The 144179-nt window shown below is 40.4% G+C and overlaps 3 protein-coding genes and 1 pseudogene across 4 annotated transcripts; 2 read left to right on the top strand and 2 right to left on the bottom strand.

The window, feature by feature from the left end:
* Positions 1-49281: 49281 nt before the first annotated feature.
* On the bottom strand, positions 49282-52293 carry SPMIP10 (sperm microtubule inner protein 10). Its single transcript, XM_004448153.2, has 3 exons — positions 51294-52293; positions 50750-50858; positions 49282-49524 (listed from the first exon to the last, which is right to left on the bottom strand). Exons 1-3 carry the CDS (start codon positions 51374-51376, stop codon positions 49315-49317), a joined length of 402 nt encoding a protein of 133 aa, XP_004448210.1. The 5' UTR covers positions 51377-52293; the 3' UTR covers positions 49282-49314.
* A 124-nt stretch (positions 52294-52417) lies between these two features.
* PHAX (phosphorylated adaptor for RNA export) lies at positions 52418-70412 on the bottom strand. The gene is made up of 5 exons (XM_058277963.1): positions 69856-70412; positions 66562-67178; positions 63953-64073; positions 60568-60651; positions 52418-53665 (listed from the first exon to the last, which is right to left on the bottom strand). The coding sequence occupies exons 1-5, from the start codon at positions 69949-69951 to the stop codon at positions 53396-53398; spliced, it is 1188 nt and encodes a 395-aa protein (XP_058133946.1). The 5' UTR covers positions 69952-70412; the 3' UTR covers positions 52418-53395.
* Positions 70413-74540: 4128 nt separating this feature from the next.
* ALDH7A1 (aldehyde dehydrogenase 7 family member A1) lies at positions 74541-123613 on the top strand. 2 transcript variants are annotated; one of them, XM_004448152.5, is made up of 18 exons: positions 74541-74879; positions 77312-77365; positions 78002-78067; positions 83633-83713; positions 84043-84166; positions 93682-93814; positions 94815-94859; positions 98538-98615; positions 100413-100510; positions 105515-105556; positions 106316-106410; positions 108584-108668; positions 110127-110233; positions 111973-112089; positions 114661-114758; positions 114945-115018; positions 121782-121857; positions 123172-123613. In XM_004448152.5, the coding sequence occupies exons 1-18, from the start codon at positions 74688-74690 to the stop codon at positions 123224-123226; spliced, it is 1620 nt and encodes a 539-aa protein (XP_004448209.3). In that variant the 5' UTR covers positions 74541-74687; the 3' UTR covers positions 123227-123613. The 2 variants fall into 2 exon arrangements, with proteins under 2 accessions (XP_004448209.3, XP_071065821.1); XM_071209720.1 differs by lacking the exon at positions 111973-112089 and having other exon boundaries at positions 74636-74879.
* LOC105746807 (actin-related protein 3 pseudogene) lies at positions 84340-85795 on the top strand (annotated as a pseudogene).
* Positions 123614-144179: the final 20566 nt, after the last annotated feature.

The following is a 144179-nucleotide window of genomic DNA, read 5'->3' as shown; positions in this document are numbered from 1 at the left end:
GCCAATGTGAGTGGACCATGGTGGGATGGGATGGAGAAAGACTGTGCTTGTGAATCTGATAGAGCGGCATGAGGTTTATGCATCAGCTGGTCTTTACTCTGACTACTGCTTCCATGCGGCACTTTATGTCTTCAAATCATGTTAGCAAAGTTAGTTGTTTTCTTATACACTTTATCATGAGGATAGAAAGTACTTCTTTTTAATTTTTTAATAATTGGATAAATTAGAGCCCTAGTGTAAATCTGGTTTGTACCAAGACATAGGAGAAATTTTAATTAGTGACATGATTAGAAATATCAATTCTGCTTTCATTAAAAACACATACCTACACATCAGTTCATAGCTCATTCCAAATGTATGAGATCTTAGATATTATCCCTTTCATTAATTTTTATAAGGTAATGAAGTAAGACCAGTCTTGACCTTGGGTGCCTTATCTATTCTCCTAATTGGGTTGCACTTAAATGAACCACTTCTGAAAGGGAAAACAGATTAGTCACACTAAATGGCTTTCTTAAAATATCTCACCATAAAAGAAACCACTGTACTTTTTGCTATTTCCTGCACCACACATTGATTTTTCCCTCCTCTGTATCATCATCTGTCTTTCTAGTAGAAAGTGTTTTTTTTAACTTTTCTTGGAGGTTAAAATGGATCTCTTTAATAATGCCTTACTGACATCATTTATAAAGGAAACCATCAAGTATAATTAGACACTTTTTCCACCATCCATCAGTCCTGTCTCCATGTGCTCAAGTCTCAATTGTCCACCTCATTCACACCACTGAAAAATATTGTGAGGGAACCCCTTATTTTCCATTCACACAGCTTTGATCCTAATATGGGACTTCTTACATGGATTTGTCTTCAAACAAGTGTCCCTGACTAATCTCCAATGCATCCTTTGAACTGTTGTCAGATTAATTTATCTTAAGCCATGTTCTGACCACCAACCTAATTCCACAGTAATCTCTTTCAATCACTCATTTTGGGATTTAAACTTCTCTAAAGTTGGATCCCTGTTCTTATATTCACAACAGAAATCTTCTACTCTGCGCAGGATGTTCTTCTCTACATATCATAAACAAAATGGATTTGTTCTTTCTATGCCTCCATTTATGCTCTTCCAACATGGAAAATCCTCTCTAGTTCCCATCAACTAAAAATTATCCATTTTTCAAACCCCACATCCCTCTGGAATTTTGATTCCTTTAGTTCACTACGGCTTATCTCTCCTCTGAAGGATAACACCAGTTAAGTACTGGTTACCTACTAATCACTTAGGGAATTAAGCATATGTGCTTGGCCAGAGAAAACTATGAAGCAACTAGTCACTGTATTCCAATACTAGAGAGATGATGTACCTTCCTGTACTTTCTTTTTTTTTCCTTTATCTTCTTTTAAATGTTACATTCAAAAAATATGAGGTCCCCATATACCCTCCTCCCTCCTACCCCACTCCTCCCACATCAACAACCTCTTCCATCATTGTGGCACATTCACTGCACCTGGTGAATACATTTTGGAGAACTGCTGCACCACATGGACAGTGGTCTACATTGTAGTCTACACTCTCCCCCAATCCACCCAGTGGGCCATGGCAGGACAGACAATGTCCAGCATCTGTCCCTGCAGCACCACCCAGGACAACTTCAAATCCTGAAAATGTGCCTATATCATCTCTTCTTCCCTCTCCCTACCATCAGCAGCTACTGTGGCCCCTTTCTCCACATCAATATTAAAATTTCTTCCCTTACTATTCACAATAGTTCCCCAGCAGAACACCAGTAAGTCCACTCTAATCTTTTTTTTTTTAGATTTATTTTTTATTTATTTCTCTCCCCTTCCCCTCCCTCCCCCCCCCCCCCCAAGTTGTCTGCTCTCTGTGTCCATTCACTGTGTGTTCTTCTGTGACCGCTTCTATCCTTATCAGCAGCACCGGGAGTCTATGTTTCTTATTGTTGAGTCATCTTGTTGTGTCAGCTCTGTGTGTGTATGGTGCCATTCTTGGACAGGTTACACTTTCTTTCGCGCTGGGTGGCTCTCCTTATGGGGCACACTCCTTGTGTGTGGGGCTCCCCTACATGGGGGACACCCCTGCATGGTACGGCACTCCTTGTGCGCATCAGCACTGTGCATGGGCCAGCTCCACACCAGTAAGGGGACCCGGGGTTTGAACCGCAGACCTCCCATGTGGTAGGCAGACTCCCTATCCATTGGGCCAAGTCTGCTTCCCAGTCCATTCTAATCTATACTCTATTCCTCCATCCTGTGAACCCTGGGATGGTTAAGTCAAGAGGGGACTTAGATTCCACATGGATGATGGATGCAATTCTCCTGCTTGCAGTTGTAGGCACTCTTGGCTCCCTGTGTGATGGCTGATCTTCTTCACCTCCCTGTTAGCTGGCCAGGATAAGTCCAATAAACCAAAGAGTAGGAGTTGCAAGTCTGCTGAGATTCAGGGCCTGACTGTCATATGGACAGTCCAGAGATTTAGGTCTCCCGAGTATACACCAACCCAAACACCAACCACAGGTCTGGTAAAAATAACAGAAGAGGCATGTGTAGAAAGGTCATATCTGAGTCCAACTCCATCACACTCAGGAACACAAACTCCAAAGTAGGGCTAACTGACATGGCCCTGAACTCCAGAGCCATCTGCTATGACCATAGAACCTGTGGGTCTCCATAGCCCTCAGGAGAACCAATACCTGGGTTTCTATCTACTTTGGCTGTCTCTGGTACCCTGCTGAGGCATGCATAAGCATTACCCCTCTGATGACCACCCAACTCTTTTTTGGAGACTCATAGCCATATAAATTCATTTGTCCTTTCTATTTCCCCCTTTTATTCAAGGTCAAAAAACAGTTTTAAACACCTGATATTACACGTAGGTTGAGATATTCTGCTGATCTGAGTTGACCCTTTCCTTCAAGGTCTTTTTCTAGTTACATCTTCACTGGTGCCTGGTAGTAATCCCTCGGCGCCAGGGAGGGTCATCCCTGGGAGTCATGTCCCATGCTGGGGGGAAGGTAATGCATTTACATGCTGAGTTTGACTTAGAGAATGGCCACATTTGAGCAACATGGAGGCTTTCAGGAGGTAACTCTTAGGCACCCTGCAGCTGTAGGTCTAGTTAATATTTCAGGTACACAGGCTCATAATCAGAGCCTTCAGTATCAAGGGCTCATTGTTGGACCATCCATCTTTATTGATCCTTGCCATTGCACTTGGGGGATTGTTGCTGTTCCATTGGGGAGTGTGACAGAGCTCCCCTGGCTAGGAACTCAGCACTCTCTCAGTTGTTGTTTTTAACTGAAACCGCTATGAAAATATCCAAACATTTTTATGTACCCTGTATACATGCCCTGGAGAACTTCCTCCCAACCATGTGCCCCCTATCAATAACACCCCACACCAGTGATCCTCCCTGCCATAGTTGAACCTCTCTGTAGTCCAAAACTTCTTTAAAAAGGAAGCCTAATATATTGCCAGGTTCCATTAATAGTAAAATGGAATATAGTGATGGGTTTAAAGGTTAGATATAGACTACATAGTAATTTAGAAAAATTAAATAAAGGAAAAATAATTTGGAGTATCAAAAATGAAAAAATGAAAAAGCTTTGTTTTTGACATTTTGCCTTTCATCACTGCTACAGGTGTTGCCCTATATGTACAGTGGCAAGGCAATTTCTTCCATTTCTTCCTCAGTGTCTACATCCTTTCTTTCTTTTCTTTTTTTTTTCTAATTATTAAGTTTGTCTTCACATAAGTTTTAGATCACAATAATTCACATATACAATATATGAGACTCCCACATATCCAACATCAAATCCTTTGTCCCTTCCCCAGCAATGATCTTTTTACATGTTCATATTAAATTTGCTGCAGCTGATGTACAGATATTGAAACAATAGCTTTCAAACATGGTTCCATTTGATTTTACATTATGTTTTATATTTTTGACTATACAATTTTCTAAATTTTTAGTTATCTTATGTTTTACATTATGGTTTGCATTGTAGCCTATAGACTTTTATACATTTTTGGTGTAATTTAGGATGTCCTATATCCATCATTGCATGATCTTGTGGAACACTTCTATTGCCCCACAGTCACACTGGTTCCATCTATTCAACACCTTTTCCTTCTCTCCTCAAGACCCACTGTGACAATCAATCTTCATTACTTGAAGGACCATATCCAGAGATACTTGCAACGATGTTGAGGGCCTGACATACTTGACTGCCCTAACCCATTGGGAGCCACCAATTCTCTCAAGAAATACAATTCCCTCTGTTTGAGAACATCAGTCCTCCCCAGTATGTGGGTAAACCTTCACTCTCATTGTATGGGTCTCCACCCAATGACATAACCCACTATGACAAAATGAGCACTCACACACTCCCTAGAAGCTTGCCCTGTGTCAGATGCCGCCTTCCTGTACTTTCAAAGAATTCTTCCAACTTCCCCCAAAAGACCAAACTATGAATAAGTATATCATCCTGGCCACAGAAAGAACAAACTCATCCTTTAGAAGGTATGGGGCACCATCCTTCAGGAAAATGGTTCGTAAATGAACACAGAGTCTGTTTTCAATGAAGACAAAACTCACTGATGTTACAATCTTGTAAAGGGCTGGTCATAAGAAAGAGTACCTCTCTCATTGGGGTTGTTGTATCAAAGGAGATAATCATCAAAATGTATTTAACACAGCCTGACACATAGGCCTCAGAAAATATTACCGTCTTTAAGAAAAGGAGAAGAGTCTACTATTTGAAAGCATGGGCTCTGGAATCACACTGTAAGTTCAAATACTGAGTCAGCCTTTACTGAATTTGGGCACGTTAACCTCAACATGCCATTTGGCTCATTTGAAAGCTGGTATTATAATGGTGTTGTAAGAATTTAATGATATTTATAAGACACTTTGCATTTTGAAATATAGTTTTTAATAAATGTTAGCAGAATAATCTTTAGTATGATACCACTTGTGTCAAGAAGAAAATGTGCCGTACACAATATTCATAGGAGCTTTATTTGTAATTTCCAAAAACTGGAAACAAGCCAAATGTCCTTCAACGGATGAGTGGATAAACTGTGGTATATACATACAATGGAATACTACTCAACAATTAAAAGGAATCAATTATTGATACATGCAACAACTTGGATGGATTCCAAAGGCATTGTGCTGAGTGAAAAAAAGCCAATCTCAAAAGGTTACATACTATATTATTCTGTTTATATGACACTAATGAAGAGACAAAATTATTGTGATGGGAGAGCAGATCAGTAGTGGCCAGGGGAAAGGTGTGACTAGGAAGGGGTAACATTGGGAGTTCCTTTGTAGTGATAGAATAAGTTAGGTATTCTGATTGTGGTGATGGTTACTTAAACCTATGCACGAGATAAAATTTCATAGAACTATGGACACACAAAATAAGAGTATGTAAAAGCTAATAAATCCAAATAAAATTCTGTTCCTCTCTACCTGAATTAATAGCATTATACCAAAATCAATTTCCTGGTTTTGACCATTTACTATGGTTACGTAAGATATTATTGGGAGAAAGTTGGGTGAAGGGTACATGGTAATTTTCTGTACTATTTTTGCAACCTCTTGTGAATCTTGTATTATTTCAAAATACAAAGTTTGTTTGTTTGTTTTAAAAAGCTATAATGTGTGCATATGTGTATGAGAGAGACAGAGAGACAGAGAGTGAGAGAGAATTTTGAAAACCCTACTTACTGCTCATAGACCAGAGAACAATACATTTTTCCGCTGTTCCCCATTCTGGTGATCTTGTTTAAGGCAAAACAAAAACAACAACAAAAACCTGTCATTTCAAAGCCTTTGCTGATTCTTCATGCTGCTGATGCAAGAGAGTAGGTGTAAATGGCTTTTTTGTTTAGTTGTGTTTTTTGTTAAGAAAAGCCTCTCAAAGAATTTTCTTGGTGCTATAAAGGTCTAGAGAGCCTAAATTGTTTTCTTTATTATGGGCAAGAATCATCTTTGAAGATTATTTTGCTTTCAGGAAAACTTTTTTCTTCCTTAATTTGAATTTAAGTGGCATCATCTCTGAAAATTACTGCTTTCTGTCCTTGGTGTATGTGTGGACATGAATGATTTGTCCAAGTCCAGCCCACAAAAGACAAAAAGTCCATGGGGAAAAGAAAGAGGCATATCTTCTCCTCACACCACCAGAAAACTCAGAGGATTCTTAGAGGATGTGGAATGCTGGTCTGCTCAGAAGAAGCCCTTGGGGGGAAGCGGTTTCTGGGATGAATACTTTGGGAAATGCCTCACTATGAATTATGATTTCCCATGGATTGTTCTCTTGAGGGGAGATATGACAGAACAGCCTAGCCCTTGTGATTAAGAGTAGGGTTTCCCTAAAGGAAAGGGTACAGATACATACTACATTAAAGAACAAAACAAAACCTAAAGAAAAGACACCCTCTAATGAAGGGAGGGAGGACAGAACCCATGAGGAACGTGGACTGACACAAGAGTAGACATGAGAGCCCCCATCTCCCCTCAAAGATATCAGAGAGAGATAATCTTTAAAAGGGTGCATGCAGATACACATCTTTTTTTTTTAGCATTTTAATTTCTTTTCTTTTTTCTTTTTTCTCTTTATTATTATTTTTTAAATTTCTCTCCCCTCCCCCGCCCAGTTGTCTGCTCTCTCTGTCCATTCGCTGTTCATTTTTCTGTGACCACTTCTATCCTTATCAGCGGCACTGGGAATCTGTGTTTCTTTTTGTTGCGTCATCTTGCTGTGTCAGCTCTCCGTGTGTGTGGCACCATTCCTGGGCAGGCTGCACTTTCTTTTCACACTGGGTGGCTCTCCTTACGGGGTGCACTCCTTGCGCGTGGGGCTCCCCTACGCGGGGGACACCCCTGCGTGGCAGGGCACTCCTTGTGCACATCAGCACTGCGCATGGGTCAGCTCCACACGGGTCAAGGAGGCCTGGGGTTTGAACCATAGACCTCCCATGTGGTAGGCGGACGCCCTTTCCATTGGGCCAAGTCTGCTTCCCCAGATACACATCTTAACACACACACGTATAAACACAGGCATGATCATTTGGACCGTTAACAGTGTTATGACACGTGACTGTGATTGGTGGGAAGAATATGCAGGTAGATGAAATGTACTGTGTGTATTACAAAAAGTATATTTTTCATTTATTTCAGTTTTTGAATAGTAAGTACATGTTCAACAATCAAACAATATAAAAAGATATATAGTTTTTAAAAGTGTCATTCAAACTTCTCTTTCCCATTCAAACTTTTCCCCCTGCTCCCACACTTAAATGACCACTTTTAATTGTTTCTAAATTGTTCTTAAAGGCATTCTTCACGTAAACATAAGCATATATGAATATATCTATTATTCCCACCCCTGCCAAATTTCATCACAAAAGATATGTTCCTTTTTTTTTTTTTTTGCACACACATACTATTCTATTATATAGATGTAGGATTATCTTACCAGTTTTCTATTAATGGGTATTTGGGTTGTTCAAAACCTTTTGATATTCAAAACAATGCTACAAGAAATAACCTTCTATGTTTGTTATTTCAAAAGCAATATATATGTAGCATAAATGCCTAGAAGTAGAATTTTTAGGTTAGGAATATGCATTTGTGATTTTGATAGAGACTCCCAAACTACCTCCAAAGGGGTTGTACCAACTTGTGTTCCCACCGGCAATGCTGGAGGCTGCTATTTTCTTAGAGAATGGCCAACAGAATATATTGCCAAATTTTTGTGTTTTTCCCCAATCTGATGAGTAAAAAACGGTATCTCAGTGTACTTTTTTTTTAGGAGGTACTGGAGATTGAACTCAGGACCTCAAAAATGGGAAGCAGACACTCAACTACTTGAGCTATATCTGCTCCCCTAGGTGTACTTTTTTCCCAAATGTACTTTCAATTGTACTTTTACTACAATTAAGGTTGAGCACACTTTCATAGGCTTAAGTTACATTTTTATTTTGTTTTCTCAAATAGTCATGTTCCTTACTCTCTGTTTATATTCTTTATCTATTTGGATTCCCAATTCCCTTGCTTTATACACTGAGAAGCCCTGAAAACAGTATCATCCTAAAAGACATGCACCCATCTAACATCCAGATTTTCGTACTTATAAAGAACCAAGGGCTCCTTAGAAAAATGACTGATTCCAGGGCTGGGTAGAGAAATTATAAGATGAGCTTGGCACATGTTGTGCCAGTATGTAACGAAATGCTCAAAAAATGATGAGAATATGCCAAAGGACACAGAAGTCAGCTGAAGGGGCTCACCCTGGCCAAATCTGGGACAAGTTGAATATCAAAGTAAATAATGATAGTAATAGACTATAATTTCTTGAATAAAATAGAAAACCATAAGTACATATGTTATAAACAAATAAATGAATAAAAGTTTGAAGAGAACTGCAATATTTACAATTTGCCTTTGAAAATGTTCACTACAGGAAATTGGCTGATAGTTTAATAATCAGAAACCTGGCAAACACTACCTCAATCAAGTGATCAGTAATGAAAGAAATTGAAATTGTCTGCTACCTGATAGGATACAATGAGAACATAATATCACTTCTGGGTTATTTAAACACATAAACTGAATCTAATCATGAGGAAACATCAGACAGACCCAGATTGAGGGTTATTCTATTAACTAACTGGCCTGTAATCTTCAAAAGTAACAAAGTTACAAAAGTCAAGGAAATAGCAGCTATGTACAGCAGGGGAAACATAGAATGAGAGGTGAAGAATTTACTTGTTTGTCTGTTTTTTGTTTATTATTATTGAAATAATGAAAATGCTCTAATAATGATTGGAAGTGATGAATGCACAACTATGTGATTATACCAAATACTATTGATCGTACACTTTGGATGAATTGTCTGCTTTATTAATATGTATCGGGAAGCTGCCTTGGCTCAATGGATAGAGCATCTGCCTATCACATGGGAGGTCCAGGGTTCAAACCCAGGACCTTCTGACCCATGTGGTGAGTGGCCCATGCACAGCGTTATGATGTGCGCAAGGAGTGCAGTGCCGCATAGGGGAGTCCCATGTGCAAAGAGTGAACCCCATAAGAAGAGCTGCCCCATGCGACAAAAGTGCAGCCTGTCCTGGAGTGGCACCTCACACATGGAGAGCTGACGCAGCAAGATGATGCAACAAAGAGACGCAGATTCCCAGTGCCACTAACAAGAATACAAGCAGACACAGAGAGCAGACAACTGGCGTGGGGGGGGGGGGTAGAAGGAAGGGGAGAGAAATAAATAAAAAATAAATCTTTAAAAATATATATATCAATAAAAGTGGTTTGTTAAAAAAAAAGTCAACAAAAGACTAAGAAACTATTTTAGCCTAAAGAGACTTGAAGACTAAAAAGACATGGCATCTAAATGTAACATGTGATTCCCAAATGGATCCTTTATCACAAAGAATATCATTGAGATATGAGGATTAGATGGTGTTAATATATCAATGATAATTTAACAATTTTGATGGTTATATTGTGAGTATTTAGATGAATGCCCATTTGTTGGAAATGCACACAAAGTATTTGGGAATGATTAGTTACCATATAGGCAAATTGCTCTCATATTGTTCAGAAAAAAAGTTCTTCATACTACAGTTGTGATTTTTCTATAAGTTTGAAATTATTTCAAAGTAAAAAAAGCAGTAAGAAACTATTGGTATTTTTTATTGGCACAGCATTACATTTCTGAATTAATTTGGAGAATTGATTTCTTTGTGTTTATCACTAATGAAAGTTTTGCTTCATACAGGCCATGTACTTGCTGTGGTAAGTTTATCCTTAGGTATTTTATCTTTTTTTGTTACAATAATAAATGGGTTTTTTTCTTACCTTTTATTTTCAAATTGATTGTTGTTTGTAAGAGTGAAAGATACTGATTTCTGTTTTTGTACCCATGTTTGCAAGTTGTGTTCTGTGGACATGATGCTGAGATGGAGTATGGCAAACAGGATGTTTACTAGAGATCAGCATCTGTGGAAGGGAAGGAGAGGAAGCAGGATTGGGAAGAGAGAATTCAAACTGACCTGGCAAATCCTTGGCCAACTGCAAAGGAAGGTTCTGATACAATATAGCCTGTCAGGGTTTTTCTCATTGAGTCAAAGTGGCTGGGCCTTCCTGCCCTCACCTCAGTTCCTGGATGTGGTATACAGCTCTATACACCTGAGGCAAACTCAAAAGAAGCTGATGGCAAAAGGCAAAAAGTCCTTCCTTGAGGGGAAATCTATGTGGTCTCTATCTCTACCCTTACCTTGTTATTTCACTGAATTCTTTTATTGTTTAAAGTAGCTTTTGCAATCATGTCATTTGTAAATAATGATAATTTTACATCCTCCTTTCTAACTTTCATATATCTAATTTCTTTCTCTTGTCTAATCACAGTGACTAGTATCTCAAATACAATGTTAAATAATTATAAGTAATAGTGGATGTCCTTGTTTTTTCCTGACTTTAAGAGGACCCTTGTGTTTTCCTGAGAAATACAATGGCTCTGGGGCTGAAAAATATTTTTGAAATGATTCAGAAATGTCAGTCTTCATTTACTACATATCTTCTTCGAGACTGTCAAATCTTTTCAAATGGATTTTCAGCATCTTTGGGAAAAAATTATGTGATTTTTTTTCTTTGGATCTACTAGTATGATGATTTTCCTAATATTTAACCACCTTTTTTAGTCCAGACTAAAACATATTTCTTCATTCTTTAAATATGCTGCTGGAAGGCTTTTGCCAATATTTTGCTAAATATTTTTATCAGGGATTTTTGAGATTGGTCTGTATTTTTTATTAATTTTTTCTTTTTTGGTATGGTCTTTTTCAGGTTTTAGTTTCCTTGCTATACCTGTTTATTAAAAGAATTTGTAGGGAAACAGATGTGACTCAAGTAACTGGGCTCCTGCCTACCACATGGGAGGCTGCTGGTTTGGATCCTGGTGCCTCCTAAAGAAGACAGCAAGCTGGCATGACTGGCAGGCACAGCAAACTAACCAACAAGATGATGCACCAAGGGATATAAGAAGAAAATCATAATGGAAGACACAACAAAGCAGTGAGTGGAGGTGGCTCAAGTGATTAGGCACCTCCTTCCCCATATCAGAGGTCCTGGGTTTGGCTCCTGGTGCCTCCTAAAGAAACAAGGAAGATGAACAGACACAGCAAGTGCAAAACAACAAAAGAGTGGGGAGAAATAAATAAAATAAATCTTAAAAAAAAAAAGAATTGATAAACATAATGAAACCTCTTGTGAAATATGAACATGGGTAATATTGCATATATAATACCATTTTTACAAAATATAAACACTAATAAACTAGAGAGATAGAAAAAAATAGCAGCTATGTTCAGCAAGGGAAGCATAGAAAGACTGAGAGGTGATGAGGTTCTTTTTTTGTCTGTATTTTGTTTATTATTATTGTTGTTGGAATACTGAAAATGCTCTAATGATTGAAGTGATGGATACACTACTATGTGATTATACCAAATAGCATTGATTGTATACTTTGGATGGATTTATGCTTTATTAATATGTATCAATAAAATTGATTTGTTAAAAAGAAATCTTAGATGTTCTCCTCTTATGCTGGAATGTGAAAATTCTAATTTATAAATCAGAGTAATGATAAGTCATAATACAAAGAATTTCTTTTTGTCCTCTCTCAGGCAAAGTTAGTTTCTCTCTCCTCTTTGCTTCAGTTCACATATCTGTTATAGAAATATTGCCATTGCTTTGTAACTATGTTTTCACATTTATCTCCCCTGCTAGATTTTGAGCTTCTCAAGGCTTATATATGTCTGTCTGTCTGTCTGTCTGTCTGTCTATCTATCATCTATCATATATACTATACATATATAATTTTTGCCTAGCGATATTACCCATTCAGTAGATATTTATTGAATGAATGGATAATAGGACTGTACAACACAAAGAGTGAATCCTATTGTAAATGGTGGACAATTAATATACAGTTATAAATGATGGATAGTTAATATACAATTATAAAAATATCTTTCATGAATTGTAACAAATGTAATATACTAATGCAAAATGATAATTGTAGAGTAGTGTGTGGGAACTCTATTTTATGTATGATTGCTCTGTAAGCCTACAACTTCTTTAATAAAAAAATAAACTTTCAGAGAGTTTGGTCAGTGCAGACTGGTGAAAGGAATCTTTGATCCAGAAGCAGCAATAGTTGAAATAACAACTGATTTCTTTAAATTTATATTGCTATGCCTGCTGATGTAAAGTGTTCATCATCACATGTACATAACTATGTAGTTATAAAGTCTTTCACCTAATAAAAAAGCAAAAGCTGAAAAGAAAAAAAAAGAATTTATAAAATCTTTTCTCCTTTTGCCCTGGAACCGTTTAAATGGTATGGGAAGAGTTGCCTTCAAATATTTGGTAGAATATCCTTTGAAAATGTCTGGTGTTTGGGGGAAGGCGGAGGTAGTTCTGACACATTCTAAGGAAATCTATATTTTCTATTTACTATAAAGTGTGTTTATCTTTTCTATCTCTGTTTTGTTGTGTTTTTAATTCCAGGCAGAAAGTTTACTTTCTTTTGTGAATTTATTTTTCTTTTACAAATATTTTATTGAGGTATAACTAACCCACAGGAAATTGCACAAAACTTTAGGTGTACCATTTTTTTATATGTTCAATGCATGTAACATCCCCTTGGCTCAAGATACTGAAGATTTCCAATACCCTATGCTTATTCATGTCTCTTCCCAGTCAATAGTCTTTTTTCCCATGCTAATTATGTAGCCCCCCAAAAATAATAAGTATGTAGATACCATCTATATGAAGATTAGTTTTGCCTTTTCGTGAACTTTTAAAATTTATTTATTTATTTTTAAAGATTTATTTATTTATTTCTCTCCCCTTTCCCCCCATTGTCTGCTCTTGGTGTCCATTTGCTGTGTGTTCCTCTGCAACTGCTTGCATTCTCAGCAGCACCGGGAATCTGTGTCTCTTTTTATTGTGTCATCTTGCTGCATCATCTCTCTGTGTGTGCAGCGCCATGTGTGCAGCACCCCTCGTGGGTAGGCTGCATTTTTATCGCACAGGGCGGCTCTCCTTGCAGCGCATACTCCTTGCACATGGGGTTCCCCTATGCAGGGGACACTCCTGTGTGGCATGGCACTCCCTGCACTCCCTGCACATGGCAGCACTGCGTGTGGGCCAGCTCACCACATAAGCCAGGAGGCCCTGGGTTTGAACCCTAGACTTCCCATGTGGTAGGCGGATGCTCTATCAGTTGAGTCACATCTGCTTTCCTTCATGAACTGTTGCTGAGCGGGGAGGTCTCAGTCTCGCTCAGGCCCAAGAGTCGGGGAGGGGGTCAGCTCCTACCGAACCGCCGGCGGGGGGTGCTCCAGGGATAGAGCACCGGGGCTCTCCAGGCGTGGGGGACGCGTGGTTAGGAAAGAACCACGGAGACCGCCTGAGCGCAGGAACAGGTCTGCTTTATTACGGAAGTACACTTAGCTATATAGGGTTGGGTAGAGGGAGGGGCGTGATGAAGGGAGGGTTGGCTAAGGGGCGGCTGTGGACAGGCTGAAGCTGATGGATAGACCTGAGGTAAGCAGTTACTGGGGAAGAGGGCAGATTGTGGGTTGGCAATATGGGCGGGACTGGCGGGAAGGACGGCGGGGGCTGAAAGGGGAGGAGGGGTAGAGAAAGGCGGTAACAATGAACTTTATATGAACAGTAAAATAAAGGATATACTATTTTGTATTTCACTTTCTATGTTCATCATTATGTCTGTGAGATTTTCCCAAGTTTTTTATTTAACATTACTTTTCTTTTTTATTTTGATTGTTTGATCTATTTATCATTAACGCAAACATTTTTCCAGTTTTGTGTTATGAATAAAGCTGTTATAAATATTTCTGTACATGCCTTATGATGGCAATATGTACTCATTCTTAAATTTTTATACTTAAAAGTAGTCCTACCATATTACGCTCTTATCAGCAATATTTGAGTGATCCATTTACTTCATTTACTTGCCAAGCCTAGGTTTTGTTAATCATTTTAATTTTAGCCATTGTGGTGGATGTGTAATAATAGCATAGCATTGGGCTTACTTTGCATATCTCTAATGGGTTATAATGTTAATGTTAAATGCTTACTGGCCATCTGGATTTTGTCTTTTGTTAAATGCTGTTTGTCTTCTTTTTCAAAATTGGATTGTCTTTTTCTTACTGATTTGAAGGAATTCTTTGTATGTTCTAAATACAAGTCTTGGATTTATGTATTTCAAACATCTTCTACCAATCTGTGACCTGCATTTTCACTCTCTTAATGGAGTCTAATGAAGACGAAACATTTTTAATTTTAATGAAACCCAAAATTTCAATCTTTTCTTTATGGTTAATGCTTTTGTATCCAGTTTAAGCAATCTTTGCTAACCTCAAGGTCTTTATATAAAGATTTTCTCTATTTGCCATAGAATATACTCTACAAGACCAGTTTTTGGTTCAGCACTGAGAAGGGAGTACTCTGTACTCGGTGGTGGGGGATGGTTCTTCTCTCTACTTCCATTTCATTCTGTTATCAAAAGATAGGTCTGAGAGCTTTTAGGAAGGGGTGGTAATCAAACAAATTAACAAACTGTATAGAACTAGTACCCATCAATCAGAATTGACACTGATGGTAAGTAGCCTTTACTAGTGAAATATCAAGCTTATCCGCCCTGTTTATAGGGAATGAAAACCATTAACCTGTGAGCTAAACACTCTAAATTTGTATCTGCTATGTGGACTGTGGCTTTGAGTGCCTTTGGACAAACTGATATTTAAGGAAGTACTGTACATAGTAGGCTTCTTGCACAGCAGCACTTCCTACATTTTAGCACTGCTATTCAGAGTATGGCCCACAAATGAGCATCACCTCAGAGCTTGTTAAAAATGCAAATTCTTGGGCCCAATCCAAAACCTATTGTATAGAATCTCTGGAGATTAGACCTATAATTCTGTGAAGAATCATATGATTCTGATGCACAGTAAAGTTTAAGATTCACTGAAGAACAGAATTTCTAATCATAAATAAAGAGGAAATGTAAGATTATTTCCAAATTAAGCATCTGACACCTAATATATGCTCAATAAATGTTTGAGAAACAAGAATGAAGGCAGGGGAAGCGGATGTGGCTCAAGCATTTGGGTACCCACCTACTACATGGGAGGTCCCAGGTTCAGGTCCTGGTGCCTCCTAGAGAAGATGAGCAAGACAGTGAGCTGGCACCATGGGCTGGTATGGCGAGCTGATGCAACAAGATGACATAAGAAGATGATGCAAAGAGGAAATACAATGAGAGCCACAACAAAGCAGGGAGTGGAGGTGACTCAAGCAATTGGGAGACTACATGAGAGGTCCCAGGTTTGGTTCCTGGTACCTCCTAAAGAAAAGAGTAGACACAGAGAGCACACAATGAATGGACACAGAGAGTAGACAATGAGTGCGAACAGCAGGGAGAGCAGGGGATAAATAAATAAAATAAATCTTAAAAAAAAAAAAAGCCTCTCCTGTTACTTTTACCAAACCTGTGGTTGGCGCTGGGGTTTGGTGTATGCTCAGGGGACCTGAATCTCTGGACTGTCCGTGTGACAGCCATGCCCTGAGCCTCAGCAGACTTGCAACTCCTACCCTCTGTATTATTGGACTTATCCCAGCCAGCTAATAGGGAGGTGAAGAAGGTCAACCACCACACCAGGGAGCCAAGAGTGCCTACAACTGCAAGCAGGAGAATTGCATCCATCATCCATGTGGAATCTAAGCCCCCTCTCAATATAGAGGTAGAGTGGACATAACTATCCCAAGATCCACAGGATGGAGGAATAGAGTGGACTTACTGATATTCTATTCTGGAACTATTGTCATTAGTAATGGAAGAAAATGTAGCATTAATGTGGAGAAAGTGGCCATGGTGGCTGCTGAGGGTAAAGAGAGGGAAGAAGAGATACGATGTGGGGGCATTTTCAGGATTTGGAGTTGTCCTGGGTGTCCCAGGATCCATGTCTCTTCTTTAAGTTTCTCACTTCAGCCAGTCGATACACATTTATTGCTGTTCTACTTTGTACAAAACACTGTGAGCAAAGTAAGGGGAAATACCCACAAGATTAATGAATGGTCTCAGGCCTTAAGAAGATCTAGTGGCTAAGTCTGATTTGTACAGCCAGAAAAGTACCAAAAATGTGTCACTGAAGTCCAGAGAATAGGGAGATTATTTCCAACATGAGAGATATCAGAGGGAAGGCTTCATGGAGAAAATAATTTTAAGTGGATTTTGAATGGCTAGAAGGTTATATTAGGCAGATTGCCAGGGAAAAACACAAAAACATGGTCAGGAAATAAAGCATAGGCTATGTCTGGGGACTTTGGAGGCATGTGGTTACAGAGGAGTGTGAAGCAAGTGTTTGAGGTGGTGATATATGTGCGCCATGTGTAGTAAGACAGGTTCATTCATCCTTTCAGGGTTCAGTATGCCAGACTCTGTACTAATAAAACTAGTTGAGCCTGGATGATGACTGTCCTAAAATCTTTTGCTATGCGTCTTTGGATCACAGATGATTTTTGAGAGGAGGATGAAAACATCACAGGGACTTTAGCAAGATTATTCTAAGAGCAGCAATAAGCAAGATTGACTGAGCTGTCCCAACATATTCATGAGAATGGTGAGAGAGGAGGCAGAGGACAAACCAGATTGTAAGAAGTGGTGTAAGGAGAGTAGTTTCCTAGTTATCTCAATGGGGGTAGCTATTAAAGATACGGCCATCCATCTACAAGAACCATAAATGGCTGCATGGCTTTCAGAGTGCAGGTGGACAGGAGTCTAAAGTGATTTCTGAAATCCAGAGAACTGAGAAAATGAGACTGTCATTAGCTGATGGTATTTATTAATCTTGACAAACTTAAATTTTTAGGAATAGGTAAGTCAGGAGAAAAGAGTAAGTCTGAAGAGAATGAAAGATGAAAAGCTCATCTGATGAATTTGAGGCACTGGTGAGACAATCATGTGACACATGGAGCTTGTAGTTAGAAATTCTAGCCCAGCAATTTAAAAAGATTAGAGATGTGAATTTTGTGGTTTTTCTCCTAAGAGCGATATTTGAAGCTAAAAGAGTGGATGAAAAATGTTCCCCTTCCCATCTATTGGGACCTCCTATTTCCCATATAAATACATTTTTCCTCTTAGAAAAAGTTACTTTGCAACTAAGTTAACCATGGTTTGGCTGTAACTTAACTCAAAACAAAATCCACATTCCTATCCATAGGTCTAACAACAACAATAGGGACATTGTATTTAGTATTGCTGAGTATAATGTTTTTTGTTCGTTTTTTTTTTTAGATTCGACATATATTTTTTTCTTTATTTTTTATTTTTTTGTCTTTATTTATTTTTTTAATGTTACATACTTTATATCTGCTCTCCTAACAACCCTATGTGTTAGTTATCAGTGTCACCATTTTCCAGATTAGGAAACCCAGGGAAAGACAAACGGTGTTTGTCACTTATTCGAGGCTACACAGTAAATCGCAGAGCCAGAATTTTAATCCAGGACAGTCTAACTCCAAAGTCCATGCTCTCTGAAGTACTGCACTGATGATTTTAAATTTGTCCCTGGAAATTCATGCTTTCTTGTTTAAATGTATTCTCCCTTGTCTCTCTTTTTCTACTTTCACAATTTTTATATACTGATAAAATCCCTCTGTGAGTCAGGAAAGTGCTAGATACTAATGAGGGGGCACAAAATGATTTAAGTTCACCTTTGCTGATGAAAATTCTCTTTATTTGAAAGTTTCATAATTACAGAAGCACTGATGAATTTTTGCTTCTAACTTCTATAATGTCTTAGTCTCAAACAGGTAAAGAAAAAGTTTTCCAATGTTAAAAAACAGAAAACAACCAACCAAAGCAAAACATTTCATCAAGAAGCTTTGTTTTTGTTTTTTGGCAATGCAACAGAGACCTCTTCTGGCCAGGAGGAGGAAGTATTAGGCAGAGAAACAACTTGGAAAAAGTTGGGATGGAAAGAACTCGTGAAGAAAATAGAAAACAAAGTAGGTTTCACAGAAGAGTTGACACTGTCATTGGTTTAGTTACTTGGTCCAGCACAACAGAGGGAGGAGTGCATTCCAGTCATGGAAGCGGCATGTATAAGAGCAAAAATATTTCTTCCTTTCTGATAATTTATAAATGCATAAGAATGTAAATAAAAATCATTCAAAATTCCACCATCCAGGAAAAAAAAATTGTAACATTTGATGCAATGGCTTCCAATATGTTTTTCTGGTCATATGTATTATTTTCATAGGTAAAATTAGGTAAATGCTGACTTTGTCGTTCAGAGTTCTATCGTATATCTGATTTTTGCACATTCTTAAGACAAAGATGTTTTTTGAAAACCAGGCTTCTATTTGTAAATCATGTTAAAGCCCAAGTTTTGATGAATCCTTTTATATTGATCCCCATTTTGCCAGAGCCCTAGAAAATGCACTGAGAGCAAACAGCTTTGAGTGGAGTACCCTCTGGGTTCCAGCCCCTGCTCACCTCTCAGCCAGACACCCTTGTGTGGGACACACACATGCAACTGCTTTTGGTGGCCCATCAGCCTGCCATGTTAAAGAGGAAGCTGATTAGTAATTGTTAAACATGATTAGCAATGTTCTTAGGAGACAATCAAATATATCCTGTGGTATTTTGACTTTCAAAATTACTAGGCTGCTATCACTAGTGCTAACCCACCTAGGTTAAGATGCAGCATAATATTCCACTCTCCTGTGAGGAAATTTATAGTCTCAAATTAACCCATTGTAGGGTAGGAAGGACTCTGAAAGAAGTTAATCAAAGATACGGATCAATTAGAGCTTTAGCTAAGAGAATGAAATTAGATGAGGAAAATTCTCAGAGAGTCACACCTGGGAAGGAACTTGGGTTCACACAAAATTAGGGAAAATAAGGTTAACGATCAGAGTGGCTGACATTTCAGGATAAGGCTATCTCTGAGTCAGTCCCCACAGAAGGTCAAATGAGTTAGAACCATTGGTTATGAACAATATATTCAGATGAGATTTCATGAGGTAAGTACCAAGCACAGGACATTGTTCAGTTCAACTCTCCTGGTCAAGATTGTTTTCCATTCATTTCAAGAGATTAATCTGCTGAGCAAAAGCAGGTTCCTTTCTCCTCATGAGTCTTTAAAGCCAATTCCTGAGACACGGGGGCTTCAGAGAAAGAGTTGATTGGTTGCATAAGCAATGGAGCACAGCGGCCTCCTGGCCCAAAACTGCCTCCCTGATCTGCAGAAATCCTAGTATTTTATAACATCCAGGTGCTAACGAATAATTGGGGTGGAGCTGGACACAGGTTCCTTCATTAATAAACAATAAGGGGCTGCACCGGATGGGGGATCGTGGATAAGGTAGCAAACCAGGGTCAGTCACAAGGATTTGGGATAGGTGTATACATAACAAGGTCAGTTACACAGTTTAATATGAATATTAAACAGAGAAGGGGGAAACGGACTTTGGCCCAGTGGTTAGGGCGTCCGTCTACCACATGGGAGGCCCGCGGTTCAAGCCCCGGGCCTCCTTGACTCGTGTGGAGCTGGCCATGCGCAGTGCTGATGCGCGCAAGGAGTGCCGTGCCACGCAAGGGTGTCCCCCGCGTGGGGGAGCCCCACGCGCAAGGAGTGCGCCCCGTAAGGAGAGCTGCCCAGCGCGAAGGAGGGAGCAGCCTGCCCAGGAATGGCGCCACCCACACTTCCCGTGCTGCTGATGACAACAGAAGCGGACAAAGAAACAAGAAACAAGACGCAGCAAAAAGACACAGAAAACAGACAACCGGGGGAGGGGAGGGGAATTAAATAAATAAAAATAAATCTTTAAAAAAAAAAAAAAAAACAGAGAAGGGTGGAGTGGGTACCTGCCCATGGTAAACACACACAAGGGTGAGCCTAATCCATAGCCGGGGTAAGGTCAAACTAGAATTACCATCACAAAGGTAAGCATACAAAAGGGTGAGGTTAAGTCCAGAGCAACCATAAAGAGGGGTGAGACCACTTTGGCTAGCTAGCTTCAGTAATTTCAGATACTAACCTTTTGCTGTTTTATAAAATAATTATTTGTTAATTTTTAATGCTTGGTTACAAAATATACAAAAATCCCACTCAAATCAGCTCCCTTTGTGGAGAGGTTAGCGTCTTTAGTATGTTTTGCAGCATTCCCATTCCTCATTCCAGTGTAATTCATTGAGCCTCGGTTGTCACTTTGGCTTTTTAAGTCTAGTTGAGTGGTACAAACATAAGGAAGTACCTCAAATTTTAACCTGAAGACCTTCCTGAAAATTATTCCATTACCAGTCAAGCATGCTTTTCTTTTCAATAGAAGAGATAATAATAGATAAATACTGAACAGGAACAGAGTCCTTTACAGGGAAGGTCCCCTTAAGAGGGGAAAGGCCCACTCTTGAGGGGAAGGGTTAATGCACTCAGGCCTATTTTAGAGATAAGGCCGTATAAGGGGATTATAAGAAGTAAAAGCCTTTGTCTTATCCTAAATAGCTTTGAGAAATTCAGGACTACCGGCTTCTTATTTCTTAAAGTACATGTGTGAAAGAATTCCTCTACAGCTTCCTTCCAGTTATTTCTCACGTTGAGCTGAATGGGGAGGTGGAATGACATAATCATGTAAATTATGTAAAAATAAAAAGTGCTGTTTTATCTTTCCACATCCCTTTATTTAGGGCCTAGTAGTTGCTGGATGAAGGGGTGGGAACTTATCTTTCTGACAGGACTTTATGTTTTCTAGAGCACTCAAGTCTAAAGGACCTCAAGATTCTCTAGAAAGCGTAAGAATAGAATTCCACTTCTTGCACAATGGCGTAAGGACCTCTGCGGGCCTGCTCTCTAGCAAACCAGTGAAAATTATGAAAGTGGGACGGTTAGTATAGTGAAAGGAAGAAGGAAGAAGGCGGCTGAGGCCCGGCAGACCACATGGCCGTGAGAACCTGCCCAGAAACCTCCTGAGAGATTCCAGGAGACCCTGAACATGAGAATCCCACTTGGAACGAGATTGGAATGAGATCCCTGTTAGGTCAAGGGAAAGCCCTGGATACCCTCAAAAGTCCTCACCATTGGCCCCCTGAGAACTGACGGGTGGGGCAACCAATCAGAACGGCAAACAGCTGTCCCCCCCCCCCCCCACCCCCCAACATTTTGCAGTGGGAAGAATGGAAGTCTTAAAAACCCTGACCTGGGATCCCCACTTGCGGGGCTCTCTCTGCAGTAAGCCCGGTCCGTGTCTCAGACCGTGTATTTTTCTCATTTTCTTGTTTCTAAAACTCTTTCCTCCTTGACTACCTTATGGCGTGTCCTTAAATTCATTTATGTGACATAAGCTAGGAACCTAGAAGCCCAAAACCCAGAGCCCTGGGCCAACATATTTGGTGAGTAGAGCCAGGATTCAAAGAGGCAAGTAACACTGCCTAAACCTGGTGAGGACTGGTGAGTCTGAACTATGAATTATAGCCTGTTTGTGCCCCTTTTGGCTGTTTCCTAGATAGGCTTCCATGGGACATATTCAGGAGTCTGCTGGAAGCCTATCCCTGTCCACGGTCCACCCTCCACGTCTGTAGCGGTGGCAGCGGCAGTACAGAAAGCTGCGGGCTTGGGCGCCTCCCTGGGAGCTCAGCCTTGCACACCCCCCACTCCAGCGTCAGAGCTGTGGGGTGTCTTGCGCGCCTGTGCCCTGGCCCTCCTCCTCAAAGCCCCCACCAGGGAGCAGGTATGGGGGTGTGTGCACGACGGTTGGGAGGTGCCCGTCCCCCCCAGGACTTCTTCTATAAGCCAAGCGTGCGCCCCCCTGGTGTCCGCACCTCGCCAGCCTGCCTTCTCCCACACCTCACCAGAGCTGCCCCGGTCTGGGCCAGGGTGCGGGAGCGGTGGCAGGCAGGGCTGAGGTGTATGCTGTGGGGCAGTCCACACCCCCTTTTCCAGGGTCATGGGCCAAGGGGCACCTCCTTGCTTCAACTCCTGCCCACCTCTGATCTTCTGACAACTGGGCTCCTCATTTTGGTCTGTGAGATGCTTTGGAATGTCTTAGACTAATCTCTTAATGGACTTCTAATGTCTGGCTTAACTGAGAAATTGCCTGGGAGTAGCCATAAAATGAGACCACTTAATAGGCAAGCCAGCCCCTTTTCTAGGAAGAGTCATATGCTCAGCTTGGTGGCTTTGGATTGGAACCTAGGTCCAGGCGTTTCCCAAGACTAATCTTGCCATGGGGATGCCCGATGGCATGGCTTTGAGGCCTCAGAATGCCAAGACCAGAGCAGTAGCTCCAAACGTCTCCCAAAACCTATATGACTCCCAAGCGGTCAGTATCCCCTAACGTCTTAGAGGGACAAGTATTTTGGAGGCTTTGGTTTGGAGGGTAAAGTTTAGACAGGCATAGACTCTGGGGTGACAGATTGGTTAACAACCTCTTCTCCATTTTTCCTAGAATAATGGGCATGGTCTCTAGCATTCAAGCAGACTCCCATTGAGGTGTCTCAGGAACCAGGACAACTTGCCTACCAATGGTCTAAAAAGAGAGAGGCTAATCTTTTTCTGCCATAGCATGTGGCTGCAATGTGGCCGAAAGTGGCCTCTGCATGGGACCCTGAATTCCAATTAAACCTCTGTTAAGAGGGAAGGAGAGGACAGGCAGGTTTGAGGGCCAGAGACCACGTGGCCATGTCTCCTTAAAAGGATGAGGTAATGCACTACCAAGCCAGTCAATTATAAACTCAGGGAAATTACTCAGAGACAGAGCCTAAAAACCTAACCAGCCTGCCTTGGATATTCGTAGAAAGCTGCTGAAATTTTCCCTGGGCCCTCAAACTTCCATTAAGTCCCTTTTAGAAACAGCCTTTGCAGTTTTCAACCATTGAGACCAAGCTGCGGAGGAGAAGCAGGTGAGTAGGGATCAGGCATAGAGCCTACCTTTTAACTGAACATGGAAGCCAATTACTTGGTCCTAGTCTGCATGCTTGACCTCTTTAAACTCAGTTGTGCCTAATGAGGGGAGTGAATGGTCACTCAAGATCTAGGCCATTTGCTAAACCTCTTTCATGTAGAATAAGGAAGCTTCTCATATGACATCAATTAAAACCAAAAAGTTCTTGGAAAATGCCGTGTGTAAAATTCTCTCTTCTGTCCTAATCTGTGCTTAATTTTGTGTTTAAAATTTTAAATCTGCATTTAAATTTTTAGCTGCGTTTAACTTTGTCAGTCTGCTCATGCCTAGGACATCAGATTTGGGGTTAGCCTGTTACAAATTGGATAATGACAAAAGGTATCCTAAAAATGAGTCTTTAAATATTAATACTGTTTTGCAGTTGGATTTGATGTATAATTCACAAGTGGAATTAGTTCAACTGCTGGAAAAGCAGGAAAACTTAGCAACATTTGTCACTAACAAAACAGTTTCAGTTGCTTAATTAATAAATGAAAGGGCCCAAATTGTTTTTAAGTGGAAGCTTACTAGAAACTGTAACTAAGAGTTAAGATCAGGGCAGTGGACTTGGCCCAGTGGTTAAGGTGTCCATCTACCACATGGGACGTCTTCGGTTCAAACCCCGGACCTCCTTGACCTGTGTAGAGCTGGCCCATGCACAGTGCTGATGCGTGCAAGGAGTGCCCTGCCACGCAGGGGTGTCCCCTGAGTAGGGGAGCCCCACGCGCAAGGAGCGCGCCCCGTAAGGAGAGCCACCCAGCGTGAAAGAAAATGCAGCCTGCCCAGGAATGGTGCCGCACACACCAAGAGCTGACACAAGATGATGCAACAAAAAGAAACACAGATTCCCATGCTGCTGACAACAAAGAAAGTGCAGCCTGCCCAGGAATGATGCCGCACACACGGAGAGCTGACACAAGATGACACAACAAAAAGAAATACAGATTCCCGTGCCGCTGACAAACAGAAGCGTACACAGAAGACGCAAAAAATAGACACAGAGAACAGACAACCAGGGTGGGGGGGGAAGGGGAGAGAAATAAATAAGTAAATAAATCTTTAAAAAAAAGTTAAGATCATTATATAGATGACTTTATGGTAAAAAACAGAAGGATAATATCTGAAATTGCTGTAACTGAGTGGATTTAGCCTAGAACCTACTACTATAATGGTAATCTATGGCAGTTTGATATTGTTTATGAATTCTAAAAAAAATAGATATTGGATTATGTTTGTAAACTTGTCTGTCCCTCCAGGCATATTAGATTGCATTGGATTCAGAGGTTTCACTTTTACTTGATTAAATAATGGAAATGATTAAGGCTTTGATTGGGCCACATCAGTAGGATGTTGTATTCCCTCCCTCTTGGGGGGTGGGGACTCACAGAGAAAAGGACAAGGCACAGGAGATCGTTGGAGCTTTGATGCTGAAGCCCAGGAAATAAACACACAAAGGACAGGGAAGTCTCAATTAGACATAGCAGAGGCCCCTGGAAGAGAGATAAGCCATTTGCCTGATAGTCTACAGCTGATCTTGTGGAGATTGCAGAGCAGCTGAGCCCAGAGAAAGGCAAGCCCCAGAAAGAGAGGAACCCAGGAAGACTGAACCGTTGCAGACGTCAGTAGCCATCTTGCTCCAACATGTGGCAATAGACTTTGGAGAAGGAGGTAACTCGTGCTTTATGGCCTGGTAACTGTAAGCTTCTACCCCAAATAAATACCCTTTATAAAAACCAACCGACTTCTGCTATTTTGCATCAACACCCCTTTGGCGAATACATAATGTTAGACTAAATTTACCTTTGATTATGGTTATTTTGTGACTAGCTTACTAGCTTCACCTTGCCCTTAGACTTCAGCTATTGTGATGATAATTCCAACCTGAGTTTGCCTTTGCTTATGGTTATTTCAGGGCTGGCCTCACCTTTGTGATGGTAACTACTCTATTCTCCCATTTGCAGCCTGGCCACTTCTGCCCTCTTTGGCTCAGGGGAAGGCAAAATTTGAGACATCCCTTTCTCCCATTTTTCCACTGGTGTTAATAACCATGCTTTCTCTCATAGTTGTCCAGGTGTGGACTAGATTGCTACCTGAAGGAATTCTCAACCCTTGGGGTTGGATGTTCACTCTTCCCATCCAGCAGTGACTGGAGTCCTATTATTCAAGGACTGGGGAGAGGGGGCCTCCCACCTTGAATACTGATGTTCCTAAAAACAGCCAGCCATGAGAAAAACCAGGTTTCCCTGAGACTTCAATGACCTCAGTGAGTGTATCCTACAATTAGTGTTGCTCATCCCAGGTCTGTCGAAATCAAAATGGGATACAAGAAAAACTCTGAAGTAAAGGAAAATGTTGTAAATTGTATTTTAAAGCATTGGGAAATATTTGGTTATAAGCCAATGATTAAAGAACAAAATTCTTGCACAAAATTGCTGGTCACAGTGCAAATTAATTACAAATAGCCTTCAAAGAGATCTTTTGTATATTTTACAGTTAAACTTATTTTGTAAGAGAATGAGAATTAGTAGCATTAGTAAATTGTGTGCTTCTGTGTCTAATTCTCTGTTTCTATTTGTTCAGTGTATATTTTCATACCTTGGGATGAAATGTAAGCTTAGCACAAAACTTTTATCTACTAGGCTGGGGAATTAAGAATCAAAGTTTATCCTATAATTCCCCAATTTAATAACTTTAAAATAAGGTGTTAATAATCCTATTACCAAATTTCAATAACTAAAGTCCTTGAAAGCTATGGAAAGATCTTTTCTAAATTATGATTAAAACAAATTAATCAGTTGTAATATATTCCAGAACCTAGAAATCAGTATGTTTTTAATGTTATTCACAATATTAGAATTCTATTAAAGAAAAGAGATTTTAGCCTCCCGTGAAAGAAAAAAGAACATTCCTTATATAAACTATAATTGCTTCAATTTTATTTAGCTTGGATGTAATTTTCCTAGGTTTATAGGATACCAATTAAATAAACATTATATGTATTAAATCTTTTTTTTTTTTTTTTTTTTTTTTTTAGGTACCACCAGGAGCCGGGGATTGAACCTATGTAGGAAGCTAGTGCTCTACCATTGATCACATTGGCTTCCCTGAGTTGTTGTTTGTTTTGCTTGTTTGTTTTTGTTTTTTCAGGAGGCCTTGGGAACTGAACCTGGGACCTCCCGTTTGAGAGGTGGGCACTCAACTGCTTGAGCCACATCCACTCCCCTGTATTAAATCTTTAAAATGATGAAAATCATAAATTCATGTTTAATGAAATTGAGATAAAGTAAATTTCATGGGTTGTTAATTATAATTTAATAAGTTTATTTAAAGGTAAAGTAACCAGTCTATGTGGTTATGGTTAATTACAAGGAGTTTGTAAAAGCATCTTCTAAACTGAAGCATTTAAATGGCTGATTCCAAGAAGTCAGCATCATCTAAACCAAAGCATTTAAATGGCTAATTCCAGGAAGCATTATTAATTAGAAACCTAAATTGACATAACAAAAATTAACTTCGTAACAGGGAAACATGTTAGAGGCCACTAAATCTGCATATTAAAGTCATGGTCAGGGAATGATAGTCTTAATTCCATTGGGAATCTTAGATTTTCATAAAATAATTGAGAAGGTAGTTTTTCCTGTACTGCTGAACTAGAATACCTGTTAATTAACATAAACATGGTAAAGGTGTAAAAAGTAAAGTACTAAAATAATTAAGTTCCTTTGCTATGTTATATATCACATTGGAAGTATTTAGAAAGTACAAAAATTTAAAAAGATAGACTTCAGTATTGTCAAGCTCTATTGTACATTCAAACCAGACCTTCAGCACTTTGCGTTATTCCTCTCTATTTGTGTTTTTGGCTAGGTTGGTCACTGGTCCTTAGAAAATGAAGTTCTCTACCACATCTCTGGCCATGCTCCTGAATGGATGAAAAGTATGTTGCAGTGTTGGACTCCTGCAGCAGCCAGAAATGACTTGATATGACCAGATGTACAATGGACATTGCCTCCAAATGGGTTCTGCTTCATAGTGCTGATGGGCACTATGCACCAGGCAGGTGAAATACTAACAATTTATACCCAGACTCAGCAGGTCTACCACAACCTCTCCCTAGAGTTAACCAATAGCACAAAAGAATGCCATCAACTTTGGGAGGATGCAGTCTCTGAAGGCACCTGATCTTTCTCTCTCTCATGGTCCAGTGTGTCATGGCTGGCCCACTTTTTGGGCCTGTTTACCATTGTCTTCTGTATCCTTTTAAAAGGACCATGTATCTTACATTCTAATTAAGTTTACTTCTTACAGACTCAATGCCTTATTAGTCACGTGAAGATTTCCTCCGAGCCAACCACGGTGCCAGACCCATCTTCCTTCAATTGCAATAGAATAGCCAGAGGGTTTTATGCTTCATCAGGTAGGGCCTACACCCCCTAATCAGCAGGAAGTAGCTACAGAAGAATGATCATCCCTTTCAACACCCTGTTAAGAATAAGGATGTACTGCCTCCCTCTTGTTCCTGCTGCCATGTCAGAATTGCAGGTAAATGATGTCTGCCATCTCTCTGGGCTATAAGACTTTCCTCCCCCCATGCCCACTCCCAGAAGAGTGCAGAAGTCACACAGACTCAGATTCCAGTGCTGGCTTGATAAGCCTCTACTTCAGGTTCCCTACCTGTAAGATGGGATTGAGAATGATAACTACTTCAGATCCACCTAAATCCCACTTCTCTCTACCTCCACCCTACAGCCCTATTCAAACTTAATCCACTGCAAAACCCCACCTCATCTCCCATCTTCCTCTCTTGCCCCTCACAGCCATGTTGAACTATAGCAATTTGAATCCAGCCCTACTTTGGTTTCTGCAAACACCAGGGTCTTTTATTTTTTTTTAATTTTTAAAAAATTTCTCTCCCCCCACCCCATTGTCTGCTCTCTGTGTCCATTTGCTGTGTGTTCGTCTGTGCCTGCTTGGATTCTTGTCAGTGGCACCAGGAATCTGTGTCTCTTTTTGTTGCATCATCTTGCTGTGTCAGCTCTCCATGTATGTGGCGCCACACCCGGGCAGGCTGTACTTTCTTCGTGCAGAGCGGCTCTCGTTACGGGGTGCACTCCTTGCGCATGGGGCAGCACCCCTATGCAGGGGACACCCCTGCACGGCAGGGCACTCCTTGCACGCATCAGCACTGTGCGTGGGCCAGTTTACCACATGGGTCAGGAGGCCCTGGGTTTGAACCCTGGACCTCCCATGTGATAGGCAGATGCTCTATCCATTGAGCCAAATCCACTTCCCATAATACCAGGGTCTTCATTGAAGTAGTCCTGTCCTCCATAACCTAATATTAAAATAGTTTTAGTTGCTTAGTTGATAAGTAAAAGTGCATAATTTTGTTTTTGTATTTTTTTGTGGTTTTTTTTTTTTTGAAAATCAAAATTTTTATAGTCTTTTTTAAAAAAGATACATAGGTCACACAAAATGTTACATTAAAAAATACAAGGGAAACGGACTTTGGCCCAGTGGTTAGGGCGTCCGTCTACCATATGGGAGGTCCGCGGTTCAAACCCCGGGCCTCCTTGACCCGTGTTGAGCTGGCCATGCGCAGTGCTGATGCGCGCAAGGAGTGCCGTGCCACGCAAGGGTGTCCCCCGCGTGCGGGAGCCCCACGTGCAAGGAGTGCGCCCGTGAGGAAAGCCGCCCAGCGTGAAAAGAAAGAGCAGCCTGCCCAGGAATGGCGCCGCCCACACTTCCCGTGCCGCTGACGACAACAGAAGCGGACAAAGAAACAAGACGCAGCAAATAGATACCAAGAACAGACAACCAGGGGAGGGGGGGAAATTAAATAAATAAATAAATCTTAAAAAAAAAAAAAAAATACAAGAGATGGGAAGCAGACTTGGCCCAATGGATAGGGTGTCTGCCTACCACATGGGAGGTCCGCAGTTCAAACCCTGGGCCTCCTTGACCCCTGTGGAGCTGGCCCATGCGCAGTGCTGATGCGCGCAAGGAGTGCTCTGCCACGCAGGGGTGTCCCCCAGATAGGGGAGCCCCATGTGCAAGAAGTGTGCTCCGTAAGGAGAGCTGCCCAGCGCCAAAGGAAGTGCAGCCTGCCCAAGAATGGTGCCATACACACAGAGAGCTGACACAACAAGTTGACACAACAACAAGAAAAACAGATTCCCGATGCCGCTGATAAGGATAGAAGCAGTCACAGAAGAACACACAGCGAATGGACACAGAGAGCAGACAACTGGGGAGGAATAAAAAATAAAAATAAGCAGTCACCATATACCCCATTCCCCACCCCTCCCACTCCTCCCACATGAACAACCTCTTTCATCAGTCTGGCACATTCATTGCATTTGATGAATACATTTTGGAGCACTTCTACACTAAATGGATTATAGTTTACATTGTAGTTTACACTCTCATCCAGTCCATTCAGTGGATTATGGCAGGATATATGATGACCTGCATCTGTCCCTGAAATATCATTCAGGACAACTCCAAATCCTGAAAATGCCCCACTATCACACCTCTTCTTCACTCTCCCTGCCCTCAGCAACTCCTGTGGCCACTGTTTCCACATCAATGATACAATTTCTTCCATTGCTAGAGTTACAATAGTTCTATAGTAGAATACCATTAAGTCCACTCTAATCCATATTTTATTCCTCCATCCTGTGGACCCTGGATGGCAATGTCCATTCTACCTCTATATCAAGAGGGGACTTGGATCCCACATGACTGATGGATATGATTGTCCTGCTTGCAGTTGTAGACTCTCTTGGTTCCCTGGTGTGGTGGTGGACCATCCTCACCTCCCTGTTAGCTGACCTGAGTAAGTCCAATGAACTGGAGAGTAGTGTTACTCCATTGAGACACAGGGCCCAGCTGGCACATGGACAGTTCAGAGATTCAGGTCTTCTGAGCATATACCAACCCCAGTGCCAACCACAGGTTCAGTAAAAGTGGCAGAAGAGGTATGTGTAAAGAGGTCACATGTGAGTCCAACTCCATCACACTCAGGAGCACAAATTCCAAAGTAGAGCCCACTGGCAAGGCACTGAATTCCAGAGCCATCTGCCATGACCATAGGACCTGGGTGTCCTTGTAGCCCTCAGGAGCACCACTGCATGGGGTTATATCTAGTTTAGCGGTCTCTGAGATCCTGCTGAGATGTGTGTAAGTGCGACCCCTCTGATGACCTCCTGACTCATTTTGAAGTCTCTTAGACATATAAACTCATTTGTCTTGAACATTTCCCCCTTTTATTCAAGGTTTTTTTCTAGTTGCATCACCAGCTGGTGATTGGTAGTAATCCCTCTGTGCCAGGGAAGGTCAACCCCGGAGTTAACGTTCCTCGCTGGGGGGAAGGCAATGCATGTACATGCTAAGTTTGGCTTAGAGAGTAGCCACATTTGAGCAACATGGAGGCTCTCAGGAGGTAACTCTTAGGCACCCTGCAGCTCTAGGCCTAGTTGAAATTTCAAGCACACAGACTCATAAGCATAGTCATCAGTATCAAGGGCCCATTGTTGAACCATCCTTTTTCACTGGTCTTTGCCCTTGCACTTGGGGGATTGTTGCTGTTCCATTGGGGAATGTGACAGAGCTCCCCTAGATGGGAACTCCACACTCCCTCAGTTGTCATGTGTAACTCTACCTACGATGACAATACCCAATGAATATCCAAACATATTTATATATCCTATATGCAATCCCTGGAGAATTCCCTCCCACCCATGTGTCCCCCATCGATGACACCCCACACCAGTGCTCCTCCCCTGCCATAGTTGAAACCCTCTGTGATCCAAAACTTCCTCAAAAATGAAGTCTAGGGAAGCCGCTGTGGCTCAATCAGTTGCGGTGCCATCTACCATATGGGAGGCCGTGGGTTCGCATCCTGGGGCCTCCTTGTGAAGGTAGGCTCCCTGCATGCTACGGAATGCCACCCAGCCTGCAGACCATGCAGAGCACCACCCAGCCCGCAAGCGCCATGGAGAGCTGACTCAGCAAGGTGACACAACAATAACAAAAAAGGGAGATAAGCAAAAACAGAATACATGCAGCAAATGGATACAGAGAGCAAACAGCAAACAAACAGCAAAGGGGGAGGGGAAATAAAAATAAAAATAAATACAGACACAGAAGAACACACAGCACACAGACACAGAGAGCAGGCAGCACACCAAAAAAAGGCCATAAAAGGGGGGGGGTTAAAAAAAAAATGAAGCCTAATATATTGCCAAATTCATTTAGTAGGAAAATGAAATAGTAATGATAGGTTTAAAGATTAGAAATAGAATATGTAGTAATTTAGGAAAACTAAAATATAGTAAATAATAAATTGGGGTATTAAAAAATGAAAACTATCATAAAACTTTGTTTTGATGTTTTGCCTTTCATCACTGGGTGTTGTCCTGCATGTACTGTGGCAAGGCAATCTCTTCCATTCCTTTCTCAGTGTCTACATTCTTTTTTTAAAAAAAAAATTTTTTTATTATGTCTTCAAAAACGTTTTAGATCACAGTAAAGTCACATATACAAGATAGGGGACTCCCATATACCCAACATCAAACCCTTTTCCCACTTCCCCAGCAATGATCTTTTTACATGTGGATGTTACATTTGCTACAGCTGATGTACAGATATTGAAACATAGCTACTAACTGTGGTTCCATTATGGTTTACATTATGGTTTATATTTTAGACTATTTCTAAGTTTTTGCTTACATTATGGTTTACATTATGGTTTACATTTTAGACTATACTCTTTTAAAATTTTTGGTGAAATTTAACATGGCCTATATTCATCATTGCACTATCTTGTGGAACACTTCCATTACCCCCAAGTTACCCCCTCTTCCATCTATTGTATTCCTCCCTCCCCCTCCCCTCAGGGCCCTCAGTAACAACCAACCTTAATTGCTTAAAGGACAAGATCCACAAATACTTGCAACAATGCTGAGAGCTTGACACACTAGTCTATCCTTCCGCATTGGGAGCCACCCATGCTCTCGAGAGAAACCCTCCCCTCTGTTTGAGAATATCAGGCCTCCCCATGATGGGGGCACAATACCTCCCACTCATTGTATGGGCCTCCACCCACTGATATAACACACTATGACAAGATGAGCACTCACACACTGCCTAGAAGCCTGCCCCCAGTGCACCCTGGGCCAGATGCCCCCTGTCAAACACCTTAACCCAGTAACCCTTCCTTATTATATTTTCTAAAGAGTTTTCTCAACATTATAGTTTCAAGCATGTACCTGACAATCTCCCATGCTCACCTGCTCCCCCAACCCTCCCTCCAATTCCATGAACCATCTGACCCATCCTCCCAACCCTAGCCCCCCTCAAGCCTGCAAAGCCCCATCTAATAGTATCCCTATGCCCCCATCTTACCCTTTCACTGCACAACTTCTTACCTCTACTTTATTATCTAGCATCAGCTCACACAACCTTCTCCCCTCCCCCCTCCATTTCCTGTAAGCCTATCATCCAGTCTCTAGCTCTCTGAGACAGCTTGATTTGCTTAATTTATATCAGAGAGGTCATATAGTATTTGTCTTTCAATGCCTGGCTTGCTTCACTCAACATAAGGTCCTCAAGATTCATCCATTTTATCCCATGTGTTAGTACAGTATTCCTTCTTACAGCTGAATAGTATTCCATTGTATGTATATTCCACATTTTGTTTGTGCATTCATCTGTTGATAGGCATTTGAGTTGATTCCAACTTTTGGCAATAGTGAATAATGCTGCTATGAACATTCATGTGCATATATTGATTCATGTCCTTGTTTTCAGTTCTTCTGGGTATATACCAAGCAGTGGAGTTTCTGGGTGCAGTGGATGAGGGTTCCCTTAGCCTTCAGTCTAATGGGTATAAGATGTTATCTCATTGTAGTTTTGATTTGCATTTCCCTAATAGCTAGTGATGTTGAGCATCTTTTCATGTGCTTTTTTAGCCATTTCTTCTTTGGAGAAGTGTCTGTTCAAGTATCTTGCCCATTTTTGAATGGGTTGTCTTTTTATTTTTGAGATATAGGATTTCTTTATATATGTTGGATATTAGGTTCATATCAGATAGGAATTTTAGCTTTTCTTTTTTGATGCATGAATTATGGCTACGAATTTCCCTCTCAGTATAACTGTTGCTGCATCCCATAAGTTTTGATATGTTGTGTTGTCATTTTCATTAGTTTCAGGGTAGTTACTGATTTATTTTGAGATTTCCTTCTTTTTTTTTTTTTTTTTTTTTTTTTAGATTTCCTTCTTGACCCACTGTTTGTCTAAGAGTGTGTTGCTTAACTTCCATATCTTGGTTTCTAGTCTGGTTCTCTGGTCCTTGCAGATTTCCAGCTTCATTCCACTATAGTCAGAGAAATTATTTTATATGATTTCAATCTTTCTGAATTCATTGAGACTTTTTCTGTGGCCTAGCCTGTGGTCTAACTTGGAGAATGATCCATGTGTGCTTGAGAAGAAAGCATATCCTGCTGTATTTGGGTGTAATGTTCTGTATATGTCTATTAGGTCCAGATCCTCTAATACATTATTCAAAGTGTTTGTTTCTTTACTGATTCTCTGTTGAGATGTTCTGTCTAATGGTGATAATTGTGTATTAAAGTCCCCCGCTATAATTGTAGAAGCATCTATTCCTCCACTTAGTTTTTACAGTGTTTGCCTCATGTATTTGGAGGTGCCCTGATTAGGTGCATAAATACTTATGATTGTTCTTTCTTCTTGAAAGATTACTCCTTTTACTAATATGTAGGTCTATTTTTGTCTCTTACAATAGTTTTGCATTTAAAGTCTATTTTGTCCAATAATATTATAGCTACTCCTGCCCTTTTTTGCTTATTGTTTGCTTGTAAGATTGTTTTCTACCCTTTCACTTTCAACTTCCTTAAATCCCTGGATCTAAGGTGAGTTTCTTGTAGACAGCATATAGATGGGTCATATTTCCTTATCCATTCTGCCAATCTGTGTCTCTTGACTGGTGAGTTTAATCCATTAACATTCAGTGTTATTATGCCCAAGGAATTACTTCATTAGCCATATTTTCTTTGGATTTATGTATGTCATGTGTTTTTATTTCTCTTTTTGTCTTTTTCATTGTTCTTAACTCTCCTCTAACTCTGTCTCTCCTGGTTTTTTGTTTTGTTTTGTTTTGTTTTGTTTTTTTCTTTCCTCCTGCAGAACTCCCTTTAGTATTTCTTGAAGGGCAGTTTTCCTATTGGCACACTCTCTTTGTTTCTGTTTATCTGTGAATATTTTGAACTCTCTGTCATTTTTGAATGCCAGCTTTGCTGGATAGAGTATTCTTGGCTGGAAATTTTTTTTCTTGTAGTACCTTGATTATGTCATACCAATGCCTTCTTGCCTCTATGGTTTTAGATGAGAAATCAGCACCTAATCTTATTGAGCTTCTCTTGTATGTGATGGTTCTCTTTTCTCTTGCTGCCTTCAGTATTTTCTCTTTGTCTTGAGCATTGGATAATTTGACAAGTATATGTCTTGGGGTAGGCCTTTTGGGATTTATGCTATTTGGGGTGTATTGTGCTTCTTGGACATGTACATAGTGGTAATGAATCCTGAAACTGTAAATGATCATTCAGTATTAAATGATTATGATTACAAAATCATTATATAGGTGTCTTTATATTATAAAGTAGCAAAATGTTAGTAACTGAAATTGGTGAAACTGGCTGGAGTTAGCCCAGACCTGCTGTTATAATGGTCATTCTAAACAGGTCTCACCCCTGTTACAGTTACTCTAGAATTAGCCTCTCCCTTGTGCATACTTACTATTGTGATGGTTATTCTAAACTGAATTTACCTTTGTTTATGGTTAGTTCAGAACTAGTCTCACCTTTGTGTATACTTGCCATTGTGATGATAACCACTCTACTCTCCCCTGTTTGAATCCATAAAAATCTTGCTCTCCGTGGTTTGGGGAAGGCAGCTTTGAGACAACCCTCTTTTCTGCAGGCATTAATAAACCTACTTTCTCTCATGATTAAAAAAAAAAAAAGGAATAAGACTGTAAATATAATGAAAAGGGGAAGGCAGCTAAGGCCCAGCAGATAAAATGGCCAACAGACAACATGGCCATTAGACTCCACCCAGAAACCTCCTGAGGGATTCCAAGAGACTCTGGCCATGAAATTCCCATTTGGAATGAGAGCCCATTTGGGGTCAAGGGAATGACCCAGATACCCTCAAAAGTTCTCACCATTGGCCGCTTGAGAACTGACAGGTGGGGCAACCAGTCAGAACCGCAAACAGCTGCCACCCCCCAACATTATGCAGGTAGAGGAGTAAAAGTTTTAGAAACCCTAACCTTGGGCCCCCACACGCACATCTCCCTCTGCAGCATACCCACAGTCTATACCTTGGACCATGTACTTTTCTCATTTTCTTATTTCTTATAAACTCTTTACTCCCTTGCCTACCCTATGGCATGTCCTTAAATTCTTTTATGCAACATAAGCCCAGAACCCAGAGCCCTCCAGCAACAAAAGGACACTCATTTAAAATCTCTGGAATTGGTCCTGGGGCCAAATAGGAAATGGAGATACATTTATTCAAGAAAATCTACTAGAGTTCTGTAAGAAAGGTAAGAGTCTGTGGTGTTTGAATTAGGACCTGCTTCCTCCCCCAGTTCAGTGAAATTGAAACTCCAGTTGAGACTGGTACAGCCAAGAACATAGGGTTCCCTCTCTCTTCAGGACCAAAGTGTGATTTTCCCTGGACAGTCAAGACATCAGCATTTCTCATCCTGTCAGCTACCTGTTACTGAGGCTAATCTCCAAGTGAATGAAGCCAAGAGGTAGTGTCTCCCTTCTTTTGCCCAGTCTGCCCTGGTGGGGCAGAGGCTCTAACTGGGTGTGACACTGGGTCCCTGATTGCCTTGTCCTGGATCTTAAGGCACTGATTCTGTGCCAGGAGCGATAAGCCATAAAGACCTAAGGCTACTGCCCATCTCCTCCACCGAGTATTCAGCTCTAGAGTGGAGAGTCACTCTGAGAGAAGCTTGCTGTTGTGTGCCCCCAGCTCAAGTCATGACTCAGACATTTTGCCTGTGGTAGTGGGTGTTAGGATTTAGCTGAATACATTTGCAACAAAATGTAGAGAAGTTAAAACTCAAGGATTCTCTCAAAAACAGTGGAGATTGTGGTGAAAGGCAATTGGGAGGAGACTGGTATATTCAATAGAGATATAGGCTAAATTAGGCTGGCTAGTTTCCCAGAAAGAACTGGGGAAAGAGGCAGCTGGGAAGAGCTTTTCTAAAGGGTCAGAACAATTCTCAAACACTGACTTTAGGAATTATCTCTTCAAAGGAGTAAAAATTTAATTGGATTAGTTTGTTATGACTCAAGGCATTGTTGGAACGAGTAGAGCAATTGGCCAAAAATTAGTGGAGATTAATGGCTGGGAGTGGTCAAGAAAAAAGAATTCTGCCCAAACCACTGTCATCCCAGAGTAACTTTAGGCATTCCCAAGGCTGTGCCCCATGAGGAACAATGTTAGAACCTTTACACTATGGTTTGTAAAATATTCTAGCCAGTCACTCTACAAAATAAGGAAGTAAAAATAACAAGCACCAGATAGGGAGCTCAGTACCCAGAGCTACCAGAATGTATTATCTAAAATACAGTTTCCAATGAAAAAAAAATTGAGACATGCAAAGAGAAGGGAAAGTGGGATCCATATACTAAGAAAAAAGCAAGCAACAGAAAATGCCTGTGAGCAACCCAATGTTGGATTTAATAGACAAAGACTTCAAAGTAGCTATTATAAATATATCAAAAGAACTAAAGGAAGCCATGACTAAAAGAAGTAAAGGAATTTTGAAGACATCATGTGAGTGAAATAAGCCAGACACAAAAGGACAGATATTATATGATTTTTATGAAAGCCCTAGAAAATGCAAATTCATACATACAGACAGTAGATTAAAGTTTACTGGGAGCAAGGAAAAGAAAAGGTAATGGGGAGTTAATGCTTAGTGGATGCAAAGTTTCTGCTTGGAGTCATGGAAGGGTGCTGATAACGGATCATGGCAATAGTAGCACAACATTGTGACTGTAATAAGTACCACTGAATTGTTTACATAATGGGGTTAAAATGGGAAATTTTGTGTCATATGTGTGTGTATTCATCAGGGTTCTCTAGGGAAACAGAATCAGCAGAGATATCCGTCAATAATATGACATTTTATAAAACTCTCCAATATGAACATAGGGATGCAAAAGTCCAGATTCCGCAGGCAGGTTGCAAACCAGGGGCTCCGATGAAAGTCCAATGAAGATCCTTTATGAGTTCCTGAAAGAAGTTGGCTGTCCAAAGACAAGTGGGAAATTCTCTCTGAATGCTGAAATCACGCCCCCCTTTTAAGGCATTCAACCAATTAGGTAAAATGTCACTCACTGCTGACTGCAATTTCCTTGTAATCAACCATCTATGCAGTAAACTCACTGATGACTAAAGTTCATAAATGTCCTTGTATTACAATGAGCCCAGTTTGCTTGACCAAACAACTGGGCATAATTACCTAGCCAAGATGACACATTAGTCTAACCATTACAATCTGTTACCAAAATAAAAACAAAAATAAAAAGGAATAAAGGGAGGTAAGATGACAATGTCACATCAAATAGAGAACAAGAGTAAAGAGGTAGAAATTATAGAAATGAATAAAATGGAAATTCTGGAGTTAAAAATTATAATAAGTGAAATGAAAATTTCACTGGAGGGACTCAACAGTTCAACAGATTTAAACTGGCAGAAGAAAGAATTAGTGAACTTGAAGACAGAGTGATAGAAATTATGCAATCCTAAGAACAAAGAGAAAAAAGAATGAAGGAAAATGAATGGAGCCTTAGAAAAATATAGGAGACTGTTAAGCTCACCAACATACATACGATGGAAGTACCAGGAGAGGAGAGAAAAAAGGAACAGAAAAAAACAGTTGAAGAAATAAGGGTTCAAAACTTCCCCAATTTTTTGAAAAATATCAATCCATACACCAGGAAACTCAACAAACTTCAAGTAGAATAAATATAAATAGATTCACAAACAGAAACTTCATAGAAAAGAACTGACCACAGGATTTGCTGAAGGCAGGGAGAGAGAAAAAGAGGTGTGATATTGGGGCATTTTCAGGACTTGGAGTTGTCCTCAATGATATCACAGAGACAGATGCAGGACATTATATATCCTGCCATAACCCACCGAATGGACTGGGAAAGAATGTAAACTACAACATAAGCTAAAATCCATGCTGTGTAACAATGCTCCAAAATGAACTCATCAAATGCAATGAACATACCACACTAATGAAAGAAGTTGTCAATGTGGGAGGAGTGGAGGGTGTGGGGATTGGGGTATATGAGAATCTCTTATATTTTTTAATGTAACATTTTTTGTGATCTACGTATCTTTAAAAAGAAAAAGATAAAAAATGAGAAAAAAAAAAAAAAACCTGCTTAATAAATAAAAAAATAATTGTGCAAGAATAGCCAGAAATAGTAGCTATGTACAGCAGGGGAAGCATAGAGAGATCAAGGGGTAAGGAATTTTCTCATTAGTTTGGTTGTTTATTATTAATACTATATTAAAATAATGAAAATGCTCTTAAAAGAAATAAAGAACTGAAAGCCAAAGACAAGTAGAAAATCTTGAAAGCAGCAAGAGAAAAACTACTCATCTTTTTTAAGGGAATGCCAATAAAATTAACAGCTGACTCCTCATCAGAAAAAATGGGGTCCAGAAAGTAGTGGGACATGTTCAAAGTGCTCAGGAAAAACTTGCAACTGAGGATTCTATGTCCAGCAAAGCTATCTTTCAAAAATGAAAGCTGGAATGGCTATTTTAATATCATAAAATAGATTTTAAAACAAGAAATAATACTAGAGATGAAGAGGGACATTTATCATGATTAAAGGAAAATCCATAATGAAGATGTAATGATTATAAACACATATGCACTCAACAACAGAACAACAAACACATGAAGAAAAAACCAACAAAATCAAAATAGATTGAATGTAAAATTTTTTTTCAAAATAAAGAGAAAAAATTTAAAAAAGAAAAAAGGCAATTAAATTTTTAAAAAAAGAAAACAAAACAAAAATCAAAATAGACCAGTCAACAACAGTAGTGTGAGACTTAAATACCCTACTTTCAATAATGGATTTGAAAAATGAGGGAGAATATTGACAAGGAAATAGAAGACTTGAACAATAATCTAAGCCAACTAGACTTAACAGAACTTTATTGAACATTCCACCCAAAAGCAGCAGAATATACATTCCTTTCAAGTGCACTGGATTATCCCCCAGGATAGAATACATCATACTAGGCCATAAGACAAAACTCAATAACTTTAAAGGATAAAAATAATAAAATATGTTCTCTGACCACAATGGGATGATACTAAAAATCAATAACTGAAGGAAACTTGGGAAACTTATGAAAACTAAATAACACATTCCTAAGTAACTAACATTTCAAAGATTTCAAGAGAGAAATTAGAAAATATTTTGAGATGAATCAAAATGAAGCTGCAATATGACAAAACTTATGAGATTCAGCTGAAGCAGCATTGAAGGGGAAATTTATACATGTAAATGTTTACATTAAAAAACAAAAGATCTCAGATCAATAACTTAAACTTCCATCATAAGATATTGGAAAAAGAAGTGCAAACTAATCATAAAGCAATCAGACTGAAGGAAAAAGAGTAGAAATTAACAAAATAGAGTATACAAAAACAGAGAAAATTATGGAAACCAAAAGCTAGCTCTCTGAAAGGATCAATGAAACACAGACCATTACTTTGACCTAATAGTAATGAAAAGGTTTATAAAGGGATATTTGAAGATTTTGTGGTGATTTGGAACTGTATGTACCCCAGGAAATCATGTTCTTAAATGTAATCTTTTCCTGTGGGTATAAACCCATTGTAGTAACACCTTTTGATGAGGTTACTTTAGGATGGGTCTTAATCCTCTTACTGGAGTCCTTTATAAACAGATGAATATAGAGAAAAAGAGAAAGCCATGGAAGCAAGAAGATGAAATCAACAAAACCCAGAAGAGAAGGAAGGGACCAGCAGATGCCATCATGTGCCTTGTCATGTGGCAGAAGACCCAAGGATGTCTGGCAGTCAGTGTTCAGGAGGAAAGCACTGTCTTGAAGATGCCTTTTTTTTTTTTTTTTTTTTTTTTTTTGAGGTACAGGAGCTGGGGACTGAACCCGGGACCTTGTATGTGGGAAGTCAGCGCTCAACCACTGAGCCACATTGGCTCTCCTGAGCTGGTTTTTTCATTTGTTTGCTTGTTGTCTGCTTTTGTTTTTAGGAGGCACCAGTGACCAGACCTGGGACATCCCATGTGGATAGGTGCTCAACTGCTTGAGCCACATCTGCTCCCTTGATACTTTGATTTGGACATGCTCATGGACTCAAAACTGTAAGACTGAAAGCTCATAAATTCCCATTGTTAAATCCAACCCATTTTATGGTATCTGCTTTCAGTAGCCTAGCAACTAAAACACACTGTATGCCAATAAATTAAATAATTTAGATGAAATGGACAAATTCCTAGAAAGAGACAAATTACTGAAATTGACTCAAGAAAAAAATAGACAATTGGAATAGACCTATAACAAGTATATAGAGATTGTATTTGTAATATGAAAAACTTTCCACAAAGCAAAGCCTAGTCCCACATGGCTTTATGGTTGAATTCTACCAAACATTTAAAGAATTATACCAATTTTTCACAAATTCTTCCAAAAATATAAGAGGAGTGTGGTGGTTTGAAGCTGTGTGTATGCTAAGAAAACAAGTTCTTAAATCTAATCCATTCCTGTGGGTGTGACACTGTTTGATGAGGCTACTTCAGTTGAGGTGTGACCCACCTCATTCATGTTGGGTCTTAATCCTATTACTGTAGTCCTTAAATGGAATCAATACAGAGAGAAAGAGAGAAAGCCAGGGAAGCAAGAAGCTGAAATTAACAAAACCAGGAAGAGCAGGGACGACCAGCAGATGCTGCTATGTGCTCTACCATGTGACAGAGGAGCCAATGATTGCTAGCAGCCAATCTTCAGGAAGAAAGTATCACATTGATGATATCTTGATTTGGACATTTTTGCTGGAGCAGCCTGGGAAACCGGAACAAGAAGGGAACACCTCCCAACTAATTCTAAGAAACCACTATGAAACCTCATACCAAAGCTAGGCAAAGCATCACAAAAAAAGAAAACTACAAACCAATAGTACTCATGAATATGGATGCAAAAATCCTCAACAAAATACTAACAAACCAAATCTAGCAGCAAGAATTATACACCAGGGGGAAGTGGGTGTGGCTCAAGCAACTGAGCTCCCACCTACCATATAGGAGGTCCCTTGTCCATTCCTGGTGCCTCTTAAGGAAGACAAGCAAGACAGAGAACTGAAGCAATGAGAAGGCATGGTGAGCTTACTCAATAAGGTGATGCAACAAGAAACACAAGGAAGAAAAACATAATGAGAGAAAGATAACAAAAGCAGGAGGTGGAAGTGGCTCAAATGATTAGGTGCCTCCCTCTCACAGTGGAGGTCCCAGGTTTGGTTCCTCATGCCTCCTAAAAAGAAGACCAGCACACAACAAACAGACACAGCAAATGCAACAGTGAGGGGGTAGGAAAAAATAAATAAAATAAGTCTTAAAAAAAAAAAGAATTATACACCATGGCCAAGTGGGATTTATTCCAAGAATCCATGGTTGGTTTAACTTATGAAAATCAATTAATATAACATTATACCTTATCAACAGTATAAAAACCAAAACAACATCATCTCATAGACAGAAAAATCACTTAGCAAAATCCAATAACCTCCCATGATAAAAATACTCAGTAATCTACAAATAGAAGGGAACTTTCTCAACTTGATAACAGACATCTTTGAAAAACTCACAGCTAAATCATATTTAATGGTGAAAGATTGGATACAAGAATATCCTCTCTTACCATTTCTATTCAATATTATATGGGAGGGTCTAGTTAGAGCAATTTGGCAAAGAAAAGAAAGAAAAGACATCCATATTGGAAACGAAGAAGTAAAACTATTCAGAGATAAGAGAGAACATACTCTTCTATATAGAAAATCCTAAAGAATCCACTAAACAAATACTAGGAATAATAAACAAATTCAGCAAGGTTGCAGGATAGAAGATCAATATATAAATACCAACTGTAGTTATACACTAGCAATGAACAATCCAAAAAAATAAATTCAGAAAACACTTCCATTTACAATAGCATCTAAAAAAATAAAATGCATAAGGATAAATTTAACAAAAGAAGGGAAGATACCATAAAATGGGTTGGCTTTTAACAGTGGGAATTTATTAGCTTATGAATTTACAGTTTCAAGATTAAGAAAAATGTCCAAATCGAGGCATTATCAAGCAATGCTTTCTCCTAAAAAGTCAGTTGGCAGCAATCCTGGACTTCTCTGTTATATGGCAAGGCATCTTTTGGTCTCTCCCCTTTCTTCCAGGTTTCCTTGGATTTGGCCGTGGCTTTCTCTCCCTTTGACTGAATTTCATTCTCTTCTAAAGAACTCTAGTAGGATTAAGTGGGTCACATTTTAAGATCCTACTCACCAAAAGGTCCTGCTTACAATGGGTCCACACCCACAGGAATGGATTAACTTTAAGAATATACTTTTCTGAGGTAAATGCAGCTTCAAACCATCCCAGTCCACCAACTGGATCCCAAAAAGACATGTTCTTTCCATATGCAAAGTACACTCATTCCATCACAGTATCAGAAAAGCCTTAAATCATTTCAGTATAAATATTAAGTACAAAGTCTCATCAAAATTGGTTATAGGTGTGGTCTGTCCTGGGACACAATTCCCCTCAGCTGTGGACCTATGAAACTTCGAGAACAAGTGATCTGCTTCCAATATACAAAGGAGGAATGATCATAGACTAAGCATTTCCATTCCAATAGGGAGAAATTGGAAGGAAAACAGAGTTCAGGATCCCAAACAATCCTGAAACCCTGCAAGGGATACTTCAGTAGATTTCAAGATCTGAGAGTTATCTAAGGAACAATGTTTTTTTCCCCTGGACGTGATAAAGCCACAGCCCCACCCTTCGCAAATTCTGCACAGTGGAGGCGGGTCATGGGGGGGAGGCTGCAACATCTTCAAGCATTAGGGTGCCCGCAGGCTCTCGGACCCACCCTCATCAAGCATCAGGGTGGTGGCCAGACTCTAGGTTCCACCCTTACCAAACATTGGGGTAATGACCAAGCTCTCTGCAATCCCAGAGGCATCTGAGAAAACTGGGGCGGAAACCTCTCCCTGAACAATGGGGTGGAAGGCCCACCCTCTCCAAGCTCTGAGGCACGCGCACCCTTTTCACATACATAGGTGGGTCTGCTCTCTTGAAGTGGGAGGAGGGAAAATGGCTTTAATAAAGGCAACCCTAGACCCTCGGTGCATCTCTCTGCCTGGAGGATGCCCATAGCCACATCTTGGGTTTGTACTAATGCTTTCTTACTTCTCAATAAACTTTTTAGTGGCTTTATTAAACTAGTGCATCTCTGAATTCTTTCTTGCAATGTAGCCAAGAACCTAGAGAACCCAGTATGTTCTGATATCCGTGTTACCAGATTTCCTCTAGGTTCTTGGCTATGTTACACAAATGAATTTAAGAACATGCCAGTGTAGTTAGGCCAGTAGTTTATTAAGGAACTAAGAGAAGAGAAGAGAAATGGGAGAAAATCACAGATTATGGGTCCCAGGTATACTTGTGGGCTGGTCCAGGCAGAGGAGAAAAAAGGGGCTGATTTAGTTTCTGTGCTGGCTTTTTAAGCCACGAATTATTCTTCCCAACTGCTAATGTTTGGAGAGGGGTCAGGCCCCCTGATAATTTCTGGAGCTTTTCCTTGATCCCAGATGATCTCATTCCAAATGGGGAATTCTCACAAGGATCTTCCAGGGATTGGAAGGTGGGTTCCTTGGCCACATGTTTCATGGCTGTGGTTTTCTGCCAGGTCCCAGATTCATCTTTTCTTTTTTTTTTTTTTTAAATTAGCTCATTATTATTATTATTATTATTTTTTTAAGATTTATTTATTTATTTAATTCCCCCCCTCCCCTGGTTGTCTGTTCTTGGTGTCTATTTGCTGCGTCTTGTTTCTTTGTCTGCTTCTGTTGTTGTCAGCGGCACGGGAAGTGTGGGCGGCGCCATTCCTGGGCAGGCTGCTCTATTCCTGGGCAGGCTGCTCTTTCTTTTCACGCTGGGCGGCTTTCCTCACGGGCGCACTTCTTGTGCGTGGGGCTCCCCCACGCGGGGACACCCTTGCGTGGCGCGGTACTCCTTGTGCGCATCAGCACTGCGCATGGCCAGCTCCACACGGGTCAAGGAGGCCTGGGGTTTGAACCGCGGACCTCCCATGTGGTAGACGGACGCCCTAACCACTGGGCCAAAGTCCGTTTCCCGATTCATCTTTTCATTTTCTAAATTAGCCTGCCTCAACTTGCCCCTCAGAGGGTTTATACCCTTATTTTTAAGGGGGTGCTGAGGGACTGATGATCATTCTTCTATAGTTATTTCTTGCTGGTTAGGGGCAGTAGGCCCTACCTGATAAGATGTAAAAACCTCTTGCTACTTGAGTGTGGTTGGGGGGAAGATGAATCTGGTACTATGGGTGGAGCTGGATGAAATCCCAGTATGTCTAATAAGACATTGATTCTGGAAGAAACTATTCAAATTTTGAAGCTACTTGGTCTTACTAAAAGAATAAAGAGGATAGTGGTAAGCAGACTCAAAAAGGGGGCCACTATGACATACTGAACCACTCAAATGGAGAGGCAACATGTAGTATATTTGGGCCTGGTATGAACACACAAGGGAGTTTGAAAATACTGAAGTTTATTTCTTTTGATTCTTATATACTTTCTAAATACTTCCAATGCAATGTATAACATATCTAATGGACTTATTAGTACTTTGCTTTTTTACTTAGCCAGTATTGACATTTAAAGACTCATTTTTAGGTTCTCTTTCACCTCTATCCAATTTGTAACAGGTAAACCCCAAATCTGATTTCCTAGGCACAAGCAGACTAAGTTAAACACAGATTTAAAAGTTAAACACAAAATTAAGCATAGATTAAAACAGAAGAGAGAATTGTATCCTTAGCATTTTCTAGGAATTTTAAAATTTTAATTGATGGCATATGAGGTGGTCCCTTATTTTACAGGAGAGGTTTAGTAAATGACCTGGATCTTGATCCCTATTCACTCCCCTTTTTAGGCACAACCAAATTGAAAACTGAGAAGGCTGTTTCTAAAAGGGAGTTAATGGAAATTTGAGGTACATTTCTTCATCTCTTTAAGGAGACAGGACCATGTGGTTTCTGTCCCTCAGATCTATCTATTTTCTCCTCTCTTACACAGGTTCAATTAGAATTCAGGGTTCTATACAAAGGCTACTCTTGGCTATACTGTGACTATGTAGACCTGCAGTAGGCAAATTTTTCCAATTCCAAGAAGACACCCCTATGGGGAGTCTGCTGGTAGGCTAAAAACCATGTCCATTATTCTAGGAAGAATGAAGAAGTACTTTTACTAACCAAGCTACTAAAACAATTTTAACCAAGCAATTAAAACAATTTTAACCAAGCAATCAAAACAATTTTAAGCAATTAAAACAATTTTATTAGTCAGCTAACCTGGCATCCCAGAGTCCAAGTCTGACTAAAACTTTTACCTCCCAAACCAAAGCCCCCAAAATAGACACTGACCGCTTAAGGGTCGTGTAAGTTTTGGAATATGTTTGGATCCACTGCGCTGGTCTCAGTGGTCTGAGAATTCAGGGCCCTGTCAACGGGCACCCCTGGGATTGAACTAGGTCTTGGGAGACACCTGAACCTGGAATTCAGACCAAAGCCCCCAAGCCAAATTTGTGGGTGATGTTAGGAGCAGTTACCTCCTAATCAAAGCCCCCAGAACATGAGATTCTTAGGTCTTGGGAGATGCCCAAATCCAGAGGTCAGACCAAAGTCCCCAAGCCAGGTTTGTGGGAGATGCTGGGAGCAGCTACACCTCAACTGAAGCCCCCAGAGTATATGATTCTTCCTAGGAAAAGGGGCTTGAAACCTCTTTTTTCTACCTATTCTTAGAGGTCTTAAGCAGCATTCTCATTTTTATGGTTCTACCTGGAGTTTCAGTTAAACCAGACATGAAACACCCATTAAGAGACTGGAGCTGGGTGGGTAGGAAGGTGGGCCCAGGTGTGGAGGCACAGGGGGCATGTGCAAGCCGAAGAAGCTGCCATCACTGCCACTGTTGGGGTAGGGGTGGTGGGACGGGAGAAGGCAGTGGCAGCCCGCTCTGGGAGCTGGGCGGGGGCTGCTAAAAAAAGCTGGGGCTTTAGCATAGACGTGCCCTATCCAGGCCAGAAAAAGTAGCTACATTGCTCCCGGAGCTCGGCCCAGGCCTCCCTCCTCCCTGCCCTGCGCCCCCCGCCCTACTGGCCAGGGTCTGGTCTAACAAGCCTGGGTGCCCCTCACAGATGCCGAGAGTTCCCATGCCCAACTCTCACCCTTGACCTGGGATTATGTTCTGTGGAGGCCGGTAGGGTACTTTTAAAATGGATAAGCAAATGAGGGCATTAAACAGGCTGTAATTCATAGCCATACTCACGTCACCGGGATTGAGGCAGATTACGTGCTTCTGGCTGGCAGGCCAAATATATGTTGCTGAATTTTCTCTAGGTTCTTGGCTATGTTACATAAATGAATTTAAGAACATGCCAGTTTAGTTAGGTCAGTAGTTTATTAAGGAACTGAGAGAAGAGAATAGAAATGGGAGAAAATAACAGATTATTGGTTCCAGGTATACTTATGGGCTGGCCCAAGCAGAGGAGAAATAAGAGGCTGATTTAACTTCTGTGCTGGCTTTTTAAATCACTAATTATTCCTCCCACCTGCTAATGTATGGGGAGGGGTCTCAATTGTTTGCTGTTCTGACTGATTACCCCACCAGTCAATTCCTCCGCTGGGGATGGGTGGGCAATGACAAGGCCCCTTGATATTATCCAGGGCTTTTCCTTGATCCTGGATGATCTCATTGCAAGTAGGGAATTCTCACGAGGTTCTTCCAGGGAGAGTTCCAGGCACGTTCCATGGCCAGGAACCAGAATCATCTTTTCATTACATAAATTAGTCTGCCTCATCAGTTCTGCCTTTGAAGTAATTTTTCCTTCAATTTCTCCCTTTTCTGTCCTTTTCTGGGGCAGTTTAAAACCATCACAGGTCCACAGAATGGAGGAATAGAGTATGGATTAGAGTGGACTTACTGACAATCTATTCATGAACTATTGTGATCAGTAATCGAAGAAAATGTGGTGTTGGTATGGAGAAAGTGGCCATGGTGGCTGCTGGGGGTAGGGAGTGGGAGGAAGAGATGAGATGTGGAGGCGTTTTTGGGACTTGGAGTTGTCCTGGGTGATGCAGCAGGGACAGTTACCAGACATTGTATGTCCTCCCATGGCCCACTGGGTGGACTGTGGGAGAGTGTGGGCTATGATGTGGACCATTGACCATGAGGTGCAGCGGTGCTCAGAGATGTATTCACCAAATGCAATGAATGTCTCATGATAATGGAGGAGATTGTTGTTATGGGGGGAGGAGTGGGGTGAGGGGGGTGGGGGGTATATGGGGACCTCATATTTTTTTAATGTAATATTAAAATAAAGACAAAAATAAAATAAAACCATCACAGCTGTCATTTCAAATATCTCTGATGATAAAGGGTCTGGCATGAATTAGAAAACACATGAAGGGGCATACTGAGCATCTGTAATATTGAAGAAATAACTGCTAGTTCCTTTACCAATTTATTTTTACTTCATGTTCATATATAACCTTACTGAAAAAATGTTTTAAGGTGTTTTTTAGTTACTCTATATATGTATTTTAGTTTTCTTGATCCTTTAAATTGATGTTGAGGAACATCTGTAGTTTTTTTTTAATAGTTTCTTTGGTGCTGTTGTCAAATATGAACGAACACTTGGCTGGATGAAGTATGGCTTGGACCCACTATGGTGATTTTTATGTTTTAAAATTATGTAAATAAATTCTTTGTTGTGGAAATTGATACCTAAATACATTGAACCAATAGAAGAAGTACATCTATCTTAGCTAAAATTATATGATGTATAATGTTTGCCAAACATTTCTAATTACCATGTTGAAGTTAACAGTATCCAGAGCTTTAGGGGTATGTGTATGTTGATGGGGTAGGGCAGGAAAAAGGGGCTTGGGACTGTCATGAAAGTGACAAGAATAATTTCCCACCTTTTTTTTTTTAAAGATTTATTTATTTACTTATTTTCCCTCCTCCCATCTTGCTGTTTTTGCTGTTTGTGTTATTTTCTCTTCTTATTTTCTCTCTTCAAGGATTCACTGGGATTCAGTCCTGGGGACCTCTGATGGGGAGAGAGGTTCCCTGTCAATTGTGCCACCTCAGTTCCCGGTCTCATCTGCACTTCACCTTGACTTTCCCCTTGTCTCTCTTTTGATGCGTCATCAGCTTGCTGCATGACTCACTTGCACAGGGCACTGGCTCACCACTTGGGCACTCGTGCAGGCACTTGTGCAGGCACTTGCTTGCCACATGGGCACGCTTTCTCTTTTTTTGTCTTTATTCATTTTTTTAATATTACATTAAAAAAATATGAGGTCCCCATATACCCCTCACTTTCTCTTTTTCACCAGGAGGCTCCAGGGATCGAACCCAGGTACTCCCATATAGTAGGCGGAAGCTCTAACACTTGAGCCACATCTGCTTCCCAATTTCCCACTCTTTAACTCCAACATTTGAGTTTGCCTCATCTGACACTGAGTTTTGGAGGGGATGAGTAATAAAAATGGAATGAGGAGAAGAGAAAGGTAGCAGTGCAGTGAGGTTAGAGGGTAAGAAAATTGCTTCTTACATGGTATGAAATTAATGTCAGCATAAAATGAGGCTGTTTTCTTTGCTCCCCCACTTCATCTCAGATATTTCAGAGCTATTTTCTTTCTAAAGCATCTATAATCTAAAAATTATACAATTGGTATATTTTCTTATAAACAAATTCAACCTGTGGACTTAAAGAAAGTCAGACACACACACATACACACAGATTGAAACACTTTATCACTTTATTTTTCTTTCAGATCAGTCGCCTCCTGAAACCATGGGAAATCACAGTACTTTGGTATCTGGAGAGAGGTGAATGCAAAGGCATATCAGCAATTTTTATTTCTGGTGGACCTTTCTTTAAGACAATTTTACGATTTTCCCCATGGCAAAGTCTTTCACTGTGATTCAAAAACAGAGAATCTTCTAAAGGGCCAGCATGGATTCCACACACTTCTGCATGCTATAAGGAAAAAAAACCCGTTTTTTGCTATATATCACATCGAATATCACTTTCCTAAAATGGAAGATTCCCCATGGTTTTCCTCCCTGTCTCTGATCAGATGGGAGGCCTTAATCCATTCCTGGGCATGTGAGCCCATGGTAAGGACCTTTCCATGAGTTTACTTTGGTTAAGATGTGGCCCACCTCAATCAGGATGGGTCTTAATTCTGTTACTGAGTCCTTTATAAGCAGAATGAAATTCAGACACAGGGGAGAAAGCCACAGAGGGAGCAACCAGAAGCTGAACCTGGGAGAGAAGGGAGAGACCAGGAGATGTCACCATGTACCTTGCCATGTGACAAACTAAGGACCAAGGATGGCCAACAGCCAGTCCCAGAATGCCACAGTCTTCAGGGAGAAAGCACTGCCTTAATGATATACCTTGTTTTGGACTTTTTTTCCTAACCTCAAAACCATGGGCCATTAAATTCCTCTTATTTAAGCCATCCCCTGGTATGCTATTTGCTCAAGGAGCCAAGGAAACTAACTAAACAGGCACATTTTAATAATACATTTTATATATAATAATTGTATTTTGTAATATCATCCCCAACTTGCCAAAGTATATTCTTACTAAACATTATTACTTTATCGTTTGAAATTTGCATATCAGTTTATACAAACATTTCTTTCTAGGATCGTAACTTGAAATCTTCCTACTTGTAGTCTGATTATTTAAATATATTCTATTCTCTTTTAAAGAAACAACTTACCTTTTCATAAACAACTGGTAAATCCAAATTTGGAAAATATTTTGAAACTAGTGACTGAATAAAGCATTATCAATGAGATAGGCTCACTGAATGGACAATGAGTCTTATCTGTAAATCTAGCCAAACCATTCCACAGGTTCCATGGCTCTCTAGCCAAATGTGAAATACAACTTTAAAAATACATGCTCTGTACTGTAGCTTTAATATTAATGATGCCTGCCTCTGAGCCAGCTGCTTAACAATGTTCACTGCAAGTTGGCATAATGAGGAGGAAAAGGTGAACTTACAACACTGAAATCCTTTGGTAAATCTATTTTCCATTTGTGTCATTTGACTATGATACTGCTATTTAACTTTTGCTTCAAAGTTTATGTGAAAGTGCATCAAAAGTTTTTGTGTACTTAGGTATTTCTATTCATAGATATATCATATAGTATAGCTTTTTTATTATGAATATTTATGAGAAAATACCTTTAGATTCAAATTTCTGAATGTCATGTTTTCTTTCCAAGGCATAACATAACGTCTTGGGATCATACCTTGCTTTAATGAAAATCGTGGCAAGTGAATCTCATTACACCTGAAGATTAGGAAAGCAAGAAGAAATAGCTTGTGAGTTAAATAAAATCACCTTAGCATAATTTTAGGGTATGAAGGCAGTTCTGTTGTGTCCATGTCTGAGCCTTGCTGCAATACAAGGACAGAGAACTCTGCCATTGTTTAAGTCTCACCTAATAGACAGTCAGTATTCACTAATACTCAGTCCCTAAGTATCATCAGGATCAAGTTAGAGCTGGGTATCTGCTTCCAACTGCATGCTGTCCTTTACAATTTGCTCATGTTTCATTTTTACCTGATTTTTAAGAGTGGGGAGGTGGATAGGAGGCAGCCCACAATGATTTGCCTCAGGCCCATCCATTGCCTAAAGGAATCTGTCCAGAATGACCAAAAAATTTTTGTCCTCATCTGTATAGCTCCCAAATGGCAAAATAATCCAGAACTCTTAAATCCTCACTTATTAGCAGGCTTAAATGAGCTCTTCTCAGGGCAGTTGGCGAGTTTAGGTAAAATGGGACAAGCGTCTTTTCCTGAAGCCATCACTGCCAGCAGTTAACAGAATTCTCATTTCCTCTAGAACTTCACTCACTAGTCTAATCATAACATTGTGCCTTTGATGTCACAATGTTTTGCTGACTTCATAGCACCCCTTAGGAGTTAGATTAACTGAGTGCCAAACTCAGAGCTATTTTAATTGTTTTTCCCTCCTTGAGTAAAGCACCATTCTTATCATGACCATTTAGAAAATGGGGATGCTTGTGTACATATCAGAAACATACTAGAAAACATGTTGAGCTAAACAATTAACAATCATTTCACATTAACATTCCTATTTGCCCTTGACTTTCCTTTTTATATATTACACATCAGTGTCCCATTTGTTTCACCACCATTCTATCATAAATATGCACTTTAAGAGTGTAAATCAACCTTGCTTAAACTCAAACCAAATGAACACATTTTACCCCCTTACTAAGATGTTATACTGCAGAATAGTTTAATGTACAACTATTACTGAGATGGGAGGTTATCAGGGTAAATCCTGCCAGACAGCAAATAGACAAAATGTTAGGTTGAGCAGAAGAATTATTGCAAGATATGCTGCCTTGGTTTAAGTATTAACTGAATATTTGGGAACGCTTTCGATACTTCCCATATTTAGAAAGCCAGAAGGTTTAGAAAAAAGTAATTTAAATAAAGATGAATTTTAAAAAGAATCTTAAATATCCAAGTGTTGGTTTGTGTGTGCCATTAGCATGTAATAGAAGTCACGTATCTATGGAGTTTCCACATGCTAACTATTGATGAAAAAGAACCAGGAAGAGGGTGGTGATGGAAGAGCCATTTAATGCAGATAAAGTAACCTACAGCATTAATGTCTTTTAAAATCCTAACTTTCACTATAAAAATCAGCAACATTTTCATTTACATTTCTGAATATTGAGTATCTTTCCCAATGCACTATACTTTAAACAATCTCAGGTATGTGCAAAATCCAATTAACTATTTAAAATATTTTCCTCCCTTAGCCACAGAATTTTACAAAAGAATATTTAAGATAATAAAGTCACTTGACACTCATTAAGGACTGCCAAAAATCTAACTTTATTTTTGCATTCTTTATAAATAAAAAAACCAGTAACCATTTTCCTTTTCCAACTTAGATCCAACTTCAATAACCATATATTTCAGGAGAGACTTCAAGTACACTGTCTATAAAGAATAGCTCATAATTGTATCCTATACACTTTTGTAACTATAGTCAACTCTTGGAACTTTTTAAGTAAACTAACTTTATTTTCTTCATTAATAAAAATTAATAATTTGAAACTTCATGCAGTTGTGACATTTGCAATATTTAATTACTTAACATAAGATAAAGCAGTCTAAGGCCAGCTGCCACTGGGAAATTTTTAATGTCCAGAGTAACAAAGAAGTATGGATCACATTCAGTTTTTAGTATATGACCAAGTTAATAAAAATTCAAAAAGTTGGAGTTAAGAACCAATATTCTTTGAAAAGCTTCTAACATTTATTTACTCCTGGCAAAACAAGTGGGAAGAGCCATCAGTCTAAGCCTATTTTAATTTTAGTGTCCTATCCTTAAAATTGCCTGAGTACTTGTAACACAGAAAAACCAAATTTGAACACATTTTTAATAGATTAATAATTTACATGTTCCACTAGGATATTTTAATGGAATGTCTTGAAACCAAGGCATAACTTATTGCAAAGATAAGTCAGAAAAGATAATAAACCTTTGAATAGCATATTATAATGACTCAAACAAAATTGATTATCAACTAGTCATACACATACTAGCACATGCAACAGACTGAGAAATTAAATCCTATGCTATATACTTCTATCTTGTCTGACATGAGAAATTTTTAAATGTTTCTTAATCAGCCATCTCCCCACACATATTCATTTTTATTTAAAATACAAACACAGTTCTCTTTTCTTCAGATGTTTATCAGTGCAAAGTAAAACAAATCTCAGTAGAAATTATTACAATGTTATTTTAGAAAGCCTTCTTCCTCAAATTGTCCAAATGTACTAAAAAATGTCCAGATCGTGAGAATGATCAACCTCAATGGCTTCCTCCGCATCCAACTTTGTTTCTCCATGTCCTTCTTGTGATTCATCAAGAGAGGCCAGGGCCTCATTTGTGTCACTTGCAAAAGTTTCTCGTGATGTATCATCATCTTCTTGAAAATTTAAGCTTTTAATAGCTTGTTTCATCTTCTTCCCCAACACTTGAGTTCTCCTCTTCCTAGCAGCTTTTTTATTCTCATATTCCTTCTGATTTTCAATGTAGAAAATGTCCTATAATGAACAACTTCAGTAAGTTCTAAATATATTATATTTCCTAAATATATCAGAACTACCATTTAGTACGTGTATACAAGGCAGGCCTTTAGACTATCTCCATTTCTCACAACAAATTATTAGGCTCATTATATAAATGAAGACACAATGTCCAATAGATTAATAAGTGCCCAATGAAATAAAGGATGAAGCTATGACTGAAAACTAACCTTATCTAGAGCCTAGTTAGCTCTAGAGACCATTTTCATTCTACTGTTACACATCATCTCTATAGTTAAAGGTTTTCTAAATGGAGAGATACAACAAGAAAATCAAATGTTGCTTAGTTAATAAATGTAATATGATTTATCACATGACAAAACAGAAGTAATCAGAATAAAAATTTACTAACTTTGGAATTTCATCATTACCATTTATGACTGCCCATAAGACACTGAACCAGGTCTGAACTGTGTGAATAAAGATCATGTCACCTACGCATGATACAAGAAAAATCCCATCCCTTAAAAAATATTACTGCAATTCACATACTTGGCCCAATGGACAGGGCGTCCGCCTACCACATGGGAGGTCCGCAGTTCAAACCCCAGGCCTCCTTGACCTGTATGGAGCTGGCCCATGCACAACGCTGATGTACGCAAGGAGTGCCGTGCCATGCAGGGGTGTCCCCCACGCAGGGGAGCCCCATGTGCAAGGAATGTGCCCCATAAGGAGAGCTTCCCAGTGCAAAAGAAAGTGCAGCCTGCCCAAGAACGGCGCTGCACACACGGAGAGCTGACAGAACAAGATGACGCAACAAAAAAAAAACACAGATTCCCGGTGCGGCTAGAAGCAGTCACAGAAGAACACACAGTGAATAGACACAGAGAGCAGACAACTGGGGTGGGGAGGGGAGAGAAATTTTTTTTTAAAAGTCAGCACTATAATATTAGCACTAACCATGTTAGTTATAAGCAGCTATAGAATCAGTAGAAGAAGGGGAAAAGAAGTCTGAAATTAAGGCGATAAGGGAAAGCTTCAGAACACCAGCTTTTGATGGAAAAGAGGAATAAAAGTTTTGCTAAAGAAATGAGGAAGGACTGGTGATAAAAGATGAGGGCTATATATACATGTGAGAAAAAGTGTAGAAAGGGAGATAAAGGTGAATTCAGACTAAAATGAATTTAGCTACCATTTAATAGTAAGCATTTTTGGGAAACGGACTTTGGCCCAGTGGTTAGGGCGTCCGTCTACCACATGGGAGGCTACCACATGGGAGGTCCGCAGTTCAAGCCCCGGGCCTCCTTGACCCATGTGGAGCTGGCCCATGCGCAGTGCTGATGCGCGCAAGGAGTGCTGTGCTACACAGGGGTGTCCCCCGCGTAGGGGAGCCCCACGCGCAAGGAGTGCACCCATAAGGAGAGCCGCCCAGCGCAAAGGAGGGAGCAGCCTGCCGAGGAATGGCGCCGCCCACACTTCCCGTGCCGCTGACGAAGCAGACAGAAGCGGACAAAGAAACAAGACGCAGGAAACTAAGACACAGAAAACAGACAACTGGGGGAGGGGAGGGGAATTAAAAAAATAAAAATAAATCTTTGAAAAAAAAAATAGTAAGCATTTTTATATGCCAGGCATTATGCTAAGAAATTTACATGCACATTAACACATTTCATCCTCCCCCAAATGTTCTGGAGTAGGGAAATTATATTCTTGTTTTCAGGTGAGGAAGCTGAGGCACAAGATTAAAGAGATAACATGTGAAGCCTAAACTCTTAACTGATTTATTCAGATTTATATTCTTAAACCCTATTATACTGTTTCAAAAAAGTATGGTAATACACAATTGTGCTCAGAGTTCATTTGCTTTCAAGTAAAACCATTCTATTAAGTGGTACAGTGCTTGCGACACTGTGTTATGTTCCCGACATCCTGCCAGCCCCCCAAATATGACCAATCTTACTAAAAAGGAACTTCATTCCAGCAACTCCCTGCAGTTTGCCTGCAGTCTATGCCTCGGACTGTGTACTTTTCTCATTTTCTTATTTCTTAATAAACTCTTCACTCCCTTGACTACCCTAAAAAAAAAAAAAAAAGAACTTCTTTTCCATGGGTAAGTTTAATTACTAAGCAACTTTATAGAACAAAATGGGGAATGGTCCAAGGAAATGTTGCAAAATCTGTTGTTAATGTTGGTATAACAAATGTAGACAACAGATAACCTAAGAGCAATTTTTTTCTATCCATATCTACATATAAATAATTCTGCAAGTTAAGAACCTGACTGTAGGGAGCAGATGTGGCTCAACTGGTTGAGTGCCTGCTTCCCACATGAGAGGTACCAGGTTTGGTTCCCAGTGCCTCCTAGAAACAAAAACAAACAAAAACAAAGACTCAGGAGAGCTGATGTGGCTCAGAGGTTGAGCATACTGGCTTCCTGGATATGAGGTCCTCGGCTTAATTCAAAAAAAAAAAAGAATCAGACCAAGCTGTTTGCTAAAACTGTTTGCAGGGGGAAATTATTATAGCTGAGGTGTTTGGGTTTTTTTAGTTTGTGAATTAACTTTGAACTATTCTTTTTTTTTTTCTTCACAAACTTGATATTTTCTAAAACAAAATTGAAGTAATTAGAGGTCATATACCAAAATAAACCCATAAGAAAAAAAGGAAAACCCTGCATCAGTCCAGTTCTGGCTCATTTTTATAGACTGTTAGCTATACAGTGATCAGTAACATTTTGTTGTCTTAGTTTCCCATCTATTGTTCCATGCCTCTGTTACTTTAACTCATGATGTTGTATATTGCTTTATTTAAAAATTCAGAATTATTGCATTTTCTCTTTTCTTAAAATTGCCTCATGACGACAGACTCTTCAAGAATGTTCCCATAAATCAACATATCCCTATTATTAGATGTTCCACGTGTTCTAGTTCTTTCTTTAAAATAATGTAATACTCCTGGTAGTTTACCATAAAAACAGGACATGAAGTCCTGTGATGGCTTGAGTTACATACTCCAAATACAGACATGCTATTGGTCTTAATCTGTGTTCCCATGGGTGTGAACCCATTGCAAATAGGATCTCTCAAAGATATTATTATTTTTATCTAAGATGTAGCCCAAATAAATGAGGTTAGGTCTTAATCTAGATTAATGGAGTCCTTTATAAGCAGAAGAAATTGAGAAATAGCAAAAACCACAGGGATCAGCCAAAAGCAGGAAGTCACAAGTCAACAGAACCCAGAAACGAAAGGAGAGGGCATCATCGTGTGACAGGAAAGCCAGGAACCCAAGGATTGCCAGCTAGTCAGAATGCTACATAACACTACACATCCTGGAGGAAGCAAGGTTTCCATCTTTTACAACTGTGAGACAATAAATTCCCATTGTTTAAGCCAACCGACTGTGTGGTATTTGTCACACCAGCTGGGAAACTAAGACAAAACCTACCCCACAATGAGTTTTGCGAGTTGAATATCCAAGAAATGACATAGTAAAAAGAAAATGGGGCAGCGGACTTGGCCCAGTGGTCAGGGCATCCATCTATCACATGGGAGGTCTGCGGTTCAAATCCCAGGCCTCCTTGACCCGTGTGGAGCTGGCCCATGCGCAGTGCTGATGCGCGCAAGGAGTGCGATGCCATGCAGGGGTGTCCCCCGTGTAGGGAGCCCCACACACAAGGAGTGTGCCCTGTAAGGAGAGCCGCCCAGAGCAAAAGAAAGTGCAGCCTGCCCAAGAATGGCGCCGCACACATGAAGAGCTGACACAACAAGATAACACAACAAAAAGAAACACAGATTCCCGGTGCCGCTGATAAGGACAGAAGAACATACAGCGAATGGGCACAGAGAGCAGACAACTGGGGGGGGGGGAAGGGAAGGGAGCGGAGAGGGGAGAGAAATTAAAAAAAAAAAAAAAAAAAGAATACAGATACATTTTTTTAAATGACTAGAAGTGATTAGCCAGAAAACTTAATATGCAAAATATGCTCACATGGAATATTAGCTCAAGAGAAATGGCTTTTATCTGTCATTATTAACATTATAATTAGTAAGGCAAGAACTCCCATTTCCTGTTACCTTTATCATTCACTTATAGTAAAGAAAATAAAGAGGTACTCAAACTCAGCAGTTGTGTTGCATGTTTACCAATTCTTTATTTCAATCTTGGTCATATATGCTGAATATAAGAAATACTGGAGAGAGAGAATGAATGAAACAAACCCATGAGAAGATAATCAATGGATGTGGTACATTTTACAAGGTAACCATCTTGGATTCTTCAAAAAGTCCAAATCATAGGAGGGAAATGAGAGATTCAAAAGAAACTAGAGGGATTTACCCAAAAGAACTGAGAGCAGAGATGAGACATCTGCATACCGATGTTCACACTGATGTTATTCATGAGTGCCCAAAGTTGGAAACAATCTAGGTGTCCATTAACTGATGAGTGGATAAACAAATTGTGGTGTATACACATGATGCAGCAGTAAGAAGAAATAAAGTTGTGAAGCATATGACAATATGGATGAACCTGGAGTTCATTATGTTGAGTGAAGCAAGCCAGACACAAAAGGATAAATACTGTATGACTGCGCTATTATGAACTAAATGTACTGTGTAAACTCATAAAGTTAATAATTAGAGTATAGATCACCAGAAAATAGAATGAGGTTAGAGAATGGAAAGCTGAAAGTTAATCTGTGCCAAACTGGTAAAAAGAATGTTTGTAAATCTTTGGAGATGAACAGAAATGATGAAAGCATATCATGGTGTTTGTAACCAGCAGTGCTATTGTATGAATATGAGAGTGGCTGAAAGGGAAAGTCTTAAGTTCATGCATATTACTAGAAGGAAAGCTAAAAACTATAACATGGGACTATATTAGATAGTAAAACCTCATGCAAAGACAACATGAATATGGGTGATCTTGCATATATAAGATTGTTTTCAATAAAATATAAATACAAATATACTAGAGAGAAGGAAAAAGAATAGCAGCTATGTACAGTAGGGGAAAGACTGAGAGGTGGTGAGTTTTGTTTGTTTTTTATTATTATTGGAACAATGAAAGTGCTCTAAGAATGACTGGTGATGAATGCACTAATATATGGTTACACCAAATATTGTATACTTTGGGTTTATGCTTTATTGATATGTATTAATAAAATTATTTGTTAAAAGACCAAGAAAGACTTTGCCATAAAAATAAAAGACATCTAGATCTTGGCTCTGAAAGGGAAGGAAAAAAGGAGGCAGGGCTTTGAGAAGGGGCAACGAAACAAAAGCACAAGATTTACTTGAAATGAGACAATGACAAAACTGGGCCATTTATGGCAAAGTAGAATGATGGGAATTAAAGAGAAAATGAAGTTCAGAGCAGCTGAATGGAAAGTCAAATCACGATGGGTATCTTGTAACAGGGCAGTTTCTCTATTAATAGTTGGCTATCTCATTATGAATTGTTATTCTTGCTTTTTTTTTAAGCAACATTAATTTTTTTGTATAGTGAGTGGTTTTTTTTTTCTTCATGTGGATATTGTAAATGGGACTAAATCCAAGGCAGAAGGAATTTATAGCAATCTTGCAACAAATGTAATTGCTTAATCCCTATCTCCCTCTACGGTCACATGACAAGTAACTTGAACTGGTTTTCCATACGTATTTATTATTTTGAGGTATCAGAGCTGGGGATTGAATTTGGGACCTCCTCTGTGGGAAGCTGGCATTCAATCAATGAGCCACATAGGCTCCCACATGTATTTTAACTTTAATTTGCAGCCTGTCAAATTGGTATGTTTTAATTTTACCATGTATTCACAGACCAAGGTAGAGATAACTTTTTTTTTAACTGCTGACAAAAATATTTGCAGAATTGGATGACTTTAGCATTTTTATGTAAACTTAATTCTTGGTCTTTTGTTAAGATGTTAAGGTTGGTTATTCCTCATACAGAGCACGGAATAGTCAGAAATGTTCAAATGAGTTATTAATGTTAATGAATTTTATGTCAGTTGTACAGTTTTGACTGGGTACTTATAAGTAGGGCTAGGTTGGCTCTTCTACCCATAATACTCAGAGTTAAGGCAATGGAAGGCAATTCCATGTAAACCTGCTGTAAATGATAATCTATACAGATTTTCTGTTTAAATACTCAATTGTTAACTTCTTAAAGACTATTATGTTTCTATTGCTTTTGTATGGATGCTATTGTGAAAATGAAAAGAACCAGAACCCCATCCCACCCCCAGGCCCCCAATTGGCCCCTGGCTTGAGACAGCTGCTGAGAGAGACACAGCACCAGCTGATGCTGCCACAGGCCTTCCCCCAGGAGGAACCTGGTGCAAGAGCCAGGGATGCCATCACGGGCACCTGACAGGCCTGCCATGGCTTATGTGCCCAACACTGCCCTGGTACTCTGGGGCTGCCAGCCACCCTGCCAGGGATCAATAGCCCTGAGGAGGCCCCGGAGAGGGGCAGCAGAGAAGTTCATCTTCACCATTACTCATGCCTCCAACATTCCCACTGAGCAAAGGGTGAGCCTGGCACTGCCAAGATGCCTCTAGCCAGTCCCCTGGTACAGACTGTCCCCCCAACACTCTTTGACCTGTTGAAAAGTATGTGGCTGGTAGCCACACTGCCCCTCCTCAGCACTGCAGTCAGCCCACTGCAGCCCCTGACTCAGCCACCATCACCCTTGTTGCCCGGGACCTCAGATCTGCCTGGAGCCCCAGCCTCCCTGTCTCTTTACCCAGCATCTCCTGGGTGGTGGCTCAGAGAAGCCCTGAGGCCTGTTGTTTTCCACCCATAAGAATGTACTAAGGAGGCTGAGGCTAAGAGTCGGTGGTAGAATCCACACTCTCAATCATTTCAATAAAGCACTTTCTTCATGGCAAAAAAGGGCAGGAACATTATCATCATTACCTTAATTTGCTCCTCACTGACACTGGGAGTATTTTTCAGGAGATTCAGAAAAACTCCACCTGGCGTTCTTCTTCGACTACCATTCTACAAAAAGGAACAGAAAAATTATACAAAACAGAATTCCCGTGAATGGCCAAGACATCATTTAATTGGAGAAATGGCCTAAGGCATTAGAAAAGCTCAAGAAACTAGAAAGAAAACCAGTTTTGAAGCCCAGTCCTGATTCTGACCCTTGTAAATCCTCTAGGTTTTAAAACCTCATCTGTAAAATGAAGGTCAAAGAAGGTGATCTTTAATCTTTTCCAACTCCCAAATTCTGTGATTTATACAATCTACAAGGTATCAAAGAAAGAGAGGCTACCAGCTCAAATGACCTAATAAAAATGACCCACTTTTCTGCTTTAGCTGTCTTCTGGTCAAATCAGTGAATATTCTATAAGATACTAAAACATATTCTAAGGCCTCAATAATTAAAATAGTGTGGTACTGAAATAAAACTAGAATGAGCATTGGAGTAGGGAATAGAAAACCCAGAAATAAAATCAAATACACATGGGAATTTAGTCTATGATAATGACAGTATCTCAAACCAAAGAACATAAAAAGGACTATTCAATAACTGGTATTTGGAACAAATGAATAGCCTATCTAGAGAAATATGAGTACGTCTAAAATAAATTATAGGATATAAAGTCATATACACACATATATAAAATAAATCAAACTATGATACAATCATTCACTGGAATACTGGCAACTGGAAAAAGAATGAGGAGGTTCTCTTTTTATACTGATATGAGAAGATCTGCAAAATATACTAAGTGAAAAAAAAAGCAAGGTACCATTTGTGTAAATAAAATGGGGTGGGAAATTTGGACGGCTAGAAGATAGGAGTCGGAGGGTAACCTTTCATTGTAAATTTCTACTCTGATTTTTTTTAACTATGTGAATGTAATTATTAAACTGATTTTAAAAATTTTACAGATCAGTGAACACATACATTTTCGCAAGACAACTTTTTATTTTGAGATCACTTTTTAAAACTTTTTAATTTATATATAAGTATATGTTCATTATAGAAAAACTAGCAAAAACAAATGGGTAAAAAGAAAACATCATCCACAATCCCACTACCCAAAGGTAACCACTGTAACATTTTGACATCCACAATCTTTTTACGTTTTTATCATGCCACATGCATTTTTAATCCCTGCTTTCAAAAATGGGTATGAAATGGCTTATAATTAATGTTTTTTTTCATTAAACAATTATGCACACCCTTCCATTTCAAAGAGATTGCTGAGACTTTGCAAGCTAACGTGTATTTCTGGATATTGTTCTTTAAACAAGCCAAAACCTTACAGTCACCCTCTATTCTTCCTTTTCTTACATCCTACATCTAATCCATCAGGAAAATCTTTTGGCCCTACCTTCCACTTCCAACATCACCCCAGTCAGAGCCACCACCAATCTCTCACCTCCATTACTAGATTAGCCTCCTAAAACAGTTTTCCTGCTTCTACTCGTGACCCCACAATCAGTCTATTCTCAACACACAGCAGCAAAATTGCATTGTATGTCTAATCTGTTCAAAACCCTTCAAGGGCTATTTCATTAACAGTAAAAGTTAAATTCCTTAAAATGGCAAACAAGTCCCCACCATCTTGCCACACATTCCTTTCTGATCTCACATCCTACTCTCTTCCTCAAGCACCCTGCTCCAGCGACACTGGCACCTTCTTCATACCAGGCACCAGGGCCAGAATTAGAGTGAAGAGAGTGAGCTGCATCATATAAGTGCAACAGTGGAGCCTGCCTTAATTTAAATTTTCACTCATCAGGGATTTTTTTTTTTTGGCTTTTGCTTTTTGAAAACATTAAAATATTTATCTTGATTATTAAGTTGTTTTTTCTTTCTTTTTTTTTTTGGCACCCTCTCAAATTTTGAGCCTGAGGTTCTAAGTACCTCACTAACTCCAACCCAGGCATTCTTCACTTCCACAATACTGTTACATCTGCCTGGTCCACCAGTCCTACAATGCTCACTCTCATCCATATCTTCACGAAAATGGCCCTTCTCAATAAGGTCTCCCCTGACCACTCTAATTTAACTGCGACATCCTCTTCTCTTCTACCCTCAATACGTCCATTTGATTGTTATATGTTAGCATGTAACACTTCCTAACATATTTAATGTTTATAGACTAGCTCCCTCCCTCCCCCAACTAAACATAAGTTCCCTTGTGTCTAGAACAGTGCCTGTTACATAGTAGGTCCTCACTACACAACTGTTTCCATTGTTGCTCCCTCACCCCATAGAGCCTTTTAAAACATTATTTTCCTATTTATTCCCCTCATCAATAAAATTGATACTGGTATACTCTATTTCTATCTGTGCTTATATGTAATAAAAGATTTTTTTTTGCCCCCCCCCCAAAGAACCAGTTTTTGAGTGCACTAATTAAAGGAACCACAAGGAACACATTCACCATTGCTAAGTACCCAACACTGTCATGAGCACTTTTACATGCATTATCTCATCTAATCTGTAAACACAGGATTAATACCCATTTTATGGCTGAGAAACCTGAACCTAAGAGAAGTTAAATAACTTACCCAACTCTCACAGCTCATAAGTTACAGCATCAGAACTCAAAACAAGGCACCTGGTTGAGCCCTGAAACCCAGCAGATTATATGGCCAACTTCTATTCTCCAGTTTTTCAGGTATGCCCTGTACAACTAATGAAAGGATGATGATGGACCATTCCAAAAGCAAGGAGTTATCATCAACTGCAAGCAAAAGATTTCCATTCCTTTGCCTCATAACATCCCTATATCCCTTCTCAGCCTGAAGTAGTCAGAATAGACACCATCCCAATCCCTTAATATTGAAGAATGAACAAAAACAAGGGGGGATTATAACCACTGACTAAAGCAGATTTATTGTTAGTATAGTTATCACCTTGTGGTAACCAGGTAACTTGTAACATTGATATAAAAAATACATTAAATTAATTGATTAAAAAAACAGGGAACTCAAATCTCCAAAACCCACAGTCTCAAAATCTGAGCTTCCAGTCTCCTTCAGACACTTTGCCTTAAAATTTCAGTCCTTATCCTGAAGGAATCATTTAAGATATGTGTGTGTGTTGTTACACATTAATAGGCTACAGCTTACCTTTGTTTTTTTGTAACTATTCATTGCAAGACAGAATATACCAAATTTTTAAAACTCAGTCTTCATTGTTGATTAAGTTTTTTTAAAAAAATAACATGCTTCAATAACTTATGATAAATAAGAGATCCAACCATAAGAGGCAAATTTATTTGGGGGGGAGGGGAAATCACATTAGAAGATAGCAAGGAAATGCAGTTAGTCTTACCATTATAAAAAGGCCACCATTTTGTTCAACTTCTGCAGTTTCCATTAGAAGCTCAATTGCCTTTTTGTTCCCAATTATCCTTACTACTCGGGCTATCAGATCTTTCTTTGGTTCCTGTAACCTGGTAAGGAAAATAAAGGAACTATTAACCTCTTTGTTATATAAAGTCGTCTCCAGTTTAGTCCCCAAGTATAATCAAAAATCCTTTTCCAATCATTATTAGAGCATTTTCATTAGTCCAATAATAATAATAAACAAGAAACAAACAAAAAAATCCTTTTCCAATCACATATGGTTTTCTAAATCTTTAATATTTAACCTTGGAATCACTGACATGGAAACATTCCTCATCTTGGGTCACCCAAGGAGACGGTAACCCTAAGGTTCCATCACACCTGGCCTCCTCAATTGCCTTACTGGATTATAACAGATGTTGAAATACATGTGCATATACAGCAAAGTAGATGCAAACCTAAGTGCAAAAGAAGATAAAACTAGTCCATTCCTGTGAAAACAATTTAACAAATGTATACTATGCTTTCAATTATTATACCTACAAGGTAATTCTCCTAACTCCAGAGACTTCTGGGAGCTTTAAAATGGATAGCACCTTTTCCTTATAGGCACCTGTCTCAAAATAAAGGACAGAAATAGATAGTATTTACTGATGTCTTACTATGGGGTAAGCACAATTCTAAGAACCTCATTATCTCATCATCTCAGCTAATTCTTGCAACAACCTTAAGAGGTAGGTATTATTATTTCTATTTTACCATTGAGAGACAGCCTAGTTAACTCTTCTGATGCAGGAGTCCACTCTCTTCAGAGACAAAGAAGAATAAACAGCAGAGAAGTCAAAGGCTCCCTAATCAGACCTAGCATCCTGTTTCTTTTTAACTGAAGGCAATGCATTACTGTGGAAAGAACACTAGACTAGGAACAAAGAGACAGTGGTTTAGTCCCAGGTCTGATACAAATTAAATTTGTGACTTTGGACAAACCTCAATACAAGTGGGCCTTGGTTTTCTTGTTTGTAAAGTGAAGGCTTTGGTTTAAAAAATCTCAAAATTCCTTTCCAGTACTCAAATTAGAAATTCCCCCCTATTTTAAAAATCTACTACTGGTATCAAGATAGGTTTTTGCCTGTCTTGTTTTCTTGCCAGTCATATTACTCTTGAGTCATTGCTTTTAAATATGTAATGTTGTAAATTATATCTAATGAAAAATTAGTCAAAATTTGAACTTGTTAAAAATACATGACTTGGGAAGTGGACTTGGCCCAAAGGATAGGGCGTCCGTCTACCACATGGGAGGTCCATGGTTTAAACACCGGGCCTCCTTGACCTGTGTGGAGCTGGCCCACGCGCAGTGCTGATGTGTGCAAGGAGTGCCATGCCACGCAGGGGTGTCCCCCGCGTAGGGGAGCCCCACGCGCAAGGAGTGCGCCAAGTAAGGAGAGCCGCCCAGCGCAAAACAAAGTGCAGCCTGCCCAGGAATGGCGCCGTACACCCGGAGAGCTGACGCAGCAAGATGACACAACAGAGACACAGATTCCCATGCCGCTGACAACAAAAGAAGCGGACAAAAGAACATGCAGCGAATGAACACACAGAACAGACAACTGGGGCAGGTGGTGGAAGGGGAGAGAAATAAAAAATGAATAAATAAACAAAGAGGAGATTGAATACAATAAAAAAAAAAATACATGACTTGTAAATTTACCATACACCAAGCAATTCTACTACTCAGTTTTCACCTAAGAAAATTGAAAATACACATCCAGAGATCTAATTATTCATAAATAGCCAAAAACTGGAAAAATATACATGTCCATCTACTGGTAAGTGGAGAGACAAAATGTAGTATACCCATAGTATAAGAATTTATTTATACACGTACATACATTTGCACACATAAAGCAATAACATGGAATGAACTACTGATTCCTGCTACAACATGAATGAATCTCAAAAACATGCTGAGGAGCAGATGTAGCTCAGTGGCTGAGTGGTTGCTTCCCATGTATGAGGTATTGGGTTCAATCCCCAGTACCTCCTTAAAAGAAGCCAGACATGAGACCTATATGAATATGTATATGAAACTTCCACAGAAAACAAACTATAGAGACAAAAATATTAGTGGTTGCATGAGGCTGGGAATGGGAATTAAATGGATATTCAAACCCTGGTTGATGGTGATGGTTGTACAAGCGGATAAATTCACTAAAAATCACTGAATCATATACATGAAATAGGTAAATCCTATCATATGTAAAATATAACAATAACGTTTGGAAAAAAAAGGCACAAATACTTGAAACACTGCAAAAACAATGATTTTAAAAGATAAATTTATCTAATTAGCTCTGTGGCTCATTAAACCGAGTTGCTTAAGTTGATAAAAATAAGCAAAATACTCTATTAAGCCTGTCCACATTTAAGAAAACACAAATGTATTCACATAGCCAAGTAAACCCAGAGTTTGTTCATTAAATAAATTAAAAGCCTCAGAAAGGAACACCATCATTAATGTATTTGGAGCCTATTTTATTTCCTATAAGGAGAACATCTGGTCAACTGCTCATTTGTAAGTCAAATTTAAACACTCACCTGAAAGAAATTTCATCAGCCACTTTTTCTTGAGAATCTTCCTCTGTGATCACATACCGGCCTTTATAGTTCATTTCTAGCCTGTCCCCTAGTCTGTCTTTGACAGGTCGTTTCCGTTTAAGATGACCTTGCCCATTTTCCTCTTCCTTTGATTCCATATTTTTGCCACCATGCATATATTCATCTAGTTCTTTGTCTAATTCTTTTGAATGCTCTTGAGATTCCCTCTTAAGTTTCTTAGCAAGCAAATAATTGTAGGTCTCAGATTGTCTGCTTTTGTCAATAGTGCCATCCATTCCCAAAATTCCCAGTTCAGTGGCCACTGCATCTTGACTCTGTTCCTGCAGCACAGCACCCCATATGTTGTTAATCTTCTTTCCTCCAGCAACAGGTGTTTTCTGGCTGCTCTGGCCAAACTGAAAAGGCTCTGGTTTGGGAGGAGGGTTAAAACATTTTTGTCGCTTGCGTTTCCAAAGAGAGTTATCATCATCTGAATCAGAAAAACTCTCCTCACTTGAATCCACACTTTTAACAGTCCGATAATGTGATACTGGTACACAGGCTGCTGCTGCAGTACTTTGGAAGCGCCTCACTGCAATGTCCCCATCTAGTACTTTCTGCAAGTGAAACAATACAATCAATTCCACAAAACACATTAATCCTATTCACCATGAACTATTAAAAAAAATATTCAAGGATTCAACTGGATCATTTTGAAGCAGAACTGACCTTCAAAGACATCTCTGAAAGCAATCTAGTACCTACTTTTCTAAAGTTCCATATAGTATTTGCCAATTGTATATCCACAAATTCTTAATTCTATAGCAAATGCAGCATTTATTTCTATGGTCTCCTTCTAAGAATCTACCAAAGCTCTAATTTTCACCTGGATAAAAAGACTTTTTTTTTCTTTTTTTCTTTTTTAGAGGGTGCCCAGGATTGAACCTGGGACCTCATACATAGAAAGCAGGTACTCAACCACAGAGCTACATCGGCTCCCTGTACATATTACTTTTAAAACTTAAAAGACTCTACAGCAATTTACTAAGTCATAGGCCCATTGGCATAAAACACATCCTCTACCTAGATTAGATGATTTTCAATCTCTTCAATTATTGTCAGAATGTCTGAAAATGACAGGCACAATAATTGCTACTGGTAGTTAAAACAGAATTTTTTCTTTCTTTTCAATGATGTCTGTCTTGCATGTGGACACATCAACTTCCTTTAATCAGGTTTGTGACTACTCCTTTTAGATAAAATGGTAAACTCCTAGGGATAGGAATCCCTGATGTATTCCTTTTTTTTCTCCTTTCTTTTTAGGAGGCATCAAGGATCGAACCTGGGACCTCATACATGGGATGCAGGCACTCAACCATGGAGCTACATTGGCTCCCTGGACGTATTACTTTTAAATCTTAAAATTTTGAGTCCGTAGCAATTTACTAAGTCATAGGTGAATCAGCATAAAATAGCCTGGAAGAGATTGAAAAGCAAGTTATCTTGGTATCATTTTCCTAATATGCTTTATATACAAAAGGAATCACCTTTGCTTTTTGTACTAAATACCAAACCAAGTATTTGTTGAGCTCCTACTATGTGCTACAAATGGAGGATAAAATAAGCCAATAATAAGATTATCAAGATTACTGTTGGGGAAGTAGACTTGGCCCAATGGATAGGGCATCTGCCTACCACATGGGAGGTCGGTGGTTCAAACCCTGGGCTGCCTTGACCTGTGTGGAGCTGGCCCACGCACAGCGCTGATGCACACAAGGAGTGCTGTGCCACGCAGGGGTGTCCCCTGCGTAGGGCAGCCCCACGCACAAAGGAGTGTGCCCTGTAAGGAGAGCCGCCCAGCACGAAACAAAGTGCAGCCTGCCCAGGAATGGCACTGCACACACAGAGAGCTGACACAACAAGATGACGCAACAAAAGGAAACACAGATTCCCAGTGCCTCTGATAAGGACAGAAGCGGTCACAGAAGAGCATACTGCAAATGGACAGAGAGCAGACAACTGGGTGGGGGGGAGGGGAGAGGAAAAAAAAAAAAGATTACTGTGCTGGGAAGTGGATGTGGCTCAAGCGCTTGGGCTCCTGTTTACCATATGGGTGGGGCCAGGGTTTAATTCCTGGGTCCTCTTGGTGAGGGCCAGCTGATCTGCACAGCACGCTGGCCTGAGCAGAGTGCTGGCACAACAAGATGATACAACAAAAAGAGACTCAGAGGGGAGACAGTGAGAGATGCAGCAGACCTGAGAGGTGAGGTGGGGCAGGAGATTGAGCACACCTCTCCCACTCCGGAAGATCCCAGGATGGGTTCGGTACCACTTAAAGAGAAGACATGCAGACCCACCAGAAAGTACGGGAAATGGACACACACAGCAGACAGCAGTATGCGTGGGGACAGGGGAGGGTAGAATAAATAAATCTTTAAAAAAAAAGATTACTGTGTGCAAGATAGTCCACTGGATCCACAAAACAATCCTATCAGCAGCGTTCTGAATTATCAATTCCATTCTACATATGAGGATGCTGAGGCAGCAGGGCTAAATTACTTGCCGTAGGTCATACAGTGGCAGGGTCAGATTCTGAATGCCGGTATCCTGGCATCTCACAGAATTCACTACCTAGTACCGCAGCCAAGACAAACACCGATCTAGGAAACTGGAAAGCTCATTCAAACCTAGTGCCACAGTACCGCGTGACGAAGGTGGGAATGTGGTAGACTAGGCCCCAGAGCAAGCGACAACTTCAGTCCTAGGCCTGAGTCTATCAGCTTAGGGCAAGCTTTGGGCGAAACAAGCACCTTCAGCTGGCTAGCGCCGATGTTCTCAAGTGCCAATTTTTCGGACAAAATCTGCCTTTCTGGGACAATCTAGCGGCTGGGGGTTAAGGAGGCCTGTAAGTTTAGGAAACGAAGAGCGGCGCGGAAAGGCGGAGGAGAGCCGGCAGCACCCCAGCCTCCAGGAGGCCGCAAGCCGCAGTGCCGCCACCCCACGCAGCCCAGGCTCCACGCGCTGGCCCGCGCCCCTCACCCGGACCACCACCGCTCCCCGTGCCTCAGCAGGCCCTCATTCTCGGAACTGTGCGGCCCCACGTGTCCCCGGCCCGGGATACCTGCCCCGCCCCCAGCCAGCCCCTCACCCTCTCGGCGCCGTCACTCCAGCCCAGCACTGCCCTTCGCAGCAGGGGTTCCACGCTCCCGGCCTGGAGCGTCCCTACGCCCGGCTCCCCGCAGCCTGGGCTCCACGCTCCCGGCCCAGAAACACCCTCCAGCCCTTCTCGCTCACCGGCACCTGCAGCGGCCTGTCGCTAGGAGCCACCGTCATGTCGGAATCCGAGTCAGAGAGCTGCCCGTCTTCCATGGCTCCGGCGTCTTGCGCCATTTTCCGTGGCGCGGCGGGTCAGAAGCGCACTTCCGGCGGGCGGCGCGGCTGCGGGAAGGGCGGGGCGCAGCGGCCCCTCCAGCGCCCCCGCGCGGGGACCCGAGCCTGCCTACGTCGCCGGTCGAAGGCTCCGGGCAAGAATTCGAACTGCCCTGGGAAAATGTATTCTCCGTGTACCCAACAGTTGGGCGTGTTTCTTTCCAAACCGTTCTCGTATGAATATAAATATGTGCACTCACAGCAGCGGGCCGGGATTCCTCTCTAGGCTTCACATCCCTCGCCGGGACACTTTAGACTGGCCTCTCCAACAATCCACCATCCTCCAGGAGTCTTTAAGACAGTACCGTCTGCCCCTTCTCCAGCCGCGTTACCTCTTGAAACATGTTCCTTAGGCATCTTTTCTTTTCCGGCTTAAGGCCTTTGCAAGTGGCTGTTTCCTCTGCCTGGAAGACCCACCCCCAGTCCCCAGCACCATCCTTTTCACAGGTTCTCTCACATGATTCAGTTTTCTAATTAAGTACCAACTCTCAGAGAGGCCTTCTTGAACCACTCGAAGCAGGATCCCCTACTGTCACTCACACTTTTTTTTCCTTCATAGCATAAACAGTTATATATGTGCTTTGTTTTATGTTTTTTTTCCTGCATCCCCACTAAAACATCCCCTTTATGACTTTTTGCAGATGGTAGGTGATCAATAAATATTAAGTTTTTTATATATAAATGGGTTATTTGTACCTTTTACTGTTCTTAATCTGCCTTTAAAATATAGATAGCAATATATCCTGGACACCTTTCCATGTCAAAATATAATGATCTATCTCATTTTTTAATCTTTCCCTAATATTCCATTGTATGGAAGTACCTTCTGGTACCTGAGATTGAACCTGGGTCTGCATACATGTGAATCGCACGCTCAAAATGGTACACGCTTCTGACATAGCATTTTTATTTAATCATTCTCTGATGGTGGACAATGATGGTTGAAGCCAATTTTTCCTAATTACCAAAATGTTGCAATTAACATGTATTTTTACAAACTTTATTATTTCCTTACAATGAATTTCTGGACTCTGTGGAAAAGATTGCATCCAGATTTTTTTAAATTAACTTTTTTGTATAAGTTTTAAGTTTACAGAAATGTCATACATAAAATACACAAAATACAAAGTTCCCAAATATCATGGTTATTAACACGTTTTATTAGCGAGGTACATTTTTGCATACATTTTTGGAATGTGAATTTAAGAGCTGGAAAGTTCCAATCTCCTATTTTGTCTGTACTTATAATATACAGTGTGGACTTCTTTTACCCTTTTGACATCCATTGATTTTTTTTAACAGACTATTTTAGAACAATTGTAGGTTTACAAAAAAACTGTACAGAAATTATAGAGTTCCCATATGCCCTTCTCTCCCACCCAGTTTTCCCTATTAATATTTTGAATTAGTGTGGTACAATTGTTACAACTGAAGAAGCAATATTATTAGAATTATATTATTAGCTAAAGTCCATAGTTTATGTTAGGATTGTTCAGTTCTATGGTGTTTTTATTTATTTTTATTATTATTTTAAATTTATTTCTCTCCCCTTCTCCCCCCACCCCCTACCCCCTGCCAGTTGTCTGCTCTCTGTGTCCATTCGCTGTGTGTTATTCTGTGTCCACTTATATTCTTATCTGTGGCACTGGGAATCTGTGTCTCTTTTTGTTGCATCATCTTGCTGCGTCAGCTCACCATGTGTGTGGCGCCACTCCTGGGTAGGCTGCACTTTTTTCACGTTGGGCGGTTCTCCTTACGGGGTGCACTCCTTGCACATGGGGCTTCCCTATGTGGGGACACCCCTGCATGGCACAGCACTCCTTGCATGCATCAGCACTGCACATGGGCCAGCTTATCACAAGGGTTAGGAGGCCCTGGGTTTGAGCCCTGAACCTCCCATGTGGTAGGCAGATGCTCTATCCATTGAGCCAAATCCTCTTCCCTCTATGGTGTTTTTAAAGGTAATTTTTATTATGGTAACATATACAACATGCAATTTCCCACTTTCAAATACACAATTCAATGATATTAAATACAGTCTGTTTCATTGATTTTAATGTATACCTTTTCACAAATATGACTTTTTTTTTATTATTGTAGCTTTATAATAATTGTTAAAATTAGGTAATACAAATTTTACAGCTTTTTTGGTTATTTTAGATCCTTTGCATTTCCATATAAACTTTAGGACCTGCTTGTCAATTCTGGTATTTTGTTAGGGATTAAATCTACAAATCAGTTTGGACATCAAGGAGGCTATCTTAGCCTGATGCCATTAACCACTGGAATCATATATTGTTAATCAACAAACCTTCTGATTCTGAGCTCATTGAACAAACAGGTAGTTTGTCTACTGGAAGAGAATGCAGTGACTAAAGGCTGTGCTTGTGGGTCCTCTCTGAAGATAATTTTCCCTAAAAAATAATAAACCAGCATTCTGGTTGCAGTACCTTTTTTTTTTTTTTTTTTTTGTGAGCCCAGAGCAATAGTGTCACTTACCCATGCACTGACAAATCAGGATCTGAGTTTGTAAGAATGAAAATGAATCCTGCATGTGGTGATTTTGCAAATTAAATGCTACCTTAGGGCAAGCAGGTTGTTAGTTACATCTCTTTCTCTCTCCTGGTAAGCTATCTTTGAAAAAGAATGAAGATACCTAGATTTCATTGAGGATATCCTGAGCACAAGCCATTTGTACTCATGCACTGACCACAGAGGTCTTTAACAAGTCTTTGGACAAGAACTGGCCACTTGCAAACCCTGCCATTCTTAATATAGGACTGGTTCAAAGTGTCCTGAGTTCAGTCAATAATTTATATTTGCAGTTTTCTAATTGCTTTCATATATATGATTCATTTAATTCTCTTTCTACTCTGCCCCATCAAAATTCATCATTCCAGATAGTGGATGGGAAAGTAGTCAAAATGTTCCTCCTTTTTCCCCCCGAATGCCATTGAGCAGGACCAGGTAGAGATTGTAAAAAGGGGATGTAAGAAAGATGGCATCCTTCTTTTAGTGTGGGCAATATTAGTGCCAATCTTCCCAGAACTGGTTTACAGTGACAATCATGAACCTCTCTCCTTGACTTAGCAAAGAGAAGAAGGAAGATAACATTCCTTGAAGGCATTATATATTGTTCGTAAAATTTACTTCATCTGAAATGTTTTTTCATTTTGTTGAATCAAATGTGGGAGGATAGGTAGGTAGGGTATGGTGTTGGGATAAGCATACAGGGAATCTGGCTTACAGAAAGTGAGAACAAACCAATAAAAATGTCTGAAAATTGATACTAGAGAAGTGATTGCCCCACTCGTAGGGGTAAATGGAAGACAGTAGCTGAGTTGTTGATAGAGACTACCAATGCTGGACATGGTATCTGTGCTTGCTACTCTTGAGGACATGTATTCATGTCATTTGTTCATTCATTCATGTAAATAGAGGTGAGCCTGACACCATGCTGGGAATGGGGAAGCAATGCAAGGATGAGTCAGAGATGATCCTTGCCCCAAACATCTTGGAGTCTAATAGGGAATAAAGTCACATTTACAAAACGTTACACTCGTCTATCTCCAGAACTTAGTACAGTTTCTGACATGCTAAATACCTGCTGTTCGGTGAAATTGTGCAATAAGGGTGGAAAAGATAAACCTCCAGCCTGAACACAGAGATGGAAGGCAGGGTTTTACAGGTGGAGGGAACACCAAGGTCAAAGACACAGTGGGAGGAAAACATAGGCTTTGCATAGAAACCTGTCTGATTTAGTATGTCTGCAATGTAGGTCGGTACAGGTAGATAGTGAGAAATAATACATTGAAAAAGTAGGTTGGGGATGACTGAGACACTTATTAATCAATTTAATTTGTGAATGCATGAATACATTTAACTCATGGCTCTGTAATGCAGATTGAGATGCTAGTATTTCCCTCATATAGGACAGGCCCAGTTGGTGTGCTTATGGGATGGGAGATAGTAAGGGTGAGTGGAAAGGATATTGCAGAAAGATACAAAAAATGGAGAATGAAGGAAACTGATCAACATTGCCTCTGTTATTCAAAAGCAAATATGCCCAGGCAGGATATTTAGAAGGAAATACAATAAATTAATATTTTTCGTTAATTAGAAAACTCGAATTTGTAGCTTACCCAAGCAGTGAAAACAAACAACCCTCCCGCCACCATACAAACAAACCAACCCACGCTAATACCTTGGCTTCTCCACGGACCAGCAGCGTCACCATCACCTGGGAACTGGTTAGAAATGTAAAGCTCTAGCCCCAGCTCAGAATGAATCAGAATCTGCATCTAACAAGATCGCCAAGTGACTGCATGCACTTTATAGTTTTAGAAGCTCTGCTCTAACAGTATTCAAAGCCAATATTTTGCTGAAAAGAATTCCTAGCAAGTGCTGCGGTTCCCGGCGTCTTTCACCAGATGGCAGTAGGCCTCGCGCGTCCACCATCTGGTGTCCCCCTTGCTGCAGCCCTGGGTTAAGCGTCCGGCCTCTCCGGAAGACCCGGGCTCTGAGCGCAGCCGCTCCCGGCTTGCTCGCGGGGGCGGGGCGGCCTCCCCGCGCCAACGGGCTCTCGGGGGCGGTGGTCGGGGCGGCCTCCCCGCGCCAATGGGCTCTCGGGGCCGGGGGGCGGGGCTTTATTTCAGCCGCCGCTCAGGCCGCAGGCGCGCCACGCGTTGGGGCTCAGTATGTGGCGGATTCCTTGCTCGCTGTGTCTGCACGTTGCAAAGAGAAACAAGGTCTCAGGACTTTGGAACACGCCTGCCGCGTTCATGTCGACCCTGCTGATCAATCAGCCCCAGTATGCTTGGCTGAAGGAGCTGGGGCTCCGCGAGGAAAACGAGGGCGTGTATAATGGAAGCTGGGGAGGCCGGGGAGAGGTATGCGGGCGTCCCGGGAAATCTGCGTCCCCGGGTCCACGCCAGGAGGCCGGGAGGGCACTGCCCAGCGAGCTACCCCCTGGCGCCGTAGATGGTTGTATTATTGGGTGGGAGCTTTTAAGCTCCACCAAAGAAGTTTTCGCCTGTAGGGTCCCTTACAGAAGGCAACTCTTTAGAGTTTAGGTGCTTGTGTGCCACAGGAGAATCGGTGTTTTTGTGGAGCTGTTGGGGGCCTGAACTTCCACGTGTACTTAAAACTAGGGTAGAGTCCTGGGATCTGAATTGAGAAACTTCACATACTTAGCAGAGAAAATTATCCTAATTTTGAGTTTTATTGTGGCCCTTCAGACAATATAACAATTTTGTTGTTTTATGTTGTCTGCTTTTCTGAAATCCTTCGGGGTTTGCAAGCTCGGACTTGCCGAGCTCTGTTGGCTGTGAGCTTCCTTGAGGGCAAAGCTATCAGCATTTCTGTATATGCACTCTAAAGACTGTGCGTGGCACCCAATAAAATATTTGATAGAATAAAATGGAAAGGTAGGATTATTATTAACCTTTGTAAGAGAGCTGCTGCATCCAAAAGAAAGCTTTTAAAGAAAACGTTACATAACATTCAACAAGTTTGTCAAATGTTATGTAATGAATCTGCTTTGTTAGAGGAAACATTTTCCTTGTGGTTTTCTGTGATGGTAGGAGACAGGTAATATTAATTTTCCCCAAACCCTACTGTAATCAGTAGTTTCATTGCTTTTTCTATGGTGTGTAGTTAGATAAAATACCTTCTCCTGAAGGCATTTTTGGCCAAGCCTTAATTTTTCTCTTTTGGTTATCAGTCTATTTGACCTGAGGTGGCTCTGGTTTGTGTGGGCACCCACTTTTCCCAGGGTTGCCCAGCCTTGGCTATTTCATCTTCTAACCAAAGTGGGTAGAGTAAGGAAAAGGAGTAAGTAAACTCCTCAGCTTGGCTAGTTGTTAATAGAAATAAGGAAATAGCTAGTTACATATAAGCTTCTGTTTATATGTTTAGTGTTTAGGTGACAAGGGTGAACTTTGCAGAAAGGATGTTCCAAATGTTTGGGTCAAAAAAAAAAAAAAGACGAGGGAAGCAGACTTGGCCCAGTGGTTAGGGCGTCTGTCTACCACATGGGAGGTCCGCGGTTCAAACCCCAGGCCTCCTTGACCCGTGTGGAGCTGGCCCATGCGCAGTGCTGATGCGCGCAAGGAGTGCAGTGCCCCGGCATAGGGGAGCCCCACGCGCAAGGAGTGCGCCCCTTAAGGACAGCCGCCCAGCGCGAAAGAAAGTGCAGCCTGCCCAGGAATGGCGCCGCATACACGGAGAGCTGACACAGCAAGATGACTCAACAAAAAGAGACACAGATTTCTGGTGCCCTTGATAAGGATAGAAGTGGTCACAGAAGAACACACAGCGAATGGACACAGAGAGCAGACAACTGGGGGGAGGAAGGGGAGAGAAATAAAATAATAAATCTTTAAAAAAAAAGAAAGACTAGACCTTTGTAGAGTGGTTTAATTGTAGCAAAAGTTAAAAAAAACTTTCCAAGTTTGCTTATTTACCTCTTTTTTTCATCCTGCTTGTCTTCCCTCTCTTTGTTCTGTTCTCCAAATTGGGAGGTAATTCTCAATGTGATAGTCACTTTAAAAAAAAATTCATAAAACTTTATTTCTATTCCTGTTAACAGAAAAATGGAAAATTAAGTGCATAGAATTCCCATATACCTCCCCACACAGTTTCCCCTTTTGTAATATGTTGCATTGGTATCATATATTTGTTATAACTGATGAACCAATGTTGATGCCTTATCATTAGCTAAAGTCCATAGTGTACATTAAGATTCACTCTTTGTTATACAGTTCTATGGGTTTTGACAAATGCATAATGTCATGTATCCATCATTGAAGTATCCTGCAGAAGAGTTTTATGGCCTTAAAAATGCCCTTTGTTCCACTTGTTCACTCCTGCTCTCATCTCTCTGAACTCATGGCAACCACTGATCATTTTACTGTTTCTATAGTTTCTGCCTTTTCCAGAATGTCATATAGTTGGAATCATACAGTATGTAACCTTTCCAAATTGGCTTCTTGCACTTAACTGTATGCATTTAAGGTTCCTCCAGGTTTTTTCGTGGCTCGATATTTCAATGCTTTTTGCTGCTGAATAATATTCCATTGTATGGACATACCGGGGTTTGTTCATCCATTTATCTCTTGAAGGGCGTTTTGGTTGCTAGTTTTGGACAGTTGCGAATAAAACTGCCGTAAGCATTCATATGCAGATTTTGTGTGGACATAAGTTTTCAAATCCTTGGGGTAAATACCTAAGAGTGTAAGTGCTGCATTATGGTAAGCCTTTGTTTAGCTTTGTAAGAAACTGCCAAACTGTCTTCCAAAGATCATTTTCTTTTTATTTTAAGGTTATTACAACCTATTGTCCTGCTAATAATGAGCCAATAGCAAGAGTCCGACAGGTAAGTGTTTCATTTTGTTTTTTAATTCAAAACTGCCCAGAGGTAGTTTGTGGGAGGTTTTCTTGGGAGGCAGATTGTTTTTTAATTCAAAACTGCCCAGAGGTAGTTTGTGGGAGGTTTTCTTGGGAGGCAGAAGTCAATCTTATTTCAGAAGGATGAAGCGTGATGCAAAATTACAAAGACAAAAGAAATACTATTTCTTTTTCATTTGACTCTTAGTAAAGTTCAAGAGAGCAGTCCACTCCGTGCAGGTGGGGGAGTGTGTGCCTTAGAAAAGGTGAACTGTAGAGAGAAGAGTTTAGGTGGTGCTTCTCAAGCTTTAATGTGCAAATAAATCTCCTGGGAACGAAGCTATTAAGAATGTCTGATCCCTGAAGTCTGAATTGAGGCTGTATTCCACATTTCCAGTATGCCCTTAGGTGCTGCTCTTAAGGGAGACTAATGGACAGGTGGATTCCTACCTGTTTTACTACTGTGACCTTTGAGCAGTTTTTGGAAGCGAGGCCTTGGGAATCATTCTAAATCATAACTCTTAAGGGACACCCAAAGGCCATCCTGTTTTCCCCCAGAATATCTAAAAGAAGATCATAACTTCTCTTCCCCTTTCCCTTTCTCTTTCCCTTTTTCTTAATTTAGGCCAGTGCGGCAGACTATGAAGAAACAGTAAAGAAAGCAAGAGAAGCATGGGAAATATGGGCGGATGTAAGTGTGCCCTGTGTTGTCTAATGCTACAGAAGATGGCATGATGTGATTGACTCTTGTAATTGTATTAGATAAATAAACAGCTGATGAGCAGTTTGATGTCCCTCTCCTTGCTGAAATGTGAGCTTTTTGGGCGCCGTGAGGCTTCCATCTTCTCTGCTGTATTCCTAGGTTATTCCTAGGTTGCCTATTTGGTACTCAGTAAGTAAAAGGGATTAAAAACTCTAGACTAATGTAGTTAAACTGAAGATATGAACACTATTTTCTGCTGAAGTTACTTGAATTTATAATTGAGTAAGTAGAAAGGGAAAGAATACCCATGCTAAAAATTACTTGCTCCTTTTCCTATCCTCCCACCTCCTGCAGATGTAGGTGGGAAGGGAATTTTCAGTAGTGGGTTATTTCTAATTCAAAGAGCACCAGCAGCGTCTCTTTACAGGGCATGGGCTCGCATTCCTCAACTCTGGTCAGCCTGAAGTGGGTTCTGCCTCCCTGGTCTCTGTCTTAAGTAACCAGACCTGTCATTCAGTGAGGATGGAGGCGTCCCGGTGGGGCTGCCCACAGGCTCTTAAGACCCAGCTCCAAGACTCTTTTCGGGAGAGTGTAAAGGAGATGAGGGATAACCTCGATTTCCCATTATTCTCCTCCCCACCCCCCCATATTCCTTTTGGACTACTCCCAGGGGTTTTAGGCCTAGGGCTGTAGGAGTATCCTTATGGTTGATGGGATTAAGTCCTGTCACTGGCAAAAAGACTGAGGTGTTCTTAGTCTCACTTGTAAAAAGGTGAAATCTAGAGTGCCTACCTCCAAGGGTTATGACAAAGGTTTAAATGAGTTAACCATTTAAAGTGCTCACTGTTGAGTCTGGTACCCCGGAAAGCCCTAAGATGATGAGTTATTAAACCATGCACTGATGCTGGGTTCTGGAACTGCTGAGCCTCACTGTTTTCTGAGCCAGTGATTTTGAGGAGGAGGAGGTGGTAGTGGGAGAGGGGAGGAGACTGGGTGGGCTCTTCAAGATCTCTGGGTTGGATGATGCAGCTTTGTTGCCAGCCACGAGGCCACCTCTGTGCATAGCTGGAGAACATCTTTCCTCTACTTTGTGTAACCAACCCTGGATATCAATTAGGCTGTGGCTTCCATTATATGCAATCGGTATCCTTGACCAGGATAATACCACTTCTGAAAGTAAACAGTGTGGTCAATAAAGTTCAACCGAACCAAGTAGAAAATAGTATCAGTGTTAATTTTGTTTCCTAAATAATAACTTTTATTGATTTCTTTCTGGTCATAAAACTAAGATATATTCCTTGCTTTAAAAAAAATAGAAGTTTTAGTAAATAAGATAATCAAATGTAATTACCTTACCCTCAATACAGAATAGTTATGAGAATTGTGTTCATGCATTTTCTTCTAGTCTTTTATGTATTTATTTCATAGATATTATTATACATACATACATAATATGTATAGTTTTCTGACCTATGCATTGTATACTGGCCTATAAATACTCCATAATTTCTCCTATACATGTACTATTTTTGAATGCTAGTGAAACTTAACATTGTCTTTTGACCAGAAACATATACCATGTGTGTTGTGTGTGTACCCAGGATCAATACAGTTATGGCTGAAAGAATGGTCTGTGTGCATTCAGGATCTTTTCTTTTTCCTGATGGACTTTAATATCTGTGTCTGTTTTTGCCCTAGGGAAAAACATTGACATTATGATATCTTTCTTTAATACTGTGCTATCCTCTTTTGCGTTGTTGCTATTTTCACATTCAGGATCTCATTTGGCAGTCCACTTTTATCCAGTAATGCCAGCCTCTGCACCTAACATCCCTTCTCATGCTTCTCATACTTTTTTAGACTTCTCAATATATTGGGGGTGTTAAGTAAGAACCAGCTATTTTCCTGGGTGATGGTAGAGCCAGTTGGGGATTCCTCTTAGAGGATTTGAGTTAAGCAATAGAGTTCGAAGTTCAGGGACTAAGCAGAGCCTTCTGTGCTTCTGGGGCTCTTGCCAATAGGGTAGTTTGCATGGCAAGGCAGCTGGCACCTCAGTCAAGCAGACCAAAGTGTGATCCTCTTCTGAGCTATGCGTTTTCCCTCTTGGATCCTTTCTTGTGTGGGGGCTACTTCTGCTTATTTCTTGTCCTTTTGGTTGGCCTTGCCCTAGTTAGAGACAAACCACTGTTTCTTTTAGTACATTTGAGTTAAGCCTGGATTTTTCAATGGGGACATTTCTCTTAAGGGAAAAGGAAACTGTAAAAATATGGACAGGGGGTTTATAAAAACTGATTTCCTCCTCTTAACTAAAACTGACCACAGAGAACCTGGACTGGAATACTGACCCTGCTGCTCCCCTTCACAAACCAGTGCTAGCCCAGAATGCCAGATGTTTCAGTCCTACTGCATCTCCTCTGTTTTAGTTTGCTAAAAGCTGCTGGGAGCACTATATCAGAAATGGGATGGCTTTTACAGTGGGAATTTACTAGGTGAAAGCCTACATTCTGAAGCCATCATCAGGAGATTCTTTCTTCGTGAGATGCAGCTATAGGTGATCAGGCTTGTCTCTCCCTCTCCTCCAGGCCTCATTGTCTTCAGCTTTTGGCTAAAGTCACTTCTTTTCAGCCTTTGTGTTCAGCAGATATCTGTTTCTATGTCCCTGGGCCTTCTCACTGAGCTTCTGTGTTCTCTCTGTCTCCACAGCTTGTTTCTGCTGCTTTTTATTCCTTTATTTATAAAGGATGCCAGTAAGAGGATTAAGACCCACCCGGGATCATGCAATCTAATCAAAGGCCCTTAACTGAAGTAATTTAATCAAAAGGTCCTACCTATGACAGACTTATAAGCAAAGGAATGGATTAGCCCTAAGGACATGATTTTCTGGGGTCTACAAAGCTTCAAACTGTTACAGCCCTGTGTCCTCATTTTTCTTATCTCTGGTAGGAAGAGCTGGAGTCTGTGTTCATTGTGAGGGTAGGGAACTGTTAATGGGCCACCTCCAATGGAAACATGCCTGTCTTCCTCATTTCTTACACCTCATCATTTCCCTCTCCCCAAATCTAGTGAGGGTTTCTCAACCCTAGTTGCTCCTAAGAATCAGCCAGGAAGCAAGCCACATTCTAGAGGTCTGGGATGGAGTCTGGTTGGTCATCAGTAATTTGTTTGAGAGTTCTATGGGTGGTAATTCTCACTGAGGTCAAAGTTGAGAATTAGTGATCCTCTAGCCAATTACCAAGTCTTGAACATTTTAATTACATTTATCACTAGTGCCCTATTTGTAGCTCAGACAGCCACCATCTCTCATCAGGGTTGATGGTTTTCCTGTCCTAGTTCTGTGTCTCTTTGGTCCATGTTCTACACGGCAGCTAGAGTGATATTTTAAAATCCATTCTGACTCCCCTCCCACTACCAATTTAATGCCCTCTGATTTCTCCACTGTTCTTTGGATCCTTACTATGGTCCTTTTCTCTCCTGCTCCTTTGAACTCCTTACAGTTTCTCAAAAATACCATGTTATCTTACCCCTTGGCCTTTGCATATGCCTCCTACCCCACTTCCGTTCTTTTCTTCTACTTTCTCTATCTATTCACCTGGCAAACACCAGTCATGCTTTAGATCTTAGATCTAAAGTCTAAATTTTTTAAAAAGCTTCCTCTCCCCGGCATAATGTCAAGTGAACACTCCTAGGTGCTCAGATAGTATAGCTGACCTCCCCCATCACGGCACTACCACAGTAGGTAGTAATTTCCTATTTCTTGTCTCCACCGTCTCTGCTGGTGGACACTCAGCTCTGGTGGGAGTGAAATGTATCTGACCTGTATACAGAGTACCCTCAGAGATTAGCACAATAGCTGCCCCTGAGAAGGTGCAATGATTATTGAAACACTGATTGGTTAAAACATGTAAAAAATCAGATATAAAAACTCCTCGTTTACTGGCCATTTTGAGTTGATGTTAACTGGCTTGCTGAAACTTATAAATTGGCCAACTAAATTAAATTGAAATGTTAATAAACCTATGCCATGTGCTAGGGAATATATAGGATCTGTGCCAATGCACTTAACCTTAATTTTGTTGTTGTTGTTCCCTCTGTTTCTGAAAGAGTGCATGTATCATAAAAATGCAGACATGTAAAATGTGAAGAACAAAAGTCTGTTATAATTCCACTGCCCAGAAATCTCTCTGGTTACCAACTTTGTGTATATTCCTCCCAATTTAAGCAAAAGTGGACTTACTGTATACGTTTATTTTGCAATTTTTTTCTTATCCTATTATATCTCTTAAACATCTTTCCTTATAAATATACCTCATTCATTTGAGAGTGTGAAGTATTCCATTTTATAACTGTTCTATAATTAACCCTTTGCTAATGGATTTTATTTTTCTCTATTAAAAATAACATTGTAATGCGTATTCTTGTACCTGTACTTTGACACACATATCTATAAGCACACTTTCCAGAAGTGGAGCTACCTAGTCAAAGGGTAGGAATATTTTAAATGTTAATAGATTGCCAAATTGCCCTCCAGAAAAGCTATACTAGCACATGGTGATATACTTGCCCTTGGGAAGAAGAGAGAGAGCAAAACAGTCATAAGCTCACAGTCGAGCTCTGTGGTGGAGCCTCAGCAGTGCTGGGATGGTCCTCTCTTCGAGGGAGGTGTGGTATTTGCTCCAGCTTGGAGGGTGGCAGGGTTCCTTGGAGGGCAAGTGTGCTTCTGGCTGCCTTTTGATGGAAAGATTAGACTTAATCTGGAAGAAAAGGAGTGGGGAGAAGGGAGTGAATGGTTACAGTTGGGAAAGTGTATGTTTTGGGAGGTCAGGATAGCTTGGACACAGGTCCGAGGATAAAGGTGCAAAAGGAGGATTGGGTGAACTTTACATTTAGGGATTTAGGCTTCATTTGCAAGATGATGGGAAGGCTTTCAGTGTCTCCTGTTTTCTCTGTCTTGGCATCTTTTTTTTCCCTTTATTTTTATAGCCCTATGGTAATCTGTAATTTTTTGTTTCCTTTTTTATTCTTTGTACCTCCCAGTAGATATTAGCTTTGTCAAGGCAAGGCCCTTGCCTAGCTTCTACTTATTTTAGCTCCATTGTCTAGCATTACTTCTGTCACATAGTGGGTGCTCAGAAAATATTTGGTGAGTGAATGGTGTGATTTCAGTGGATTATTAAATTCCTGTTGATAAGTAAGCTTAATTAAGGGTTTGGGCATGCAGCATGTTTGGCCCATAAGAAAACATTACCGGGAACCGTAGAGACCTAGAGGTATTTTAAGGTAATGGGCTTTCTGGAGTCATCCCAAAAGGTTGTGTTTAACCCCTGAATTTCTCTCTGTGCTTGACATAGTCCCTTGCTCATCATGAACCTATCATCTGGACACTTTCTGGGTCCCTGTTGCTGGTTTTGGAAACTGTCATATCTCAAAATCTTGATGTGATCTAGAAAGTCTTTTTTAATGTAATGGTACTTGTTCTCATAGATCATACTTACTAAATTGTGTTATAAACACAAGTTTGTACTAATGAATCAAACAATAAAATTCCATTCTTAGATTCCTGCTCCAAAGCGAGGAGAAATAGTAAGACAGATTGGTGATGCCTTACGGGAGAAGATCCAAGTGCTAGGAAACTTGGTAAGTATTACCATAGTAAATGCATAATCCTTTGAGCAGAGAGTAAGGCTGTCATGCGTTTCTGTGTATAAGATTGTGATTTTTAGAAAAGCAATTTATAAATTTCAAAAAAATCCTTTTTTTAGACTAAAGATTAACAAGGTAGACAGGAAAACATGAAGATTATTCTTATTCTTGGGTTTTAAAATCCTTCAGAATTATAAGAACAGAATTTCCCAGTTTATTTTTTTCATAAAACAGACACACTATATTTTGTTTTCTTAAAAAATTGAATGGTTAAAATATGACTTCTATTGAAAAAAATGCTGCTTGGCTTTTTATATTTTTAGGTGTCCTTAGAGATGGGGAAAATCTTAATAGAAGGTGTGGGAGAAGTTCAAGAGTACGTGGATATTTGTGATTTTGCTGTCGGCTTATCGCGGATGATTGGGGGACCCATCTTGCCTTCTGAAAGTAAGCAATGAACTCTGTTAAGCTGAGAGTTTTGTACTCTTATATAGAAAGCTATAAAAACATTCCCTAACTGTGAATAGTTTGCAAAAGAGGAATAACAAGTGGTTTATAAATATATGAAAATAAGTTTAACCTCTGATAAGAAATGCAAATTAAAACAGGAGAGTCTGAGGAGGAACAGGTTGTGCTGGCAACCTGATCCTGGCCTGGCCAGGGCATTGGCACCAGTGGCCAGGTTGGCTTCCTGGGGAAAGGTGGCATGAATTAGAGGTTGCGGACAGGAGTGAGTGGGAGGTAGAGGAGGGGGCAGAGGCCGCGGCAAGACTGGGCCTGGTAGCCGCTGACCGAGCCTGCTGCCTTCATGATACTGCTTCGGGTTCCTGTCCTCCATCCCTTCTCACCCCCTCTCCCACAACTAATAGAGAGGGCAGCCTGACTCTGGATGGTCATCTAGCCCCCATCTCCTGCTGCCAATCCCTGGCCCCAGTGCACACGCTGCCAGTGGCAGCAGCAGGCGAGGAGGAAGATATCATCCCTTCCTGTATTGTCAGCAAAAGTGGAGATCAAGCTCAGAGGAGAGTGATGAAAGGTGCTGATGACTAGACTTCTTCATTGGTTGTGAAGCAATAGAAAAATGTACATATGCAAGAAAGTGGCCAATCCTTCATGGAATAGCTGAAGGTTAGGACTGGATGGAAAGGTTTAAGGAGCAAGTGATCTTTAAATACTTAAGGGCAGAATCTGAAGACCACTCCAGAAAACAGAATATACTTCTGAAATAACATTTGAGTCCTTCAGTCTTCCAGGTTTATATATCATTGTGTGGGCTGTTCTTGCCTTAGCTGCATCCTGGACCTCAAGCCAAGTAAGAGAACAGACATTGACTGGTACAGTAATAGACAGTAGAGATGGAAGGGTATGTGATTGACAGCTCTGTGGAGCACATTCCAATCACAGGACGAGATAAACATATTTTATTCAGCAACTGCTAAGAGACCGAGAAGTAGGAACCCCTACAGAGCAATCCTTGGAAACAGCTAAGGCAGTAAAGGAGTGCTAGTAAAAGACTTTTGTACAGATTTAATAAAAGACCTTAGCACATATGACACATATTAAGGAGTACTGGAATCAGTGCTATCTCAAAGAAAGAATTTCCCATTGATGTTGGTTATGAGAGATTCTTGGGACCTGAAATCTTTTCACCCAGAGTTTTGTTCATCCAGACCTCACACAGCCTGTCTCAGAAGTTGTAGATGAGTAATTCAGAATTGTCTTCTTGATGTCAGACGTCCTCTCTACAAGAACATTGTCCTCTGGAGGTTCAACCATGTTCAGGGACTTTGGACATCACTCACGAAGAGATTTGAAAAGAACTGTAGTTGCCAGGCTGAAATTAGATGAAGACTTGAGTGGCAGTAGATTGAAGCCAAAGCCAAAGCCTGCTGATTACACAGCATATGCAGCAATGGGCAGTTTGGTTTGGGGGGTCCATGCTGGCCTCCACACCTGAGTTCTACCAAGTACCCCACACAAATAAGGATTATGAGGAGAGTGGACCTAGCGTTTATTATCACAACCTAGTGTGCAGAGTTGTGTCATAAAACTGACTTTTAGTTATTAGGGTTAGGGAGGTGGAGAAGAGATTATCTTTCTGATTACCTATTTTTGTTGAATGACTGGTTTTGAGGTTTTAAACTTGACCCTGACAGTAATAAGACCAACATAATTATACATCAATATTTTAGTAAGTGTATCAACACACCAGGGTAGAGGAAAGCTAAAATATGATTGTATATTTAAATTGTGATTGGATATTTAAATCTTAGAGTAACAGAAAGAATGGGTTTTAGTTCTTTCTGTGCCCTGGTATTTGGTATAGAATTGAATTATCTAAGATTTGATCATTTTTTGGTATATAGAAAGCTCTATAATGCTTGAATTGTATACTTCTAAGTGTGCAATATAAGAGCTTGTTTGTGTTTCATATTTTTTATACTTTGAGGAAAAAAGTCAAAGAAGAACTGTAGTATTTGAGGGAAAAAGTGACCAAGTAAAAGATGAATTTTAAAAATTACCTCATGAGACTTGATGTACACACTCATGGGATTCCAGTCATTAGGAATTATTTCCATTCCCCTCCACCCTCCTGTCTTACTTTGCAAGTGCTTTTGTAATTAAGAAGCTAGTATTTTGGATTAACTGATGCCTGCTAGTGCTTTCAGATTACTCACATTCTGTTTCCTTTTAAAAGAAAAGACAAGACAAGACTATTGGAAACAACAGTTCTGTAGTGTCATTTCTTATTTAAAAAAAAAAAGAAACAAACTAATGATTTGATCAAAATCGGTATATTTAAAGCCTAACACCATTCTAATAAAGACCCAAATTTCTTAATACTTATTCCAAACTTTTTAATCTCTTTACAAGTTAGCTAATAAGTTTTCCTCGAACCTCTACAATAGTTCTTTAAAATCACAAGAGTTGTTTGGCAAACTGACTTTTATTTTTATGTGCGCTTATACAACTAATTGTGAACTTTTAATATGTTGCTTGGTTTCATTTTGATAACTGGATCTCCCACTGATATTTCATTTGTATAAGTCATTTGCAGTTTGAAAAATTTTTTAGTGTCAGTCCCTGACATACCATGGAAAGTTAATTTTCTTTGCATTTAAAAATACCTCGCTCATAAAGAAAAAGTGATGAAAATAATTAAAACTGAATTACAAAAACAACCACCTCAGCAACACAGGAGAAAACATCACTTCAAGAAAACTTTTTTTTTTTTAAGATAAAACTGTTTTATAGGTACTACTGGCAGTGTGAATTGATACAACCCACCTAGAAAACATATTAGAAATATAACCAAGAACCTTAATTTTAATACCCTTTGACTTAGCATTACCACTTTCAAGAGTCTAATAACCTGAAACATGACACAGATTTTTGGGTAAAGATGTTCATTGTGGTATCAATAGGAAACAGAAATTATCTAAATGTTAAATGGTGAAGGGAAGAGTTAAGCTATTTTGAAAGACTATTAGCATTTATTAAAAATTATTCTTACAAGCCTTCCTTTCCCTCATTTATGGGAAAGGTTGTATTTACTTAATTTTAAATTATCTGTTAAATTTTCCATTTTGATTTTTCTGGATTGAGGGATGTTTATTTTTAGTGCTCAGTATTTTTTTAAAAATCCAGTTTTATTGATGCATGTTAATAAAGCATGAATTCATCCAAAGTGTACACCCAGTGGTATTTGGTATAATCACATAGTTGTGCATTTATCACTTTAGTCATTATTAAGAGTATTTTCATTATTTCAATAATAATAATAAAAAAAACAGACAACAAAAACCCCTACCCCTTAATCACCTCTCAATCTCTCTGTGCCTCCCTTGCTATACCTAGCTGCTATTCTGTTTCCATCTTTCTAGTTTATTTGTATTTACATATTATATAGATGGAATCAAACAATATGTAGTACCTTATGTCTAGTTTCTTTCAGTTATATTTCCTTTTTTTTCTTTAAGGAAGATTATTAATTTACTACTACACACTCTTGTTTATATTTTGCTTTGGTTATATTTTTGCCTGATATTCACATCTTATAACATTAACATACATTGTTTTTAGTTTCAAAGAAAAACTGTCTTCCATTTGCAATATTATCTGTACTCATATTTCACATGAAGTTTAGCTATGCTATACAGTCCCATGTTCCATTTTTTAGCTTTCCTTCTAGTAATATACATGATCTTAGAGTTCCTGTATCAACCTCTGTCATACCCATATATTAGCACTGCTAGTTACAACATTATATTGGGCTTGCACCATTTTATTCATGGGATTTACAAACAATCTTTTTAGCAGTTCTGTACAGATTAACCCTCGACTTTCCATTCTCTAACCTCATTCTATTTTCTGGTGACTTATATTCTAGTTATTAACTCCACAGGTTACACAATATATTTAGTTCGTAATAGCACAGTCATATAGTATTTGTCCTTTTGTGTCTGCTTGCTTCACTCAACATAATGTCCTCTGAGGTCATCCATGTTGTCATATGCTTCATGACTTCATCTCACATAATATTCCATCTGCATAATATTCCATCGTGTGTATACACCACGGTTTGTTTATCTTGTTTATCCATTCATTAATTGATGTTCACTTGGGTTTCCAACTTTCAGCAATTGTGAATAATGCTGGCGTGAACATTGTTTGGTATGCAGATGTCTGTTCATGTCACTGCTCTCAGTTCTTCCGGGTATATACTCCGAATTGTGGTATTGCTGGTTTATGTGGCAGATCTATATTCATTTTCTTTAGGAACTGCCAAACAGTCCTCCACAGTGGTTGTACCATTCTGCATTCCCAGCAACAGTGAATAAGTGTTCCTATCTCTCCACATCCTCTCCAGCACTTGTCTTTTTAATAGTAGCCATTTTGATAGGTGTGAATTGGTGTCTTTCTGTAGCTTTGATTTTTATTTCCCTAATTGTGGGTGATGTTGAACATTTTTTCATGTGGTTTTTTGCCATTTGTATTTCTTCTTTGGGTAAATGTCTATTCAAGTCTTTTGCCCATCTTTTAATCAGGTTGTCTTTTTATTGTTGAGTTATGGCATCTCTTTATATGCCATGGATATTAAACCCTTATGAAATGTGATTTCCAAATATTTTTTCCCATTGAGTAGGCTGCCATTTTACTTTCTTGACGAAGTCTTTTGAAGAATAAAAGTCTTTAATTTTGAGGGGGTCTCATTTATCTATTTTTTCTTTTGTTGATTGTGCTTTGGATGTCAGGTCTAAGAAACCACCACCTATCACAAGCTCTTTAAGATATTTTCCTACATTTTCTTCTAGTAGGTTTATGGTCCTGGCTTTTACATTTAGGTCTTTGATCCACTCTGAGTTGATTCTTACATAGGGAGTGAAATAGGGGTCCTCTTTCATTCTTTGGTTATGGATATCCAATTCTCTCAGTACTATTTGTTGAAGAGACTGTTTTGTCCCATGAGCATAGCTTTGGTAGGTTTGTCAAAAACAAGTTGGTTGTAGAGGGGAGGGTTTATTCTGGACTCTCAATTGTTTCTTTCTCTTTTTTTGCACTGGAATAATATTTATTTTTTTCCCTTGGCAAAAAAGTAAAGCGTTACGTTTTTAAAAACAGAAAATCCCAAACAATCAAATGCAGTATCCATCACAGAGAGGGTCAGGCAATGGTACAGAACATCCTACTTAAGATCTTTTTTTCCCTTGATATACAAGTCAGTTTTTTGTTTTTTTAAAAAAGATTTATTTATTTATTTCTCTCCCCTTCCCCCGCCACCCTGGTTGTCTGTTCTCTGTGTCTATTTTGCTGCGTCGTCTTTGTCCGCTTCTGTTGTCGCCAGCGGCATGGGAATCTGTGTGTCTTTTTGTTGCGTCATCTTGTTGTGTCAGCTCTTTGTGTGTGCGGCGCCATTCCGGGGCAGGCTGCACTTTCTTTCGCGCTGGGCGACTCTCCTTACAGGGCGCACTCCTTGCACGTGGGTCTCCCCTACGCGGGGGACACCCCTGCGTGGCACGGCACTCCTTGCGCGCATCAGCACTGCACATAGGCCAGCTCCACACAGGTCAAGGAGGCCGGGGGTTTGAACTGCAGACTTCCCATGTGGTAGATGGACGCCCTACACCCTGGGCCAAGTCCGCTGCCTACAAGTCAGTTTAAAATGATAGAAGTTCTGTGAGAACTAAGAAATCTGCAGCCTGTAGTTTAATAATAGAAAAAATTTAAGACAAAAGATCTATAGCATCCAGCATTTTGCTTAATTTCCTCTTTATAGCACCTATTTCTCTAGGTTAGACAATGAGAATTCCAGAACCGGTGGTGTATGCCCTGTACCACCAAGATAGTGTGGACTTGCTGTGTCCCCTCCTGGTCCATTAAGGAGAGGACACCCTTTTTTCCAGTCATCCCCTTATACCCAGAGCAGGGGGACTGGACTCTCAATTTTATTCCACGGTTCGATGTTATATCTTTCTTTCTGCCAATGACATGCTGTTTTCACCACTGTAGCTTTGTAATATGTTTCAAGGTCTCACAGTGAAATTCCTCCCTGTATTAGTCAGCCAAAGGCTTGCTGATGCAAAGTACCAGAAATCTTTTGGCTTTTATAAAGGGTATTTATTTGGGGTAGAAGCTTTCACTTACAAGGCCCTAAAGAGTCCAACTCAAGGTACCATAAGAAGAACTTTTTCACCCAAAGTTTGTTGCCATGTGTTGACACAAAATGCTAGGTGACAGCGGTGAGTGTTCGGCCTTCCTCTTCCCTCTTAAGATTCTGTAGTCTTAGTTTCTTCTGATCTCAGCTGTAGGCTCGCATAGGGTTCATCTCTCTTTCTGGGGTTCTTTTTTTTCTGGGCTCTGCTGCTCTGGTCTCTCACAAGGTCAGCTATAGACTATCAGGCTCATCTCCCTCTGGAGCTCCAGAATCAAAACTAAGTTCTCTTTTCTGCTGTGTCTTTTTCTGTGTTTTCCCATGTCTATCCTCTGTATGTCCTATTTCAGTGTGAAAATCTCTTTGTTTTTAAGATTGATTTATTTATCCCCTCTCCCGCATTGTTTGTGGTCACTGTCTGCTCTCTGTATTTTCTCATCTTCTCTTTAGGAGGCACCGGAAACCGAACCTGGGACCTCCCATGTAGAAGAGAGGCACCCAATCACCTGAGCCACCACAGCTCCCTGGTTTGTTGTATCTCATTGTCTTTCCTCTTTGTGTCTCTTTTGTTGCATCAGCCATCCCTTTTTCTGGGTAGGAAATAATTCCACTCCCCTCGTGTCATAATCATCCAGTCCCTGTCAGTAGAGCAGGTGTTTGTGAGAATCGTCCTGTGTGGGTTCCCAGGGCACACAATAGCACAGCCCCACTGGGCCTAGAAGTGCTCCTGGGACACAGCAGGCCAAATTTGTTGGCCAAAAGAATCAGCCTGAGGCTGTGACCCTCTCTCTCCCCTTTCCCGAGGTGGAGGACCCCCTTGGCTCCCTCTGTCCGTAGCCACTGGCCAGAGGTTGGAGAATACCAAGCTGTCTGCTTGCTGGGTGGAGGGATGGGTGCCTGCGATGCAGCTTCTCCTCGCAGTCTTTCTCTTTTCCTTTGCCCCTCTCTTTTCTGGGTGGTGTCCAGCCTTCATTTTGTGCCCTAAACCTTAAAATGTATATATTCTTTCAGGCTATTTTTTGTCTGTCCTTTAGTTATTTTTCTGAGAGAGAACTGAGTCCTGTTTTCTCTAGTGTTAACTTTTTGAAGAGCTGATATATTCATATTACAAAACTCAAAAGGAATAGAAGGATAAAGAATAAAGGGTTCCCCTCTTGGCACCCTGGCTACCTTCTTTGGAAGTAGTGAATGTTTTTGTTGTCTATTTTCATTCATAGATACAGGCAAGTATGTTTTTTTTACACAAGCATTAGTAAAATATACATTCTGTTTTGTACTCCTTCTTACTCAGTATATCTCATAAATTGTTCCATCTTTGTACAGTAAGGAGCTTAATCTTGTGTGTGTGTGTGCGCGTGCGTGCCCAATATTTTCTTGTGTGGTTACTATAATTTGTCAAGGCAGTTCCTGAATGATGGACATCTAGGGTATTTTCAATCTTTCGCTATTACAAACTATGCTACAAGGTCCAGCCTTATACTTTGTGTAGGTTTCTATGGTGAGACTAAGAGCTTATGGACTTTGTAATGTTTTTAATGTTAATGGAACAAAATACATTATTCCATTTACTGCACTGAAAAAAAACGAAGGATGGAAGTATGCTTTTAAAAAAATCATAGCAGTGATTATCTCTGTGTAGCAAATTATTGTTGGTTATTGTGTTCTCTCATATTTTTGAAAGTTTTCATGATGGCTATTAACAGCCATCCTGTTATATCAGGAAAAAGGTGATTTTTAAATAAAGACAATAGTACGCTATATATATATTTTTGGAGTGTTAGACAAATGCTGTACTTATTCTTAGAGTTGGAGAAATATTTTGAAGTGTACAATTAACATTCTTAATTAGATATATATCAGCAGATTTCCATTTTCCAATCCTAATTCATTTTATGTCATAGTACACTTTCTATAGGTTTTTCTGGTTTAAAAAGCTAGTGAAAGGGGATTGGGTGTAGCTCAGTGGTTGAGTGCCTGCTTCCCATGTATAAGGTCCTGGGATTGATCCCTGGTACCTCCTTAAAAAAATCATTTACCTTCAGGGGGCTGGTATAACTCAGTGGTTTGAACACCTGCACCTGCTTCCCATGTGCAAGGTCCAGGTTCAATACCTAGTATATCTTACAAAAATAAAAAAGCTAGTGAAGTGCCAATTTGGGGGTACATGGATGTGCAAGAAAGCTTCTTTGACATGCATGTGCTTTGATGTCTGCCTCCCCAATTAAAATTTTTCAGTTTATACAGATTTTTAAAAAGCAGATTATTCATCATGCAGAGGCTTTGGGATAACTTTGGCTTCATTAGTGCCATAAATGCTTATTGAGTGTCTCCCAGGTACCAGGCAGCATAATAAGTGATAGCTGACCAATAAGGCATTATATCTGTGGGAGACAGATAAGTAAACAGGTGATTCTAAGAGAGCCTGGCAAGGACCATGATGGGTGTGGAGGGTGCAGGGGTGAGCATACAGACGGGAGACCCTGTCCCAGCCTTGGTGGGAGTGGTCGGGAAAGGCCTTGGAAAGGGTAATCTAAGCACTGGCTCAAGGATGACAGAGAAGAAGGGTGGCCTGCTGGGGCTAGGGGTTGTTTAAGGAGAGCAGCCTGGGTGAAGGCTTAAGAGGAGAGTGAGCGGCTGTTGTAGGGAAGTGCATTGCTTTAGCACCACTGGAGGGTGCAGTGTGCAGGGACAGGGTGACATGTAAGGTGCAGAGGGAACCTCAGGAAGGGATGATTACTGTCAAGGAGAACTTTATCCCGAGGGTAGCTATGATGATGATCCAGATACCACAGAGTTGTAAGCCTGGCAGTGACATCATCAGGTATGCCCTGATTCTCTGTGGAGAAGAGCTTCCAGGGGAGTGGACGAGAGGGTGGGCAGGTCCCTGTCAGAGGGTGTGGCAGCGGGTCATCTCGACAGGTTGGAATGCCCAGGCCACTGGAAAGCCTGGGAGTGGGGCATCTGGTCACATTCTGCCTTTGTGGTCATGTAACCTAAGGCACCTCACGTCACCCCTTTGAAGTTCCTTCTCTCTAAGATGGAACTAACACTGCCCTGTTGTACACAGGCTTCCTGTGAAGATCAAAGGGATAATGAATATAATTATGACTTGTATAGTAGTATAGCAGCAGCAACTTTTGTTGCATGTTAACTAATGAACCAATATCACATAGCTAAGCAATGTGATCCACTGCAAGGCATCTGGAATCCCCACTGGGCCAATGCACTTTTGTCTTGAAAAATGAAAGATTCAGACTTTGTTCTTACCAGCTTGCCTTTAAGCATATTCTGTGCTGTCCCGCATCCACAGGACCTGGCCATGCGCTCATTGAACAGTGGAATCCCTTAGGCCTGGTTGGAATCATCACTGCGTTCAACTTCCCTGTGGCCGTGTATGGCTGGAACAATGCCATTGCATTGATCTGCGGGAATGCCTGTCTTTGGTAAGACTTGTTCACTTTCTCATCCAGTAGGAAGAAAATGATAAAAGTCAAATAAATTGAAATGTTTTCTACTTATTCTGTAATTTCGGGTACATTAAGTCAAACCCTCTCGTGGTGAAATGCTGATTTTTAATCGTTATGTATTTTACTGTTGGTAATAGAACTTATTTTTAACACAGCTTTGTTCTCTGCTTTTCCCCAAATAAGAAACTAAGGGAAGGGAGGGAGAGAGGGGAGGGAAAGTCACAAATTTGACGTTTTTAAGTTGGGATTTTTTCTTTGAAAACGGTGACTCCCAAAATGATTCTAAGGTACTTGGTCAATGAACCTTTAAATTTTTACATCTATAAAATATTTGATGGTAAAAATTAACTGGGAAAATATCTATTTTATATTAATAGATGAGAAAAGTGTTACTTGTTTTTAACTTTCATGGTCAGTGGAACAACTTAGATAGGATAGTTGGCTTTGGCCCATTTTCCATCTGTTCTCCTAGTTATGTGCTATCTTAGGTGCTGTACTCAGTATACTCAGACACTGTCCATACAAGTGCAAGGCATCATTCAGAGAATTGAGAATTTGACATCATGTTGCCCAAGGGCCCATGCTTTCCAGTCTTCTAATCCAAAAAAGCTAATTGCAGTTTTCCCCAGCTCTTTCTCTGAGCCTTTCAGTGAAGGTTTGACAGCTTTTTATTTCAATCAGATCACATACTTGATGTAGAGGTTAGCCTAACAGTTCCTGTGGTCAGTGCAGCAAAAAGGTTCAAAATTGCTTGTTGACAATTTTATAATCATGTAAAAGGTTTGTAGTCTGTTAAGTCCCCGAGACACCAAACTGAAGAATAGATTTTGTTTGTCACTAGGCTTATTTGTTATTTGTTTAATTTAACAGAGCTTTTTGCTCACAAAGGCTATTATTTCAGCCTGATACTAAAAGGTATTTATAGTTTCCACTAAATTAAGTTGGTTTACTTTTTTTTCTTTTTTACTTTCTCAAGGAAAGGCGCTCCAACAACTTCCCTCATTAGTGTAGCTGTCACGAAGTAAGTATGTGTAGGTTTCTTTTTCCTGGGTATGGAATAATCTTGAAAGGGTGATTGATAGACACCAAATTTTAATTCAGCGTGAAGTGTCATATTTTTTAAAGCATGGAATTTATATAACATCTTTATCTGGTTGTCACGATAATATTTTTATATTGCTTTGCAGTTTACGAAGCTCTTCCAGAGCCATCTCAACTAATTTAACTTTTTAGAAACATGCCAGTTATTAGCAAAAGTGTTGAATATATTGATATATATGTTGAATATAAAGATATATTTGCTGAAGGGCCTTTGTACTGTGTCACTTATGAAATAGACATCTCCAGTGGAGAGGACATATTCTTGCAGTTTAAAGGTTATATTTGATAACTGTTCGACAAGTTAATGGTTTTGAGGATGGGTTTCTACCAACTAACACTTTTATTGCTTTTGCATAATACATTGATCCTTTGCAAAACAGAAAGGAATGGTTATTATACTGACTGGTTCTTCTAACATATCTAATACGTTAAGTCTTTTGGTTGGAAAAAAAAAAGTTTTACTTATTCATTTTTGAGATTTGGACAGCTTTAATTGGTCATAAAGCCAGCATGACTAGTCATTCCTGAGCTTAGAGAATGGATAGAAGAGGGTGATCTCCCATGTAGGGATATGATGCATCTTTGATGCTTCCATTGACTGCATGAGCTGCATTTTCCAGCTTGAGAATTAGTTATTGGTAGGGAGCTTGTGGTAGAGTCTAGTGTAAGGGGGTCCTTGTAGCTCATTTAGGAAAGATGGCTTAGGAATTGAGAAGTGGGCTGAAAGTGAGAGAGAGGATTATTGTTTACTTGAAGGAAGTGTGTGATACCAAGGAAATGATATCCTCTAAGGGATATTCAAATTAAATTAATATTAAATAGCACTCTGATGTACAAAAACATGTAAATATGATGAAAGATTCTCAGGCAATTTTAAAAATAAACTTTAAAAAAATAACAGAATGTGGACACAGTAAACTTAGTGCACTGACTTGCCAGTTGTCATTAATTAGCTGGTAGAATACTGGGGATTTGAGTGTTTTACATGTTCTAAGTTGTTGCTTTAAACTTTTTTTTTTTTTAAAGACTATTTATCTCCCCTTCCCCTCTGTTGTCTTTTCTCTGTGTCCATTGCCATGTGTTCTTCTGCATCCGCTTACATTGTCAGGTGTCACTGAGAAACTGCATCTTTTTCGTTGTGTCATCTTGCTGCATCAGTTCTCTGTGTGTGCAGCTGCACTCCTGGGTGGGCTGCTTTTTTTTCACTCAGGGCGGCTCTCCTTGTGGGGCACACTCCTTGCGCGTGGGGTACCCCTGTGTGGCATGGCACTCCTTGCAAGCAGCAGCACTGCGTGCGGGTCAGCTTACCACACAGGTCAGGAGACCCTGGGTACCAAACCCCGGACCTTCCATATGGTAGGCAGGCACTCTATCAGTTGGGCCATGTCTGCGTCCCTCTTTTTAAAACATTTAAACACAGGAGTTTAACACATAGTGGCTGATGCTTTTCAGATAATTGAAAAATCATCTGATTTTACAACAGAAAATCCATAAAGTAGTATATGGGATTCCATTTTTTTGTTTAAGCTTTTTATTTTTATATATGTTCCAAGGAAACATTTCAAAATATCAAGTACAATATATCAAATGGAATAATTCAGAATTATTTTAATGTTTACACAAAGGGCAGTAGTAAGTACATGTGAAGGATCTACAGTATGTTTTGAGGTTTTATAGTATGTTTTGCTGGAATTAACTAGATCACTGCTGTGCCTACCAGAGGCATCTTCTTAAATTCAAGTAAATGTTCGGCTCGTAAGATGACCGCAGGCCACGTATGACACCCATCTATTCAGAAGGATATAGGACAGGAATGTAGCTTGCCAAGAGGGGTAGCATCAGGAGTTCCTCTTCAGTGGGTGTCCTTGTAGCAGTTCAAGGAGGTACTAGGTGCCAGAAGATGAAATCTATACTGGACAGAGGTGGGGGAAAGGGAGTGTTACCCTGGCTTAAAAGTCAGAATAGCTGATAACAACTGGGTTGGCGTAGCTTTCAGGTGCCCACAAGGGACATGCCGTTTTCAGTCAGTGCATTAAGGAAAGTCCAAAGCATGGCGTCCTGATCAGGTAGTTACAGTCCATCTGCAGTTGACTAGTCAGGGGTCATTTTGTTTTGACTTTACTTTTTTTTTTTTGGCTTTAAACAACAGAAATTTATTATCTCATAGTTCTGGAGAGGAGTCATTTTTATCATGAGCTCTATTGTCTAGGTAACACTTGGACTTTTAGCATGTAACCTGGGGAAACAAAGCTAGAATTCTCAGGCCGTAGGGGAGAGGGTGTTGTTAACCCTTTTACCCATAGAAATAAAGCAAAATCCCTGCCCTTAAAGAGCATATCATCTACTTGTGCAGATAATATACCAAAGTCCCTAGAAAGTATTGTACCATGAGAAATCTGGCTTCAAAAATGCAACTGCAGTACATGATCCTGGATTGCATCCTAGGTTGAAAGGAAAGAAGAAAACAGCTCTAGAGGACATTTTGGGGACAGTTGGGGAACTTTGAATATAGACTTTTTATTAGATAATAGCATATCAATATTAAGTTGTCATTTCTTAGATATGACTTTGGTATCTTTTCTATGGAAGTGGGTATGGCAACTAGATCTTTTTATTTATTTATTTTTAAGATTTTTATTTATTTATTTATTTAATTCCCCCCTCCCCCGGTTGTCTGTTCTCTGTGTCTCTTTGCTGCGTCTTGTTTCTTTGTCCGCTTCTGTTGTCATCAGCCCGCACGGGAAGTGTGGGCGGCGCCATTCCTGGGCAGGCTGCACTTTTTTTCGCACTGGGCGGCTCTCCTTACGGGGTGCACTCCTTGCGCGTGGGGCTCCCCTACGCGGGGGACACCCCTGTGTGGCAGGGCACTCCTTGGGCGCATCAGCACTGCGCATGGGCCAGCTCCACACGGGTCAAGGAGGCCCGGGGCTTGAACCGCGGACCTCCCATGTGGTAGACGGACGCCCTAACCACTGGGCCAAGTCCATTTCCTGACTAGATCTTTTTAAATTTAAATTAAACAAATTAGCAAGTAGTAAGTTGGGATTAGTAATGAGAAAAACCTTTGCTCTTTTGAAAGCTCCAAAGGAACGGAAAAACCCTGATTCTGAGAAAAAAGAATTACTTAAGCCATTCTTACAACTCAGAATGGGATTCTAAAAAGCAGGAATTCATTTTCTTTGTAACAGCGTGATTAAGAAAGCTTTGCCTGGAGGGCTCCCATAGTTCTTGACTGAAATCTTTTGGTGTGAAGCGGATTGACATGGGTCCTGAGCTTCAGGATTCTGCAGGGTAGGTCCAGCTCCTCAGCATATACTCTAGATTTGTTTCATTGTTACCACTTCTCCGAGTACTGCCATGTGGTTGTGTTGAAATCTCTTACTTGCTGAGGGGATTTAAGAGTCTTGTAGAAAAAAAGAGCTCTGCTAATATGTGTTTGAAAACTCCATCTCAAGTATGTGAGGAAAAATCCTGGTCTGAATATTTGAGGGATGGGAGAGTTGAAAAGGAAAGTTGGGTCGCTGAAATTTCTTCATTTTTTCAAAAACTTAAGAGCTTATATTCTTTTCTTACTTAGTAATTACTTTTTTCTTTCTAGGATAATTGCAAAGGTTCTGGAGGACAACAAACTGCCAGGTGCAATTTGTTCCTTGACTTGTGGTGGAGCAGATATTGGGTAAGTTAATAGGCTGAGAGTATATTTCAGTTGAAGGACCCGGGTTGATTACCTTGATTACTATCTTTTCTAGAGAAATAAAACCCCATACAGCTAAGGAGATGAGAATGGTCTTTGGAGTCATTATTATGGACCTCTTTGGGCTCTTGTGTTATTAATGCCTACTATCTATTGGAGGATGAATAAGAACTGTCTTTTTAATTGCCTAGAGCTACTGTTTGTAAGGTGATTTTATATCCTAAAATAGTAAACTGCTGTAATGACAGGTGATCCATGACTTCCTGAAACTTGCAAAACAAAGCTGTGGAATTGTAGTTTAGATCTTACTCACTCCTGAGAACTTTGCCTATTGTCTGAGTTCTTCACCTGATCAAAAAGGAATTCTGAAGCACAGCCTTTTTGATCGGTTGAGATATAATTTGCATACCATAAAAGCCACCCTTTTAAAGTGTACCATTTAGTATATTCACCGGGTTGTGCAACCATTACCACTGTAATTCTAGAATATTTTCATCAGCTCAAAAGGAAAACCCTGGCCCCATTAGCCATCACTTTTCATTCTTCCCTCCTCCATCCTCTGGCAACCAGTAATCTATTAATACTTTCTGCCTCTATGGATTTGCCTATTTTGGGCTATTTCATGTAAATGGAATCATATGATATATGTCCATCTGCGTTTGGCTTCTTTCACATAGTATAATGTCACAGCCTGTTTTTATGAAACTGACAGTAATTGCACTGATGAGAACGGAGGTTAATACCAGCTGAGACTTGGAGTGGTTTCATGGGATTCAAATCTTATAACCCATACCAAGAGTTGGGGGAGAGCAGTATTAAAATGTTAGTCTCCCTCAAACACTTCTACCATGCCACTGTATCTACCAGGCAATCTCAGAAAGGTGCAATGATAAATTATTCTTATTTTTAATGTGAATGAGAAAATATTAGAAAGTACAGCTCCCACATACACAGTACATAGTGAAATATTATCAGAATGTCATTTAAAACATGAGTATTCTATCCTTTGGCCTACTGTATTCTTATATTTTGGGTATCCAGTCCTTTGCATTGGCCTTGGAATAGCTCGAAGAATTGTAGCGGTGGTACCTAGGAGTGCAGTAAAAACCACCCTCAGTATCCATGCTCAAGTTTTCTTTGTTTAACCTGGGGAAGCCTACCTGGGTCATTTCATCAAGCTGTTCCAGCCCTACAATAGACAAATGTAGTGATGGCCCTGCTTGGCTCCCACTGAGTTCTCTCAAGCTCTGAACTGTAAGCAGAGAGGATCAAATCAGTTAGTATCTGGTATGTTTTCCTTAGAAGCATTTGGGAGTCCTAGCACAGCATTTATAAGTCTCCTTTCATGAAAACTACTTTAGGATGTTTCCCTGTAGTCTTATAAGTATTTAATTCTTAAATGAATTATTCAATAGGATAGGAGTATGCAGAATAACTGGAAGGCTCATTCTTTGTGGAAATACAAAGATGACTACAATCATATTATGCAGTCATCTACTCAGTATGGGGAGGACTTTCTTCCTAATTAGCCACTTCCTCTAGGGTGATTTTTATTTTACTGAGAGATCACAGAACAGGTTAGCCTGTTCTGCTGTATGGTTCTACTTGTCAGAAATCTATTTATTTCTCATGAAGGCCTTCCCTTGCTCCCCTGGGATAGCTTTGACGGCCTTTTCAAGAGCCTTTTGAGAGGCCATGTTAGTGTTTTCTTGCTGGGTACGTTTAGAGGCTGCCATTGCTGTGTTTCTCTGCTTGGGTGATGGTGTTTTTTAACCACAGGACAGCAATGGCCAAAGATGAGCGGGTGAACCTGCTGTCCTTCACCGGGAGCACACAGGTGGGAAAACAGGTGTCCCTTATGGTGCAGGAGAGGTTTGGTAAGTATTGGCTTTCTGCTGAGGCTTTTAGTTCCCTGAGAAGTATATAAAACTTGGGGTTTTACCCCATGTTCCTTCCTATAGAGTTTTAAATGTCCAATTAAAAGAAAAGGATGCACTTACTAGTATATTAATATTAAGAAAGTCCCAAATATAAGTAACAATTTGGAAAATAATGCTATTTTCCCTTGAAATGAATTTATTAGGATCTAGCAAATAATATTTAATTCAACCAGATCTGTTTGGCAAATTAAAAAAATAAAAATAAAAATTTAAACAAGGCCACTGAGTATAGGACCTAGAGTGAATGTAGGAAAAAAAACTTAAATCATCTTTTTTCTCATTTAAATATTTCACGTATATATGACTGATAAGGACTATATAGACATAGCTTTGTATACTCTACTTTTTAAGGAGAATGCTTTTGGCTGTTATGCTGAATTTAGATTGTAACCCCACATCAGGTGAGGTTTAACTGGCAAATCTGCTGGCCATTTTGCTTTATAGGCATTGCTTTTAAAAAGCAAACTTATATACAACAAAAAAACTATTAGAGCTAATAAACGAGGTCAGCAAGGTTACAGGATACTAGATCAATATACAAAAATCAATTGTATTTCTATATACTAGCAATGAAAAATCTGAAAATGAAGTTAAGGAAACAGTTCCATTGACTAGCATCAAAAGGAACAAAACACTTAGGAATAAATTTAATAAAAGAAGCATAAGTCTTGCACACACAGGATTATAGAGTATCGTTTAAAGTAATTATAGATTTAAGTAAATGGAAATTCATTCTATTTTCATGGATAACAAGACTTAAGTTGTTAAGAGGGCAGAATTCCTTAAATGATTTCAAAATGGGAAGCGGACAAAATGGGAAGCAGACTTGGCCCAGTGGATAGGGCGCCCGTCTACCACATGGGAGGTCCACGGTTCAAACGCCAGGCTTCCTTGACCCATGTGGAGATGGCCCACGTGCAGTGCTGATGCGCGCAAGGAGTGCCGTGCCACACAGGGGTGCCCCCCACGTATGGGAGACCCTTGGCAAGGAGTACGCCCTGTAAGGAGAGCCGCCCAGCGCGAAAGAAAGTGCAGCCTGCCCAGGAATGGCGCCGCACACACAGAGAGTTGACGCAGCAAGATGACACAACAAAAAGAAACACAGATTCCCGTGCCACTGACAACAGAAGTGGACAAAAAGAACACCCAGCAAATGGACACAGAGAACATACAACTGGGGCAGGGTGGGGGAGGGGAGAGAAATAAATAAAATAAATCTTTAAAAAAAAAAAAAAGAAACTTTGGGGAAAAAAAGATTCAGTACAATCTCTATTGGAACAGGTATTTTTCTGTTGTTTTGTTTTTGTTTTTAAGCAGTTGATAAACTGACCCTAAAATTCATATGGAAGTGCTGTGTATCCAGGATAGCCAAAACAATCTTGGGGGGAAAAAAACAAAAACAGACTTACTCCAAAGCTACAGTAATCAAGACAGTGTGGTGCTGGTATGAAGATAGGCATATAGACCAATGGCATAAAACTGAGAGGTCAGATATAAGCCCTTACATTTATGGCCAATTGATTTCTGCCCCCCCCCCAATTGATTTTTGCCAAGGCATTTCAATAGGGGTAAGATTAGTCTGTAAACAAACGGAGCTAGGACAATTGGATACTAATACGCAAAAGAATAAAGTTGGATCCCTCCTTCACACCATACACGAAAATTAAACCCAAAATGGATCAAAGACATAAGTGTAAAACTAAAATTACAAAATTCTTAGAAGAAATACTAGGAGTAAATCTTTGTAACCTTAAGTTAGGTAATGGATTCTTAGATATGACACCAAAAGCACAAACTACAAAAGAAAACTAGATAAACTGGATGTAATAAAAATTAAAAACTTTAAAGAATGCCATCAAAGAAGTGAAAGACAGCCTACAGAATGGGAGAAATTCTGTAGGTCTACAAAATTGCAGATCATACCTATCTGCATATACTCTATATCCAGAGTATATAAAGAACTCTTACAGTGCAACAATAAAAAGACCAATAACCCGACTGAAAATGGGCAAAGAATTTATTAGAGATAGACATTTCTCCCAATAAGTACAAGTGGCCAAAAGGAAAGGGAAAGATGTTCAACATCATTAGTCCCCATCTTTATAGGAACAGGTTAAATCTCTTCATCCTTCTCCCTTTCCCTTCTTAGTCAAAACAGTGATATGTTGTTCTCAAGTAAGACCATGTATTTTAGTCTGCCAAAGGGGTGCTGATACATAGTACCAGAAATCTGTTGGCTTTTATAAAAGATATTTATTTGGGTTCAAAGCATACGGCCCTAAGTTACAAGGCCCTAAGAGTCCACCTCAGGATTGTTTTCTCACTAGAGTCAATTGCTATGTGTTGAAGCAAGATGGTTGCTGATCCCTGCGAGTGTTTATCCTTACACTCTTTCAGCTACAGACTGACATTGGGCTTGTTTCGTTCCGGGCCTGCTCAGCTGCTCTGTTCTCTTCAGTTGCAAACTATCGGGTGAATGGCTCTTCTCTTCCCTGGGGCCCCAGATGAAAAATGACAGAGCTCTCTTTCTTCCCCTGTGTCATCTTGAGGGAGTGTCCATTTATATCAGCCGGTCAAGGGGGTGGGAACTCAACCTGAGTCCCGCCTTACTGACTTGATTGGATCAAAGCCCTAATCTTAACAGGTAACTTAATCAAGACATATCAGCTGGATCTAAGGCAATCAAAGGGTATCACACCCAGAAGAATAGTTTACAAACATACTCTTTCTCTTTTGGGGATTCATAAAATAATCTCAAACTGTCACCATAAATTGGATCGATGATTTTTTTCCTTTACTTTTTAAAGAATAATTTTATTTATTTATTCCCCTATCCCCATCCCCTCATTTGCACTTGCTATCTGGTCTCTGTGACTGTTTGTTGTATGCTCATCTTCTTTTTAGGAGGCGCCAGAAACGGAACCTGGGACCTCCCATGTGGGAAGGAGGTGCCCATTCATTTGAGTCACCTCCACTACCTGCTTGTTGTATTCTCTCGTTGTGTTTCCTTGTTGTGTCTCTCCATTGTATCATCTTGTTGAGTCAGCTTGCTGTACCTGCCTGTCGTGATAGCTCTCTGTCTTGCTCATTGTCTTTAGAAGGCACAAGAAACTAAACCCAGGACCTCCCGTGTGGTAGGCGAGCACCCAACTGCTTGAGCCACATCTGCTTCCTGTCCTTTAATTTTTTTATTTGAGAAGTTGTAAGTTTATAGAAAAACCATGCAGAAAATACAGAGTTCCCAAATATACCCCCTTCATGCACACAGATTTCTGTATCATTAACATTTTGCATTAGTGGGGTACCTTTGTTAGAATTGATGAAAAATATTATAATTATATTGTTAACTGTAGTCCATAGTTTATCTTAAGGTTCACTGTTTGTGTTAATCAGTCCTATGGGTTTTTTTTTTTAAGATTTTATTTATTTATTTCTCTCCCCTTCCCTCCTACCCCTCCACCCCAGTTGTCTATTCTCTGTGTCTATTTGCTGTGTTGTCTTTGTTCACTTCTGTTGTTGTCAGCAGCTCGGGAATCTGTTTCTTTTTGTTGCGTCATCTTGTTGTGTCAGCTCTCCATGTGGGCAGCATCATTCTTAGGCAGGCTGTACTTTCTTTCACGCTGGGCGGCTCTCCTTATGGGGCAAACTCCTTGCGCGTGGGGCTCCCCTACGCAGGGGACACCCCTGCGTTGCATGGTACTCCTTCCGCATATAGCGCTGTGCATGGGCCAGCTGCACACGGGTCAAGGAGGCCCAGGGTTTGAACCGCAGACCTCCCGTGTGGTAGATGGATGCCCTAACCACTGGGCCAAGTCTGCTTCCCAGTCCTATGGTTTTTTAAAAAGGTTTTATTCTGGTAATATATATATACAACCTAAAATTTTCCCTTTTAACTGCATTTTAATACATAATTCAGTGGTGTTAATTACATTTACAATTATGTGATACCCCAAATGGAAATTCTTTACCAATTAAGTATTAATGCCCCATTCCCTACCTGTATTCTAGTTTCTGACTCTATTAATTTTCTTATTCTGATTATTCAAATCAGTGAAATCATACAATATTTGTCCTTTTATGTCTGGCTCATTTTACCAAACAAGATGTCTTCAAGGCTCTTCCATATTGTCACATGTATCAGAACCTTGTTCCTTTTCATGGGCACTTAATGGGCACTTGGTTTACTCTCATCTTTTGGCGATTGTGAATAATGCCTTTATGAACACTGATATGCAAACATCTCTTTGAATCTTTGCTTTCAGTTATTTGGGTATATACCTAGAAATGGGATTGCTGGGCCATATGGTAGTTTTATACTTTACTTTCTGAGGAACTGTCAAACTGTCTTCCACAATGACTATTCCATTTTACATTCTTACCACCAATGAATGTGTTTCTGTTTCTTCACATTCTCTCCAACACTTAATTTTCCATTTTTTAATAGCCATCTTAGTGGGTGTGAAATGGTATCTTACTGTGGCTTTTTTGTTTTGTTTTGTTTTGTTTTGTTTTGTTTTATTTTAATTAGGTATCGGGGATTGAACCCAGGACCTCATACATGGGAAGCAGGCACTCAACCAATGAGTCATACAGGCTCCCCTCTCATTGTGGTTTGATTTGTAGTTCTTTAATGGATGATGATGTTGAGCATCTTTTCACCTACTTATACTGGCCATTTGTATAATTCATATATATATTGCATAGATTGAAGATGTTGTGTCTTTACCACCAAATAATTCAGAGAAGAACAAGGATATTCTCTGATACAATTCTAGTAAAATTATCAAAATTAGGAAATTTGCCATTGATGCACTACCCATACTACTTTTTAAATCAAAGTAAGTTTTTTAAAAGTTTGGGATAGGCTATACTTTGAGACCATCTAACAGTGTGCATTAAATACTGAAGTAGGCATTAATTTGTGTTTATTTATTTTTACAGGGAGAAGTTTGTTAGAGCTTGGAGGCAACAATGCTATTATTGGTAAGGCTGGTCTCTCTTTGTTTTGCTTTGTTTTCCATTCAAAGTATCTTCATAGCCAGTGTGACTATATGGAACTTGTTTACGAGCGTGTCCTTTAATGTGTTCAGACATTCTATGTTGTGTGTGCCTGAGACCTAAGTCCCATGTTTAGGAATTTCCCTGTGAGTCAGGTCATAAATGTGTTTTGAAGGCAGAGATAATTGAAAAGGAAAACTGTTCATGTGTGGAATATAGTACCTGAGGCCTAGAACCTGTGTGTGAGGCTTCCATTGTAGTGCAACACTCTTTCTTTGTTGGTTTTCCTTTGCTTGTTTTCTGAATACAAGCCACATTTTCTATAGATTAAGTAAATCTTATGCGGCTTGCTGATCCTTTTGATTGCAAAAACATTCATTGTCTTTAGTGGCATATGAGGACCAAGAGCCTCAGTTTGCATCTGTACTTGGGCAAAGACCATAGAGCTTATTGCTCTGTTCTCATAGAAAGTGTGATTTTCTCTTAAAGAATATATGTCACTGCAATCTTAACATGCTTCTCTTACAGGGGTAGTTACTTTTTTTTAAAGGAGGTACCAGTGATTGAATTCAGGACCTCGTGCATGGGCAGCAGGCTCTCACCCACTGAGCTACACCTGCTCCCCAGGGGTAGTTTTGATGTTCACTGACTATACTTTCCAAAAGCATCATTGTATACCCGTTAGTGAATACCTTGTCTTCCTACTTTGCCACACTGATGGGTGTGTGTTTGTGCTTCTCTAAGCTTTTGAGGATGCAGACCTCAGCTTAGTCGTTCCATCAGCTCTCTTTGCGGCCGTGGGGACAGCTGGCCAGAGGTGTACTACTGCAAGGCGGCTGGTGAGTGTGTCTGAGTAGGAAAATGAGATTGTCCTGCTCTTAAAATGCCACGGTTTAACAAATTCTGCTATTAGTGAAGTGTCATAGATACACTGCTAGAAAAACATAATTCCTAGATATGATTGGTAGCTATGTGGCCCTATAGTTTGTTTTTTTAAGATTGATTTATTTATTTCTCCCCCCTCCCTCCATTGTCTGCTCTCTGTGTCCGTTTCCTGTGTGTTCTTCTGTGTCTGCTTGTGTTCTCATTAGGTGGCTCCGGGGAACCAATCTGGGTCCTTCCAGAGTGGGAGAGAGGTGATCATTGTCTTGTGCCACCTCAGCTCCTTGGTCTGCTGTGTCTCTTATTGTCTCTCCTCTGTGTCTCTTTGTTGTGTCATCTTGCTACACCATCTCTCTGCGTGGGGCATCACTCCTGTGTGGAGCCTGCACTCTGCATAGGCCAGCTTGTCACATGGGCCAGCTTGCTTTCACCAGGAGGCCCTGGGTATCGAACCCTGGGCCTTCTACATGGTAGACAGGACCCCAATTGCTTGAGTCACACCCACTTCCCCCTGCTATTCTTTTTTCCTGGCAGATGTTGTTAATCGACCAGTACTCCACCCCCCTCACCTTTGAATTTACTCCTAGAACAATATGGACAAAGTCACTCTGAGAATAAAACAAGCTAAAATTTTTTTAAATTAGAAAACTATTAGATAAAATGATAGCCTTCACTTTTATGTAAAAATATTTTATGTAGTAAAACATTTGAAAGATTTTAATTTTGGACATCTTAATTCACGTCTTAGATTTGACTTGGTGTGACATCGTTTAGAGAAAAGCAGATGTCTGTATCTGTGTGTTTTGTCTGCAAATATACAGTCTGCATACATATATATGACAGATTAATTTTAAGTGTCTATAAGGAGATGTGATATAGCGCCATACTTAGATTTAGCTGGATTTCAGTTTGATTTTCATGGCTGTTTTATGGAATTGAAAAACTGTGTGGCTAACAGTCAAGGTTTGACTAGGTGTGATATTTGTCTGCATTTGCCATATTTTATTATTGAAGTTGATTTTTCTTCTTGTGTTTAATAAAAACAGTTGAAAGTTGAATTACTCTCCAGCATTATGAACAAATTCCTTACGAGTAAAATTAACAATCTAAATTAATTGAATAATAGAAAATAAGAACAATTCCGTCTTTACCTTTCCCATACCTATCATAGTTATTTTTTCCTGTTGTACAAGTGAAAATCAGCCTTTGTTTTGACATTACTCACTTGCAATTCTCAAATAATCTATGATACGATGTTCATAAAGTGTTTCAAACTGATTAAATTTGTTCACCTCAAGCATTTATTCCATTAAAGCTAAGAAGAAAACACGAATGCTCCAAAAGATTGTGTACCCTTCATCACATGGTAATATATGAAATGACTTGAAAGCCGAGCATTTCTCTATTCAGCCAGCATTTATTTTTCCTTTGTGTCTTGGAGTAAATATACATAGCCATGGCTTTATAGTTAGTGTTAAAATTAGCAGATACTATTGGTCATTGTCCAAATTGATTTGCTGTATGTGAGGAAAAAAAAGAAAACGTTCTGAACTACAGACCTCTTCCTGACCAGTTTTCATCTGTTCAGCACGTGGAGACCCACCCAGTTGGGTGCTTTGGCACAAGTTCACCTCTACCACTGAGAACATAACACAGAGCTCCCATCCTCCCCACAGGGAATCCAAGTGTCGTCCTCACTTAATGAAGACCTAAGAGCCTGTGGTTGCACAGCCGTGGTGGACTTGACCAAACCATTGTGGTTTCTGTTCACTGTAACTCTCACAGATATATTCTGGGACAAGTGTACTTGAAGTTCTCTGCTAATTAAGAAGTCAGGTGCTTTAGAACAGAAACAGGAATAGTTGACTTGTGAAACTTAGCCACATAGATCCTTGGAAATATAATAAAAACATTGCTTATGATTTTATTCTGTCATCTACCTAGAGGCGATTACTGTCTTCATGACAGTTCATATTAAATTAGGCATTACCTCATTTTTAAAAACATTTGCTTATGTTTTCAGAAATCACATGATAACTATTAATCAGAACTGTTAAGAAAAATTATACATTGCTAAAAACCTTGTATATTGATTTTACTTTTCCCTTGAATGTTTCTTTTTTTCCTTAGTTTTTACATGAAAGCATCCATGATGAAGCTGTAAATAAACTTAAAAAGGCCTATGCACAGATCCGTGTCGGGAACCCATGGGACTGTGAGTATCTGGTTCTGTGTTCAAAAATTTTCCCTTTTGACAGCTGGTGATAACAAGTGTTTCTAATCTCCTAAAACCTGATGCCCCACCCCCGAGGAGCCTGAGGGCATTCAAAACTGAATATTGGGCATTTGGGAAGTCACATTTTGCTCTCCTAGGATAGCAGCCTCAGTGCTTCATGTGAGCTGGTGAGTAAGCCTGGAAAATCTCATCCACAGACTACTGTTGAGATGGGCTGAGGTTTGACTGTTTTTCCTTCTTTCCTGCTATTACCCTGCTCCTAACTATCTCCTTCCTCTAATAGAGGGCTATAAGAGACCCCTAACTCATTTGCCTGCTTCTACTTTAGCCTTCTACAGTAACCAGAGTGACTTTTAAAAATGTATTTAAATAATTCACTCTCCTGCTTAAAACTCTCTAGTGATTTCCCATTGCTCTGAGCCTTCTTTAGCAGGCTCACCAGCCTCGTGACCCCTGACCTATGCCTCCTTCCCTGCCTACCTTCCAACCTCTTTCTATGCCACTTGCCCCCTTGCCCTCTCAACGCCAGCTGTTCCAGCCTTCTTTCAGGGCTCCACGCACTCCAGCCTCCGTCCCACTCGTTCTCTGTGGGGATGCCTTCTAGCCAGCTTTCCCCATGACCGGCTCCTTTTTATCTTTTGGCTCTCAGCTAAAATGCGGTCTCCTCACAGATGACTACCTAAATCTTCTTCCTCGATCACTGGGTCATTTTCTTTTTTTCTTCTCTGTTTTCTTTTAAGTGTTAGATTAAAAAAATATGAGGTCCCCATCTACCCCCACCCCACTCCTTCCACATCAACAACCTCTTCCATCATCGCGGCACATCCACTGCACCTGGCAAATACATTCTAGAGCACCGCCGCACCACATGGACAGTGGTCGACATTGTAGTCTACACTCTCCCCCAGTCCATCCAGTGGGCCATGAGTCATTTTTAAAGCTCTGGTTTCTGGGAGCTGTAACATAGGGTGGTATTGATCTCTCCTCATTAAATTGGAGAGGAGCTGTTCATGTGAAGTTCTTTAGAATGATCACAATGTCCTAAATTAGATACATGGTAATAAAGAAATTGTTCCTAGACTTTTAATCCAGTGGTCTGATTGTTGATGGCCATTCTTCTAAATCAGCAAACAGGTTTGGCCCACCTCTTCATTCTGAAAATAAAGTTTTGATAGAACACAGCCACGTTCATTTACATAGTATCTGTAGTTATTTTTGGGCTACAACAACAGAGTTGAATTGTTGTGACAGAGACCACATATGTCACTTAAACCTAAAATATTGACTATCTGGCCCTTTATAGGAAAAGATTGCAGACTCCTGCTTTAAACTGAAAGGATATATAAAGGGATTGGTCTGTATATGGGAAAACAGTTAGAATATAATAATAAAATGATGCCATTTAGTGCAAAATGAGCATTCCTTTTCTCTCTGCAGCTAATGTTCTCTATGGGCCACTCCACACCAAACAGGCAGTGAACATGTTCCTTGGAGCAGTGGAAGAAGCAAAGAAAGAAGGTGGCATAGTGGTCTATGGTGGCAAGGTAATGAAAATTGTCTGAGATCCATAGTAAGGGCTTTTTCACTTCCTTTCCCTTAGACACTAGCAAGGATTTACCATCCTTCTTCTCCCCATCCCATTGTACTACATGAAAGACATGGAACGTTTCTGGAAGGACACACAAACTCGTAGCCATGATTCCCTTTAAATTGGTCCCTAGGAATTTGTACAGAAAGGAGACATCCTTTCCCTGGTATAGTAAAAGAAAGACTTTGTATTCAGATAAATTAGGATCCGTACTTACTGATTATTTGAAAAAGCCAATTAAGTCAGGAATCATTTTTTTAAAATCATAAACATTTTATTTTAATTTAACACATAATTACATTTATTTGTGATTCTTTTGATGTACTGCCAAGGCGTTTTCTTCATGTATGATTGGAACATTTTGTCTTCTTTCTTGGATAAACTCTACCTTACCTATAATTTTATATCTACAATTTATAATTTCATACTCTTTAAAATGCACTGAGAACTGAGTCTCTTGCAGAGCAATCTGAAAGCAGAATCTTTTGGACTTTAAAATTCTCCACTCCCTCTACAGTTTTGTTTTGTTTTGTTTTTAAAATTTATTTATTTATTTCTCTCCCCTTCCTCCCCACCCCGGTTGTCTGTTCTCTGTGTCTATTTGCTGCGTCTTCTTTGTCTGCTTCTGTTGTTGTCAGAGGCACAGGAATCTGTGTTTCTTTTTGTGGCATTTCTTCATGTGGGCGGCGCCATTCTTAGGCAGGCTGCACTTTCTTTCGTGCTGGGCGGCTCTCCTTATGGGGCACACTCCCTGCGCGTGGGGCTCCCTACACGGGGACACCCCTGCATTGCAGGGCATTTCTTGCACACATCAGCACTGCACATGGGCCAGCTCCACATGGGTCAAGAAGGCCTGGGGTTTGAACCGTGGACCTCCCATGTGGTAGATGGACGCCCTAACCACTGGGCCAAGTCTGCCGCCATACAGTGTTTTTTACCAGTGACACACTCACATCTAATTGGACAGCTGTGTGTGTTTTTGTTACTCATGTTTGGAGTTTTTTCCAAAGTACTAAACTTAATATTTATAGAAATAGCTCTTTCTCTTCCACTTTGTGTAATATTTAAGTCACGTAATGCACTGTGGCATTACAATAAAAATACAGCTGGCATGTACAGAATTGGAAGTAAATACAGTTGACTCTTGGTAAATATACAGCTCAAAGAGTGAGAGCCAGATTACAGAGGCACACTAGAGAGTCAGCCATCAGCCAAGGCAGATGGGTGTGGGTGTCAGAATATTTTATAGAAGAAAAGGCAAGTGTTAGTTAAATAGAAATGAACTAGTAACTTGGTTACATGGAGGCTGATTAAGAGAGCTTCTACAATACATACTTTTGGAGCTTTTGATTTTTGTACAAGGGGTTGTTTAAAATAAAAACCACAGTAACTGCATTTTTTTCAGTTTAACTTTGTTGTGATACATGACTTTCCACCCGACTCTTCCTTTTTTTATTTTTCTCTGACCAGCTTAGTTGGAACCAATAAGAGGAAGAGTTAATTTTCATTCGTGATGGGAAGTTATTTTGGAGAAGTAATTCACCTAATAAACAATGCTTATCTTTTTCTCATAAGTATAAGCAAAAATCGTGTCCCGAATACTATAAAACAAAATGCTTTGATTGGTTTTTGTGGGGGGTTTTCTTTTTGTTTCTCTGTTTTAGTGATTGTTTTTATTTAATTTCTCTACTTCAGGTTATGGATCGCCCTGGAAATTACGTAGAACCGACAATTGTGACAGGTCTTGCCCACAGTGCGTCCATTGCTCACAGAGAGACTTTTGCTCCAATTCTTTATGTCTTTAAATTCAAGGTAGAAACTGATTGTCTCTCCTTCCTCTCGCCTAATGTTGAATCAAATGAGAAGAAAAAATGAAAGTGTATTAAATTTTACTTGATTGGCCTGTAGGGAGGTTTTTAGAAAGCCACTGATGAATAGAAATTTGGGGGTTAAGGCTAAAATATGATGATATGACCGCTGTAAAACTAGAAAGCATGTCAAGCCAGGGGAACCCAGACGGGAGAGGACCAGTGTTGTAATTTATGGAGAATTCGGTCCTCATCTCTTGTATCCATACCTCTGGACTGTGTGGGCCATAAGGACAACTTACAGACCAACGATATGAGAAAATGGGGGTGGGAGGTGGATGTGAGGACCTCCAATAAGCCCTGCATTAGAGGACAGGCTGTGGAGGTTTTAACATATGACCATAACTAGAGGGTCTCAGGCCCACAGAAAGGCCCTACTCTGACCAGCACATATTTAGGATTGGTTTTGGCACTATAGAAATTAGGGTTTGAATGTGTCATGTTTAACAGTTAAAGGATAATGACAGTTGCACTGTTGCAACTGTATGGTTGCATTGTATTTATTTTTTAAATTATTATAAACTATTTTTAGAGGTTTTAGATTACAGAAAAGTTACATCAAAAATATCTGAGAGAGAAGTGGATATATAGCTCAAGCAATTGAGTTCCCGCTTATCACATGGAGGGCCCTAATATGGTTCCCAATACCTCCTAAAGAAGACGGTGAGCTGGTGTGACAGGCAGGCATGGCAGGCTGATGCAACAAGAGACACAAGAGGAAAAACTAATGTGAGACACAACAAAGTGGGGAACAGAGGTGGCTCAAGTGATAAGGCACCTCCCTCCCATATTGGAGGTCCCAGCTTCTGTTCCTGGTGCCTCCTAAAGAAATAAGGAAGACGAACAGTCGAAGCAAGTGCAAACAGAGAGGGTGGGGAGAAAAAAATAAATGCACCTTTGGATGAAAGTATATGGGAGAGGAGTGGGTGTAGCTCAGTGCCTGCTTTGAATGTACAAGGTTCTAGGTTCAATCCCCAGTACCCACTTAAAAAAATATATATATATATATATATAAGGGATTCCCATATTCCTCCCCCCACCCAGACATATATACATTTCCGTCTATTATTCACATCTTACATTACTGAGGTGCATTTGTTACAGTTGATGAACTAAATTGAAGCACTTCTAATCAAGTTCTGTAGTTAATGGTTTACCCGTTGCTCTGAACAGTTTTATAGGCTTTGACAAATGTATAATGGCCTGTATCTGTCATTGCAGTGTCATACAGAACAATTACAGTGTCCTAAAAATGCCCTGTGTTCCACCCATTCCACCTTTCTTCTCCCCTCTGAACCTCTAGTAACCACTGTCTTTATATCAATGTTACATGTTCTTCCATTACCACATGATAATAACTACTATAACAATAAATCTACCTTGGTCGATGATTACCCCCCAGTCCCTCTTAATGTTTGTTCATTATTCAGTGTTGAGGAATTTGAGATGATGTGTGCTCTGACTGCTTTGGATTGAGAGGGGTCTTAGATATTATGGGGTAGATGGAAGAAACTGTTTGCTTGCAGTTTTTTGGGATGGGGCTTGTCCATCATTAATTTATGGAGAATTCGTTTTCCTGGGCAAGTCTGAAGAATTGGAGAGTAGGTTTTAGCCACAACTCTGCTGGGATTCAGGGCTCAATGGCATATGAACAGTCCAAAGATTTAAATCTCTGAGGCATATATTTAATGGGTATAATGATAATTATAGGTTCAAATAAAAGGGGTAGAAGAATCACGAGTTTATAAATAAGTCTCTCTGTTATATTAGGGAACTAGATTATCAGATATTCCCAAATAGGGCTTGCTGAAGAGGTGTTGGTTTTTTGCAGCTACATGCCTTACCTATAGCATCCAGATGTTCCTGAAGCCCTCCGGAGCACTTTTATTTTGAGGTTTTGTTCACTGTTGCAGTTAGTTGAAATCTGCCTGACAACTGCATTTAAGCATAACCTCCAGAATGACTTCCCAACTTTGCAATCTATTAGCCATAAAAACTTTTTTATTTCATGTGTCTCCCTTTTGGTCAAGGTCTTTTTGCACATGAATTGCTGGTTGGCACTTGGTATTAATCCCTCAGGGCCAGGGAGGCTCATCCCCAGGAGTCATGCCCAATATCAGGCAGGGGCAGAGGGGTGGTAGATAGTTTATTTGCTGAGTTTGGCTTAGAGAGGCTGTGCTGGGCTTCAGTTGCCTTACTTGTAAAATGGGGGCAATATAGACCTTTCTCCTAGGGTAAGGATTAAATAAGTGAATGCATAAAAAGTGCTTAGATCAGTGATTGGCACTTGGTAAAGTCTGTAAATATTAGCATCCTATATAGTAGCAGGAATGGAAGAATCTTTGTTTCTCAGTAAAGTACAATTAGGGAATAAAGTTACAAAACATAGGACAATCATAGAATTGATAAAAGGACAACTTTTGGGTGCTTTTTGTGCATTGAAATTCTGATACATCTCATGAAGTTTCATGTCACTGAACTTTGACTTAACAGCTTCCAATGTTTGTCCTTGTAGAATGAAGAAGAGGTCTTTGCATGGAATAATGAAGTGAAACAGGGACTTTCAAGTAGCATCTTTACCAAGGATTTGGGCAGAATCTTCCGCTGGCTTGGGTATATCTTTGTCAATTTTGAAGATTTTTTTTAGGTTTTATTTGTGTAATGAATGGACTTAACAAAAGGTAAAGGAAACTATGTAGTTGAAAATCCATTTTCAGCATCAAGTCTTAAGTTTTTGTTGATTTGGGCTTTTTAATTTCCTGTACATTGCTCTCAGCATGCCTCTGTTTTTATACACAGACCGAAAGGATCAGACTGTGGCATTGTAAATGTGAATATTCCAACAAGTGGGGCCGAGATAGGAGGTGCATTTGGTATGTACAGAATCATTTCTTCTTTTCCATGTTGGGAGGCAAAGGAAAAGTAGTAGAAGAATTTGACCAAGAAACTGAAACACTGCTTATGTTCTGAAATAATAATCTTATTTAATCTATCATGTCCAAGAGAGCATATATTCCATATTCAAAGTTGCTGCCCAGGGTCCTGCATTTTATCCTCAGATGCAGCATCACGTAAGAGCAGGGGCACTTTATCTGAGCTATGTGAACCCCTGACATGGTGGTGACCTCTGTTTTGGGGGGAGAGGGTCCAAGACCTGAGAAAGTTAAGAACTGCTGCTTTAAAGCCAGAAAGCTTCACCAGAAATATCTGTGTTTTCTTTGTAAAACAGGCATAGTAAATGTTAAACATTATTTTTACTAGAAAAAATAGTTTTATTTTTTCACTGGACCCTATTTCTGTTTTCTCTTATTTTTAAATTTAAGCATTAAGAACTTAAAATTTATTAACTTAAAAAAACTTCCCAAAAATTTTATGAATTTTGCTTAATATAAAAGTGATCCAAAATATTGTGAGAACAGATTACCTTGTTTTTTTTTTAAATATATATATTTTATTTCCCCTCCCCCCCGTGGTTTTTTTTGCTCTCTGTGTCCATTTGCTGTGTGTTCTTCTGTGTCTGTATTTATTTATTTCATTTCCCCTCCCCCCCTTGTGGCTTGCTTACTGTCTGCTCTCTGTGTCAATTCGCTGTGCACTCTTCTGTGTTTTTACTTGTCTCCCTTTTTTGTTGCATCACCTTGCTGAGTTGGGCTCTCCGCTACGTGCAGGCGAGCTTGCCTTCACAAGGAGGCCCCGGGACATGAACCCAGGGCCTCCCATATGGTAGACAGGAGCCCAACTGATTGAGCCACAGCCACTTCCCACCTCGTTGTCGTTTTATTATAGAAGCAAAACAAACATGCATCAATACCTATAAAAGTTTAAATAATTAGTGGCATTCTAATTATCTTTTTAAACCGAACAGTGCAGTTACACTTCTACTGTTCATTGTGCTGACTTGAACTAAAGCTTCCTGTTCAACCCCTCATGAGCCCTGCCTTTCACTCTGCAGTTGCCTGAAAGCATGAGTATATACCTGCTCCTCCTCTGGGTCTTTTATCCCTGTTTTCAGCCCTTGTCTGCTTTCTCCAGTCAACTTTTTCATTTAAGCTTTCAAAATTTTAAAGTTTTGAAAAAGGCTTATAATGGAAAGATCAGTCCCATCCACACTTTCCTCTTTCTTACCTAGAGACAAAATTACCTTCAGACTTTTCTTACCACAAGATTAAAATTAATTTACCTTTGAATTTACCTCAGTTTTTCTTAATAGTGTACTTTAACTGCTATCTCTTGATTTCTAAACTTTAGACATTCTCTGTTGACCTTCTATTAGGAACAATTAGCCTTCTTAAACCCTCCTTTTCCCTATATCTTCCCAATATTATATAATATCTCATGGAGTAAGGTCCAGAGGAAACCAGTCCTAGCTTCCAAGAGTCCTCTCCCAATGGAGTCAAAAAGTACATGCTTAATTCCTCTAATAACAGATTGTGACAAGTATGAAATACTGTCTTCCAGGAAAGGTCATAGAGACTGCTTTCATTGGGAGCTGGTCATATAGGCATCCTGAGCCTAGCAAATTCCAAAATATCTAGATTCCCAGAAGGAAAGCAGGTGTTCAGAATAAACCCCATTGTACAAAAAGAGTTGAGACTCAGTTTTATTTTGGGGAAGTTTGATATTATTGTAGGGAACTGTTTACCACTCATGTTCCCCGGTGCCAGCCAAGGGCAGCCTTGCTAGCAGGCCTTATGTCTTAACTCTTCTATACAGTTTGTAATGATTTTTTTCCTTAGAATTTTGTAAACATTACTCATTTGTCTTAATGGTTTCTGTATTGCTCTTGAGGAATCCAGTCCATTTTGATTTCTGGTTCTTTTTTCCTCCTCTCAAAATTTTTGGATCTACTATTTATAGCTGATGTTTTGAAATTTCACAATCATATGCCTCAGTGGAGATCTTCAAACATTTTTTTTGTTGTTGGATAATCACTTGGCCAGTCCTTTGAATCTCTTTTTTCATTACAGCTTCACCTGATATAATTCACTTACCTTAGAGTTCACCCTTTAAAGTATAAATTCAGTGGTTTTTTAGAATATTCAAAGTTGTGATTCCATCACCACTGTTAAATGGTCCTTTGGATATTGGGACTCATTTTCAGTTCTGGGACGTTTTTGCTATTTTTCTTTTGTTTTGGCAGTATTTCTTGGGTATTTTTTTTTTCCTATTTCAATTTCAATTTCTCTATTTCAATTTCTAGAAGTCATCTCTCAAAGATTAACTGATTTTATTATCTTTCTTTCTTACTTCCCATCTCTTTATACTTTTTGTTCTTTTTTATGGGAGATTCCCTCAACATTTTTCTTCTAATGTTTCTGTTGAGGTTTTTTTCCCCTTCTGCTATCATTATTAGAAAGTAGTACCAAGACTTATTTCTTTTACATTGTTGGCACACTTTTTTTTTTTTAAGATTTATTTTTTATTTATTTCTCTTCCCTCCCCCCCCCCCAGTTGTCTGCTTTCTGTGTCCATTTGCTGTGCGATCTTCTGTGCTCACTTGTATTCTTGTCCACGGCACCTGGAATCTGTGTCTTGTTTTGTTGCATCATCTTGCTGCGTCAGCTCTCTGTGTGTGCGGTGCCACTCTTCGGCAGCCTGCACTTTTTTCACACTAGGCAGCTCTCCTTATGAGGCGCACTTCTTGCACGTGGGGCTCCCCTACATGGGGGACATCTCTCGGATGGCACGGCACTCCTTGCGTGCATCAGCACTGCGCATGGGCCAGCTCCACATGGGTCAAGGAGGCCCAGGGTTTGAACCTTGGACCTCCCATGTGGTAGGCAGACGCCCTATCTGTTGGGCCAAATCCACTTCCCTGTTGGCACACTTTTAAATAATATCCTTTTCTTGTTTTATGGAATCATTGTCTTCTCTTTATTTCTCTAAGGACATTAGTATAGTATTTAAAATATTTTATTATAAAATCAGTACTTGTAAGCATATGTATAGAAATTAGTATATATAGATAAGTATAAATTAGAAAATAAGACGTCAACTGTCCAGAGGTTTCTATCCTTAACACTTAGTCTAAAATAAAGTGGGTTTCTTTCTTTTAAGATTTTCTTCTGCTTTCTGATATGTTTCAATTTCCTTAGTTCCTTTTCTTTTGTTTTCTTGTTGTTGTTGTTGTTTTGTTTGTTTTTTGTTTTTTTGAGGTACGAGGCCAGGGATTGAACCAGAGATCTCGTATGTGGGAAACTGGTGCTCAACCACTGAGCCACATTCACTCCCCTGAGTTGTTTTTTTTAATGTTTTGCTCCTTGTTTTTTTTGTTTTCATTTTTAGGAGGACCGAGAACTAAACCCGGGATCTCTTGTGTGGGAAGCAGGCACTCAACCACTTGAGCCATATCTGCCCCCTCTTTTGTTTTCTTTTTACAGATTTTATTTATTTATTTATATTTCTCTCCCCCCTCCCCAGTTGTCTGCTCTCTGTTTCCATTCACTGTGTGCTCTTCTGTGACTGCTTCTATCCTTATCAGTGGCACCAGGAATCTGTGTTTCTTTTTGTTGTGTCATCTTGTTCTGTCAGCTCTCCGTGTGTGAGGCGCCATTCTTGGGCAGGCTGCACTTTCTTTTGTGCTGGGCGGCTCTCCTTACAGGGCGCACTCCTTGCGCATGGGGCTCCCCTATGCGGGAGATACCCCTGTGTGGCACAGCACTCCTTGCGTGCATTAGCGCTGCACATGGGCCAGCTCCACACAGGTCAAGGAGACCTGGGGTTTGAACCGCGGACCTCCCATATGGTAGATGGATTCCCTATCCATTGGGCCAAGTCTACTTCCCTCTTTTGTTTTCTTATTTCCTTTTTTTCTGTTTGTTTGGGTCTCTTTTACTTACTTAATTTACATATTTACTTGCATGTTCACTTATTTATTCACATACCTGGGGAATATTGGCTGTCAATTCATGTTTAGGATGAGACTCAAAAGCTGATCAGCATCTCTATATGGGTGGGTGGCCTTTGTTGAATGGGGGGTGTATTAGTCAGCCAAAGGAATATTGAGACAAAGTGCCAGAAATATGTTGGCTTTTATCCAAGGGTATTTATTTGAGGTAGAAGCTTACAGTTACCAGGGCATAAAGCCAAAGTGACCTCCGTCAGCAAAGTCTGTTGCCACATGTTGGAGTAAGATGGCTGCCTACATCTGCAAGGTTCAGGCTTTCTCTTCCTCTTGAGGCCCCGTGGTTCCAGCTTCTTCCAATGTCAGCTCTAGGCTGGGATAAGTCTCATCTCTCTCTCCAGGGCTCATTTCTCCCCAGGCTCAGCTGCTCTGCTCTCTTCACAAGGCCAGCTGAAGACTATCAAGTTAATAGCTTGTCTCTCTTCCTGGGGCCTCCACTCTGTCTAATGGAGCCTTCTCTTTCTTCTTATATCTGCTTCTCTGTGTGCTTACTTCCCGGGTCTCCTAACTCTGCCTTGTCATTTTCTCTGTGAGTCGCCACCCACAAAGGAGGCAGGGACTCAACTACTGACGTGGCCCAATCAAAGCCTTAATCATAATTTAAGCAAGTAAGAGTGAAACCTCTGAATCCAAGCCAATCTAATATGCCCAGCAAAACAGACCAGTTTATAAACATAATCCAGTGTCTATTTCTGGAATTCATAAATAATACCAAACTGCTACAGGGGGCTTCACCATGAGGTGATTGGATGGAAACCTGGCCTTTTTTTGTTATGGGGCTTCCAACTAAGATGTTTTTTCAGAGAAATACCTTTCAGATGCCTGCAGGGAATATGAAAGTTTGCCTGCCAGGATTCAAGGAGTTGGAAACAGGAAGAAGCCTGGGGAGTGCTCACTGTTTTGTACACATGTTTACTGAATCGTACTGTTTAGGTCTGCCCTGTTACTCCTGCCCTCTACTACATCTGTCATTCCTGAGCTCAGAACTTTTTTTGTTTACTTCTCCATCCGATCCACTTTTATTTCCTGTTGGGATGGTAGTCACCTATAGAGTAATAACTGTTCCGCCTGTAAATTGCTAACAAATCCCTGTTTTCAGCCCCATGCTTCCCTTCTGCTTCCTGGGGTAACTGCAGCTACGGTCTCATTCCTGGGCCTCTCTGTACTTCTATGAGAGAGGCATCTTGCTTCTCCCAGACACCTCCTCTGCAGGCTTTTGGATTCCATCTTTGTTCTTAGCTGAATCACTTGGCATTCTCCACCTGCTTCCTGAATTCATGTGTTGTAATTTAGGGATACAGATACTTCGTTGTTTCATCACGGAGTAGTGATATTTCTGTATCTTATTCTTTTAGTTTTAAACTCCTTTTTGTAGTAACAGATACAACTCAAAATTTCCCTTTTTAACTACTTTCAAGTGTAATTCAATAGTATTAATTATATTCAGAATGTTGTGCTACCATCACCAATATCCATTACCCTAACTCTTTCATCACCTCAAACAGAAACTCTATACCCATTAAGCACCCCACCCTGACCCTGGCCCCTGGTTACCTATAATCTAAGATCAAACAATATTTGTCTATTTGTCTTTTTTGTGTTTGGCTTATTTCATTCACCATGATGTCTTCAAGGGTAATCCATGTTGTAGTATGCATTAGAACTTGATTCCTTTTTATAGCTGAATAATACAGCATGTGTATATCACATTTTGTGGATCCATTCATCTATTGATGGACATTTGGGTTGTTTCCACCTTTTGACTGTTGTGAATAATGCTTCTATAAACATTGGCATACAAATATCTGTTTGCATCCCTGCCTTCAGTTCTTCTGGGTGTATACCAAGAAGTAGAAATGCTGGGTCATATGGTAATTCTATTTCTAACTTGCTGAGGAACTGCCAAACTGATTTCCACAGTGAGTACACTATTTTATAGTGCCACCAGTAATAAATAAAGATTCCTATTTTTCTACATTCTCATCAACACTTACTCTTTTCTATTTTTTTTTAATAGTAGCCATCCTAGTGGATGTGAAGTGGTACCTCATGGTTTTCATTTGCATTTCCCTGATGACCAATGATGTTGAACTTCTTTTCATTGTGGTGACTTTTGAGATAGGGGATAAAGTCATTACTCCATCATCTTAAATCTAGAAGTCCTTTTACTCTTAGTACTCAACATATGCTGCTTTGTAGATAAGACTTCTGCTTCGGGCCTTTCGGTCAACCATAACAATCAACCAAGCTGCTTCTGTAGTCTCTAGTCTGTCCCTGCCTCACAAAACATACATATGCATAGTGCCTTTCACGAGGAGGCACTCAAGAATCAGTGAGTGATGAAGACAGTGGCAGAGGTTCATGAGGAAATCCTGTGGGCTGCGTGTACCTGGGGAAAAGTGAATATAGTTACTGTCAGGGAAGGTCTGGCTTTGTTTCGTTTTTGTTTTTTTTTTTAAACTTCATTTTTCAGAGTAGTTACAGGTTCACAGAAAAATCATGCAAACAGTAGAGAGTTCCCATGTCCCCTGCCCGACACACAGTTTTCTCTATTAACACTTAATACTGTGTAAGTGGAGGTACCAATATATTATTAACTGAAGTTCATAGTTTACATTAGGGCTCACTCTTTTCTGGACTCCTTTTAATATCTTCATTTCAATGATATGGAGTAGGAGACCACACAGAAAGAAACTGCTCCAAAGATGTGAAATCATTTTCTGTTTCTTCAGGAGGTGAAAAGCACACTGGTGGTGGCAGGGAATCTGGGAGTGATGCCTGGAAACAGTACATGAGAAGATCTACTTGGTAAGAAAGAGACTTTCGGAGGATGGAGTTTGGGCTGAAAGCCATTGGGAAAATGCTTTTATACTCTTTACTTTCTGCACTTGATTTTATTTTTCTGTCATTCCACAGCAGTCTCCCCAAAGAACCCATTTTGTGCTGTTTTCCTACCCTTCTCATCCAACTTCAGCTAGTGCCCAGTGTCTGACTAGGAAAGTATCTAGTTTGTGTTTATATTCAGGAGATGGCATAAGAGCAAGATACTTGTACGTCAACCAGCAGGAGAAAGTAGAAGGAACTGCCCCTTTAACTTTCTCCTTGGGTGCAGTTAGCACCCAAGCTATGGGAGACGGAGGGGGAAGAAGAAGGTGTACAGGCCTGGCTCATCAGCTGGGGAGTGCCGACTCTAGAGTAGTGAGCATGACCCTTGAAAGTGGAATAGCTCATTCTCCCTGTGCTTGAATGGCTGGCTAGGGAGCCTGCTTCCAGGAGATGCTGACTAGGAGTTGTTCCTTTGACTTTTATTCTGTTTTCCCTTCCCCTTGGGAAGAAATGCCTTTTACCCAAGTATAATAAAACAGTATGTGGAGTCAGGCTCATGCAGTGTCCTGCTGTAGAAAGAAGGCTGGGTAAGGAGTCAAGAGACACATCCCATTTGCTGCTTCTCACCAGCTTTGTAACCTCCGGTGGGTTTCTCAGCTTTGATGCCTTGTAGCCTCAGCTATTTTAGCTCTGTCAGGACTTTCTCTGGTTCCTTTGAGGTGCTGTGGCTTATTAAGTCTCAAGTTCATGCACATTCTTTGCCTGCTTCCTGCTCTTCAAAGTCATATATGTGCCTTTTCCTTTTCTTCTGAACTTGAGCTCTAGAGTGACAAAATTTAACTGTGGCCTTTCTGATTTTAATGGGGATACTTTTCCTCTCAGGAGAAAAACCAGGTGACTAGTTAATGGGGAAACTTATTTTCTAAGTTACTTATTTCTGTCAAAATGAAAATACCTGTATTTTTTTATAATTCAATACAAGTTACTGAGAGAGAGAAAGTTACAGTCCCTATATTCTTGTGCCCTGCTCAGATAACAGGTGTAAAATGTGTTTTTCCAACAAATATATTTGTTGCTCACTCTCTTTCCTTCCTTCCTTCTTTTTCTTTTTTTTTCTTTTATTGTAAAAATGATTCTATACTTATATTGTTTTATATCCTAATTTTTTTTCTTCACTTGTAACTTGGCCATTTTACCTCATTAACATATAACGATCTATATTTTTAATGGCATGAAAATATTCTTTACTATGTATGTACTATCATTCATTTAATTTTGTTTACTTTTTCCCTCTAGTACTATCAACTACAGTAAGGACCTTCCTCTGGCTCAAGGAATCAAGTTTCAGTAAAGATGTTTTAGATTCGTATTACTTCAAGTCCTGTAGGCATTCTTGCAGCTTTTCTTCTGAAGAAGACAAAGAAATTAAGATTTGCCCTGAATAAATTTATCATTTTGAATGTGACAGTGCCTAATTCCCTCTCCCCATGAGGCCCTGAACTAAATCAAGAGACTCATTTTTTAAAAATAGAAATAAAATTGTCCCAACATAGGATTTTATTTTTATGTCATTGGTTGTAATTCATGGTTTTTGTAAAGTTTATGATTATATTCTATTAGAAAACAAAAACATTTCAGCTCACGTAGAAATTTGGAAATATCCAGAAGAGAGTAGACAAGAAAATAGAGATGTACTCGGTAGTTGTAGGAACATCTAAATAAAGGATCTTTGTGGCAAGTGTTGATTACCCTTGTCTGGCATGTATTGGAAAGGATGTGATTGAAAGGTAGTAAAATCCCTTTTATCCAGAGGACCACAGCACAATATTCATCTGGAATAGTTTCCTGTATTTAAAACAACTAAGGGTATTCATCGTCACTTACAGCAACTCTTGCTCGTGATGGCCTGGTGTCACCATGGAAGAGACTGGTGGGATACATGTAGATTTTGCATCTGCCTTGGGACTGGCCACCTGCCTGGAACTCTGAGGCAGAAACTGCTTGTGCTACACTCTATTCAAAGTGCATCTGAGTTGCTTGTGTCTTCTTCAGACCATTTCCTTTTGCTGTTCATATTCTGTAGCTGCCCTTGGATTTGTTCCGAGAGAACAGTGTGCATGGCAGTGCGCATGGCAGTTTTTACTCGCAGTGAACTGAGGAAAGTTTCCTTTGCCAAGTCTTACTCTTTCTCATTGAGAAACTGCCTAGGAGCCTTTGGACAGATTGAGCCCATGGCCCCCTGTTGAGCTCACCCTGACCTTTGGAGTTCTTTCTCCCTGGCAGTCTACTTTCCCCCCACTGGATAGCAGCCACCACCACCCTACACCCCCCATTCCTGCCAAATTGGATCAGGGCAGAAGCCTACAGAAAAAGATGAAATTTGTAGACTACCTGATGCACTGGAATATGTGGAGAGATTTGGACAACTGGGTTAAGTTATGACACAGAGAAGTAAACAATTGAATTAAAAACTAGACAGTTATAAACTTATCATGGAAAGAAAGGTGTTCATAATATATTCCATGACCGAGCTGCAAATAGTGTTTTCTTAGGCAGGCTGACATCATTGAATATTAAGTCAAATACTGATCTGTGGAGAGGATGTTGGCAGGAAGAAGGCAGGGGTGAAGGTAAGTGAAAATTATTTTCTGGAAAGTATAATGGAAAGATAATACCTAAAATTACAAAAGCAAGAAATAGCAATATAGGCTTATTAATACAGAGGTAAATTCCAAAAGAATCATTGCCTTCGGAGAAGGGCAAATGGGGGAATATGTGGATATGAGGAATGGCTATTTTTTCAGGACAAGCTTTGTAGACTGTTTGACTCTCCAAACCAAGATATGTATACTTTGATAATAGGTAAAGCAATAAAATGATGTTGGATAATCACGCATTTGGAGTTGTACATTACCAGACCCCTCTACTTAGCACACAGCATGCATGCTTGTTTGATCCCCCATATTGAACTAAGGACAATTTTAAAATACCTCACAAGGGAAGCAGACTTTGCCCAATGGGTAGAGTGTCTGCCTACCACATGGGAGGTCTGCAGTTCAAATCCCTGCCCTCCTTGACCCATTTGGAGCTGGCCCATGCACAGTGCTGATGCGCACAAGGAGTGCCGTGCCACACAGGGGTGTCCCCCGCGTAGGGGAGCCCCATACGCAGGGAGTGCGCCCCATAAGGAAAGCTGCCCAGCGCGAAAGTGCATCCTGCCCAAGAATGGTGCTGCACACATGGAGAGCTGACACAACAAGATGATGCAATAAAAAGAAACAGATTCCCAGTGCGGCTGATAAGGATAGGAGCGGTCACAGAAGAACACACAGCGAATGGACACAGAGTGCAGACAACTGGGGGTGGGGGGAGAGAAATAAAAAGTGAATCTTTAAAAAAAATTTAAAAATACCTCACAAAATAAGCCTACTGAAAGCCAAATTTTCCTCCATAAATTTCAGAATAGACTAATTCTTTTGTATTGAGCTATAGATGTCCTTTTAAAAATAACCAGTTAAAAAAAAACATGCAGTTCAGGCATTACTTTAAAAGTTTTGCTCTGGTTTTCCTATAATCCTCTTTTTTGGTCACAGTAAGTATTCTAATCCTGTTTTATTTAGTGAACATAATACTGAAGAAAATGTTTAAAACTTTCAGGGGGCAGCGGACTTGGCCCAGTGGTTAGGGCATCCGCCTACCACATGGGAGGTCCGCAGTTCAAACCCCGGGCCTCCTTGACCTGTGTGCAGCTGGCCCACGCACAGTGCTGATGTGTGCAAGGAGTGCCCTGCCTCGCAGGGGTGTCCCCTGTGTAGGGGAACCCCATGCGCAAGGAGTGTGCCCTGTAAGGAGAGCCACCCAGCGCCAAAGAAAGTGCAGCCTGCCCAGGAATGGTGCAGCACTCACAGAGAATTGACACAACAAGATGACGCAACAAAAAGAAACAGATTCCCGTGCCGCTGACAACAACAGAAGCGGACAAAGAAGACGCAGCAAATAGAACAGACAACTGGGGTGGGAGGGGTGGGAGGGGTGGGGGGGAGAAATAAATAAATCTTAAAAAAAAAAACACTTTTAGATATCACGTATTTAATACCTTTGTGAAATTCTGCAAAATTATTATTTTTTATTTTTATTTTTTTTTAGTTTTGAGAATTTTTAAATCAAGGAAAACCCTGCTTGGGAACTCAAAATATCTGTGAAGCGTTCTTCCTGGAGCAGTGTTTAGCTCTCTGTTCCTCAGACTATAGATGATGGGGTTTATGAACGGGGGCACCATGGAGTAGAGCATGGCTGTCAGAACATCTTTAAAAGAAGCTGTATTTGCAGTAGAACTATGGGCAGCCGTCACCCCAGAAATTATAAACAAAATGAGAATTGCCATCTGTGGGGTACAGGTGGATAAGGCTTTGTTACGGGCTTCCACAGAATGCATCCTAAGCACCATTGAAAATATATCAATATATGACTTAACTGTGAAGGTTTAACATGCTAATGTAATACAAACACTTAGAACTAAGGTTATAGACTCAGAAAACTGAACATCTGGAGGTGAGATCCTGAAAATGTGTGGTATATCACAGAAATGTTGATGGATCACTTTGGACCCTGGGATGGAAACCTGACTGTGTGGATAGCAGAATGGATGAACCCACTTGCCCACGAGCCACCAGCTGCCTGTGTGCACAGACGTGGGGTGATGGTGAGCCCATAGTGCAGAGGGTGGCAAATCGCAACATAGCAATCATGGGACATCACCACAAGGAAGGTCAGCTCCGTTGATACAGAGAAGGTAACCAGAAAGATCAGGGCAGTGCATGCTGGGAGAGAAATCAACTTACTGCCCGTCAGAGAATTCACAATTAAGATGGCGAATTTCCGCCCTTGGCCCTGTGGTTTAGGTGGGCGGCTCACACACAATCATTTTTTGCACTGTAACTGAAATGCAGCAAAGGTCTATGAGGGATAAATTGCCTATGAAGAAGTGCATTGGAGAATGCAGATGTGGGTCAGTTACAATGACAGTAACAGAAGATTCCCAGTCAGGGCTCCCAGACAAATCACTGAGAAGAGGAGACCTTGAAGCACTCAGAGCTCTTGGGAGCTTGAGACATCCATGAGGAGGAATTCTGTGAAAATAGTGAGATTGTCCACGTGCAAAATTATTTTTGATTGAAATATTTTCTTGTTCTTTTTTACTGACCTAATAAAAGTTGCTTATTCCTATTTTAACCACCAAAGCTAATATTTGTATTTGTTATTGCTTGCCATGTATTTAAGGTGCTCAGAGTCCTGTCTTGCTGTTTACTAGTTACACTGACCGTCTGGGGACAGCCCTGCCCTCTCTTCCTGGATCCTCTATTCTGGCCACCACTTCCCAGCCTCTGTTGTGGATATGAGGAGATAGTTTCCTTGAAGGAAATCAGAATGCTATTATGAAGAGGGACTGAATCCTGGAGAGTCAGTGTATTAGTCAGCCAAAGGAGTGCTGTTGCAAAATACCAGATAGTGGTTGATTTTCATAAAGGGTATTTATTTGGGATAAGAGCTTACAGATTCCACGCCATAAAGCATAAGTTACTTCCCTCAACAAAATCTTATTTTCATGTGTTGGAGCAAGATGGCTGCTGATGTCTGCAAAGTTTCAGGCTTCCTGGGTTTCTCTCTTCCCAGGACTTGCTTCTCTCTGGGCTCAGGTCCTCTGTTTTCTCCACAAGGTCAGCTGTAGATTATCAGGCAAACAGCTCTGTGTCTCTCTCTGGGGTTTCTGCCATGTCTAAGGAGCTGTCCCTATTCCTCTGTGTGCTTACTTCCCAGGGCTCCAGCTCAAGACTCCAGCATCAAACTCCAAGTCAAAATTCCAACATCAAAAACCTCCAGCATGAAAAAACTAACTCTGCCCTTTGCCGTGCCTTTTATCTGTGAGCCCCCACCCATCAAGGGGCAGGGACTCAATGCCCTAGTGATGTGACCCAATCAAAGCCCTAATCATAATTTAATCATGCCCAGGTACAGACCAGTTTACAAGCATAATCCAGTATCTATTTTTGGAATTCATAACTCTATCAAATGCTACAGTCAGGAAATTACAAGTTCCCACAACCTGTGCCTGTTGAGGCTCAGCACAAATGTCACCTGTTCTTTAAACCATTCCTGCCTCCCTTTTTCCCACTCAGTCATAATGAATTGGCTTACGCTTCATTTAGATCACTTAATGTGCCTCTTGGTTTGGTTGGGTTTTTTTTTTAAGATTCATTTATTTCCCCCCTTCTCCTCCCTTGCCCTGCTGTTTTTGCTATCTGTTTCCACTCGCTGTGTGATCTTCTGTATCTATTTCTTTTTTTGGTCTTCCCTTCTCATTTTTTCTCCTCTAGGGTTCACCAGGATTCCATCCTGGGGACCTCTGATGAGAGAGATTTCCCATTAGCCGCACCACCTTGGTTCCTGGTCTCTGGTGCGCTTCGTCTTGACTCTCCCCTTTGTCTCTCCTTTCGCTGCATGACTCACACAGGCACTGGCTCACCATGTGGGCACTCGCTCACCGCACAGGCACTGGCTCGCCACGCAGGCACACTTTGTCTTCTTTTTCACCAGGAGGTCCCAGGGATCAAACCCAGGCCCTCCCCTATGGTAGGTGGAAGCCATATCACTTGAGCCACATCCACTTCCCCATTTGGTTATTTTAGAAGTAGTGATACATTCACTGGGAAAGATGAGAGAATATGTGGAAACCCATTGACTTCGGTGAAGCAGGATACCCTGTGAGGAAAGGGTCTGAGCCATCTTGTTCTCTGGGTCCAGACCACAGTGGGTGGCTTGATAAATGTTTGTTGATTGACTGATTTTGTGCAAGGGGTGGTAAGCATGGGAAGGGTAGAAATTGCAGAAATGGTTGCCATTGCAAATATCTCAAGAACCAGGCAGATAAATGGAAAGCAGAGTTAAACGTGTGAGTTGAGTCACATGTAAAACAATAGATCCTGGAACCATAGGAATCGGAGAGGATATGCCCCATGTAAAAAGGTAGTCCTGTCCATCTGCCCCATGGGATCTAAGCCCTCTCTCAGGTAAGAGAGGGAGTGGGCATCACCAACCCAGCATCCTCAGGGTCAGGGAATGAATGAGCGACTAGAGTGGACTTAACTGTTCCTCTATAAAGACTTTTTGTTATTTTAGCAATGGAAGAACTTTTATCAATGATGTGGAGGCAGTGGGCACCAGAGGTTCTGAGGGGAGGGAGAGGGAGAAACAGGTGTAATATGGAGGCATTTTCAGGACATTGGAATTGTCCTGAATGAACATTGCAATGACAGATACCACTGTATATCTTGTCATAACTTACAAAATTGTGCAGGAGAGAGTTGATATACTATAATCCATACCTGGTGACAATGCTCCAATATATGTTCATCATTTGTAACAAATGTACCACACTAATGATAGATGTTGTTAATGTGGGAAATTGTGGAATGGGTAGGAAACGGAGCATATAGGAATCCCCTACATTTTTTATGTAACATTTACATAATCTAAAGTATCTTTTTAAAAATTTAAAGTGTTTTTTTTTTTAAATACTGAAGTAGGAAAAACAAACATTCCAGACCAGCTCCCAGTTTGAATTTTTTGTTGGAGTTAAAAAGGAGAATGATCCTTGGAAAAGCAAGGTCACTGGGGATTAAATTTATATCAGCAGGGAATACTTTCCACAACAAGTGGCTTAAATATGGTCCCTCCTTCCCCCATTTGAAAATATCTTAAGGTAGGAATAATTCTTGATTTAATATTAGGAAAAGCCACCTCTATGATTCTTTTGATGGCACTATCCTTGTCAAGCTAAGAGAAAGGGGGAATGACATCAGAGACAGTTGTCTCTTTTTTCAGAAAAGCAAAAGATTTTCCAGATATCTACCCTGCAGGCTTCTTACATCTTTACAATAACCAGCCTCTAAGATGACCCTCAAGGATCCTTCTTGATATTTCTGCTCTATTGAATAGTACCCTCTATTTTTTTTTTAAAGATTTATTTATTTATTTAATTCTCCCCCCCCCCCCCCCCCCCGGTTGTCTGTTCTTGGTGTCTATTTGCTGCGTCTTGTTTCTTTGTCTGCTTCTGTTGTCATCAGCAGCATGGGAAGTGTGGGCGGCGCCATTCCTGGGCAGGCTGCTCTTTCTTTCGCGCTGGGTGGCTCTCCTTATGGGGCGCACTCCTTGCGCGTGGGGCTCCCCTACGCGGGGGACACCCCTGCATGGCAGGGCACTCCTTGCGTGCATCTGCACTGCGCATGGGCCAGCTCCACACGGGAATAGTACCCTCTATTGAATCAGAACTGAATTGTGTGGTCAGTAGGATACTGTGGAAGAGGCCATGTGTCACTAAGTCAGAAAAGACATTGCAGCTCCTACCTTCACACACAAGAGGCTCTCAAACAGCTCTGTGAGAGACCCACATGAAGGGGAACTGAGGCCTTCTGCCAAGAGCAGCACCAATTGCCAGCCATGGGAGCAAGTCACCTTGGAAGTGGATCTTCCAGCCCCTGTCAAGTCTTCAGATGATGGCAGCCCCAGCAGACATCTAATTGCAACCTCATGAAAGACCCTGAGCCAGAGCTGCTTCGAAATTCCTGACCCAAGGAAAATGTGAGAGATAATAAACTATTTTTGAGGTATAATTTTTATCAGCTGAAATATTTTTATTCAAATGCTGTTTTCTTATAGCAAATTATATAAAGCTGACTTGCCTTTCTTTCTATTCTTTGATATTTTGTAAACAGATTTCAAAAATACGGGAAGCAGGTGTAGCTCAGTGGTTGAGCACTGCCTCCCATGAACAAGGTCCTGGATTCACTCCCCAGTACCTCCTTAAAAAAAAAAAACCTATTCTTTTATTATAGTGATGTGTACTAACTTTAATAGATGATGTTTTTGGTAATAGTGGGGAGGAGCTGGCATATTTCTCATTTACTGCTTTGACGATGTCCTCCACTTCTCTCCTTTTTAAGGACTCTCTTAAGCCTCCTCTTCTCTTGCAATCACAGAACATTCATTTTCTGTGACATTCTCTGTCTCCCAGGAATGCTGAAGGGCTCGAGAGGGGTCAGTGTTCTCCTTATTTTTCTGATCTACCCTGGCACTTACAGACCATTCTGTTACCTTCACTCTATCAAAGGGTGCAAACTAGGTCCTGAGCCTCAACAGACTTCAGCTCCTACACTCTGATTTATTCGACTCACCCCTCTCAGCTAAGATGGAGCTGAAGAAGGACAACCACCACACCATGGAGCCTAGAGTGCCTACAGCTGAAAGTAGGGGGATTGCATCCAATATCCATGTGGAATCTGAGCCTCCTCTTGACATAGAGGTGCAACGGACGCAACCAATCCAAGGTCCACAGAGAAAAGGTGGCATTGGTGTGGGAAAAGACGCCATGGTGGCTGATGGGTATGGGGAATGGGAGGAAGAGATGAGATGTGGAGGCATTTTTGGGACTTGGAGTTGCCCTGGATGGTGCTTCAGGGGCAATCACCGGACATTGTAAACCCTCCCAGGGCCCACTGGATGGAACGTGGGATAGTATGGGCTATGATGTGGACCATTGACCATGAGGTGCAGAGATGCCCAGAGATGTACTTACCAAATGCAATGGACATGTCATGATGATGGGAGTGAGTGTTGCTATGGGGGTGGGGGGGGTGGGGTTGAATGGGACCTCATATTTTTTGACTGTAATATTTTTACAAAATGAATAAAATTTAAAAAAAAAAACAAACAAAGGGTGCAAACTAAGAAGCTGGTGTAGAGTGTTTTAAATTTTTTTCAATTTAATTTTTTTTAGATGAGACATGCACTCTCCAATTTCTATGATCCCCAACACCAACTGTCTTACAAGTGGCTCAATTCACCTGTTTACCTTGCTTTTCTTATATTATCTGCCTGGTCTCTGCAGACATTTGCAATGGTGAGCATTTCTGCAATTCTACCCTCTCCATACTTACTCCCATGCCACATAATCATTCAAGGGTCATTTTACTGGTGCTGTTCATCTTATTATTTTTTGAGAGGATGTTTGAAGAGGTTTGGATTCAGGTTGGTGACATTATTCTTCAGACCCAGAAACTTTCTGTTGACACATTTCAATTTACTGAAGTTTTAGAGTTTTCATACAATCAAAAATATTGAGATTTCCTTTTTTAGTTTTTTAGTTTCTTTCAATCTATTGAAGTTTAGAAGGTTAGGTTACAAATATTTTTCTCTTTTTTTTTTAAAGCAGACTTTTAAAAAAGTAATACTTGTACCCAGTTAAATCCAATTAGTGATAAAATGCTTATAAGAAAAGCTAGCAGCTCATGTTCCCCCCTACTACACCCCACCCCTAATCCCACTTACCTGAGCAACCACCCGTGCAGCTTCTACAGCTGCTCCTGGTGTTTCTAAATAAGAAGCTTATACTGCTATTTCTCAATTCATCAATTTAGATATTGTCTATTCTTGGTGTCGTAGGTAAGGATTAACTTTCTCACTATCACATCCCCAAACAAACGTTCGTTTCCCTCTGGGTAAAATCTATAATCAATGTTTAATTATCATGAGTATGCAAAGAAGACCAAGTCAAGAAGTATGCTAAAATCATACTTATTTTCTTGTCTAACTTATTTTTCCTGGAGTTAATAATTGCCCTTCTTAATGCCTCATTTTCTCTGTGTCTATTTTTTTCTCCTTTTTGATTGTGGTAAAATTCACACAACATAAACTTGACCATTTTAACGATTTTCAAGTGTGCAATTCCGTGGCATTTAGCAAATTCACAAAGTTGTGCAACCATCACCACTATCTAGTACCAGAACATTTTCATCACCCCTAAAGGAAACTCCATGCCCATTCCTCCATCTCCCCAGCCCTTAGCAACCACCAGCTTGCTTTCTGTCTCTATAGATGCGCCCATTCTGAATATTTCATATAAATGTAATCTATTTTTTTCCCAAATGCTTGATTATCTCTGTCATGTGCCTATCAATATTTTTCAGTTCCTAAGGTACACGTTTTTTGTTTGCTTGCTTTTCCTGGGTCCCTCTCTCCAAGTTTTTTTTTCTCCCTATGGCTTCAGTTTGACTGACTGCTCTGCAGGGTCCAACTGTCATCACCTGGCCCTTTGCTGCTCCCCTTTGCTGCTCTTCTGTATTAGAGCCTCTCGTTTCCCGACCTATGATTCCTCTTTCTTGGTTTTCACTCTTCTTATGCTGCAGCAGGTCCTCCAGAAGTTTCCTGTGAATGGTTGTTTCGTTGTTAACTTTAAAATTTAAAAACTAAAATAAAAAAATAAAGAAAAATCTTTCCCTGATTCAGCGGAGCTGAACAGTGGCGGCGGCGGCGGCGGCGGCGGCGGCGCGGGAAGCCCCGGGCGGGGATCTCCCGCGTCGCCGGGTCTCACGCTCTCTCCACGCCAAGGTCCCATCGCCCCCAACTTAGTTCCGAAGGTGCTGGGCAGCGCCGCCCTCTGGCTGGAACCAGGCATTGCACAACCCTTTCCGACCTTCACAGTCCACACTTTGCGCAGCCAGAGCCTCCCCTGCTCCCTTTGTCTTCCAGCTATTTATTGCGTTTGAATAGTGGCGGAAGATCAGAACTGAAGAAAAGTCAGGGCATTCATTTCCTCACTCCATCCCTGCCAGCCCCTCGTAGTTGTAAGTGGTTTTATTCCTTTTCCTATGATCACAGCCCCTGTCAGATGACCCTTCTCCTATGGCTACAGCTCTCGTCGGATTCTGCTTACACCACTCCAACTCTGCAAATGGAAATAGAATATTCTATGATGCATCCTGAGTTCTTCACTTTCCCTCCTGATTCCTTATCTCCAGTTTCCTAAGTAAATGTAGCAGAAAATAACCAACTGTCTTGAAAGGGCTCTCCTAGTAGAGAGTGAGGTTCACATTTTGAGGCTTTTTGCTTCCCTACTCAAAATTCAAATTCCAGGAAAGGAGTAGGCAATTGGCCTAGCATTTACTAGCTGTATCATTTATCTGTTCCTTGGTTAAGGGACACAGGACACTTGATTAACAATCCTAATATTGAAATAAGGGTGAATAATTCCCCTAAAGAAAACTGAAATAGGAGTGTTATCAGAGGGAAGAAAATTAAACAGCACATTCCCATTATATGGGGGTAGCAAAAGTACCTGTCCCACACAGTTGTAAAGATTAAAGAAAAAGTTATGAACTTCCCAAAGTACCCGGCCCATGGTAAGGACTCCATAATTGATTACTGCTATAAGGGTTTTTCCACATTATTTTTGCTGTTTAAATTATTTTCATTCTTTTTATTTATCTTCCTAAATAAAATTTAGAAAGATTTTGCATGTTTTTGAAAAGGAAAGTTCTTTGGAATTTTTATTGGAATCGTGTTACATTTATAAATAAATTAGGAAGGGACAATTTATAATACTCAGGCTTTTTTGATTGAATTATAGAGTATGTATCTTGATTTATTCAACTCTTTACGTCTCCTTGCAAAATTTTGTAGTTTATTTCATTCAGAGTGTTAAAATTTCTGTTAATTTTATTCCTCTGTATTGTATGTTTTTAATTGTTACTATAAATGGGATTCTGCACGCCCCCCGCCCGCGCCCTTACGCCTAAACAACTATTATGGACGTAGTCTATATTCCAAGATAGCTTAGGTTTGAAGATAAAACACGGGTCCAAAAACTGCTGCATGTTTGTTATTTGCTTGGTCCTCTAAATCTGGCGGAGGTTTGGGCATTATCAAATCGTCTTTGCGGTGTTGCCCTGTAGGTGTCACTGTTGGTCAGAGCAAACACCTCGATTCGGCCGGGAAGGGCGTTGTGTGGACTCCGGGGAGCAGGAGGCGAGCATGCAAAGGTTTTCGCTTTCTTGAGGCAGATATGCTAAGCTAAGGGCCCCCACTTTTATGAGTGGCTTTACATTCCAGCAGTGTTGGTAACCCGCCTTCTCCACCGCCCTTCTCATAACCACTCAGATAATCTGAGCTTTAGATGATTACTCTTCCTGGGCGAAAACATAAGCCCCAAAATGTCAAAGAGGAAAACAGAAACAAGCAAAAAACGAAACAAAAACCGAAACAAAAAAACACGTGGCCGTATTGTGGATTACTGTCTGTTTATGGTTATTATTTTAAAATGTAATTAACTTGCTTTGATTTTCATCCATGCCCTTTTTCTCTCAGGAAGTGTGTGTGTGGTCAGTTCATTTTGAACAATTTGGGAGAGGTATTTTATTTGCTCTACTTAATACTTACACGAAGGGTACTCTGTGCCAGGCACTTTTCAAAGCACTTAACATATGTAAACCCATTTAATTCTCATAACAACCATACAAAGTAGGTACTATTATGATTCTTATTTTCTTGATGAGGAAAAATGAGATACAGAGAGGTCAAGGAACTCACCAAGCCACACAGCTGGTAAGGGATGGGGCTGAGATTTGAACCCAGGCTGCCTCTTCAGACCACTGGTGAATGGGAATCGTGCCTCCTGTAACTTGTCTTATTCGCCCTTGTTGCCTGCCTGCTTCTCTCAAATGCCAACTATTCCTTTTTTCTTTTATAATTTTTATTTTGATGTAATTATAAACTTAGGGAAAAGTTGCAGGTAGAGTATAAAGAACCTTTCCCCCCTGAACTGTTTGAGAGTATGTTGCTGATGCGACGTCCCATCACCCCCAAATACTTTAGAGTGTGTTTCCCACAAATAAGCTCCTTCACTACCTAACCACAGTACAACCATCAAAATCAGGAAATTCATATTGATATATTACTAACATCTATTTCTCAGACCCCATTCAACTCTTACCACTTGTCCCAGTAATGTCCTTCATAGCAAAAAGATCTGTGTTGTCATATCCCTTTAGTAGCCTTTTTTAAATAGGATTTTAAAAATATTTTATCATTTCCCCTGAGATGGCTCCCTGATCTGTTTGCTCATTGTTTTTTGTTTGTTTGTTTGTTTGTTTCTCGTTATCTTCTTTAGAGGGCACCAGGAACCTAACTTGGAAACTCCCATGTGGAAGGCGGGCGCCCAACTGCCTGAGCCACATCTGCTCCCATTAGTTGCCTTTTGTCTGGAACGTTTCCTCAGTTTTTCTCTCGACTTTCCTGACCTCAGCGCTGTAGAACTTACAGCCCCTTCTTTTGGAGAATGTCCCTCAGCGTGATGTTTCCTCATGATGAGATTTAGGCCGTGCATCCTAAGCAGTACTGTGTGTAACAGAAGTGATGATGTATTCTCACAGCATCCTCTCAGGTGGTGCGTAATTTCATTTTGTCCTGTTACTGGTGATGTTAACTTTAATCTCTTGATTAAGGTAGAATGTGCCAGCCTTCTCCACTATGAAGTTTTTCTTCTGCTCTCTGTAAATTAATTTGTCTTTTGTGGGAGGTACTTTGAAACTATGTACATGTCCTGTTTCCCTCAAATTTTCCATTTAGTCACTTATGTGTTTATATTTGTGAGTACTTATGTTTTCTTATTTTATCCAATGAATTATAATCCACTTATTACATTATTTATTTTGCTGCTTAAAATAAATTTTGATGTCCTTGATTTGGTCAGCAAGATCCCCTTCAAGCTAGCTCCTCTATCCTTCTGAAGCATCCCATCCTTCTTTGAGCACTTCCTTACTCTCTGGCACAAGGTCATCCAGGCTGACCTAGTACTTTCCCTGCTCCTGCTGGGAATTGGCCATTTCTCCAAGGAGCACTGGTTCCTTTTAGTAGAGAATCGTATTTAGAAGACAAGGTCTGCTCTAGAATATGATTGAGACTGCTCCCAGGCCCTTGCAGTAGACAGAGCTAGAAAATACAATCATGTGTACCTACATGTACCACTAGATTTATTCCTAAATCCACCTGTTTTATATTGACAACCATGAATTCACATCAGAACTTCCAAGGCAAATCCAACACCACAAAGTTCATTTCAGTTTTTTCCCTGTCAGTATTTGCAACTCTGGTTTCTTTCTTTTTTCTTTTTTTATTTTATTTTTTTAAGATTTATTTTTAAAATTTATTTCTCTCCCCTTTGCCCCCCAACCCCCCTAATCCCCCCTGTTGTCTGCTCTCTCTGTCCATTTGCCACATGTTCTTCTTTGTCCGCTTCTGTTGTTGTCAGCGGCACTGGGAATCTGTGTTTCTATTTGTTGCGTCATCTCGTTGTGTCAGCTCTCCGTGTGTGCGGCACCATTCTTGGGCAAGCTGAACTTTCTTTGGCGCTGAGTGGCTCTCCCTACGATGCGCACTCCTTGATCGTGGAGCTCCCCTACGCGGGGACACCCCTGCGTGGCAGGGCACTCCTTGTGCGCATCAGCACTGTGCATGGGCCAGCTCCACAGGGGTCAAGGAGGCCTGGGGTTTGAACCTCGGACCTCCCATGTGGTAGGTGGACGCCCTAACCACTGGGCCAAGTCCGCTTCCCATGCAGCTCTGGTTTCTGATAGTAAGAAATCTGCCTCCCATTACTCACAGTGCATTTTTTTTGTTGCTGGCTTCCTCTGTATATAACCCCTCGCCCATCCAACACCTTCTCCCAGGACGCCCTCCTCACCTCATTCTGGTTCTGAAGGTGCTGTCTCATCCCACGGATGCCCTCGTCATTGGCTCAGGCTCTGACAACCCCATGTCTGGCTGCCCCTACATGGGGACACCCTTCTCACCCATCTAATGGCTTTAGGACTGAATTATTTGGGGAGGGAAGAGGTAGAGAAAGAGGAATTGACCTTTCCTTAAAAGCAACATTTTGGGCCCGAATCAAAACAGTTCTACCCACCAGAGAGCGGAGATGCCTGGGGCCTTAGCCGGTGGGGCAGAATACATGGGGTGTGTGCCTGTGTTCTAGGCACAGTCTGTTTCTAACGGGCAGAAAGATCTTAGAGACATAATTTGACTCTAAAAAGAATGAGCTGGGCCAAATCTGAATTCAAAAGCTAGTGCCCCATGGGCCAAAATTGTCCTGAATAATTTTTTTTTTAGGAGTCAGGTTTAAAAAGATTAAATTTAAATTACTGGAAATGGAGGTTGTGTTTTCCAATTAGCCACAAGTAGATTACAACTCAGGTGATCTTTCCTAGCTTTATACTTTCCTTCATCTGGGCTACGTGACATTTCAAGTCTAGTCCAGCCTAAGAATCTTATGGCTTTATTTTTTAGGCTCTGGTGAATTAAGGATGCTTCACTGTGGGAAACAGATGTGGCTTAACCAACTGGGCTCCCGTCTACCATATAGGAGATCCAGGGTTGAATGCCCAGGGCCTCCTGGTGAGGGCAAGCTGGCCCACGTGGCGAACCGACCCACGCAGAGTGCCAGCCCACACAGGAATGGTGCCTCGCACAGGAGTGCCACCCTGCGTGGGGATACCGCCCAGCGCAGGAAATCTGCCCCATGATGTCCGTTGCAGAGAGCTGGTGCAGCAAGGTGACGCAACAAGAGACAGAGGAGAGAAAATAAGATGTAGCAGAACAGGTGGTTAGGTGGTACAAGAGAGTAAATCGCCTCTTTCCCACTCTGGAAGGTCCCAGGATAGGTTCCTGGAGCCACCTAATGAGAATACAAGCAGACACAGAAGAACACACAGCGAATGGACACAGAGAGCAGAAATGGGGGGGACATAGCGGGGGGGTGAGAATAAATTTTTTAAAAAAGAATGCCTCGTGGAGCAAAACAGTCTCTTCAGCAAATGGTGCTTGGAGAACTGGATATTCAAACCAAAAGAATGAAAGAGGACCCCTATCTCACTCCCTGTATAAGAATCAACTCAAAGTGGATCAAACCTAAATATAAAAGCCATGACAATAAAACTGCTAGAAGAAAATGTAGGGAAACATCTTCAAGATCTTGTGGTAGACTGTGGTTTTCTAAGTCTTATACCTAAAACATGAGCAACAAAAGACGATAGATAAATGGGACAAAATAGATAAATTTTAATAGATAAAGTTAAACTCTTGTTCTTCAAAAGAATTTACGAATCAAGTAACAGTCTAAAAAAGATAGTTTCACTCTCATTTAATAGTCCAGCTATAAGCAGTCCTGGAAAAGATCCTCTAAAGAAAAAGTTTCAGGAAATTTTCTAAAGCTTCTGAACCTTAACAACTGTGGTAAGAGTTCTTAGTGATTCTTCCTTATTGTATGCCCAGTGCAGAGTCGGATAAGGTTTTGACTAATATCTGCCTTCTTCTGCCATCCACCTCAGCCACCAACAAATTGTAAATCATTCTTGTGTTTCCTGCGAATGCTGGTAAGTTTAGCACCTCCCGGCCTCATTTCCCCTTAGCATTTTTTCTTTTTTTTATCTCTACCACATTTTTTTCCCCAAGGGAGTAAAGAGTTTATTAAGAAACAAGAAAACAAGAAAAGTACCCCTTCCGAGGCATGGACTGTGGGCATACTGCAGGGTGAGTTGCGCCATCTGACTTTCTTGTGATCAAACTACCTTGTTTCCTTCTTGAAGGATTTTATTTTATTCTTGCTCACAGAAAGCACAGAACCATACTGGCTGCAGCGGGTTTAACCTTCCCAATTCCAAGAGTGGGAGAGAGGCGATTCCACTGTGGTCTCCTAGAACTTCCAAACCCCAGAGGAAGTACCCTTCGGTGGAGACTGGGCAATCCATCTGCCTCTCAGACGAAATGACTGTGTTTGGATATCTGTGGAGTCCTGAGTCTTTACAGCCATCCTTTCAGTCCCTAGACAGGACTTTTCTCTGTCAAACACTCTTCCTGAAGTCTGTGAAGACCTAACTGTTCCCTCAGTATTGGCTAAACAGCTTGAAGGGCTCGTATTTTTAGTAGCTTTCAGAAATAAAGGAGCTATTATTTAACCGGATAAGCCATTTCCTCCAGCAAAGTACCCCTGGCTGACCCTTGTTTACCATCCAATTATCCAGCAGCATAGTGCTAGCAACACTGTGGCCCACAGTTAAATAATCTCTACAAGAAATTCACTTCAGGCTGATTGTCAGAGTTACATGGTCTACTTCTGGTTTCTTATTATTTCTTTTTTTTCTGTGTGTGTTCCTTAACAACAGGAAGGAAGTTTCTAGAAAGCTTTTTGTGACCACCCACCCCACAAAGACAAAGTCCCCCCCGCCCCCCAGTTTTGTAGGCACCCTTACTTTTTAGTCGGTTGCCCTCACTAAATGAGAAGGGCAGGGACCTTGTCTGGCTTGTCAAGCTGCCTGTGTCCCCAGGGTTGGGCAAGATGCCTTGCACATAGTATGAAAGCAGTAAATGTTGAATAAACAAGTACATGGATGCTGGTGGAGGTGTTTGCTTCTTTTTGTATGTTTGGTAGAATTTGGTTGTGGTAGAGCCTGCTCATATCCTGCCCCAGTATCCACCCCCTCCTCTTAGGATGGGCACACGGCCGCCTGGAGTACAGACAGCATCTTCCAGTTTCTTTGCAGCCAAGTGTAGCCATGTGAAAAACTAACCCATGGGATGAATGGAAGTTTTGTAGCTGCAGCTTGGAATTCTCCATAAAGTGTGCGTGACATGTACCTCTTGTCCTTTTTTCCCTTCCCGCCATCCTGCTGCCTGGAACATGGATGCAGTGGCTGGGATGCCCATGGACCGTGGGTGTGAGAGCCCAGCCCTCCTGCTGGTGAAGTGAAACGCTGATTGTAGGCTGGGTTTCTACTTCTTGGCACAGATGTGATACCAGTTCTGTCCTGGGACAACCTACCACAAGGCCCTTCAGAAACAGAGAGAGAATTCTATCTTGCTTATGCTGCTGTGGTTTTGTTTTTTGTTTATTACTTGCAGCCAAACCTAATCTTAATAGGTACATATTTAAGCAATAATTGTGTTTATGAAGTCCAAGGAGAAATTGGTATTAAAAACCCAAGTCTAGCTGGGATGAAAGAAGAAAATCATGCCAGCCAGAAGCCAGAATCTCATGGCAGCCTTAAATGAGGTCATTTTATTTTTAAAGATTTATATTTATTTATTTCTCCCCCTCTCTCCATTGTCTGCTTTCTGTGTCCATTCACTGTGTGTTCTTCTGTGTCTGCTTGTATTCTCATTAGGCGGCTCTGGAAACCAATCCTGGGACCTTTCAGAGTGGAAGAGAGGAGATCATTCTCTTGTGCCACCTCAGCTCCCTGATCTGCTGCATCTCCTATTGTCTCTCCTCTGTGTCTCTTTTTGTTGCATCATCTTGCTGTGCCAGCTCTCCATGTGAGCCAGCACTCTGCGTGGACCAGTTCACCACACAGGCCAGCTTGCCTTCACCAGGAGACCCTGGGTATCAAACCCTGGACATCCTATATGATAGATGGAAGCCCAATTGCTTGAGCCACATCCACTTCTCAGTGAGGTTATTTTTCTGTTAATTTATTTCATACCTATTCACTCACAAATTTGGGGCATTTCTCCTTTCCCTTTTACCCCTTGTATTAGAGATATTAACAACAAATTAGTACATTAAAATGTTGACACATTTGATGTGTCCTGCTAGGCTCAAAATAGCCATGAACTCCAACTTGCAATAATGCAGAGAGCTCCATATGCCCACCTGGGTATTTTTTTCACTTCCATCCACACAAAGAAGGCAGCCAATTGCCTCTACCCCTCCCCCCATTATTTTTGTGTCCCAGGGTCCCGTTTGTTTTTTCTGGTTTCCTTAAAAGGATTTAAATTTTTTTATTGCCTACCTTATCTCATACAAATAAGAACATCCTCGACCTTGGAATGTTCCTTTATTTCTTAGAGTTGTGCTTCCTATTTACACTGATTTTCTCAACTATGCTTTGCTTACCTTCTTATCCATAAAGGAACAAGGGAATTCTGCCTTTTTGAAATGGGTGGTGACTGAGTGATGCATAGACAGTGGGCAAGGGGGCTACACCTAGACATACACAGCTCTGAAAGCCATGGCTATACAGGAAAACTCTTTTCCTTTAATTTTAAGTGAATACTACTTTTTTTTTTCTGTAGGAATTCCCATCAAATTCAGACAGTCATGAAAATGGGAGCTTTATCAATCCAATTGGAATCATATGTGACATTAAAATAATAACTTTTCCTCTTGAATTCCCCTGACCCTTAAGTTACTTGGGACCAAAAAGCAGTGACTTCTGTCAGGTTGGGCTCTTGTGGGGACTTCCATTGGTTTGGACAATGCCTCTACTGGCTACAAAGTCCAAATTGTTAGGCTTCCTTTTGAATCCCACGTCAAAGAACATTGATTACTGTGAGCCTTATCAAATTGCCATTTTGTTTTTAAGTTGAAAATGGTCAAGTATTGACAGTTTCATTTAGTTCAATCTACAATTTGTGCTTTTTTGAAAAAGAATACTGTTTTAAAAATATCAAGCATGACTATTAATACCAGAAGCAAAATATAACATTTAATACATTGGCTAAAAATACGGATATTTTGTCAGTGAATAATGTATAGGGAAGGAAACTAATGCTCAGAAAATTTAATTATTTGCCCACATGTACACAGCTGGGAATTGGAACAGTCAGCATTGGAACCTGGATCCAGCTGAACCTGAAATTCATATCTTTCCACCACAGCCCACTGCCCCTTTACTTGTATTCAATGCAGGAACCTCCTTGGTTAAGTTTAGATGGAATAATCACTGGGGAAATAAGTCTTCTTTTGTTCACGAGCTGTCAGAAAGCCTCGAGCTTCTAAGTAGTGGTGTGACGACTTGAAATTAGAGTAGCATTTCAGTGTGCTAACTTTAACAATCATCGTGTTATAAATGTAAGAATTACATAATAATTTTCTTATTATGAAAGCAGTGCATTAAAAACAAACAAACTAGAAAGTTCAGGTAAACAAAAGAGAAGAAGCTTGGTGGCCATGATATCACCAACCAGAGACAAACATTGTTAGCACTTAGATGTCAATCTTTATCTCTCTTGCTCATTTATTCAGCAAATATCTACGGAGCACCCAGTCTGAGCCAGACCCTGTGCTAAGTGTTGGGATACGTTGGAGAACAAGACATTCCTAGTCTTTGCTTTCAGTCTAGAGAACAGCAAGTCAATACACAAGTAAATCAACAAATATGTTGAGTACAAATTGAGATATTTTCAACAAAGTGCCATGAAACAAAGACAACGCTGAGATGTAGCATGATGGAGTGTGGAACTATCTTAATTTAGACAGAGAAATCAGAAAAGGCCTTGGTGAGGAGGTGCCATCAGCTGAAATGAGGTTAACAAGTAGTCAGGAATACACAGAACTGAGTGTCCCAAGCAAAAGGCACAGTCAGGGCAGGCAGGAGCTTGGCAACAGGAGAAGGAGGCCAGTGTGGCCTTAAGTGAGGAAAGGACGGGCACATGAGATGAGGCAGGAAGCACTGGCTAGGACCTGTGGTGCACAGCTTAATAGGACTTCAAAGAGGTTGGAATTCTGTCCCATGTGCAAATTAAATGTATATGTAATTTTTGAAACAAAAAATGGAATACTTCACTCATAACTTGTTTTTCTTGGTTACCAATGCACATATATTGGGCACATAGTCTCCCCACCTCCCCCCACTCCCCCCCCACAATCAACCATATTCATCAGTTGATTGAATGGAATAATATATTGTCGTGTAACCACACAATGAAATACACCAAGGAAAATGAGTGATACAGAGCAGAGGTCAGCAAACTGTGGCCTGGGGGCTAAATCCAATTCAGTGTCTGCTTTTGTAAATAGTTTCATTGAACACAGCCGTGCTCATTCATTTACATATTGTCTATGGCTGCTTTCATGCCAGGATGCCAGAGTTCAGAGTCTGTTTGGCCTGAGAAGTCTAAAATATTTATGATCTGTCCCTTTATAGAAAAAGTTTGCCAACTCCTGGTCTAGAACTAACCATATCAAACTGGATAAATCTCATAAAAATAATATATTATGAGAAACCAAGTTGGAGAGGAATGCATACTGTATGATGTCATTTACCTAAAGTTTAAAAACTTTCAAAACAACACTACACATTGTTTAATAATTCAAACATGTGCTGTATCAAAAGAAATAATGCTTGGGAAGGGTAAACATCAAAAGCAGGACAGTGATTACATCAGTAAATGGGGAGATGAGTATAATTGGAAACAGGTGCCTGGGGGCTTCTAAGGTATTGGTAATGTTTTCTTTCCTTGTTATTTATACCTTTTTATGTAGGTCCTAACTATTCATAATAGGAAAGAAAGAAGAGGGAGCACAGAAAGTGGGTGAGGGGTGTTCTGGGCCACAAAGCCTTTTTTTAAAAAAGATTTATTTATTTATTTATCTCCCCTTCTCCTCCCCCCACCCCTCCCCCAGTTGTCTGCTCTCTGTG

This window comes from Dasypus novemcinctus, chromosome 2 (assembly GCF_030445035.2).
Source record: "Dasypus novemcinctus isolate mDasNov1 chromosome 2, mDasNov1.1.hap2, whole genome shotgun sequence".
Taxonomy (NCBI): domain Eukaryota; kingdom Metazoa; phylum Chordata; class Mammalia; order Cingulata; family Dasypodidae; genus Dasypus; species Dasypus novemcinctus.
This window is presented reverse-complemented; position numbering and strand designations above follow the sequence as displayed.

Excerpts from the sequence above, each read along its gene's own strand:
- SPMIP10 (XM_004448153.2), bottom strand. The coding sequence starts at position 51,376 with ATGGCTTCAGGAAAAGACGCTTGTCCCATTTTACCTAAACTCGCCAAC. Across the intron at positions 50,859-51,293 it reads TCATTTAAGCCTGCTAATAA|GTGTAATGAGATTCACTTGC; the intron begins GTGAGGATTTAA and ends CCTAATCTTCAG. Across the intron at positions 49,525-50,749 it reads TCAGAAATTTGAATCTAAAG|CATGCAGAAGTGTGTGGAAT; the intron begins GTATTTTCTCAT and ends TTTTCCTTATAG.
- PHAX (XM_058277963.1), bottom strand. The coding sequence starts at position 69,951 with ATGGCGCAAGACGCCGGAGCCATGGAAGACGGGCAGCTCTCTGACTCG. Across the intron at positions 67,179-69,855 it reads ACAGGCCGCTGCAGGTGCCG|AAAGTACTAGATGGGGACAT; the intron begins GTGAGCGAGAAG and ends TTTCACTTGCAG. Across the intron at positions 53,666-60,567 it reads TCAGTGAGGAGCAAATTAAG|GACATTTTCTACATTGAAAA; the intron begins GTAATGATGATA and ends TGTTCATTATAG.
- ALDH7A1 (XM_004448152.5), top strand. The coding sequence starts at position 74,688 with ATGTGGCGGATTCCTTGCTCGCTGTGTCTGCACGTTGCAAAGAGAAAC. Across the intron at positions 93,815-94,814 it reads TGCGGGAATGCCTGTCTTTG|GAAAGGCGCTCCAACAACTT; the intron begins GTAAGACTTGTT and ends TACTTTCTCAAG. Across the intron at positions 98,616-100,412 it reads TGTGGTGGAGCAGATATTGG|GACAGCAATGGCCAAAGATG; the intron begins GTAAGTTAATAG and ends TTTTAACCACAG.